The sequence below is a fragment of the Equus caballus genome, chromosome 1 (genome assembly GCF_041296265.1).
Source record: "Equus caballus isolate H_3958 breed thoroughbred chromosome 1, TB-T2T, whole genome shotgun sequence".
Taxonomy (NCBI): domain Eukaryota; kingdom Metazoa; phylum Chordata; class Mammalia; order Perissodactyla; family Equidae; genus Equus; species Equus caballus.
This window is the reverse complement of record NC_091684.1, coordinates 105,761,654-105,888,915: the sequence shown is the minus strand read 5'-3', so window position 1 is coordinate 105,888,915 and position 127,262 is coordinate 105,761,654. Positions and strand designations below refer to the sequence as shown.

Below are 127,262 nucleotides of genomic sequence, written 5' to 3'. Positions count from 1 at the left end.
AAGGATAGTGTTTTGGAAATATTGGGTTCAAAATGTATTAGTGTTAATTTCACTTGTTTCTTTTTACTTTATTTTGATGTGGTTATTAGAAAACTTAAAATTTTCTAATTGTAATTTAATTTTAACAGCTCCCGTTACATTTGTAATGGACAGTGCTGGTCTAAACCTTGCCACTCTTCAAAGTGTGGCCCACAGACCAAGAGCATGAGTGTCATCTGGGAGCTTGTTAGAAATGCAGGGTCTCAGGCCCTTCCCCAGACAGGCTAAACCGGAATCTGCCTTTTAAGAAGGACCCCAGGTGATTCGTATGCACGTAAACGTTTGAAAACCACTGCCCTGGAGAGCTTCCGGCCCTCTCCCCACCTGCCTGTGCCCAGCACAGTACCTTGCCTGACCTCTCACTTCCCATCAACTCTGAGGATTGGTGGGGAAGTAGACTGGCGACTTCCTTTGGGGGCAGGGCAGTGGTGGCCCACTTAGTCATTTCTGGGGAGGCAGCACAGAAGCGAGGACAGAGAGGGAGGGTCTCCTGCCCAGGTTCTAGGCCTGGCCCTGCCTGCTACAAGCCATTGACCCTCTCTGGCCTCCGTTGCTACACCTGTAAAATGGTGTTATGGGCTTAATTGTGTCCCCTGTCCGCCCACCCCCCCAAATTCATATATTGAAGTCCTATCCCCCAGCACTTCAGAATGTGACTGTATTTGGAGACAGGGTCTGTAAAGAGGTGATTAAGGTGAAATGAGGTCATCAGGGTGGGACCTGATCCAATGTGACCGGTGTCCCTATAAGAAGTGGAAATTTGGACACAGTTACAGAGGGAAGATGATGTGAAGACACAGGCCAAGCCAAGGAGAGAGGTCTCAGAAGAAACCAACCCTGCTGAGACCTCCATCTCGGACTTCTAGCCTCCAGAACTGTGAGAAAACTAATTTCTGTCTTTTAAGCCAGTCAGTCTTACGGCAACTTCGGCAAACTAATACAGATGAGATTTTAGATTTTTTCCCCAGGTGCTTCACAGGGCGTGAGGCTCATTGGAGACGATGAGCGTGAGAACTTAGGCTGCTCCATGGGGGCCCCAGAAGAGGCCCTGTCAAAGCCGGGTGATGGACTCCATCGTGAAGAACATTCCTTCCTGTGCATCAAAAACACTTCCGAGTTAACGGATAGGAGTGGGCTGCACAGACCTTTTCAGGATGCTAGCGGGTCATGAAGCCCTTTTTAGGGAGCAGGGCTTTCTGTGGCATTACCTTCTGCTCGCAGCCCTTCTCCCGCCTCCGCACTGCCCTTCCCCTCTCCCCAGGGTCATGTTCATGTCCAGCTTCTCCAGCTGGAACAATAGTGCCACTGTGTAAGGGGAGACGCTGCCCTCATTGGCCTGGACACCTGTGCTGGCCACACTGGCAGACAATCATGGACTTCCTAGCTCTCTCTGCAGGCTGGAGGCCCGTGGGGAGCATTTGCTGCGCCCCTATTCTTTACAGGGGCAGGGGCTTTACCCGCATTATCTCATCCAGTCCTTCCAGATGTGAGGCAGAGAGTATATTCTCCCTTTTCACAGAATAGGCAACTGAGAGTCAGAGAGGTGAGGGGACCTGCCCAAAGCCACACAGTGGTAAGGAGGGGAGCCCTGGTCACTCTAAAGCCCTCGCATCATTCAACACACAAGGCTGCCTCCTCTTCCAGAAGCAAGATCGAAACAGGTGTGACTGCCCAGGGAAGTCACACCTGCCCCCTGGCTCCTGGGAAAGGTGACATCACCTCACGTTCCTGGGAGCAGCCCCAGGGGGCACGAGTCTGGTCAACACCATTGCCCCATTGGCTGATAATAATTCTCCCAGGCTGGGGAGGACCCCAAGGAATGCCCAGGCCTCAACCCCTCCTTCGAGAAATGGGAAAACCCAGGGTGATGGACATTGTGCCCCTTGTTAAAATTACACAGTGGTAATGAAAGTGTCCTGACTACGTGGGCTGACCCACAGGGCTGGCAGCCCCCTCGTGCTCTAAAAAGCTCTGCCTCCTCCAGGAGGCCTGCTCATTCCACAAAGAGGAATCTGTCCTGTGGCAGTCGGGGACTGGAGGTGCCCGAGATTAAAGCAATGAGGAGCAGCATAATAAACTCAATCAGTATTTTAGAATTCAGTAGGTTTAACCATATGAGGAAAACAAATAGGTGTTCTTGGAGGGGAACTCAGCTTTAACTCCTCACTGCCAAGAAAAAGATGTGTTTGCTACAGACTGAATGTTTGTGTTCCCCCAAAATTTGTATGTTGAAGCCATAACCCCCAATGTGATGGTATTAGGAGGTGGGGCCTTTGGGAGGTGATTCGGTTTAGATGAGGTCATGAGGGTGGGCCCCCATGATGAGATTAGCACCCTTATAACAAGGGGAAGAGACACCAGAGCTCTCTCTCCACATAAACACATGGAGAAGGGCCTTGGGAACACATGAGAAGGCACCATCTGCAAGCCAGGAAGATGCTTCTCACCAGAACCTGGCCATGCTGGCCCCCTGATCTCATACTTCTAGCCCCTAGAACTCTGAGAAAATAAATGTCTGATGTTTAAGCCACCAAGTCTACAATATTTTGTACAGCAGTGTTTATAGGAGGGAAGCTGTAGCAAGGGACAGGTTAAAGATTAAGGTTGGAGGGGGCCAGCCCCGTGGCCAAGTGGTTAAGTTCACACACTCCTCTATGGTGGCCCAGGGTTTCGCCGGTTCGAATCCTGGGCGCAGACATGGCACCGGTCATCAAACCACGCTGAGGCAGCGTCCCACATGCCACAACTAGAAAGACCTACAACTAGAATATACAACTATGTACTGGGGGGCTTTGGGGAGAAAAAGGAAAAAAATAAAATCTTTAGGAAAAAAAGATTAAGGTTGGAGAGGTGTAAGTGATAATAACGTCTTCACTGAGAAGATGGAAGGGTGGGGGATTCACTGCTCCAGGAGAGGTACCAGCCTTGGCCTGGATGGCTGAACACTCTCCCATTGCTACAGGGAGCTGAAGGAAAAAACTGGTACTGACAGTGTGTTTAAAGATTTGGTGGTAAAGTTGAGGTCGTCTGCAGAGAGTAAAGGAGGAGACAGAGAAGTCTGAAATAATCCTCATGAAGAAAGGAAGGATAAACTCACTAAGGGAAGATTGTCCGGCAGTATTGAAGGCCCCCTTGAGATTGGTTACAGTGACTTTTTAGGGGTACCCATGAACAGAGTCAGGTGAATTCCCCAGCACAACCCAGCAGCCCAAGTATAGCTCCAATGAAGGAATATGGCTGGCTTCACACAGGGTTAGAGTTTGCCAGATGGGTAGGTTGGAAGGACAGACAGGGGCAAATTGAGGATATTGGCAAAAATGTGGTTTAAATATTAAAGCTTGGAATTAAAGATGGAGGAGGAGGTGGGGACAGCGGAGATAAGAGTATTCTAAGTGCGAGTAATTGAGCAAATTGGACAAATGGAAGTTGACGTCCGAGTAATGATTTTTGGCGGTGGCTCGGGATGTGAGCAGGAGAGTAAGTGGCTGAGGTGACATGGATGAGAAAGTCATGGAGATGGGGAGAGAAGCAGCCAAGAGGTCCTATGTAGGATGGACAATCCACTTCAGTTTTGCAGCCATTTAGGATGACAGGAGAAAAGGGGTGAAGTGGAAGATGGTAAAAAGGTATTCACCTTTTGTCATCAAAGGGGCAGAGATGGCTCTTCAAAGGCCCAGTGTGATTATTTATAAGCCAAAGCAGTTCACAGCTGGGCTGGTTTGGTGTTTGTTTTAACTTATTTTGTCATAATTTCAGATTTCAGAAAAGTTACAAGACTAGTACAAAGGACTCCCATAAGCCTTTCACCTAGATGTTAACATTTTACCACATTTGCTTTCTCATTCTCTCTCAATATCTGCATGATATTTTTTTCTAGATCATTTTAGAGGAAGTTACAGACATGATGCCCCTCTTCTCTTGAATATTCCAGGATGCGTTTCCTAAAAACGGGGACATTCTCTTAATTAACCACAATACAATTTTAAAAATCAGAAATGAATGTTGTTATAATACAATTGGATAATCTATAAAGCTTAGTCAGATATCGCCAGTTGGAAGAGGCCAGTTTTTAAGGATTACTTTCCTTCTGCTCCTCCTTTCTCTCCTCCTCTCATTCCACCTCTGAGAAATAAGAGACCAAGTAGGGGAAGGGAACTAACATTTTTGTTTGTTTCATGTTGTTGTTTTGATTAATCTTTAAATGATTGCAAACTCACATGGAGCTTCAAAAGTAGTAATATATTTTTAAGTCAAAGCTTTGGTTTTGAAATTTAACATTTATTGAGATCATTTAAACCATCTTTTTCTAAGGACGCGTTCATGATTTGGCACCCATTTAACAAACATTGATGGAGCACCCATTGCCTGCCACTTTTCTAGACACTGGGGATACAAACAGTGAGCTGTGCAACCTCTACCTCAAACCCTACCAAACTGGAATTTCTTCAGGGTGCAGTCAATTGGTTTTACCTTAACAATCCTGTGAGCTGCCCAAGTAATACTGTCTTTTTAAAAATAGTATTATCTTAACCATTTTTAAGTGTACACTTCAGTAGTATTAGGTACATTCACATTGTTGTAAAACAGAACTTTTTTATCTTGCAAAACTGAATCTCTATACCTATTAAACAACTTCCCATTTTCCCCTCCCCCCAGGCCCTGGTAACTAACATTCTACTTTCTGTTTGTATGAATTTGGCTACTTTAGATAGCTGATATGAGCGGAATCATACAGTCTTTGTCTTTTTGTGTCTGGCTTATTTCATTTAGCATAATGTCCTTTGGGTTCACCCATGTTGTAGCCTCGTGTCAGGATTTCCTTTCTTTTTAAGGCTGAATAGTATTCCACTGTATGGATATACCACAGTCTGTTTATCCATTCAGTTGTCCACAGACACTTGGGTTGCTACCTTTTGGCTACTGTGAATAATACTGCTATGAATATGGGTGTACACATATCTGTTTGAGTTCCTGCTTTCAATTCTTTTGCACATATACCCAGAAGCGGGATTGCTGGAGGAAACTAACACTATTAAGTGCTTCTAAGCGCTAGGTTCTTTATACGTATGCCACCTTGATTATTCTCTCAAGCAATGAGAGAATGCCCTTAAACCCAGGCAACTGAAGTTTGTAGGCTGAGCAGGTGCCCCATTGGCCCCCTTCCTAGATGATGAGGAGTCCAAGCAACCTAGGGGGTGTACCCACTGAAGGCCATATACCCTCCTTTCGACCACGTTCTGGGGATCTTCCCACGATCCTCAAGCTCACTTCTTTGGCCTATACAGGCCCCTTCCTAAGTCTCCCCTCCTCAGAGTGACCTGCTGGTGTGCACAGCCCTAGGCCCAAAGGATAACCAAGGGCCGCTGCAGGGGAGAGGCATAGTGTGGCTCTCCGTGCCGGGTGTCCACATACAGGCATAAGAAGCCCCTCACACTGCAGGACTGAGTTGGGAATGAGAGGGGGCCTCCATTTGTACTTTTTCTCTAGACTCCTGCAACTATCAGTAGCTATAATGTTACTACACAAACATGAACTACTGACAAAGTCTGAAGAACATTTAGCTCCACTACTGTAAATCTGGTTTTCACTGGCTGTATCTTCTAGAATCAGTGTGTCACTAGCGGCCCAGTCTATGGAGTCTAGTTGGTTGAAGCAGATGGGTAAGATTTGCTGCTTATTAAGGAGGCCTGCACCAGGGTGGAAAACACTGCTGTGAACCTGAGACTGTGTTCTTTCTTTGCATATGTAACACCCGTTAGCGCTAATGGAAAACACAGATGATACATTCACGCAACAAGGGGAGACAAGACCCCTGAACTGTCCATGCCAGCAGGTAGACACTCACACGGGCAATTCAGGAAGTGTACCTGGGATGCACAAATGGAGGCTCAAAAAGGTGAATGAGCCTGCTTGAGCTACACAGACACACAAATTTGTGGCAGCCTGGACAGGCAGTTTTGTAGGGAGAAGATGAGGTAACATCTCCTGTTTCCTCGGCAAGCTAAAGGATTCCTCTCATGAATAGTTTTCTAACTCAGCTGCCATGTGTTAGCCACATATCACAGCTCAACATTGGGCTAGAAGGATGGCAGGAGTCAAAATTGCTTATGACGGGTCCCAGGAGCAGGCCTAGACAGCTGAGAGGCGTCATTGTCTTCAGCAGCTATGTTTCTTCCAGAGCTGGCCATGATACCGACCCTGGTATCAGTTTCCCCACATTAAACCCAGCATATATGGGGTTAAAACCAAAACACTCATTCCCTGCTTACTTTCTGGCTTCCTGCCTCCAGAATCCGCTATCCTCCATGGAGACAGACACCGTCAACGACAAGCACCTGGACCATCTCCTCCCCACAAAGAGATACGAGCTGGTGGGAAAGCTGCTGACCAGCAAGGTCACGAGCTCCCTCCTCTCTGCAAGTGTGTCAAGGCCAAAGACAGGCTGGTGGGAAAGCTCCGACCAGCAAGGCCATACGCTCCCTCTCCTCTACCTAAAGCCCCAAATAAAAACCCTTCCGTTTAGCTTTTCGGGGAGTTTGGGATTTGAGCGTTAGCTGCCCTCTCTCCTTGCTCAGCGCTGTGCAAAAATAAAATTCCTACTTTCTTCCACCACACACGGTGTCAGAGATTGGCTTGCTGCGCAACGGATGAGCGATCTCACTTCAGGTTCGGTAACAGCCAGGCGGACCCATTCCACCCTTACAGACTGGGAGTCAGGCTCCAGACTGAATGCCCCCTGATCTTAGCATGTCTTCCACGGCCACCTCATCTTTTGGTAAGTCCAAATCTGAAGGCCTCATCATCACTCCCCAGCGGGCACCTTTCCCTGTGCTCCCTGTGTCAGTCCGCTGGTGGTATCAATGCACCCCCACCCCAGGTGCTCAAGCCTGAATGGTCCTCAACTCGTCCCCTATCTCCCCAAGCCCTGTGCACTTGGACTTCCTAATCTCTTTCACGTGAGGTCCACTCCCTTCCAACACAAAGACCTGCGGGGCCATCACTTGATTCGACCCGTCGCACTGACTCCCCAACAGTACACAGGCAAGTCTGAACCCGACGACACCGCGCCGGCTATGCCCGGCCCACACTACGCATGCCCACTCTGCGGTCTGGAATTCGAGTGTGCAGGCCGCGCCTCCCCCTGCCTGTGAGTGGAAACGTCCGGCGACGCCCGACGGTTCCCCCCAGCCCATCTGCCTTAATGGTACGCCCCAGCCAGCCGCGGGCTCCGGGCGGCAGGAAGTGGGCCGCGGGGGCGGAGCCTGTCGTTCCGGGACCGGAAGTGCGTTGGTGTTCGGCTGAGCGGGCTTTTTGGAAGTTGGCGGCGGCGGTGAGCCTGAGGTGACCGTGCCGAGGGGCTGCGCGCGTGGCCCGGGCGGTGGGACGGCTGCGGGGAGGGAGCGCGGCTGTGAGCACGGAAGGGCTGCCGTGAGGGCTGGCGTCCTGGTGTCTCCTGCGGCCTGGGAGGGGAGCTGCGCCGCCGGCTCCCGCCGCGTCCCGAGCGGGCCGCACCCCCAGCCTCCCTGCTCGGTGGGGGGCCGCGTCTGCTCTGAGGGATTAATGACGGTGAGGGTTGGGCCCAGCGTCTTGCCCGTTGTAGGGGTTCAGTAATTCGTTTGTTCGAGAAGTACGTCCTGGGCACCTGTTGTGGGCTCGGTGCTGTGCTGAGCTACCGGAGAGTTTAAGATGAGGGTGGAGGTGGGGGTCACATACTCTGGTTTGGGTTTCAAACAGGTTGCTCTGGCTGCTGTGTGGGGGACAAGTTAGGAAGCTGTCGCGGTTCCGGTGAGAAAGGATGGTGGCTCTGGAGTGATGTGGCAGTAGTGGGTCTCCGTGAGAAGGGCCAGGTCTGAGAGGTGTTGCGGGGTGACCTTGCTGGGACCTAGTGCTGGATGTGGAGGATGATGGTGAAGTTGCTGAGAGGGTTGCCCGGGTTTCTGGTGTCAGCAGCTGAGCGGATGATGCTGTAATTGATGGAGATGGGAAAATGAGGAGGGAGCACAGGAGGCGGGGCAGGTGTTCTTTCCCCGGTCCGCCTTTGCCCCTCCCCGTGGCACTCCCATAGCTGCTCCCTAAGTCCCATCTGCCTGATGTGCCCCTGTTTCGTCCCCTCCTTTCCACTTCCAGAGTCTCCACCCTAAGACAGGCCTCAGCCTGACACCGAAATAGCCCCCCAGTCGCCTCCTAGCCTGTGCTCTTGTCCTCACTCCTTTCCTGCTTTAATCTGCACATCGATGCCAGGTTCACTTTCCTCAAGCCCTATTTCTATCTTGTCGTATCTCTTTTGCTCCCTAAATTTTGGTTGCTCTCCATTATTTACAAAATAAAGTCTCAGTTCCTTAACCTGGCATTTAAGATCTTGCACAGTTTATTGCCAGCCTCTCTCTCTAGCCTTCCCACTGACTGCTTCCCGCAATCTACTCGTTTCTCCCAAATAAGTTTTTCGGATTCTCATGTGAATGCTTTTGTTCACGATGCTCTCCTTCCCAGTGATGTATAACGTATGCCGGCTGGTTATCTTGCTGATCTAAATTTAATCTCTGAGTTCCAGTTTAAGCTTTCCTCTGCCGGGAAGCCTTCTTGATGTTTGAGAACACATTCATTTCTTTAGCCTTAACTTCTCATTTGTTTTTATACCATTTAATTGGCCCTTTGTATTTACAGTGCTGTTGGCTTATTTATTTATCAAATATTAATTTATTGTATGCTTATAATATATTCTTGTGTATATGTTTATAATAATTTATTATTTATTTGATGTACTGTTAAGTGACAGCTTTGTTCTAGGCAGTGTGCTGGGTAGGTGTTAAAAAATATGATAGGAATATGGGCAAAAGTTATGAAACCACTTGATTAGAATACAAGTTTCTAATAAGGAAATTCTAGGGAATTTGAGATTATTTTGGTTTGGAGAATAATCAGCTACTTATACTAGTCAGTAGTCCTTAGCCTGTTGTGCACCCACTGCGTACATTGTCTATTAATATGTATGAAATACTCAATTAACAGCGAAGAAAAACAAATCAAGCTGGTTTAGTGCCGGAAGTTTCATCCAGCTCTGACATTTTTCCCCTACAGTTCTCTGATACGTGCAAAAATGGACCAGAAAATTATATGCCTGGCAGCAGAAAAAACAGCAGACAGACTACAGGAATTTCTTCAAACCTTGGAAGAAGATGATGTGAGTATTAGGAAGCATGTTGTACTAAAAGCAAATGTCAAGCATGATGGCAAATTCAAAGGACATGTTGGGTAGAAGAATGATTCTGCCACTTCGTCTACCCCCAACTCTCCGTAGGAGACGAGGATTTATTTGATAACAACTCATGGATGTAAAGCAATGGGGGAGAGGAAGAGAAATGGACAACTTAAGTGCATTTGTTTAAGCTTATACAACTGTATAACATTTAAACAACATTTATGCAACTGTATGGATATAAGCAAATTAGTGTACTTTTATGGTTCTTAGAACAATCCTATTTGAAGGTAGTATCCAGCCTATAGTTATTGATGTGAGACATTAGATTTGCCTAGTGATACTTCTTTATATTTTTCCCTAAAGAAGACAAATTCATAAGCAGTAGAATATTTTGAAGTTTTTAGTAAAAGAGAAAACCAACTGTGTCTTCACTGTAAGTATATGATTATAAAATGGGACAATAATCACCTTATGTGTGAGGCTGTTTATTCTTCCTAACCTTGCTCTGCTGATATACTTCTCCTTTTTCCATAATAAGTGATCTCAGTGTAATCAGTCCCTGCATGGAAAAGAATCCTTCCTTAAGATTAACCTTAGACATTAATATATATGTATAAATAAGTTAAAACTTTGAGTATTATGTTTTGGTTTTTTTTTAAGATTTTATTTTTTTCCTTTTTCTCCCTAAAGCCCCCCGGTGCATGGTTGTATATTTTAGTTGTGGGTCCTTCTAGTTGTGGCATGTGGGACACTGCCTCAGCGTGGTTTGATGAGCAGTGCCATGTCCGCGCCCAGGATTCGAACCAACGAAACACTGGGCCGCCTGCAGTGGAGCACGCGAACTTAACTGCTCGGCCACGGGGCCAGCCCCTTATGTGTTTTTTTTTTTAAATTTAAAGATTGGTGCCTGAGCTAACATCTGTTGCCAAACTTCTTTCCTTTTTTTTCCCCTTCTTCTCCCCAAAGCCCCCCAGTACATAGTTGTATATTCTAGTTGTAGGTCCTTCTGGCTCTGCTATGTGGGATGCCACCTCAGCATGTCCTGATGAGCAGTGCTAGGTCCTTGCCCAGGATCTGAACTGGCAAAACCCTGGGCCGCCGAAGCAGAGCATGGCCCCTGAGTATTATGTTTTTAAGGGAATTTTTATAGGGTAGTGTTGTAGTCATTGAAGCTAGGTGCATCTTAATCTCTGTTACCTGACGTTAACTGCAGGGATGTGCTCTGGTTTTTTTTCTTTGAAATTATCCAGAATTGCTTTTGCAGCAGCTTTTTGAGACAGCCCATTGCATGAGTCGTAACTTGAATTATACTATAGACAATTTAAGATTTTGTTAAAAGCAGCTTTTAATTAATTAATTATTTTTCTTTACTTTTTTTTTAAGATTGGCAACACATGTTAGCTCAGATGCCAATCTTCTTTCCTTTTTTTCCCACTTCTTCTCCCCAGAGCTCTCCATTACATAGTTGTATATTCTAGTGGTAGGTCCTTCTGGCTCTGCTATGTGGGACACCACCTCAGCATGGCCTGCTGAGTGGTGCTAGGTCTGCGCCTAGGATCCAAACCAGCAATACCCTGGGTGCGTGCAAACTTAACCACTTCACCATGAGGCCAGCCCCCTAATTAATTAATTTATTTAGAATTTATATTTTACTTGCTTCCAAAAGGAATTTGAGGAGGCTTTAACATTACACTGTAAAGTAAGCAAAAATAAGAAGTAGAACATATCTGTGATATAAATACATGTTATGAATTACTTCTCTGATTCTTGCTTATCACGAAAAGAATCCCTATCTCGTGTTTTTTGTGAGGATGAAATGAATGGTGTATGTAAAGCATCTAACATCTAATAGACACTGAATAAATGTTAGAAAAGTTCCTTTAGCTCTTCTTGGTTTTAAGTTCCTTCACCAACATGGACATAGTCCTCTGAACATTTCTGTTTTAACACTTCCCTTAAAAGTTTTATACCTCAGATTGAACACAGGGCTCCACATGTATTCAACAGTAGAGTAGAGTGGTACCACCGTTTCCCTCATTGTTCCATTAATGCAGAATCAGCTTCTTGGCAGCCATATCATGCTGTTGTCTCATTGCTCTCACAAGCAACTAAAAACTTCAAGTCATTTTTGCACATGTTCATATTAAGCTAAATTTCCTTCATCTCTGAACTTCTGTAGTTAGTTTTTAGAACCCATGTAAAAAATTTTACATTTATATCTGTTAATTATCATCTTTTTAGATTGTCATTTAATTCTATCAAATTCTTTTTGTATCCCAATTCTCTTGACTATGGAATTAATCATCTTTTTATGTCCTTTGCAAATTTGTTAAGCATTCTAGCAATATATGCATTCAGTTCATTTAATAAAATGTCCATAGAAGATGTGCTTGGAGTTAAAAATTATAAAACACATAAGGAAGTCCATGATAAGAAATACTGGCATATCTAGCAATGGGAAAATTCACATTCAAGGATTTGAATAGAGCAATGTAAATATTTAACACAAATATTTAATGTGACATTTAACATATTCAAATATGTAAATGAAGGAATAGAATCCATAAAACAAGAAGGGATGGATTTGAAAAAAGAAAACTTTAGAAATCAAGACCTTGATAGATAGTTAATAGTTGACTAAACACTGCTGAAGAGAAAGTTAGTGAAGTGGAATATAGATCTGGGGATAACTGAACAAAGCAAAGATTTTAAAGAGATGCAAAATATGAAGAGTATGTAAAATATGTGGAGAATAATAAAAGAAAATGAATCTTCTTCTTAAACACATAGAATGTCCACAAAAATGGATCATTGTGTCATATAGTAGAGCACAAAGAAAGCATTTGTAGGTCCTGTAAGGTAGAAATATTATAAACCACTCTTTTTGATCACAACGCAATGAAACCAAAATCAAAAAAGGCCCTTCTACCTGGAAATAAAGTACCTTCTAAACAACTCTTGGATAAAAAGAAATATGCAAACAGAAATTATAGGATTTCGGAAAAATAATGAAAATAGTACATATCAGAATCCATGGAATGCTGTTCAGAATGACCTACATCAATAAAAATGAAATAATGAAAATTAATTAAACTTCCAACTCAGAAACCTAGAAAAAAAGCAAAAAAGTAAACTAAAAGAAACCACAAGAAACTACTAAAATAAAAGTGGAAATTAATAAAATAGAGAACAGAAAAACAGTACATCAAATTAATATGTCAAAATCCTGGTTCTTTGAAAAAATAGACAAAATCATTAATCAAGAAAATAATGGAATAAGCACAAATTTACAAAATAAGAAATGACAAGGGAGAAATAATACACAGAAAATCTCAAAAAAAATGCCAAGATACTACTTTGTATATATCTATGCAAATAAATTTGAAAATCTAGAGGAAATGGATAGTTTCTTAGGCACATAACCGTTTAATAAATTGACCCAATTGGAGATGGAAACCTTAATCAAATCAATTTTCATAGAAAAACATGAGAGGTATTAAGCAATTACTTCACACAAAAACACCAGGCCTAAATCGTTTCACAGGAGATGTCTGCCAAACCTTTATAGATTATTGGTTAGAGATAGATACTGCTACATCAGTTGTTTTAGAGCATATATAATACATAAGGAAAGGTACATACATAAGAACTTCCAAATGCTCTTTATAAAGTATAACATTAATACCCTAAACCTGATAAAGATAGCATAGGAAAAGAAAATTATAGTCGTCTATCAGTATCTGAGCAGGATTGGTTCCGGGACCTCCTTCAGATACCAAAATCCACGGATGCTCAAGTCCCTTATATAAAATGGCATAATATTTCCCTATAACCTATGCATATCCTCCCATATACTTTAAATCATCTCTAGATTACTTATAATACCTAATACAATGTAAATGCTGTGTAAATAGTCATGATACAGTATTGTTTAGGGAATAATAACAGGAAAAAGAAGTTTGTACATGTTGAGTAGAAGCACAGCCATTGTAGGCCTTTTGATCCGTAGTTGGTTGAATCTGTGGATGTGGAACCCTCGTATATGGAGGGACGACTATATAGACTGTTGTCACTTATAAATATTGATGCAAAAATCTTGGAGGAAATGTTAAGGTACAATTTCAATACCACATTAAAAAAATACATACCGTGACCAAGTGGAGTTTATACCAGGGATACAGGTGGTTCAGTGTTAATATATAAAGACCATATGAGGGGCCAGTCTGATGGCGCAGCTGTTAAGTTCGCACATTCCGCTTCTCAGCGGCCCGGAGTTCGCCGGTTCAGATCCCGGGTGCGGTGGACATGGCACCGCTTGGCAAGCCATGCTGTGGTAGGCGTCCCACATAGAAAGTAGAGGAAGATGGGCACGGATGTTCGCTCAGGGCCAGTCTTCCTCAGCAAAAAGAGGAGGATTGGCAGTAGTTAGCTCATGGCTAATCTTAAAAAAAAAAAAAAAAAAAAAAAAAAAGACCATATGATTATCTTCCTAAATCAGAGAAAGCCTTTGACAAAATTCAACACCCTTTCCTAGTAAGATCTCTTGAGAAAATAGGAGCAGGTGGCTATTTCCTCAACATGATAGAATGTATATATGTAAATCCTAAATTCAGCATCTTCATTGGAAATTCTAGAGGCATTCCCACTATGGCCAGGAAGGCAACAAGCCTGCTCTCTCCCTCACTATTTAACGTTGTTCTGGTCTGATAGCCAATGGAATTAGCCTAGAGAAAACAATTAGAGGCATAAGAATAGAAAAAGAAGTTGCAAAACCATCTTTCTCTGCAGATGCCGTGATAGTATACCTGGGAAACCCTAGAGAATCAGTGATGAAACCGTCTACAATGAGAATTCAGCAAGGTAGCAGAATTTAAAATTAATATGCAAAAATCAGTAGCTTCATACACACATAATAACCAGTTAGAAGATATGGTGGATGAGAAGGTCCCTTTACTAGCAACAAAAAAGATAAAATACTTAGGAATAAGCTTAATAAGAAATGTCCAAAACCCATGTGAAGAAAACTATAAAACTTCTAAAAGACATAAAAAGACTTGAACAACCCGAAAGACATCCTTTGCTCTTGATTAGGGAGTCTCAACATTCTCAAGATGTCAGTTCTCCCTAAGTTAATTCATAAATTTAATGCAATACAAATAAAATTTCCAGTGAGCTATTTTAGGGAACTAGATAAGCTGATTGTAAAGTTCATATAGAAAAATAAACATGCAAGAAAAACTAGTAAAACACTGAAATGAAAGGCCTCTAAGGAAGGACCAGCCCTACCAGATAGTAAACATACTAAAAAGATCTCTGTAATTAAAGTATGGTGTTGGTGCATGAAGAGAAGAACAGATAATGGAGTGACAGAATAGAAAGTCAAAATAGACCCAAATATGTATAAAATCTAGTATATGATAAAATGATATTTCAAATAACTGGGGCAAATAGTCTTTCATAAATGGTGTTGGGACAACGAGATAGCTATTTAGAAAAAAAAGTTAAAATTATATCTATTCTTCATACAATATTCAAGAATAAGCTCCAAATGAATCAGGTCTAAATGTAAAAAAAAATCTAAATAAATATTAGAAGAAAACATGAGCGAATCCCTTTTTTTAACCTCAGTGCAGGGAAAGGCTTTTCTAACAATGACTCAAAATCTAGGCACACTGAAAGATTGATAAATGTATCTACATATAAATAGAGTACGTGACCAAACATACTATAAGTGGAATCAAAAGACATGACAAATTGGGAGAAAACATTTGCAGGATATCACAGATAAAGGGTTAATATCCCGAATTCATAAATAATATATTAATTGAGGGGAAAAAAGACCAACATCCTATAGAAAAAGGGCACAGGGCTTGAAGAGGATAATCACAAAGAAGATACATAAAAATGGCTTTAAACATACGATGCTCAATTTCTCTTATAACAAGAGAAATGCAAATTAAAATGAAATGTGCTACTTCTTACCTGTCAGATTAGAAAAAAATTGAATAACTTCACAGTACACTGTTGGTGGGGCTGTGGGGGAACAGTTCACTCATACGTTGGTAGGAATGCAAAAAAAAAAATGATAAGACCAGGATTAGAATTTGGTAATATCTAATAAAACTGCATGTACATTTCCCCTCAGACCCACTCATCCCACTTCTACGATTACCCTAAAGATACACCTCCAACAAACTAAAATCGTTTTATGCACAAGGAGGTTCTTTGCATCTGTAAAAAAGAATGAAGAAGATTTTTATGAACTGATAGTGATTTCCAGGAGATATTAAGTTAAAAAAGCAAAATGTGTAGTATGCTACCTTTTATATAAGAAAGAAGGGAAATAAAGCATACACATATGTGTGTATCATTACAAAAAAGAAACTCAAGAATACTGTAATCATACTGAAAGTGGGGAGCGAGGGAGAAAGAAAGAACTAATCCAAGTATTCTACTGTATACGCCCAGTCTTGGGCAGAGGATTGGAGGGAGAAATATAAATAAACCGTAAACTCTTTTGTAGTAGGATTGATTATTGTAGTGGTGCGGGTGAAGCAATTCTGAAACGATTTTAGATGTATTATAGGATTCAGCAAATGAGTAAATGTGCTGATATTGAGAGTCAGGGTTCTGAAAATGGTAGAGGGACATACAAATACGGAATGTAGGAAGGCAAGAAAGAACCCTGTGGGGATAGACTAGAAATGGAGGTATTGATGTGAACTCATGATTTCTCAAATATGTGAATGTATATGCATATCCATGTGCACATGTGTATTTGTGTGTATTTGTGTATACATGCATGTATTTCCTAGCTCTGTTCACTGAAATATCTCAAAAGCAGCAGAGATGCCACAGTAGCAACAAGCACACTTATGACCGAGATCTTTGGTTTCTAATAACCATTCCCCACTAAAAGAAACCAGGGCTTTTCAGGGAAATGGCTGATTGGAATGGTGGGCATGGTGGATACCAGATGAGCCTGGAAAATCTTACTAAGCCAGAAAGTAAAGAAATACTGGAAAAAATGGGGACATGTCACAAGGACACAAGCCAGCTTGAAGGAGCTTCCATTAGTCAAATCTGGGACTATTTGAACGTCAGAATAATTAAGTTCAGTTATGAATTATAAATCATTGAGAAATGTAGAAATTTCTGAGTCCATATAGATAATAAAAGTAAATAGGGAGAAGGGAAATCTTTTGTTTACCTTGTTAGAATATCATCATTTTGCAGCCATCATGATAAAGATTGCATCAGACAAGAAGCATTAGTGGGTGCTAAATCCAGAGAGAATTTTTTTTAACTTTTTATTTTGAACTACTTTTAGAGTTTGAAAAAGTTTTAAAAATAATACAGAGTTTCCGTGTATCCCTCCCCGAGTGTCAGCATTTTATATAACCTTAGTAAAATTTTAAGAACAGGAAATTAACACTGGTACAGTACCATTAGTGAAACTAAAGACTGTTCACAGTCTACCTGGTAGTTTTTCCACTGATGTCCTTTTTTTAATGTTTCAGAATCCCACTCAGGATCTTATATTGCACTTAGTTGTTATTTTTCCCTGATTTTCTGCAATCTGCAACAGTTCCTCAGTCTTTCTTTGTCTCTCATGATCTTGATAGCCCTGAATAGTATTGATCAGTTATTTTGCTGAATGTCCTTCATTTAGGGCCTGTCTGGTGTTGTCTCATGATTGACTGAAGTCATGCATTTCTGCTAAAAGGACCATCAAAATGGTGCCCTGCCCTTTTCATTCTATCATATCAGTGGGCTCCCGATGTCAGTGTCATTCCTGGTGATATTGACTTTAATAACTTAGTAACAGTGGTTGCTGCTGGGCTTATCTATTATACAAGGGGAAGATTAGATAATGAGCAGAATATTTGCAAGGTCTTAAAGTGTCTTCCTACAAACTGCTCACAGGTTGTGAAGGGAGGGGGAAAAATGGGAAAATCAGGCAACACACTTGACTAGGTGATCAGGGTTAATATTACCAGTGAGGGACAGGTGAACATCACATGCCTCCAGGTGTGATACTCTGAGAGGTACAGAATATCACCTGTGTTCTGGCTGAGATTGTATAAACTCAATCTAATCATGAGGAAACATTAGATAACACAAAATGAGGAATGTTCTATTAAAAAAAAATCTGTTTGGACTGTACCATTAACTTGGTACCAGTCTACCAATTAAAAGAAGAATTTTGAAGTCTTCCAGAATAACAGAGATACTTAATCTTATTTGGTCTACTTCTGTGTTTTAAAATGCAGTAGAAACCATGACTGAATAAGGTCAGAAAGGAAGACTGAAGATCACGTAAGTGGAGGGAGGAGGAAGAAGGGGAGTAGAGATCAGAGGGAATCGAGCGGAACTAACATTTGTTGGGCACCTGCTATGTGTTAGGCCCTGTGCAAGGTCCTCTACCTGTCATCTAATTCAGTCCTCACAATGGTCCTTTGAGGTATGGAAATGGACACACATAATAGAGATTAAATAACTTGCCTGAGGTTATATAGTTAGTAAGTGGCATAGCTAGGATTCATACCCAGGTCTTCTGATTCTGGGTCCAGTTTTTTTTTCCTTCCTATGCTATGCTACCTTTTGTTGAAACTAAAATGTTTTCATGAAGATTCAGAGTTTCTCAGCCTTGGCACTATTCACATTTTGTACTGGATAATTCTGTGTTGCAGGGTGATGTCCTGCACATTATAGGATGTTTATCAGCATCCCTGGCCTGTACCCATTAGATGACAGCGCCCTTCCAGTTAATGACAACTGAAAATATCTCCAGACATTGCCCAGTGTACCCTGTGGGGGGCCCTGGTTGAGAACCACTGCTCAAAGGGTTATGTCAAGGGCTAAGTATTCTGTTGGAAGTTGCAGGCAGAGCAGTCAGGTGCTTCCTTACTATATATTTAAGAAGGAAGAGAGATGGACTCCAGTCAGAAGACCAAACACATGTTGTTGTGGAAGAGATCAAATTCACTGTTTTATTAGTCTTGGCTTCTGCAACACTCCTCTCTCTGGATTATTGTCAACCTTACCTTCTCAGTCTCCTTTGCTGGCTGCTGCTTCTCTTTTTAATCCCTGAATGTTGGTGTTTCTCTTCTCTTGTTCTCTCCCTGCATGATCTCATATGTTCCCATTGAACTCTTTCTCTCTGAGCTCCACTTTGGCATATCCAGTTGTCTATTTGGTGTCTCCACTTGGATATCTTAAGAGTAGTAGTTCTGAGCCCCACGCTAGATCTGCTGAATCAGAAACTGCGAGTGGAGCCTGGCAATCCGTTTTAACAAGCCCTTTGTGTAATTTAGATGCTTGCCTAATCCCAGATTTTTACCATGTCAGTGGATGGTGCCACCATCTACCCAGTTAATTGCTTAAGCCAGAAATTTAAGAGTCCACCTTGATTCATTTTCCTTCATCACTACCCCTTTTTAACTTCTAACCATGAGGAAGTCTGTCTTAGTCCGTTCAGGCTGCTGTAACAAAATACGGCAGACTGGGTGGCTTATAAACAACAAACATTTGTTTCTCAAGGTTCTGGAGGCTGGAAGTCCAAAATGAGGGTACCAGTATGGTCAAGTGAGGGCCCTCTTCTGGGTTGCAGACTTTACGTTGTATCCTCACATGGTGGGACCTTTGTGGGATCTCTTTTATAAGAGCAGTAATCCCTTTCATGGAAGTTCAACTCTTATGACCTAATTCACTTCCCAAAGGCCCCCCTCCTAATGCCATCACATTGGGCATTAGGATTCCAAACATGAATTTTGGGGGGACGTAAACATTCAGACCATAGCAAAGTCCTATTGTTTCGAGCTCTCAGATATATGTTCAGTCTACTTTTCTTCATCTCCTGTATTAGTTTGCCAGGGCTGCCATTCTAAAGTACTACAAATTGAGTAGTTTAAACAACAGAAATTTATTTTTACAGTTCTGGAGACTAGAAGTCCAAGATCAAGGTGTTGGCAGTGTTGGTTCCTTTTGAGGTCTGTGAGAATCCATTCCACGCCTCTCACCTAGCTTGTGGTGGTTTGCCGGCAATTTTTGGCATTCCTTGGCTTGTATCACCCTGATCTCTGCCTTCATCTTCACATGGCATTCTTGCTGCGTACATCTCTGTCCACATTTCTCCTTTTTGTAAGGACATCAGTCATATTGGATTAGGGCCCACCCCAATGACCTCAGCTTAACTAATTACATCTGCAACAACCCTATTTCCAAATAAGGTCACATTCTGGGGTACTGGGGATTAGAACTTCACCATGAATTTTGGGAGGACACACTGTAACCCATAGCATCCCCAGTGCTATTGCTTTGGTCTCAGCCACTGTCATCTCTCACTTGTACACTGTAGCAATCTCTTAACAGATCCTTATTTCACTAACACCCACTCCCCGACACACACACGCACAACCCATTCTCTACATAAGGAGCAAGACTGATTTTTTTAAAAATATCATATTGCTCTCCTCTTTTCTCTTTAGCAACTTCTCTTGCACGTAGACTCTAAACTTCCTACCGTGGCCTACAAGAGTCTTCACAATCTAGTTCTTGCTCCCCAAACTCTTCCTGTGCCACTCTTTTCCTTACTACTTTCCAGCCTTATTGGTGTTTTTTGCCAGGTCCTCAAACATGCCAAGCTCTTTGCCTCCTTAGAGCCTTTGCACATAATGATACCTCTCTCTGGAATGTCCTCCCCCGCTGTGCATCCCTAGCTCTTTCGCATCCTCCAGGTCTTTGGGAAAAGGTCCCCTACCTCGGAGAAGCTTTCCCTGACTACTCTAGCTGAAGTTGCCTCCCTTTCCTCAATTGTTGTCTATCTAGACTTTTGTTTCCTTTACAAATTTTTTTTCCTGAATGTTTTTTGGTCACCTTTTCCCCTCTGCTCTACTGTAAACTCTGAGTCAAATTATCGTACCCATATTGTTCATCTTTGTATCCCTACTGCCTGGGAAAAAAAGGTGCTCAGAAAGTATTTATCGAATGAATGTATATCCCCAAGAACATAGCTCCATACCTAGTGCTGATTAAGTACTCAATAAATGTTTGTTGACAATGTGTGAATAAATTTCAGTCTTGAGAGCCTAGCATCATGTTACGATCTACCCTGCTCAATGTAAATAAAAATGTTATTTGTGGTACCTGGAGTCTGAAGGATATGAACCTGACAGATGAGTGTTTTTCATATTGGGAGTTTAGGTCACTAGAGTAGAGAAATTGTTGCCAGAGACTTGTAGCTTTTCTTTCTTTGATTGCAGCTGGCTAATCTCCTTCAGAACCAGGCAGTGAAAGGAAAAGCTGCTGGAGCACTCCTGAGAGCCATCTTCAAAGGTGATAATGATTGCCACTTCTAGCTCCCTGGGCTCATTGGCAGATTTGTTTACTTTTGGCACATATTGCTGTTTTTATTGCTGTTTGAAACCCACGGAGACTTTCTGTGTTTTGGGGATTTCACAGAATCAGCTAAAGCAAAGGTCTTGTCTTGGGGACTTAAATAATTTTTTGAAGGGGGATGAAGTGGTTACCTGAGATTGTATTGCTGGTTTTGGTTTACTTGTGCTTTTAAAACTTTGGAGAAGAGAACAACAATGTTTAGTACTTAATCTGTGCTTAACAAGAACCTGGGAAGCTCTAGGGTTTAATGAAATGGAATTTCTTAGCTGACATGTAGAAAGATTCTTAATTCCCAGCTTGGCATGTTTGTTTCCATATCTTGAACCAGGGCGGGTTCTACATTGTTGCAGATTGTGGATTTACAGTAGTTTTATAAATCATGGTGGAATAAAATTCTACAAGGCAAAAATTAAAAGTGGATTTAGAATCTTAGCAGGATATATATATTTTTTAAAGATATTTTATTTTTTATTTATTTTTTTGAGGAAGATTAACCCTGAGCTAACATCTGTTGCCAATCCTCCTCTTTTTGCTGAGGAAGACTGGCCCTGAGCTAACATCTGTGCCCATCTTCCTCTGCTTTACATGTGGGACGCCTACTACAGCATGGCTTGCCAAGCGATGCTGTGTCTGCACCCAGGATCCGACCAGCAAACCCGGGCCGCCAAAGCAGAATGTGCGCACTTAACTGCTGTGCCACCGGGCCAGCCCTTAGCAGGATATTTTAGCTTGGTTTATTTTTCTCCCTCCCTTAAGTACATTGGATTTCCACTGCTAAGGTCCAAAAATACATCTTCCTATTTATGAAAAAACTTTAGAAATTGGTTGAGTCAACCTTTATGGAAATTTGCTAAATGACCATTTTGTAAAAATATCAGAGAAAAGGAAATAATGAAAGATCAGAAGCAGCTGCCTATAAACACTTGTAAGTGAAAGAAATAAGTGCTTTCTTTCTTGGACAGAAACCTGGGACAGATTATCCTGGCTCCCACTTTTGTAACTGACCTTATTTAAAAACATAGATTTGGAAAGCCTAGTTTAAAAGTAGAATGAATTATCAAGTACTTGTAGAAACTACTTCCTAATCGTTTTAATCCTGTCAAATTGATAGTGTAAAGGACCAATAATTAGCTAATGATGACATTTTAAAAAATTGAGATATAATTGATTTGCATTTCCCTGATGATTAGTGATGATGAGCATCTTTTCAGGTGTCTCTTGGCCATCCGTATGTCTTCTTTGGAGAAATGTCTGTTCATGTCCCCTGCCCATTTTTTGATCGGGTTGTTTGATTTTTTGTTGTTGAGCTGTGTGAGTTCTTTATATATTATGGAGATTAACCCTTTGTCGGATAAATAACTTGTAAATATTTTTTCCCAATTAGTGGGCTGTTTTTTTGTTTCAATCCTGTTTTCCCTTGCCTTGAAGAAGCTCTTTAGTCTGATGAAGTCCCATTTGTTTATTCTTTCTATTGTTTCCCTCGTCTGAGGAGTTATGGTGTCCAAAAAGGTTCTTTTGAAACTGATGTCAAAGAGTGTACTGCCTATATTCTCTTCTAGAAGACTTATTGTTTCAGGCCTAATCTTTAGGTCTTTGATCCATTTTGAGTTTATTTTTGTGAATGGTGAAAAAGAATGGTCAATTTTCATTCTTTTACATATGGCTGTCCAGTTTTCCCAGCTCCATTTGTTGAAGAGAGTTTCTTTTCTCCATTGTAGGCCCTCAGCTCCTTTGTCGAAGATTAGCTGTCCATAGATGTGTGGTTTTATTTCTGGACTTTCAATTCTGTTCCGTTGATCTGTGCACCTGTTTTAATTTTAGAATATTTTTATTACCCCTAAAAGAAACTCTGCACCCCTTAACTGTCACTTCCTCAAACCCCTGATCCACCCCAGCACTGAGAAACCACTCATCTACTTTCTGTTTCTATAGGTTTGCCTATTCTGGACATTTCGTATAAATGGAATCATAAAATATATGGTCCTTTGTGAGTAGCTTCCTTCAGTTACCACAAGGTTACCAAGATTCATCCATGTTGTAGCCTGTATCAATATTTTATTTCTTTTTATTGGAGAATAATATCCCATTGTATGAATATATCACACTTTTCCACTCAAGAGCTGATGGACGTTTAGGTTGTTTCCACTTTTTGACAATTATGAATAATGCTGCTATGAAATTTGTGTACAAGTTTTTGTGTAGACACATTTTCATTTCTCTTGATAAACATCTAAGAGTAGAATTGCTAGATCCTATGGTAACTGCACATTTGACTTTTTAAGGAGCCACCAAACTGCTTTCCAAACTAGCTACACCAATTTACATTCTCATCAGCACTGACTGAGGATGCTGATTTCTCCACATCCCTTGTTATTGTCTGTCTTTGTCATTTTAGCTATCCTAGTGAGTGTAAAGTGGTATCTCATTGTGGTTGTGATTTGCATTTCCCTAAGGGCTAATGGTGGTAATCATCTTTTCATGTGCTTACTGGCCATTTGTATATCTTCTTTGAAGAAATGTCTATTCAGATCCTTTGCCCTTTTAAAAATGGGGTTGTCTTTTTATTGTTGAGTTGTAATAGTTACCTATATATTTTAGATGCACGTCCCTTATTAGATATATGATTTGTAGAAATTTTCTCCCATTCTGGGTTGTCTTTTCACTTTTTTGATGGTATCCTTTGAAGCACAAAGTTTTTAATTTTGATGTCCAGTTAGTTTTTTTGTAGCGTGTGCTTTTTGTGTTATATTTAAGAAACCATTGCTTAATTGAAAGTCACAAAGACTTACACCTTTATTTTCTTTTCAGAGTTTTATAGCCTTAGCTTTTACGTTTAGATCTTTGATCCATTTGGGGTTAATGTTTGTATTAACTTTGTGAGGTATAGGAGTCCAGCTTCCTCTTTCCCATTTCAGTAGCACCCTTATTGAAAGTCAATTGCCTGTAAGTGTGAGGGTTTATTTCTGGACTCACAGTTCTATTCCCTTGATCTATATGTCTCTCCTTATGTCAGTACTACACTATCTTGATTATATAGCTTTATAGTAAGTTTTAAAATTGGAAAGTGTGAGTCCTACAACTTTGATTTTCTTTCTTCAGGATTATTTTGGATATTCTAGGTCCCTTGTGTTTCCATATGAAGTTAAAATCAGCTTGTCAATTCTGCAAAAATGGAAGCTGAGGTTTTAGTAGGGATAGTGTTGAATCTCTCTATATATATGAATTTGAAAAGTATTGCTATCTTAATATAAGGCTTCTGTTAAATGAACATGGAATGTCTTTCCATTTACTTAAGTCCTCTTTCATATCTTATAATTTTCATAGTACAAGTCGTGTACTTTTATAAAATTTATTAAGTATCTTATTCTTTTTGATGCTAGTATAAATGGAACTGTTTTCTTAATTTAATCTTCTAATTGTTTGTTGCTAGTATATAGAAATGCATTAGACTTTTGTATATTGATCTCATCCTGCAAACTCTCTGTACTTGTTTATTAACTCTGATAATTTCTTTTTTGTGGATTCCTTGTTTTCTATAAACAAGATGATGTCATCTGTGAATAGAGATAGTTTTACTTCCTTTTCTATCTGGATGCCTTTTATTTATTTTTCTTCCCTAATTACCCTGGCTGGAACCTCCAGTACAATGTTGAATAAACATGATGAGAGTGGACATCTTTGTCTTGTTTCTGATCTTACAGGGAAATCTTTCAGTTTTTTATCATTGAGTATGACATTAGCTGTGGGTTTTCATAGATGTTCTTTATCAGGTTAAGGAAGTTCCCATCTACTCCTAGTTTATTGAGTGTTTTTATCATGAAAGGGTATGGGATTTTTCACATGCTTTTTCTGTGTCTACTGAGATGATCATGTGGTTTTTATCCTTTATTCTATTTATATGGTATATTACATTGATTTTCATACATTGAACCAATCTTGTACTCTTGGGTTAAATCCCACTTAGTCATAGTCTATAATCCTTTTTATATATTGCTGAATTCAGCTTGCTAGTATTTTGTTGAGGGTTTTTGCATCTATAGTCACAAGGGATATTGATCTGTAGTTGTCTTATGATGTCTGTCTGGTTTTGGTATGAGGATATTCCTGGCCTCAGAATGAGTTGGGAAATGTTCCCTCATATTCTGTTTTTTTGGAAGCATTTGTTAAGCATTGGTGTTAACTGAGTCAGTTTCAGTAGTTTGGATCTGTCTAGCAATTTATCCATTTCATATAAGTTATCTAATTTATTGATATACACTTGTTCATAGTATTCACTTATAATCGTTTTTATTTCCATATGTTTGGTAGTAATGCCTCTCTTTATTTCTGGTTTTAGTAATTTGAGTCTTATTTTTTTCTTGGTCAGTCTGAAGATTTTTCAGTTTTGTAGACCTTTTCAAGGATAAAGATTTGGTTTCCTTGATTTTTCTCTGCTGTTGTTCTACTCTCTATTTCCTTTGGGTCTGATTTTACTTTTCTTTTCGCTTGCTTTGGGTTTAGTTTGCTCTTTTTATAGTTTCTTGTTTCTTTTGTGGTGGAAGATTGGGTTATTGATTGGAGATCTAATCTTTCTTCTTCTTTTTTTTTTGCTTGAGGAAGATTGTTCCTGAGCTAACATCTGTGCCAATGTTCCTCTGTTTTTTTGTGGCATGCTACCACAGCATGGCTTGACGAGCGGTGCTAGGTCTGCACCTGGAATCTGAACCTGCTGAAGCAGAGTAAGCAAGCTTAATCACTACACCACTGGGCCGGCCCCCTTTCTTCTTTTTTAGTATAGGCATTTACAACTATAGATTTCCCTCTAACACTGCTATAGCTACATCCTGATATAACTTTTGGACTGTTACGTTTTTGTTTTCATTCATCTCAAGGTATTTTCTAATTTCCCTGTGCTTGCTTCTTTGACCTGTTGGTATTTAAGATTGGGTTAATTTCCACATTTTGTGAATTTTCCAGATTTCTTTCTGTTCTGGATTTCTAATTTCATTCCGCTGTGGTCACAGAACATAAATGTATGATTAAACTCCTTTAAATTTATTGAGAATTTTTTTATGGCTCAATGTATTGTTTATCTTGGAAAATGTTCCATGTGCATTTGAGAAGAATGCGTCTGCTGTTGTTGGGTGTAGTGCTCTTTCTAGTGTGTTGCTCAAGTGTATTTCCTTGTTGATCTTCTGTCCAATTGTTCTATCCATTATTGAAAATAGGATATTGAAGTCTCTAACCATTATTGTTGAATTGTCTGTTTCTCCCTTCACTTCTGTCAGTTTTTGCTTCTTGTATTTTGGAGCTCTTTTGTTAGGTGCTTATAAGTTTATAATTGTTATATCTTGATGATGGATTGACTGTTTTATCATTATAAAATGTCCTTCTTTGTCTCTGGTAATAATTTTTGTCTTAAAGTCTATTTTCTTTTAATATTTGTATAGCCACTTCAGCTCTCTTTGGTTACTGTACATGGTATACCTTTTTCCATCCTTTAACTTTCAAACTATTTATGTCTTTGAGTCTGAGTATCTCTGGTTGATAGCATATAATTGAACTTTAAAGAAATCTCTTTTGCGTTTTGATTGGAGTATCTAATCCCTTTACATTTACTATAATTACTGTTAAGGTAGGATTTACATCTGCTATTTTGGTATTGGTTTTCTTTATGTCTTATGTCTTTTTTGTTTCTCTGTTACTGCCTTGTGTGTTATGTGTTAAATAAATATTTTCTAGTGTACCATTTTAATTTCTTTGTCATCTTTTTTACTGTATTTTTGAGTTACTGTCTTAGTGGTTGCCCTAGGTATTACAACTAATGTCTTAATTTATAACAATCTGATTTAGATTAATACCAACTTAGTTTTAACAGTTTACAAAACTTTGCCCTTATATATAGCTTCACTCTCCTCCTCCTTTGTGCTATTATTGTCATATAAATTACATCTTTACACATTTATGTCCATCAACACAGATTTATAATTATTGCTTTATGCAGGTATCTTATAAATCAGATAGGAAAAAAATAATTATAAATAGAAAATAGATTTATACTGCCTTTGTATTTTCCTATGTAGGTACCTTTACTGATGCTCTCTGTTTCATATGGATTCAAGTTACAGTGTCCTTTCATGTCACCTTGAAGGACTTCCTTTAGCCTTAGGGCAGGTCTTTTAGTAGCAAATTCTTTTTTATTTATCTGGGAATGTCTTAATTCCTCCTTCATTTTTGAAGGATAGTTCTTCTGGTTGTAGAGTTCTTGGTTGACAGTCTTTCTTCAGCATTTTCACTGTTATCCCCTTTTCTTCTGCCCATCAGTAGTTTCTGATGAGAAGTCAGTTGTTAATCTTATCAACTGTCCTTTTACCAGATGAGTTACTTCCTTCTTGTAGCTTTCAAGATTTTCTCTTTGTCTTTGACTTTTTTTTACGTATACAGTTCAGTGGCACTAAATACAATAATTACTCTTTCTAGAACTTCCAGTACTATGTTGAATAGCAGTGGCAAACGTGGGCATCTTTGTATTTTTTCTGACCTTATGGAAAAGCTTTAAATCTTTAAACATTAAATCATTAAACATTGAGTATGATGCTAGCTGTGGGGTTTTCACATATGGTCTTTATTGTGATAGGATGTCTTTGATTTTGACAGTTGGCTATGGTATGTCTAGGTGTGGATCTCTTAGGTTTATCCTACTTGGTGTTCATTGAGCTTCTTGAATGTGTAGATTACTGTTCTTCCTTAAAATTGTGACGTTTTTGGTCGTTCTTTCTTCTTTCTGCCCCTTTCTCTCTTTCTAGGACTTTCATTATATCTGTGTTGGTACTCGTGATGGTATTCCACAAGTCTCTGAGGCTCTGTTCATTTTTCTTTCTTTTCTTTCTGTCTCTCAGACTGGATAATCTCAATTGCCGTACCTCCAAGTTCTCTGGTTCTTTTTTCTACCAGATCAGTTCTCCTGTTGAGCTCCTTTCTTGTATTTTTTCAGTTCAGTTATTGTATTTGTTAATTCCAGAATTTCTGTTTGGTTCTTTTTTATGATTTCTGTCTCTCTCGATATTTTCTGTTTAATTAGTGGGACACCATTTTATATTTTCCTTTATTTCTTTAGACATGGTTTCCTTGTGTTCTTTGGTCGTATTTAAAATAGGTGATTTAAAATCCTTGTCTAGTTAATTTAACATTTGGGCTCTTTGCAGAGACAGTTTCTATTGATTCCTTTTTTCCTGTGTATGGACCATACTCTTGTTTCCCTGAATGTCTTATGGGGTTTTTTGTTGTTGAAAAATGATCATTTTAAATGATATTTTGTGGGAACTCTGGAAATCAGATACCATTCTCCTCCCCTAGATCTGTTGTTGCTGTTCTGGTGTTCCTTTTGTTTTTATAGTGGTTCTTCTGAACTAATTTTCTAAAATGTATTATTTGTTATGTATGGGCACTGTTGTGTGTGGCCTCTGAAGTCTCTGCTTGGTTAACTTTGCAGTCAGCTAATGATTGGGCAAAGATTTCCTTAAATGCCTGGAACCAGGGAGCTTCCCAGCCTTTGCTGAGGGGCCCTATGCATGTCAGGGGCACACCTTCAATGCTCAGGAAGTAGTTTATAATCTCTCCTTAGCCTTTCTGCTTTTGCAGAACCTCAAGGTCAGCAAGAGATGGGAGCTTAGGGTTTTCTTGGGTCTTGCCTGGTCATACCCACAGCCCTGTCCATGTGCATAGCCCTGAGTATCTGCCTGGCTTTCTAGAGTCTCAGGAATGTGTCAGAATGTTTCAAAGCTCCTTATGCACGTCTTCTCTAGGATTTCCTTTTAAGTTTTTTGGTCAGCTTGTTGCTTTCCTAACTGTTACTGCTGCCTCAGGGAAACTAAAATATTGATCAGTTGCAACTGATTTAGACAACTGCACCTGGTAAAAGGCTGTTTGCAATGGGCAAGTTCTCAGGTCAAATAAAGACGAGGCTTGCTAGTGAAAATTTCTAGGAAACAGCCAGCCAGGTCAAATAATGACAGTTATCTGGGAATTGGGCTTTAGAGGAGCTCCAACCATATTCTGTCCCCTCCAGAGGCTGCTAGACTGTTGGCTTTCACCATGACTGTGGGGTTGTTGGTTTTAAAGACTACAGGGTTGGGGGACTATGCGATGAAAGCTGTTAAAATGCCACAAAGCTCACTGTTCTTACTGAAATTCAACTGTTTTTCTTAAACACTCCCTGGATTGTTGCAAGCCTTTGATTAATTTCCAGAGTTCCAAACAAGGTGATTTTCACTATTTTTGTGTGTTCTTGTTGCTTTTATAGAGGAGAGGATTTTACAAGGTCTTTTTTACTCTGCCATTTCTGTTGACGTCACTCAGTGATGAAGTTTTGAGCTGAAGGATGTTAAAGACATTTAATTTGGGTTTCAGAATCCAGAAAAGGCGATAAGATGTATTACAAGGTATTCCTCCTTCTGCAGTTTGAAATTATTATAAAAGTTAATGATATAGGTGGAAGAAGAAAAGATGACATTTCAGTCACCAGCCTAAATTAAATACTTTTTCAGAGCTCCTAAATATTCCTGTTCTAAACACCATAGTAATCAGCAATTTGATAATTCTATTTATATATTAAACTACAAAGCTCTTTGTTTTTATTTGCCCTTCAACTTTGTAAGACTTCTTCCTTATTTCTTTCTTTGTTTCTGTACCACTTGTTAAAACAATAAGGTTCGCCCTGCTCTGTGGAAGCTGGAGCTCTTAGGAGACTTAAGATATACACTTGTTGTATCCAGTTGGTGGAATCAGGGGATTTGCACAAAGAAGTAGCATCTGAGATCATAGGATTACTAATGCTGGAGGTAAGACAGAAAACAGAAACTGTTTTGGTTTTGGGTGGATTTTAAGGAGTTTGTAATTTGTTGAGGGAGGGAAAACTTAAATGTGCCAAACCTAGCATAGTTCCTATTTATAAATAAGAACTATTATTAAAAAACAAAATAGTTGCTGGATGGGCCATAAACCACCTAGATGTTTACACTTCTGGTATCATGGACATGTTTCTCTTTGAAGAGTTGGCATATCTGAAAACGTTAGGGACCTGGCAGAGGATTCTGACTTTGAAACCCTTTACCATTATAAGTTCATATCAGAGCAGAATGATTCCCTGAATCCCTTGTAGGACCAGTTCTGGGTTTCAATGTCAACTCTGTTAACTCAGCAGAAGACTATTTCTTGGGAAGAGATATCAAATATTCAGATATCTGCTTAACATTTTCTTTATCCCGTAAACTTCTAGGCTCACAATTTTCCGGGACCATTATTGGTTGAATTAGCCAATGAGTTTGTTGGTGCTATCAAAGAAGGCAGCCTAATGAATGGAAAATCTTTGGAGTTACTACCCATCATTCTCACGGCTCTTGCTACCAAAAAGGAAAATCTGGCTTATGGAAAAGGTAATTTCCTTCTAATTCTAGTGGCTTTTTCTCTGTTCACTTAATCACATTTATTTCTCAGTGTATTTTGCATTTCTAGGTGAACTAAATGGGGAAGAATGTAAGAAGCAGTTGATTAATGCCCTCTGTTCTGGCAGGTGAGTCTTTCTCATTAACGTGTAGAACTTTCTCAGGACTACAAGTGGCCAAAAAGAGAGTTACCATTTACCTTAGGAGTTTATATTACTGAAGTTTTTAGTCCATTTTTTTGTTTATACTGTACCACTATAAAACCATTTAGTCTGTAATGAATTACTGAGAGAGATTATTTACCATATTTTCTAGGACTATACATATAGTTTCTATTTACATGACTGTCTATTTTAACACAGCAATTTAGTCCTCTAACGTTACTTAGAGTCTCAAGGTCCTTAAGGTTGAGAAGCCACCCTGCTGCTATATCTTTTATATTTTTTTGAGAGAGTGGGATATATAAGTGACGTTTGTGTCTTTAAACCAGAAATATGGGAATCTACTCTGAGGAAAGACTCTAACATATAAGAAAATCCTCATACATGAACATGTTCAACATAGAAACTTGTGACCAACTTAAGCATACAGTAATAAACACATGTAGATTATGGTATGTAAGCTATGTAAATTAAGGTAGGGCCACTCCATGAAATTGATACCCATTAAAAATGAAATATATAAAGATGTACATCAAAGATGAAAATTCTTACTCTATAGTCAGTGAAATAAAGAGAATATTAAGTTATGTAATACTATTATTACACTTGGGTATATTAAGAAGAACTGGAAGGGAATACCCAAGGTTATCTAAGGCAGAGATTACTGCTTTTATGGTTCTTTACATAAGATCTCTTACATAAATAGTTTTAGGCATGTATCAGCACACTTGTATTTATCCATTTATTTGTTTTTAATTACACAAGAGTTTATTCAATACATTGTAACATTTGCATTTTTCATTGAACACATCTGTTCATGTCAGCATATACAACTCTGTCATTCTTTTTGATAGTTCGATAGTAGTCTGTTAGATTATTTGGCTAATCTTCAAATGTTAGATTTTTTTTCCCCAATAAATAATACTTGGTTATTTGGTCTTTTGCTGTTATAAAAAGTGTTGTGGGGGCTGGCCCAGTGTCAAAGCGGTTAAGTGTGCATGTTCCGCTTCAGCGGCCTGGGGTTCACCGGTTCGGATCCTGGATGTGGACATGGCATCGCTTGGCAAGCCATGCTTGGGAGGCATCCCACATATAAAGTAGAGGAAGGTGGGCATGCATGTTAGCTCAGGGCCAGTCTTCCTCAGCAAAAAGAGGAGGATTGGCAGCAGATGTTAGCTCAAGGCTAATCTTCCTCAAAAAAAAAGTATTGCATCTACAGAGTGAGTGCAATCCCTATCAAAGTTCCAATGACGTTTTTCGCAGAAATAGAACAAAGAATCCTAAAATTTACATGGAACAGCAAAATAGCTGAAGGAATCCTGAGAAAAAAGAACAAAGCTGGAGGTATCACACTCCCTGATTTCCAAATATACTACAAACCTGTAGTAACCAAAACAGCATAGTACTGGCACAGAAACAGACACACAGATCAATGGAACAGAATTGAAAGCCCAGAAGTAAACCCATACATCTGCAGACAGTTAATCTTCAACAAAGGAGCCAAGAACATACAGTGGAGAAAGGAAAGTCTCTTCAATAAATGGTGTTGGGAAAACTGGACAACATGTGCAAAAGAATGAAAGTAGACCATTATCTTACACCATACACAAAAATTAACTCAAAATGGATTAAAGACTTGAATGTAAGATCTGAAACCATGACACTTTTAGAAGAAAACATAGGCAGTATGCTCTTCAACATAGGTCTTAGCAGCATATTTTCAAGTAACATGTCTGACCAGGTAAGGGAAACAATGGAAAAAAATAAAAAAATGGGACTACATCAAACTAAAAAGCCTCTGTACAGCAAAGGAAACCATCAACAAAGCGAAGATGACCTAACATTTGGAAGAAGATATTTGCAAACCATATATCAGAAAAGGGGTTAATATCCAAAATATACAAAGAACTCATCTCAACAACGAGAAAACTAACAACCCAATTGAAAAATGGGCAAAAGATCTGAACAGAGATTTCTCCAAAGAAGATATACAGATGGCCAACAGGCACATGAAAAGATGTTCAACATCATTAATTGTCAGGGAAATGCAAATCAAAACCACAATGAGCTATCACCTCACTCCCGTCAGGATGACTATAATTAACAAGACAGGAAATAACAAGTGTTGGAGAGAATGTAGAGAAAAGGGAACCCTTGTACACTGCTGGTGGGGGTGCAAACTGGTATAGCCACCATGGAAGACAGTGTGGAGAGTCCTCAAAAAATTAAGACTAGAACTACCATATGATCCAGCTATTCCACTGCTGGGTATTTATCCAAAGAACATGAAAAGATGAAGGCATAAAGATACATGCACCCCTGTGTTCACTGCAGCATTAGTCACAATAGCCAAGGCTTGGAAGCAACCTGGGTGACCATCAAGGGACAAATAGATAAAGAAGATGTACATATATGCACAGTGGGATACTACTCAGCCATAAAGAAGAGGAAATCTTGCCATTTGTGACCACGTGGATGGACCTTAAGGATATTATGCTAAGCGAAGTAAATCAGAGGGAGAAAGTCAAATACTGTATGATCTTATTCATAAATAGAAAATTAAAACAACAACAAACAAACACATAGAGACAGAGATTGGATTGTTGGTTCCCAGAGGGGAAGCGGGAGGCAGAAGGGTGAAAGGCATGATTAGGCACATGTATATGGTGATGGATTGTAATTAGTCTTTGAGTGGTGAACATGATGTGATTTACACAGAAATAGAAATGATGTATACCTGAAATTTATATAATGTTGTAAACCAGTATTACCACAATAAAAAAGAAGAGTGTTGCCATGAACATCCTTGTATATCTGGGTGACCTTTTATAAGCATGTACAAGGGGTATATTTCTGATAGTATGTTGGGTGGGTCTGTGGTAATGTGTATTTTTAAAGTTGGTAAGTCTTGCCAACTTGTCTTCTCAGAAGGATTATATCAGTGTACACCCCTTAAAGCAGTATATGAAGAGTGTTTTGTTTCTCATAATCTCACCAGCACTGAATATTGTCAGACTTTGATTTTGCCATCTGATAGGTTAAAAGCTGTCATTTTATTCTTTTAAATCTCATTTCTTTGATCTTGTTTCCCAGTGGTACCAAATCAAACTTGAAGTGGCCTTGTTTTTTTATTCCTAACTAATTTTACAATTAATATGTAAATAAGTTAAAATGAGATCAACTTTCATATTCTTTGTCACTTTCTTTAACCAGATGGAATCAACAATATGTAATCCAGCTCACCTCCATGTTCAGGTAAGCATCATCGTTCCCTTTTCTCTTCTTCTCTTGCTTTGTGAACTTAGCTGCTGTAAGTTGAAATGTATCAAGCTCAAATACCACTCCTCTGAGTAAGAGTCTTGGTACCTCTGTTTTCTGTTACAGCATCCTACCCCCTTTTTTGCTTTAATTTCTTATTTAAAGTATAACTTTATCATTTTTTTCCAACTGACTTTATTTAGGTAGGGTTATTGGTCCTCTTTAAGGTTCTCCGCTAGAGAAAAATCAAAAGGGACAGTTATAATATTGTAATATCTCCCAAAGTAGGCCATAGCTTTTAGACTCTGGCCTTTAGAATCTTTGATCCACAGGGATGTCCCTCTGACTGCAGAAGAGATGGAATTTGTGATGGAAAAAGTGTTGAGGATGTTCTCCAAGTTGAATCTTCAAGAAATACCACCTTTGGTCTATCAGCTTCTGGTCCTCTCCTCAAAGGTAGAAATAAAAAGTTGTTTTATTTTAAACTCCAGTGGAATGACCAGTTAGGGCCATTCAGGTTATTCATACTCTTTGTTTACCTACTAGGGCAGAGATGCTTTCATTTCACGTATGATGATTTGATCCAGTAAAAAGGTCATGCTCCTCAGCCAAGGAAAACATACATTATCTCTTGTACTACCACATTTGTGTGTGTGTGTATAGTAGTAAAAGGGATAAAGATCTCAGAAAGGGTGTACTGTAGGTCCCTTAAATCTGACGCTAAGATGTATTTCAAACCCAATTTCAACATGAAAGTGTTCTATAAATTCTTAGTGTGACTCAAGGTTGTAATTTGTTTATCTATTTAAATTTATACTGGAGAATCCTTTAAGTTGAAAAGTACTTTTAAGTTCAACTTGGTGATTGTATCTTTTATGGGGAGCCCTTACCTATTGTATATGTTTCCAGGGAAGCAGAAAGAAGGTTTTGGAAGGAATCATAAGTTTCTTCAGTGAGCTGGATAAGCAGCACAATGAGGAGCAGAGTGGTGATGAGTGAGTAATATAGTAGAGAAATAAGATTGTTTTTTACAAATTCATCATCTTATTGTGTATTTTAGTTACTTCATTGTTATTTAACCTTTCAGTCCCTACCTTCACCTCAGCACAGAGCTTCTCTGATTCTCTCCTAGCTGCTCCGTAATAAAGTTAAAAGAATGATGCAACCTCTTCAACTCTTTCATTTGCACCTTTCCAGGAAAATAGCAATAATTGTTCTGTAAGTTGCAAATTTAAAGGCTATTTATTAAGTGTCTACTCTGCCAGGAACTATTTGGCCCTGAGACTACAGTGATGAACCAGCAGACAAGATCCCTGCTCTTATGGAGCTTAAATTTTAGTGAGAAGAGAACAGAAAATAAACAAATAACAAGAAAAGTATTAGAGTGGAAAGTGCTATGTGGATAATTCAAATGAGTGATGTGACAGTGACAGCACAGCTACTTTAGACTGGGTGGTCAGGGAAGACCTCTCTGAGAAGGTGCTCTGTTACCTGAAGCCTGAAGGAGAAGAGCCACAATATGTAGATCAGGGAAAAGAACAATCTCAGTTAGTGGAACAGTTACTACAGAGGCAGGACACAGCACGGCATGTCTGAAAAAGAGGATTTCTTTAAAGCAAATATTTGTAAAGTGCTTACTCTGTGCCAGGTGCTGTTGTGAGCGCTTTAGACCTCACAACAACCCTATTTTGCCTCTATTTTATGGGTGCAGAAACTGAGGCACAGAGAAATTAAGGAATTTCCTGAGGTTCTATAGCCATGAAGTGGTGGAGCTAGGATTTGAATCCAGGCAGTTTGGCTGCAGAGTTCATGTCATTAATCCTGTTGCAGCCTATGGCATGTAATCTAGAATAACTCTTAGTTACTTGGCTCGAGCAATTGATTGTAAGGTAGTCTTATATACTGAGTTAGGAAATACTGACAGAGAAGCAGGTTTAGGGGAAAATAAACTCAGTTTTGGCTATGTTAAGTTGGAGATGTATATTAGCATCCCATATGGAGGTGTTGAGCAGGCAGTCTGGAGTTAGAGGGAAAGGTCAGGACTGGAGATATAGTATGGAAGGAACTAAAGCCACGGGACTGCATGGAGTCACCTAGGGAAATCGTGAAGAGAAGAAAAAAGAAACCCAAGACTGAACTCATGCATTCCACCACTTAACGGGAGGATGTCAGCACAAAAAGTTGAGAAGAGGCCAGTGACAATGCCCCAGAAGCTAGGAGAAGAAAGTGTTTTCAAGAAAAAGTGGTCAACTGTGTCAAATCTACTGAGGTGTTAAGATGGGACTTGATTATTGGTTTTGGCAACATAGAGGTCATTTGTAACCCTTGCAAGAATAGTCGAAAAGCATTGGGGGAAGAGTAGGGTAAGGAAGAAGCCTAACTGAACTGTGTTTAACTTGGAAGAGGTAAAGAAGTGAAAATAATGATAATAGACAATTCTTTGAGAAAGTTTTGTTGTAAAAAGGAGCAGAAAATGAGGCAGCAGAATTCGTACTTAACTGCCTGCCTCCAGTGAACATATGAGTTCAGCTTGAGTTGTCTACTTGTTTATCTGAGCTTCTGCACTGTTCTCTTGCTCAAACTATAGCTCATACCATTCTGTTGAATCTTATAGGCTGTTGGATCTTGTTACTGTGCCATCAGGTGAACTTCGTCACGTGGAAGGCACCATTATTCTACACATTGTGTTTGCCATCAAATTGGACTGTGAACTAGGCAGAGAACTCCTGAAGCACTTAAAGGTAGCATCAAACTGTTAAGGTGATCCGGGATCTCTTTATGAAGGAGGGATGTTTGAGTCAAGCCTCTTTTATGGCAGTTAATGACAAGAAACAAATAGAAATATTGTAGAAGGACCTTGGGTCCAGAGGATCTCTTTTTACATTTAAAGTGGAAAATATATGATGTCACTACAGTCATAAGCAGGTTCCATTTTAAAACCATACCTTAATTGTTCTAAATGTTTAAGAAGAAAAAAAAAGATGACTGTTCAGCAGGAAACTCAAAATTTTCTCTTAACTCCATCATTATCTTTTGTGAGCTTAAACCTTGACTTCTGTTATGCCATTTATGGATTGGGGATATTGCCTATTTCTATTAGTATATTATGGGGTTTTGTGAAGCTGTATCATTCATCATTAAATATTTGTGAAGTAAAATTAGAAGTATTTTTAACTCTTTTAAAGAAAAGTTGTATATAAAGGACTTATTTTTTCCTCCAACATTTTATTTTGAAAATTTTAACCCACAGAAAAGTTGAAACACTATAGCATGATGAATGCCTGTATACCCTTCACCTAGATTTCACCATTTATTACATACTTTGCCATGTTGACCTTATCTCACCTTCTCTCATGTACGTTCTTTTTTTCTGAACCATTTAAAAGTAGAAATTATGACAGTTCAATGCCTGAATACATCCGCATGCGTCTCCTAAGAGTAAGGATTAGTATCTTTTAGTTGAACTTTTTTTTTTTTTTTTAAACATCTTTTTTTTTTTTTTAAAGATTTTTTATCTTTTCCTTGTTCTCCCCAAAGCCCCCCAGTACATAGTTGTATATTCTTTGTTGTGGGTCCTTCTAGTTGTAGCATGTGGGACGCTGCCTCAGCGTGGTTTGATGAGCAGTGCCATGTCCGTGCCCAGGATTCGAACCAACGAAACACTGGGCCGCCTGCAGTGGAGCGCACAGACTTAACCACTCGGCCACGGGGCCAGCCCCTTTTAGTTGAACTTTTTGAAGCATCCAACCCAGTTGTCTTGTGTCTCACATTGTTGGATTTATTTGGTTGTTTCCTCGTGATCAGATTCAAGTTAAACATTTTTGGCAAGAATACTTGATAAGTGATGTGTACTTTCTCTTGTAGGGGTCAGCAAATTTTCTGTAAAGGGCCGGATACTATTTTAGGCTTTGCAGGCCACATGGTCTCTCACTGCTGCTCTGCTCTTCCCTTGTAGCAAGAAGGCAGCCAGAGACAATAAATGACTAAGTGTGGCTGTGTACTGATGACACTATATGGACGCTGAAATTTGGATTTTATTGAATTTTCATGTGGCATGAAATATTATTCTTCCTTTGATTTTTTTCCCCCCAACAATTTAAAAATGTTAAAACCAGTCTTAGCTCATAGGCTGTTTAAAAATAGACAGTGGGCTGAATTTGGCCCACAGGCTATAGTTTGCCAACCGTTGTTCTATTGCATTACATCAGAAGGCTCATAGTATCTGGCTATCCTACTACTGTTGATGCTAAATCATTTGGTTAAGACAATGATTGTCAGTTGTCTTTATTTGCAAGAATATAGGTTTCCTCTTGTAATTAGAAAATAATTCATGGGATCATAATTTGAGATCATGTGAAAATCTTTTTCCTCAGCAACCTTTCACACAGTGGTTTTGGTTTTCCCATCTGATGATTCTTGATCTAAATCAGTAATTATACTGAGAGTTGCAAAATGGTAGAACTAAAATTAGAAATTTTTAATTCTATCATTCCTACTACATTATTAGCTGGCTAAAAAGAGCCTCCCCTCCCCCTATTTTTTTGAATATCGTTATGCACCCATGAACCTTTTTTTTTTTTTTTTATTAATGTTATGATAGATTACAACCTTGTGAGATTTCGGTTGTACATTTTTGTTAGTCATGTTGTGGGTACACCACTTCCCCCTCTGTGCCCTCCCCCCACCCGCCCTGTTCCCTGGTAACCACCGATCAGATCTCCTTATCAATATACTAATTTCCACCTATGAGTGGAGTCATATAGAATTCGTCTTTCTCTGACTGGCTTATTTCGCTTAACATAATACCCTCGAGGTCCATCCACGTTGTTGTGAATGGGCCAATTTTGTCTTTTTTTATGGCTGAGTAGTATTCCATTGTGTATATATACCACATCTTCTTTATCCAATCATCAGTTTCTGGGCATGTAGGCTGGTTCCACGTCTTGGCTATTGTAGATAATGCTGCGATGAACATAGGGGTGCAACGGACTCTTGAGATTTCTGATATCAGGTTCTTAGGATAGATACCCAGTAATGGGATGGCTGGGTCATAGGGTATTTCTATTTTTAACTTTTTGAGAAATCTCCATACTGTTTTCCATAGTGGCTGTACCAGTTTGCATTCCCACCAACAGTGTATGAGGGTTCCTTTTTCTCCACAACCTCTCCAACATTTGTCACTCTTGGTTTTGGATGTTTTTGCCAATCTAACGGGTGTAAGGTGATATCTTAGTGTAGTTTTGATTTTCATTTCCCTGATGATTAGCGATGATGAACATCTTTTCATGTGTCTATTGGCCATATTCATATCTTCTTTTGAGAAATGTCTGTTCATGTCCTCTGCCCATTTTTTGATCGGGTTGTTTGTTTTTTTGTTGTTAAGCAGTGTGAGTTCTTTGTATATTATGGAGATTAACCCTTTGTCGGATAAGTGGCTTGTGAATATTTTTTCCCAATTAGTGAGCTGTTTTTTTGTTTCAATCCTGTTTTCCCTTGCCTTGAAGAAGCTCTTTAGTCTGATGAAGTCCCATTTGTTTATTCTTTCTATTGCTTCCCTCAACTGAGGAGTTACAGTGTCCGAAAAGATTCTTTTGAAACTGATGTCAAAGAGTGTACTGCCTATATTCTCTTCCAAAAGACTTATTGTCTCAGGCCTAATCTTTAGGTCTTTGATCCATTTTGAGTTTATTTTGGTGTGTGGTGAAAAAGACTGGTCAATTTTCAATCTTTTGCATGTGGCTGTCCAGTTTTCCCAGCACCATTTGTTGAAGAGACTTTCTTTTCTCCATTGTAGGCCCTCTGCTCCTTTGTCGAAGATTAGCTGTCCATAGATGTGTGGTTTTATCTCTGGGCTTTCAATTCTGTTCCATTGATCTGTGGACCTGTTTTTGTACCAGTACCATGCTGTTTTGATCACTGTAGCTTTGTAGTATGTTTTGAAATCGGGGATTGTGATTCCGCCGGCTTTGTTTTTCTTGCTCAGGATTGCTTTAGCAATTCGCGGTCTTTTGTTGCCCCATATGAATTTTAGGATTGTTTGTTCAATATCTGTGAAGAATGTTCTTGGGATTCTGATTGGGATAGCATTGAATCTGTATATTGCTTTAGGTAGTATGGACATTTTAACTATGTTTATTCTTCCAATCCATGTGCAAGGAATGTCTTTCCATCTCTTTATGTCATCGTCAATTTCTTTCAAGAATGTCTTGTAGTTTTCATTGTATAGATCCTTCACTTCCTTGGTTAAGTTTATCCCAAGGTATTTTATTCTTTTCGTTCTGATTGTGAATGGGATTGAGTTCTTGAGTTCTTTTTCTGTTAGTTCATTGTTAGTGTATAGAAATGCTACTGATTTATGCACGTTAATTTTATACCCTGCTACTTTGCTGTAGTTGTTGATTATTTCTAATAGTTTTTCTGTGGATTCTTTGGGGTTTTCTATATATAAGATCATGTCGTCTGCAAACAACGAGAGTTTTACTTCTTCGTTACCTATTTGGATTCCTTTTATTTCTTTTTCCTGCCGAATTGCTCTGGCCAGCACCTCCAGTACTATGTTGAATAGGAGTGGTGAAAGTGGGCACCCTTGTCTTGTTCCTGTCCTCAGAGGGATGGCTTTCAGTTTTTGTCCATTGAGTATGATGTTGGCTGTGGGCCTATCATATATGGCCTTTATTATGTTGAGGTACTTTCCTTCTATACCCATTTTACTGAGGGTTTTTATCATAAATGGGTGTTGGATCTTGTCGAATGCTTTCTCTGCATCTATTGAGATGATCATGTGGTTTTTGTTTTTCATTTTGTTGATGTAGTGTATCACGTTGATTGACTTGCGGATGTTGAACCATCCCTGTGTCCCTGGTATAAATCCCACTTGATCATGGTGTATAATCTTTTTGATGTATTGCTGTAATCGGTTTGCCAAAATTTTGTTGAGGATTTTTGCATCTATGTTCATCAGTGATATCGGCCTGTAGTTCTCCTTCTTTGTGTTGTCCTTGTCAGGTTTGGGGATCAGGGTGATGTTGGCTTCATAGAATGTGTTAGAGAGTTCTCCATCTTTCTCAATTTTCTGGAACAGTTTGAGGAGAATAGGTATTAAGTCTTCTTTGAATGTTTGGTAGAATTCTCCAGAGAAGCCGTCTGGTCCTGGACTCTTATTTTTGGGGAGGTTTTTGATTACTGTTTCTATTTCCTTACTCATGATTGGCCTATTCAGATTCTCCATTTCTTCCTGATTCAGTTTGGGGAGATTGTAGGAGTCTAGGAATTTGTCCATTTCTTCCAGGTTGTTCAATTTGTTGGCATATAGTTTTTCGTAGTATTCTCTTATGATCTCTTGTATTTCATTGGTATCTGTTGTGATTTCTCCTCTGTCATTCCTAATTTTATTAATTTGCGATTTCTCTCTTCTTTTCTTGGTGAGTCTGGCTAGGGGTTTGTCAATTTTGTTAATTCTTTCGAAGAACCAACTCTTTGTTTCATTGATCCTTTCTATTGTCTTTTTTGTTTCAATATCGTTTATTTCTGCTCTTATTTTTATTATTTCCCTCCTTCTACTGACTCTGGGCTTTGTTTGTTCTTCTTTTTCTAGTTCTGTTAGGTGTTGTTTGAGGTTGCTTATGTGAGCTTTTTCTTGTTTAGTGAGGTGAGCCTGTATTGCGATGAATTTCCCTCTTAGGACTGCTTTTGCTGCATCCCAAATGATTTGGTATGTCGTGTTCTCATTTTCATTAGTCTCCAGATAAAATTTGATTTCTTCTTTAATTTCTTCAATGATCCATTGTTTGTTGAGAAGCGTGTTGTTTAGTCTCCACATTTTTGCACCTTTCTCTGCTTTTTTCTTGTAGTTGATTTCTAGTTTAATAGCATTATGATCAGAAAAGATGCTTGATATTATTTCAACTCTCTTGTATTTATTGATGTTTGCTTTGGTTCCCAAAATATGGTCAATCCTTGAGAATGTTCCATGTGCACTTGAGAAGAATGTGTAACCTGCTGTTTTTGGATGAAGTGTTCTATATATATCTATTAAGTCCATCTGGTCTAATTTTTCATTTAATTCTATTATTTCCTTGTTGATTTTCTGTCTGGATGTTCTGTCCATTGGTGTTAATGGTGTGTTGAGGTCCCCTACTATTATTGTATTGTTGTTGATGTCTTCTTTTAGTTCTCTTAAGAGTTGCTTTACAAATTTTGGTGCTCCTGTGTTGGGTGCGTATATATTTATAAGTGTTATGTCTTCTTGGTGGAGAGTCCCTTTTATCATTATATACTGTCCCTCTTTATCTTTCTTTATCTGTTTTGCTTTGAAATCTACCTTGTCTGATATTAGTATAGCGACACCTGCTTTCTTTTGTTCATTATTAGCTTGGAGTATTGTTCTCCATCCCTTCACTCTGAGTCTGTGTTTGTCTTTGGGGCTGAGGTGTGTTTCCTGGAGGCAGCATATTGTTGGATCTTGTTCTTTGATCCATCCTGCCACTCTGTGTCTTTTGATTGGGGAGTTCAATCCATTTACATTTAGAGTGATTATTGAGATGTGGGGGCCTACCACTACCATATTATGTTTTGTTTTCCGGTTTTCTTCAATTTCCTTTGTTTCTCGTCCCATGGTTTAATCTGTTCTGATGTAGAGCTGCTACTCTCTGTTGTTGTCCTTCTACTTATCTCCTCTGCTCTTGGTTTTGTAGCCCCTTTCCTTTTTTGGATTTTTCAGGAATGAGGGTTTTCCTGAGGATTTCCTGAAGAGGAGGTTTTGTGGCAATGAACTCCCTTAATTTTTGTCTATCTGGGAAAGTTTTTATTTCTCCATCGTATTTGAAGGATATTTTCGCTGGGTAGAGAATTCTCGGCTGTAGATTTTTGTCCTTCAGATTTTTGAATATATCATTCCACTCTCTTCTAGCCTGTAAAGTTTCTGCTGAGAAATCTGCTGATAGCCTGATGGGGGTTCCTTTGTAGGTTAGTTTCTTTTGCCTGGCTGTCCTTAGTATTTTCTCCTTATCGTTGACTTTTGCTAGCTTCACTACTATATGGCGTGGAGTTGGTCTTCTTGCATTGATAAAGTTTGGAGATCTCTTGGCTTCTGTCACCTGAAGATCCATCTCCCTCACCAGATTTGGGAAGTTCTCAGCCATTATTTCTTTGAATAGGCTTTCTGCCCCTTTCTCCTTCTCTTCTCCCTCTGGTATACCTATAATCCTTACGTTGCATCTCCTAATTGTGTCTGATAATTCTCGGAGAGTTTCTTCATTTCTTTTTAGTCTTGCTTCTCTCTCCTCCTCTGCCTGCAGCAATTCTATATTGCCATCTTCCAAATTGCTAATTCTTTCCTCCATATTATCGGCCCTACTGTTCAGAGCATCTAGATTTTTCTTAATCTCCTCTATTGTGTTCTTCATTTCCAATATTTCTGTTTGGTTCTTCTTTATCATATCAAACTCTTTTGTGACATAGCTCCTGAACTCGTTGAGTTGTCGGTCAGAACTCTCTCTTAACTCATTGAGAATTTTAATGATGGCTGTTTTGAAGTCATCATCATTTAGGTTATATATCTCATTTTCTTTGGGATTGTTTTCTGTGTATTTGTTACTTTCTTTCTGTTCTGGAGATTTAATGTATTTTTTCATATTGCTTGATGTTGTTGATTTGTGCCTCCGCATGGAGATAGAGTTTAGTTGCTCCTTTCACTTGTTTCAGCTGCTGCGGTGGGGGAGCAGCTGTTTATACTGCACCAACCAGGAACCCTGTCCGCAGTTGCTAACTGGGCCTGGGCCCCCCCTCGTAGCCACAGTGGCCCTTTGGATTCCCTCCTCTGCCATGGGGGCCGTCACAGGGGGGCTTCAGACTGCTGGTGCCTACTGTTGCAGCCCACCTAGATGTGCTCTCTCCTTGGGGTCTGCAATGGTGTTATGGACTTTTCCAGCGGCCAGGGGTGGGATCACTTATATTTGTCGCTCCGTTGCTGTTGGCACCCACAAAATCTCACTTGTCCTCTATGGGTCGCAGGAGAGCTATTGGCATCTTCTACAGTCTGTGGTTAGTTCACCTAGCTATGCTGCTTTTGCCCTGGGGTCTTCCAGCCTTGTGGCTGGCGGCTGGGTGCCTTCTACTGGTGCTGTGCAGAGGCTTTCCCTAAGGCTGCTGTGAGCCTGTAGGGTTTCCCCCTAGGCTACGAAGCTGGGTCTCTGGAACTCCCCCCAGCCCTAGTCCTCTCCGAGATCTCCAGCTATCCCTAGTCCCACGGGGCGGGCAACGGCAGCTGGGGGTTGCCCCGCCCTCTGGGATTCTCTCCGGGCCTCTCCCGGAGCCGTGAATGCTCGGTGTGGCCCCTCTGCTAATGGCAGACAGAGAGTTTTGTCTGCTGCCCGGGCGGAGCTCCGGCGCTTCCCCTCCGGGTCGCAGAGCCGGCCTTTGAAAGTTCCCCCAGCCCCGGTCCTCTCCGAGATCTCCGGCAATCCCTACTCCCACAGGGCGGGCAACGGCAGCTGGGAGACCTCCGTACCCTCAGCGACTCTCTCTGGGACTCTCCGGGCGCCGCGAACACCAGGCGGGGTCTCCCCGCCAATGGCGGGGAGAGACTCTCCCCGCGGGCTCAGGTGTGCAACTCCAAAGTTTCCCTCTGTGTTTAGGAGTAATTGCGGGGGGTTTAGGTAGGGTTCTGGTCACCTGTTTCCACCATCGCTCCTCTGTTGTGTGCTCGCTCCTGCCCTAGATGTGTGTACATCCTCTGGGGGCGTCCGTTGGAAGAAAGCCGCTTGCGGGTACTAGGCTGCTCTTTGGGGTCGGAGAGTTTTCACCTATTTCCACATCCTCCTGGAGGAAAGTCCATCCGCCTTCCGATGTATAGTTGCGTGGGTATCTCAGACGTCCTGAGATGCTGTCTGGATATCCTTTGTCAAGCGATAAGTGTCCAAATAATTGTAGACTCGAAGGGGGAGAGACAAAGAGGACTACTCACGGCGCCATCTTGGATCTTCCCCCATGAACCTTTTTAAATTCAGTACTCATTATGCATTACTCAGAGTGTGACCCATATTTGGCCAACTGGATCTTTCAAGTTGGCTTCTGTTTCCTTCTGACAGGCCGGCCTATTAGTCTTTGAGCACTTTTGTGGCATAAGCTATCCAAAGCTCACCTTGATTTTCCTTCTCCTGTCCTGATTATCAGCCATTTCTCCAAGGAGCCCTGGGTCCCTTCTGTAGAAAAGGATATCGAAAGACCGTAATGTATGAGGTAGACTTTAAAGCTGTTTTATCTTCTCTGCATTTGTGCATTCTTCTTTTTATTTAGGTTATTGTAGCTGTATTATTGATCTTTGCAAAGAACCAGCATTGTATTTTTTTTCTTTACTCCCCTGTTTTATTTTTGTTTGTTGGTTTTCTGTTTTATTCATCTTTGATTTTTATATTTATTCCTTTTTTTCTTTTGTTTCTTGGCTATCATTTCCAAGACCTATTTTTTAAACTTTATTGAGGTATAATTTATATGACATAAAATCCACGTCTTGTAAGTGACTAGTTCAGTGATTTTTCGTAAGTTTATCTTGTTGGACACCCTTCACCATAATCCACTTTTAAAATGTTTTCATCACCCTGTAAGATCCTTCCTGCCCATTTACAGTTAATCCACATTCCCAGCTCCAGGTAACCACTAATCTACTTTCTGTCCTTTGGATTCACCTTTCCTAGCCATTTCATATAAATGGAATCATACAGTATATGATCTTTTGTGTGTGGCTTCTTTCATTTAGCGTAATGTTTTTAAGGTTCATCTGTGATGTAGTATGTATCAGTATTTCATTCCTTTTTGTTGTTGACTAGTGTTCCATCATATGGATATATTAATTTGTTTAGCTGTTCACCAGTTGATGGACATTTGAGTTGTTTCCACTTTTGGGCTATTATGAATAATGCTGTTACGAACATTCACATGCAAGTCTTTGTATGGACGTGTTTTCACTTCTCTTGGATAGATACCTGCAAGTGGAATTTCTGGGTTGTGTGATATATTTATGTTTACGTTTTTAAGAAACTACTGAACTGTTCTCCAAAGTGGCTGTATTATTTTACAGTCCCACCAGCACTGTGTGAGGGTTCCTGTTTCTCCACATCCTGGCCAACATTTGTTATTGTCTGTCTTTTTTATTATATCTATTCTAATGGGTGTGAAGCAGTATCTCTTTGAGGTTTTACTTTGCAGTTCCTTAATGACTGATGATAATTGAACATCTTTTCATGTCTTTATTAGCTGTTCTAATATCCTCTTTGGTAAAATGTCTATTCAAATCTTTTGCCCATTTTTTGCGTGTCTTACTGAGTTTTAAGAATTCTTTGTATATTCTGGGTATAAGTCCCTTATTATGTATATAATTAGAGAAATAAATATTTCTCCCATTCTGTGGCTTATCTTTTCATTTTCTTAATGATGTCTTTTAACACAAATGTTTTGAATTTTACTGAGGTCTGATTTATCAAGTTTTTTTTTCTTCTTCTTCTTTTTCTCCCCAAAGTCCCCCAGTACATGGTTGTATATTTTAGTTGTGGGCCCATCTAGTTGTGGCATGTGGGACACTGACTCAGCATGGCGTGACAGTGGTGACAGGTCCGCGCCCAGAATCCAAGCTGGCGAAACCCCGGGCCTCCAAAGTGGAGCGCGCAAACTTAACCGCTCGGCCACGGGGCCGGCTCCCAAGTTGTTTTTATATAAATTATTCTTTTGGTGTTGTATCTAAGAAATCTAGGCGAAGACAACATAGTAGAAAATCTTCTACACCTTGAATTTTGCCTAAGGTCCTGAAGATTATCTGCTTTGTTTTCTTTGAAAAGTTTTATAGTTTTAGCTCTTACATTTAGGTTTCTGATCCATTTGAGAAGCTTTTTCTAAAGTAGGCTATGTTACACTTTTAAGATGTACATAATGACTCATTTTTGGTTTGTGTGTTCTAGGCAGGACAGCAAGGAGATCTCAGTAATAATATATGTCCCTTCAGCATTGCCCTCCTGCTCTCTGTGACAAGAATACAAAGATTTGAGGAACAGGTATTTATTAATGACTTTTTGGTTCCTTCTGTAGTTGATAAGGAGCAAAGGGCCTGTTTTTTTGTTATTCTTCGCTAAACAATTCCACTCCCATCCTGCCAGCAGCAGCTTCCTCGATAAAACATGTAGGCCCACACTGTTCTGTGGGGGCTGCTTGAAGACTTCTTCAGGTGCCTGGTTTATACCTCTCTTTCCTATTGTGTGGTAAGCCAGGTGGTGAGGTGGGAATGAGAGTGCAAACATCACACAGTCCAGATAGCAAGAATGGAAATGGTATCCACGAGCAGTTTTAATATCTTGTAGCTTTCCAAGAAATTGTCCCTGCTTGAGTTGAAATTAACCAGAATAGGTTAGTTGCAAGGAAGAAAATATAAAATCCTTTACCATTTTTTATCATATGTGTTCCCTGGTTGTATGTAATATTAGTATTGATTTTTAGCCCTTTTGCTCTCTTAAGGAAGGCTTGTCTTCAGCTCTTTTAAGCTCCCACTCAAAGTCATAATTTTTATATCATACTTGTCTAGTGAAACAGTTGTCATAGGGATATGAGTATATGGCAGCAAGTAGAAACAGTTACAGGGTTAACATTTTATAGCATGAGCTATTTTTTGGTTCATTTTCCTATTTCTTTCATTATATTAGGTATTTGATCTTTTAAAGACTTTGATTGTAAAGAGCTTCAAGGATCTTCAGCTTCTCCAAGGCTCAAAATTTCTTCAGAATCTAGTCCCTCATAGATCTTCTGTTTCAGCCATGATCTTGGAAGTGGTAAAGAATAGGTGAGTTTGTGAACTATACCCTAGTATGTTCATGAGGTATTTAGTGTTAGAAAATGCAACATGGTATCATACTTATGGCTCATCAGAGAAAACTGATGACTACCACTGTTGACTTCACCTCTCAAGGTTTTATCCCTTAAAATTGATGAAGCAAGCTTTTCCTGTATCACAAGGTCCTTAAATCCCAAGGCCTGATTTCTTGGCCACCTTGATAGCAAGAATACAAAAATGGAGTAGGTGCCTTTGCTCCTTTTGTGATATTACAACTCTTTATTGTCCTGAGTCTTCGTTGACTTTTTTAGGTGAGTAAAAAACATTAAAAGTTTTATTTACTGTAACTGTTGAAGTTTGGGGCTGATGGATAGAATTGAATTGATTAGCAGTTTAGACAAATCCATTTTAAACCAAATTTTGAAAAGACTGGTCACCATCCTGGTCGTTATTTTAATTTCAGGATATACACTGGCTGTTGTAACAGTCTTTACTGTGTCATGTTTTTTTTTGTCTGTGGATTAAATATATTTTAAAGCTTTATAGTTTAAGCCATAATTTAAGGTTGCTCTCATTCCAGGTCTGGGAATTTTGATTTAGATTGAATTTACATGAGGTTGGCATACAAGGCAAATTTGAGAATAGAACCCCTGTGTCTGAGTGGTTTACCCATTAGGCTTTAAAGCTTCTGTATCTTCTCTGTATCTGGTTCTTCTTTTTCCTAAGGTTTACAGTTGTATCTCCAGTATTCCCTCAACCAGGTCTCTTCAAGTTGGGCTAACGAAACAGGCATTAGCTAACCAGAAAATTCCTGGAAAGCTGCCCTTCTGGAAGTCCCAGTTAGCTATTGGACCTGGAAGCATCTCCATCTATAATTAGGCTGGGGTGGGCAATTGCCACTAGGTAGGACTAAACCTTACTGAGAGGGATTTGGATAGCATTACTAGACCCCCTAGAATAGCCAGCTGGCTTGTCACACATGCTTGCCCCACTCAGCGAATTAACCTTGAAGTAATGCATCCTACATTTTATGTGATCGAATTTTTGGACCCCGCTTATTGCATATTTGGTGTATTTTATTATATTTAGATTTCGATTTGCCTGTTACTGTCTAGAGTTAATTAGTAGAATAATTAGAGTTAATTATGGCATTTCTGGTGTAACACAGTATACTTATGAAAAATCTTCTGTTCTGCAAAATTGCACTCTAAAAGTAACAGGACCTGTGGGGAAAATAGGGTCGAACACCCTTAAAATATATTTGCCTTTGTAACCAGAGTGCTAAGATATATTCTTTTTTTTAATTGAAATATAGTTGGCATATTGCATTATATTAGTTTCAAGTGTACAACATAATGACTTGATATTTGTATATACTGTGAAATGATCACAATAGTTCTCGTTAACATCTGATGTATTTTTAATATAAAAGTTCTACTTCCGTAAATATAAGATTTTACCTTAAGCAACAAGTTGAGGTAACCTGGAAAGGGACAGTAAGGGAGTATTGAGGCTGAATTATGGAGACTAGGACAAAATGCAAAAATATTGTGCGTGTGGCCTAAGCCAAAAGGAAGAAAACGGGGTAATGGGCATCATGAACAGCACTGTCTTCCTCCAAGGTTTGCTGTGTTCAGCTCTGCTGACATACTTTGTGCTTATCTGGAGATACTTGGAGGTGCAAAACATTAATGTACTAGGAAAAAATCACCTGTGAACCAATTCATTCTCCTGGTTATACTTACTCCCTTATTTACCAATCATATATGAGCTCTTTCATGTTAGACAAAGATAGACATTTTGTAGCAAACAGACTGTAATTGCTTCTTCCCTCCAAGCTGAGAACCTTAGTGCACTCACTATTTCTCTACTTCCTTCTTATTAAGATTATAATTAACAAACAACACTTACTTAGACTTTGTAGTAAATTTTAATAGTTTCTTTACTTACCTCTATCTTTGGAATCTCGTATTTTTTCTCTTGGAAATATGCCATAAGTATATAGTTTTTGCAGCAATGCTTTCTGATACGGTTTGTGGATGGTAGACTTTCTGAGTATTTCCATGTCTAAAGATGTCTTTATTTTGCCCTCTTACCTGAGCAATAATTTGACCAAGTATAAAATTCTGGTAGAAAGTTTATAACCATTTTTTATTGTCTTTGTGCACCTAGGATTACTGATGAAGTCTGATGATTCTTTGTATTATTGTAGATAATCTGCTATTTTCTTCATGGGAACTTTTGAGATTTATTTTTATGCTTGATGTTCTGAAATTTAACACAGCTTATTTTTATGTCAGTTCTTTTTTAATTCATTCCTGCTTATATTTAGTGTGCCCTTTCACGGTAAGAATTCATGTCTTTTCTAAGCTCTGTAATGATTTTCTCTTTTTATTTAAGTTCTTTGAGTAATCCTTCCCCCTTTTCTCTCTATTCTCTCCTATTAGTTGTTGGAATTTCTTCATCTGTGTGCCATATCTCTTAATTTTCTTTCCTGCTTTTCGTATTTCTTCTTGTTAATTTGTACTGTCTACGTTACTCTCAGTTCCGTCTATTGAGTTTTTCATTCCAGCAATCATGTTTTTCATTTCCAGAATTTCCAGTTGGTTCTTTTTCCATAACAGTCTGTTTTTTGTTTTATGCTATAATCTTTCTTTTTTCTCTGAGGGTATTCATTAGAGTTTTAAAATCTCCTTCTGTTTGTTCCGTTAGCCTTTCCTCAGATATCAGTTCTCTCCGTTGGGTTTCGTGCTTCTCTTTCCAGGTGGTATTTTTTCCTGTATTTGGTGGTTATTGGTTTGTCTCTCTATTGATGTTTCTGGTGCTCCCCATTAGTTTGTCTGAGAGTGCCCTGTCTATTCACACACTCCACCTCTGTGATTTGAGGATGGCGGTAGGATGTGCCAAGGGCTAATCTTTTAGGTGTGGGGCCTCCCTAATCCCTCCAGCGTGTTGTCATCCTTCAGAGTGCTGCTCTGCCTCTCAGGCCCAAGCTCCTCTACACACAGATCCCATCCAAGAGCAGGCCTCGTCCTTGCTCGCTTCTTGGCATAAACTGAGGGTGCAGTGGGGCCTCGGAAAAGAAGGCAGAGAAGGATGCTGTGTACCCAACTGTTCATGCTAGGGTATCCCAACCAGTCACCACATAAGTTGTCCCAGGGTTCTTTCCAATTCCCAAGGTATCTGTCCTTGGTATCTGCTTTTGGAGCCACCCCTTCATTTTGCACTATGTGGTCTGTGGCTTCCTCTTTCGTTCTTATATTCCTTTCAATTTTTAAGGATTCTTCATAATTTCTAGTCAGTCAAAAACACCTCTTATTTTTTCACATTATTATGGATCGTATATATACACCATATATAGACATGTACACATACAGGTGTGTGTATCTTTTCATTTGTAGGTATTTAGGGTAGGAAGAATGGAGCATGTGTTCAGTCTGTATGCTTGATCTCAGATCTCCAGAGTGTGAATATTAATAAAATATGCTGAAATGCTATGAGAATCTATTCACAACTCTCTCCTTCATTCTTTGGTGCTACATTATAATTTGTTCCTATTTAACAGATAGATCTAATGATATAAAGGTTATTATATCACTTCCACTATTGTGGGTAACATAAAGTGGTATAAAATCACGAAGGATTCTGTTGCTTTACAAAAAGTTATTTGTAATTTTAGCTCGTGCTTTTGAAACCAGATCATTCATCGATTCATACTATAGATATGATATGACTATATGAAGATATGAATATAAATATTCCTACTATAAATATTTACTGAATGCCTTCTATATGCCAGCCTTGAGCTAGGCAATATGGGTAAAAATATGACTACAGTATGGTCTCTGCCATAGAGAATCTCAGTCTAGGGAGGGAGGCAAACTTGGAAGCATATGTGTAAGTGGTGTTAGTGTCATGGGGGGAATAGAAGAAGCAGCAATTAACTTCTAGTCATGAAATCTTGGATGGAAATCTCTGATGGTGAGTATACTGAAATATTCCAGTTTCTTCTGTATATTTTTGAATATTCTGTAGTTTCTGGATTTTCCCAGTGTTCTGTCTGTCAATGGAGATTGCTGCCTACATTCCCATTACTGGGAATTTCAGAATTCTGCCAGATAAGGATGCATAGAAAGAAAAAGTTCACGTGAAGAGTGTTGGTTATCCAGGTCAAGTTTGGGAATGTGTAACATGGCAATGAATATAAAGGTAAGGTATCTTACTAAGTTTTTATTTTTAACTAAGCTTTGTTTTGTTGCAGTGTTCATAGTTGGGATCATGTTACTCAGGGCCTGGTAGAACTTGGCTTCATTTTAATGGATTTATATGGGCCAAAGAAGATTCCTGATGGAAAAACCATTGAAACTAGTTCAAGTCTTTCTAGAATGCCAAACCAGCAAGCATGTAAGCTTGGAGCTAATATCCTGTTGGAAACTTTTAAGGTGAGACTTGAGTTCGGCAAGCATTTCCTAATTTTGTGAAATTCTATTATAAATAAGGCGTAACATTTGCCTGGGAGTTTGGGGGACAAGGAGACTTGAGTGTGTAGCAGCTTCTGGGGACAGAGATTGGGATAGTGATTGAAGTTATAGATCCAGTTTGATGGAATTCTTACTTTCTCGTCCTTTATTTATATGAGTTTTTTATTCAGTCTAATTTCTGTTCTGACTGTTTCTTAGAAGTTTGAATATCAGTTAGCTTTCCCATGATTTCCTCTTCTTCCTCCAACAGTAAATTATTTGTTGTTTGTTTTTTTTTTCTTTTTAATGATAGTCCCTTATACAAAAAATAATCTTTTAGGTCACTGTAGTACCTCAAGCTTAAAAAATCATGCTTATTGGTTCATTGTTTTTGAGGAACCCCAAATGGGGAATTTACATTTTTTTAATTCATTGCATATTGTGACTATCATCTCAGTCTTAATTTCTGAAACAGCTTTCAAAACTTAATTTCTTTTCAAGTAGAAAAAAATGCTAGATCATATCTGAGGCTAAACAACCTTGCTATGCTAGTGATTCCTTTAAGTCATCTTCTTGACATTTAACTGTTTAAGGTGGCCGCACGCCAAAAGTGTCTGCTGAACATGTTCTTGGAGACTAATTTCAATGTAAATCTAGTGTTCTGATCCATAACTAGGACATGAATGCCGTATCATAGTCCTTGAGTGTGTATGTCTGTTAGGTGATATAAGTGACTCTTCCTAACAGTAATCTGGCTAAGAACATTCTTCGAATAAGAGACTTTAGTAGCTTTTGTTTTAAATTAATCTTCCTTAAAACCAGGGAGGTTCCATTTGATGTCCCACATGTGTTGGCTTTGTCACAGTATCTGTAGAGCATATAATTTACTACCAATAATCTGTTTGTCTGAGATCTGAAAGAAATTATACTTCAAAGCAATCAAGTTCAGGTAAGAATTTTAACTAGAATTCAAGTGAAAATTCAAAAGTCTTTTTAGGCAACTGCTGCGCTTCTAGAAACTGAGGAAGAGATTGGTGAACATTTTTTAGGTTTCCAGAAATTTTCATAGACTTTTAAATTTTAACATAAAAGTTAGGCATCCTGTCAGACATACCAATGTTGGTGTGTAGTGGATGCCTAAGTAGAATTATTCCACTTTGGAGCTGGACCTTTTATGGAGCAGTACTTTCATGTGATCTCTCTTTTAGGCCAACGGACATGGTAGTTTGCCCTGCTAATGAATCATCTGAGCACAGAATGAGGGTAGAGTTGAGTGATTCTGTCTTTCCAGATGATTCACATTATATTTGTCTTTGAAATAAACAGTCAAGTTTTACCCGTATCCAATTTCTGCCTAACATGCATTGATGCCACTGTAAGCTAAAGGTCACCAAGGAATATTTTACTGGTTCTTCTGTTGTTTTTAGATCCATGAGATCATCAGACAAGAAATTCTGGAGCAAGTCCTCAACAGGGTTGTTACCAGAGCATCCTCTCCCATCAGCCATTTCTTAGGTATTGGACTTTGAAAGGAGGATAAAGTTCTCAGGAATATTTTCATTTAAATGTCATAATGTTTTGGTCCTGGAAGAAAAAAAACTTTAACGATACAGTAGTTTAATGCAATATCTTTGATTATGATGCCAGTAAAACGTAAGTCTGTGTATATTGTCTATGGTTGGCAGGAAGGAAATGAGCATATAATTAATGAGTGGGACTTCTGTCTTGCATCAACTTTCTCTCTGTCTTTTGTTTGAATACTTCTCAGATAAGTGCTGTCCTTCTGCTATACTCAATTAACCTCCTATTCTCTTAACCCTGGACATTCTGACTTCAGTACTTGTCTCTTTGGTGACTTCTGAATTTGCTGTTTTAACACATATCTCCTAATGCCCAAATCCACTGGGTTTTTATAGTCACCAAGTTTCTTAGTTTCTCTGTGATTTAACACTGTTTACAACTCCCCTGAAACTTTCTTAGATAGGTTCCATGATAACTGTAATCATTTGCTTCTTATTCTGCCTCTGATCAGTTTTCCCCTTTCTCCTTTAGAGCTTTCTTTTCTTTCTTCTACCCTTTAATGTTAGGGTTTTGCAAAGTTCAGTACTTGACACTTTACTTTTTTTCTTTCTGTTCAGCTTTATTGAGGTGTAATTGATGCATAATAATCTCCACATATTCAAAGTGTAACAGTTTGACGACTTTTGACATGTGTATACACCTGTGAAACCATCCCCACAGTGGAGATGAACATATCTATCGCCACAAATGTTTCCTAGTGCCTCTTTGTAATCTGATCCTTCATCCCTCTCTTCCTCCCCATCTCCCATCTCCAGTCTGGTCGCTTTCTGTCACTATAAATTAAATGCCATTTTTTGAATTTTATATAAATGGAAGCCTACTGCATGTACTCCTTTTTTTTGTCTGGCTTCTCTCACTCAACATAATTCTTTTGAGATTTTTCCAGGATTTTTGTGTATTTCAATAATAGGTTCCTTTTTATTGTTAGTAATATTCCATGATGTAGATATAACCACAATTTGTTTATCCATTCACCTGTGGACGGGTTTTTAGGTTTCCAGTTTGGGGCTATCTCAAATAAAGCTGCTGTGAACGTTCATGTATAAGCCTTTCTGAGGACATATGCTTTCATTTCTCCTGGGAAGACACCTAGAAGTGGAATGGATACATCATAGGGGGTACATACCTACATACATATGAGTCCATACATCATTAAACATACATAAATTTATGTTTAATGGTTTAAGAAACTGCCAGACTGCTTTCCAAAGTGGTTGTACCATTTTACATTCCTACTAGCAGTATTTCTGTTTACTTCACATTGTGACCAATACTTGGTATGGCCAGTCTTTTAGTCATTCTAATAGGTGCGTGACGGTATCTCATCATGGTTTTCATTTGCATTTCCCCAATACTGAATGATATTGAAGATTTGCCATGTTTATTTGATATCTATATATTACATTTGGTCAAATGTTCATGTCTTTTGTCCATTTTTTAAAATTGAGTTGTTTGCCTTCTTATTACTGAGTTACTATAAGAGTTCTTTATATATTCTAAATACAAGTCCTTTGTCAGATACATGTTTTGCAAATGTTTTCTCTCAGTGTGTGGTTTGGCTTTTACTTTTTGTAACTGTTGTTTGAAAAACAAATATTTTTAATTTATCAATTACCAATTTATCAGTTTCTTTTTATAGTTCCTGCTTTTTGTGTCATGTATAGAAAAATCTTTGCCAAACGCAAGGTCACTAAGACTTTCTCTTATATTTTCTACTAGAAGCTTTATAGTTTTAGCTCTTATACTTAGACCTATGATCTATTTCTGTTAAATTGTGCAGGCCTACCTTGGAGATATTTCAGGTTTAGTTATAGACCACCACAATAAAGCAGATATCGTAATAGAGTCACACAAATTTTTTGGTTTCCCAGTACATACAAAAGTTACATTGACACTATACTGTAGTCTGTTTAGTGTGCAATAGCATCATATCTAAAAAAACAATGTACATACCTTAATTAAAAAATAGTTTGTTGCTAAAAAATGCTAACCATCATCTGAGCCTTCAGCCAGTCATAATCTTTTTGCTGGTGGAGGGTCTTGCCTCGATGTTGATGGCTGCTGACTGATCAGGGTGGTGGTTGCTGAAGGTGGGGGTGGCTGTGGCAATTTCTTAAAATAAGACAGCAATGAAGTTTGGTGCCTCAGTTGACTCTTCCTTTTGTGGATGATTTCTCTGTAGCATGCAATGTTGTTTGATAGTATTTTACCCACAGTAGACTCCCTTTCAAAATTGGAGTCAGTCCTCTCAAATCCTCCCTCTGATTGATCAACTAAATTTATGTAATACTGCAAATCGTTTGTTGTCATTTCAACATTCTTCATAGCATCTTCACCAGGAGTAGATTCCGTCTCAGGAAACTGCTTTCTTTGCTCATCCATAAGAAGCAACTCCTCATCTGTTAATATTTTATCATGAGGTTATAGCAATTCAGTCTCATCTTTAGGCTCCACTTCTAATTCTGGTTCTCTTGCTGTTCCCCCACATCTGCAGTTACTTCCTCCACTGAAGTCCTGAACCCCTCAAAGTCATCCGTGAGGCCTGGAATCAGCTTCTTCCAAACTCCTGTTAATGATGATATTTTGATGTCTTCCCATGAACCATGATATTCTTAATGGCATCTAGACTGGTGAATCCTTTCCAGAATGTTTTCAGTTTACTTTGCCCAGATCTGTCAGAGGAATCACTGTCTGTGGCAGCTATAGCTTTACGAAATGTATTTCTTAAATAATAAGACTTGAAAGTCGAAATTACTCCTTGATCCATGAGCTGCTGAATGGATGTTGTGTTGGCAGGTGTGAAAACTAACATTAATCTTGTACATCTCCATCACAGCTCTTGGGTGACCAGGTGCATTGTCAATGAGCAGTAATATTCTGAAAGGAATCTTTCTCTGAGCAGTAGGTCTCAACAGTGGGCTTAAAATATTCAGTAAACCGTGTTGTAAACAGATGTGCTATCATCCAGGCTTTGTTGTTCCATTTATAGAGCACAGGCAGAGTAGAGTTAGCATCATTCTTAAGGACCCCAGGATTTTCAGAGTGGTAAATGAGCATTGGCTTCAACATCAAGTCACTGGCTGCATTAGCCCCTAGCAAGAGAGTCAGCCTGTCTTTTGAAGCTTTGAAGCCAGGCATTGACTTCTCCTCCCTAGCTATGAAAGTCTTAGATGGCGTCTTCTTCCAATATTAAGCTGTTTTGTTTACACTGAAACTGTATTGTTTAACCACCTTCATTAATCTGGAGAACTTGCTGCAGCTTCTACATCAGCTCTTAATGCTTCACCCTCCACTTTTATGTTATGGAGACTGCTTCTTTCCTTAAACCTCATGAACCAACCTCTTCTGGCTTCAGACTTTTCTCCTGCAGCTTCCTCAGCTCTCTCAACCTTCATAGAATTGAAAAAAGTTAGAGCTTTGCTCTGGATTAGGCTTTGGCTTAAGGGAATGTTGTGGCAGGTTTGGTCTTCCAGACCACTAAAACTTTCTCCACAACAGCAATAAGAGTTTTTGCTTTCTTTTCATTCATGTGGTCACTGGAGTAGCACTTTTAATTTCCTTCAAGAACTTTTCCCTTGCATTCACAATTTGGCTAACTGGCACAAGAGGCCTAGCTTTGGGCCTCCCTTGGCTTTTGACATGCCTTCCTCGTTAAGCTTAATCATTTCTAGCTTTTGATTTAAAATGAGAGATGTTCGACTCTTCCTTTCACTGGAACACTTACAGGCCATTGCAGGGTTATTAATTGGCTTAATTTCAATATTGTTACGTCTCAGGGAATAGGGCGGGAGACAGGGGAACAGCCAGTTGGTGGAGCAGTCAGAACACACACATTTGTTGATTAAGTTCACTGTCTTACATGGGCATGGTTCATGGTGCCCCAAAACAATTAAAATAGTAACACCAAAGGTCACTGAACTCAGATCACCATAACAAATATAATAATAATGAAAACGTTTGAAATATTGTGATAATTTCCAAAATGTGACAGAGAGACACAAAGTAAGCAAATGGTGTTGGAAAAATGGCACCAATAGACTTGCTCAATGCAGGGTTGCCACAAACCTTCAATTTGTAAAAAAGGGAATAAAGTGAATAAGTGAAGAGGAATAAAGCGAAGCACGATAAAACAAGGGCTGCCTCGCTGTGGTGTGAGGGAATAGGGTTCTTTTTTTGCACATGGTTATCCAGTTGCTCCAGCACAATAAGTCTTAAAATCAAACAGTGTTAATCCTTCAAATTTGTTCTTTTTCAAAATAGTTTTGGCTATTCTAGGTCCCTTGCATTTCCGAGTAAATTTTAGAATTAGCTTGTCAATCAGTAATTGAAAAAAAAACCTTCTCTAGTTTTGACTGAGTTTGCCTCAAACCTATGGATCACTTTGGGAGAGAATTGGCATCTTAACAATACTGAGTCTTCTAATCCATGAACACAGTATGTATCTCCTTGTTTACAGCCATTTGCCACATAATGACGTTCAGAATGTATGACACTGGTTCCATAAGATGAGTACCACATAGCCTAGGTGTGCAGTAGGCTATCCTACCTAGGTTTGTGTAAGTGCACTCCATCACGTTTGGAGAACAATGAAAGCGCCTCACTATGCATTTCTCAGAACACGTCCTCTTCGTGAAGGAATGCATGATCGTATTTCGGTCTTTAATTTCTTTTAGCAATGTTTTCTAGTTTTCAGTGTGTGGATCTTGTGTATCTTTTGTCAGATTTACCCCTAAGTATTTCATTTTTTTGACACTATTGTAAATGATATCTTTAAAATTTTTAGTTTCTAGTTGTTGATTGCTAGCGTGTAGAAATAATTGCTTTTTTAATATTGACCTTATATCCTGCAACCTTGCCAAACCCACTTATTAATTTTAGTAGCTTTTTGACAATTCCTTGAGATTTTCTATGTAGAAATCACATCATCTACAAATCAAGATATTCCTAATATTAATTATTTGTCTTTTTTTTAAAATCAACCTGGCTTAAGAGGCTTGTCAATTTTATAATCTTTCAAAGAATGAGCTTCTGGTTTAAATTTTCTCTCTTTTCTTCTGTTTTCAATTTCATTAATTTCTGCTTTTTATTGTTTTCTTCCTTTTGCTTGCTTGGGTTTATTTTACTCTTTTAAGTGGTTGGAAAAAAATCAAAAGAAGATGATTTCATGACGTGAAAAATTTAGATTTCAGAGTTCATAAAATACAGTATTATTGGAATATAGCCATGCTCAATCATTTATGTGTTGTCTATCCTGCTTTTACACTATATCAGCAGAGTTGAATAGTTGTGACATACGCTATATGGCTCATAAAGCCTAAAATAGCTACTGTCTGGCCACGTATAGAAAAAGTGTGCCAACTTGTGGCCTGTTATTTTTATGTAGATGTGTATATTGCTTTTTTTTGCTTCCTGATGTTCCAAGTTCCCTTATGTTTGTGTGAAGGGTTTTAACTACAGAGTCAATTTCTTTAATAGAAATAGGGCTACTCAGGTTATCTAAATTTTCTGGGTGAACTTTGGTAGTTTATGTCTTTTAAGGAATTTGACCATTTCATTTAAGTTATCAAGTTTATTGTCATAAAGTTGTTCAGAATATTCCATTTAACGTCTCTAGGATCTGTATTGATGTCTCCTTTCTTATTCCTACTGGTTATAATTTGTGTCTTCTCTCTTTTTCCTAATCAGTCTAGCAAGACTTACCAATTTTATTGATCTTCTCAAAGAACCAACTTTTGCTTTTGTTGAATTTCTCTATTGTTTTTCTGTTTATAGTTTCACTGATTTTTGCTCTTTTTTGTTTCCCTTCTCCTGCTTGCTTTGGGTCTAATCTATGATCTCTGGTTAGAAGCTTAGGTCATTAATTTGAGACCTTTTTTTTTCCCCAGTACAAGCGATACATTGTAAATTTCCCTGTAAACATTGCTCTAGCTACATCCCATGCATTTTGTTTTCTATTTTCATTCAGTTCCAAATACTTTTCATTTCCCTTGTGATTTGTTCTTTAACCCATGAGTTATTTAGAAGTATGTTGTTTAGTTTTCAAATATTTGGAGATTTTCCAGGTGTCTTTCTGTTATTGATTTCTAATTTGTGGTTATAGAACATACTTTCTATGACATGAATTTTTAAAAATTTGAAACTTGTTTTGTTAGAATATGGTCTATTTTGATAAGTGTTCTGCGTGCTATTGAAAAGAATAAGTATTCTGCTGTTATTAGGTGGAGTTTTCTATAAATCAGTTAAGTCAGATTATTCAAGTCTTCTATGTGCTTACTGATTTTCTATCTGCTTATTCTATTGAGAGGACTGTTGAAATCTGACTTTGTAGTTAAAGATGTGTCTGTTTCTTTCAGTTCAATCAGTGTTTGCTTCATGTGTTTTAAAACTCTGTTATTAGGAGCATCAGCATTTAGCACATTGTTATGTTCTCTTGGTTAGTTGACCCATTAATCATTATGAAATGACCTTTCTTGTTCCTGGGAATATTGTTTGTTCTGAAGTCTACTTTGATATTAATATAACTTCTCCAGCTTTCTTGCGATCAGTGTTAGCGTGGTATATTTTTTCATTTTTTTAGTTTTAACTTATTTTGATCCTTATAGTTAACATGAGTTTCTTAGAGACAACATACAGTTGCGTCTTACTTTTTTAATCCAATTTGATGATCTCTGACTTCTCATCAGGGCAGGTGTTTACATTTAATGTGATTATCATCTGGCTGTTTTCTATTTGTCTATCTGTTCTTTGTTGCCTTTTTTCTCTTCCTCCTTCTTTTGAATTGAGGTTTTTTTTAATGATTCCGTTTTGTCTTGCTAATTTGATTAGCTATACCTTGATTTACTTTCTTTTGGGTCGTCAGGGTTTACGGCAGACATCTTTAACTTGCTCTAGCGGTATCCTTTACATCTAGTCTAAGGACATTGCAGCAGCTCTCTGCCATGTGTTATCCCTGCTCCCATGGCTTTTGTGCTGTTCTCATACATTTTACTTCTCTGTTCATTGAATTATATCTATATCATTATTTTTTCTTTAAACAATAATCTTTTTAAGAATTTTTAAAAATAAGAAAATGTCTTTTATTTTTACCCACGTGTTTACCATTTCTGGTGCTTTTCCGTTTGTGTAGACCTATCTAGGTTGCTATCTAGTACCACTTTCTCTGATTGCCTTTAACTTTCTTAGCCTGCCGATCTGCTATTGATGAATTCTTCATCATCAGAATCATATATCAGAAAAATTCTTCATTTAGTTTTTGAAAGACATTTTTCTGACTAGGTTGACAGTTTTTTTCTTTTAATATTTTAAAGATGTTGCTCTACTGTTTTTTGGCTTTCATCATTTCAAACAAGAAGACTGCTTTCATTCTTATCTTTGTTCCTCACTATATAATGTCTTTTTTCTTTTAAGATTTTCTCTATCAGTGGTTTTAATCAGTTTAATTATGATGTGCTTTAGTGTAGTTTTCTCTATGTTTCTTGTGGTTTGTCAAGCTTCTTGGATCTGTTGGTTTATGGTTCTCATCAAGTTTGGAAAATTCTGAGGTATTATTTCTTCAGAAAATGTTTTCTGTCATCTCCCTCCCCACCAGTACATTCACACACACACACACACTTCTCTCCCTCTCTCTCTCTCTCTCTCTCTCTCTTCTGGGACTCCAATTACATATCACTTAGGCTGCTTGAAAGTTGGGTAGTCTTTTTTTTTAGTGTTTTCTACTCTGTGTTTCATTTTAGGTGGCTTGTATTGCTATCATTTCAAGTTCTCAAATCTTTTGCTCTGCAGTGATCTTTTCTTCTATTGATCTCATCCAGTAAATTTTTCATCTTTTGATGTTTGATTTGTGTCTTTTTCATGTCTTCCCTCTCCTTAACATGGTTCCCTTACCTTCTTTTTTTTTTTTAAGATTTTATTTTTCCTTTTTCTCCCCAGAGCCCCCTGGTACATAGTTGTATATTTTTAGTTGTGGGTCCTTCTAGTTGTGGCATGTGGCATGTGGGATGTCGCCTCAGCATGGCTTGATGAGCAGTGCCATGTCCAAGCCCAGGATCCGAACCCTGGGCCGCCAAAGTGGAGTACGCGAACTTAACCACTCAGCCAAGGGGTCAGCCTCATCCCCTACCTTCTTGAACATATGAAGTATATTTATTTTAGCTCTTTTAATGTCCTTGTCTACCATTTCTTTGATTTGTTTCATTTCTGATCTGTTTTTATTGATTGATTTCTTCGTCATCATAGATCATATTTTCCTGCTTTGCATGCTTTATAATTTTTGATTGGCTGGCATACATTGTGAATTTCACACTGTTGATTTGCTGGATTTTTTCCTTCAACTGTTCTTGTTTTAAGTGTCTTGGAAAACATTTAATCTTTTTGATGATTATTTTTGTGGTGTGTTAGGCAAAACCAGGCACCCTTTAATCTGGGGCTGACTAGGTTCCCCTACGGAAGCAATGCCTTTCTGAGTATTCAGCTTTGTATATTATGAAGTGTTTCCACTGTGGTTTTGTGAATGTGAACTCTTTCCTGTCCTTTGTGGCCTCTGAGGATGGATCTGCCTGCTCCTTGCTGCTGATTCTTTCCTTGGCTTCAGGTGATTTCCTCACACATGTGCAGCTGACAAGCAAATGGAGCTCCCTGCGCATCTCCAAGGCTCTTTCCACGCGACTCTTTCTTCCTAGTACTCTGATCTGTGAATTGTGGCTGCCTTGGCTTTCCTGAATTCTCGACTCTGCCGCTTTAACTTTGGACCCTGTGTTTCCCTCTCTGTGCCGCTGCCTAGAAACCCTGTGGGCAGTAAGCTTGGGCAGTTACAAGGCTCACCTCATGTGTTCCCTTCTCTCAGGTATCATTGTCCTATACTGCTTGATGTCTAGTGTCTGACAATTACTGTTTAATGTAATTTGGCCTTTTTTGTTGTTGTTTAAAAAAGGGAGGATAAATCTGGTCACTGTTACTCCAGCACGGTGGGAAGCAGAAGTCTCTTCCTCTTTTTATACTTTCTCTTACTTGTAGATATCATTCCTGTTTTCATAATTTCAGTTGTTGTTGTGGGCTTTTGTGGGAGCCATGCTCCCAAATCTTTATGTCCAGACTGTCCTCTTTCCTTAGTTCGTAGTACTTTCATTCCTGCTGGATATTTCCATTTAGTATTTTTTTTTTCCTTTTATCTAAAATGCAGTACAGTTCCTTCAAACGAATTCCCCTTTCCATTGCCCTTATTTCTATTGTCTGAAACCCGGCTCTCCAAGTCCTGGAGGCTGGAATTCCTTTTTATCTTCTCAAACACACTTGGTACTTAAGTTCTCTCCTTCTTCCCTCATACTGTTACTTTTTCTTCTCTTTTATACCGGTGCCCCCCCCAACACCCATTGCCTACTTCCCAGTCCCTTGCATTTACACTACTGCCACAGCTTCCTGGCTGGTTCCTCTGCTTTCTCTTCTCTCTGCAGCCATTCAGCTTATACGTTGCCACAGATAAGTATTCCTAAAATACCACTCTAGCATTCAGAAACCACCAGTACTCTGTCTAATAAATTATCAGCTCTTTATCGAGCCACTTAAGGTCCTTGACAATTTGATCCAACCTACCTTTCCAACATTAGCGTCAAGTATTTATTTGTCTGAATCCTTCACCCTAACTCCACCAATTTCCCTGCTGTCCTCTGAGTATGTCTTACATTTACCTTTCCTGTACTTTTACTCATGCTTTTCCCTTTACATATGGTAGGCCTTTGTGGTTCTATATGCATCTAAATGTTACCCATCTTGCAGAACCTAGCTTAGACTTCTCCTCTTTGCTTTTCTAAAGCACACCAACTCATAGTGATCTCCTCTTTGAACTCCTATTTAAACTCTCTTTTACCATTTACTAGGCAATAAACTGGAATTATTACATACTTGGTATCATTCTGTTATTTACTTCTTTTCATCCTTTTAAAATATATTTTCTTGACTTTCAACTAGATTAAAATTCTTGAAGGAAGAGAGACCATGTTTTCTGCATTCATGTATTCCTTAAAGGGCCATATCCTGCTTACACATGATAAAAATTCATAAATATTTATTGATTTATTTTAGCTTGGACATATGAAGACATTTTGTGCTACTTGACTTGGCAGTATAATGGGTTTCTTTCCTTCTTTCTTTCAGACAGGTTAATTTTTGTAGTCTTATACTATTGCAGAAGAAAGTTAAAGTATCCTGACCACTGAACATAGAAGTATGTAGAATATGTAGAAATTTATATTACAGCGTACTTAACTTGAGAAAGGAAACAAAAACCTTTTTACCATTTCTTTTGCCCGTATTTCTTCTTATTTGAGATATCTTTAGTTATTTGAGGCAACTCATTATAGATTGTGTTTTTCAGACCTGCTTTCAAATATCGTCATGTATGCACCCTTAGTTCTTCAAAGCTGTTCTTCTAAAGTCACAGAAACTTTTGACTATTTATCGTTTCTGCCCCTTCAAACTGTACAAGGGCTGCTGAAGGCGGTGCAGGTAAGTCTTCTGACTCCTAAGGAGCTTGCCAAAACTGAGGTTGAACTGTCTAAGGGAACTCTGATGCGTTTCTTCATAAATATATATGTCTAAGCAATCCTATTTCCCTTGATTCTGAAACATAAAACTTTGTATTAAAAGGGCAGGAACGCTGAACCAGACTCTCTTTTCCAAGTTGACTCCCTCTTCATAGCACTATTTTCTCTCCTTTGACTCATTTTCAAGTTAGTGTACTAATTAAAAGGCTCTTAGAAAATTATTAATTGAGGACAACAGATTTAAAGGCATTCACAGCTAGTTTCAATTTAGTATTTAAAAATATACTATTGTCCTTATTACTAAGTGTAATAAACATTGAAATGTATATAAAACAGAACCAAAGTTCCTCATATAAGCCAAATGGTAACAGTAGCGTATGGATAGAAATGAGCTAAGGCTAATAAACAAACTTGTTCTCTTTTACCCCCTGATTCTTTCTCTTTCAGCCTCTTCTGAAAGTCAGCATGTCAATGAGAGACTCCCTGATCATCGTCCTACGGAAAGCTATGTTTGCCAGGTGTGTGGTAACCCTTGAGATCCCGAGAAGTCATGCTTTCTAATGCTACTTAACGTCTTCTCTGCCATCTCCTCGTACAACCTGTTCACAGTGGTCGTGCAAATTCCTAACCCAACAGAACACTTTGATCAAACGAGGCATTGTGCCAAGTGCTTTATCTCATTGAATTCTTAGAGCAACCCTATGAAGTGATTATTACAACTCCCATTTTACAGATCAGAAAACTTAGCCTTAATATGTAAGTGACTTTGCAAAACTCAAACACTGGTTGGTGGTGGAGCTAGAATTTGAGCTTGTAATCTCAAGTACTCTGCTATACACCCCTAGAATAACTTTCAAGATATGGTTCCAGTGCACATACTCTGAAACCGGAGCTGGCTACAATTCTGAAGAGGGAGACTCCTTAATTAAGAAGAAAACATTCAAGAAACTCCTTTTAGTGAATATTGGAATTGTCTAGTGGCTATAGACCAAATAAATTGTTGAGGGGTCTGAGTTTTTTTATTTTTGGCTTAGCCAATGCCTTCTGACCTCTCTTCCTTTATTTCTTAGTATATAAGCTAGAGATGATACTACTATCACCTAAAAAATATTATGAGACAAGTTAAGAGGTGGAAAGCATTTGGTACTTTAAGATACCCAATTACTACCACGTTAGCTATATTAGAGTGTACTCATGTATATCCGGAAGAACAACTAGTAAGTAGCTGTGTACTATTATCCCTCTTCTAGAATTGACAGGTTTTTATTACTCCTTACCCAAAGGCATGTCTGATAGGCCAAGGTTATATGTTTTAGCATCTATAACATGAATCAATCATAAGCCTCAGTGAGATGAATGTATCATTTTTCTGGATGAAGGGTTCACAAGGCACCAAGCATGTACTCTTCTATGAAGAAGGGAAGTGCTCTTTCAGACACAGAAAATCAGTAATTTCCTTTGCTATTTGTTACTTAGATTTGAGTTATCGGCCCATCTGAACAGCCTCTCAGCATTCTTGTTCTCATTCTCCACATAGACTTGCCAGCGGGATAGAAGAAAGTATAGACTGTGTCATGAGGTTAAGTAAATAATGAAAAAATAAGCTTAATTCACTGCTAATTGCTGTGAACAGCTAATTCTTTATTTTGACTACATAAGTGCAATTTATTTTGCTCTATGCTTTGTTGTTTATACATATTCCTTCTCTGTATGGAACTAAATGGATTTTTCTGACCCAGAGCCTATTCTTGTGAAATTAGTACTGTTTGTTAATTTCTCCTCTGTTCCTGAGGTAGCCAGCTTGATGCCCGAAAATCTGCAGTTGCTGGGTTTTTACTGCTCCTGAAGAACTTTAAAGTTTTAGGCAGCTTGTCATCTTCTCAGTGCAGTCAGTCTATCGGTGTTAGCCAGGTAAGCATTGTTCACACTAGCTTATACTGTGTGCAGTAACGCAGGAGTTGGTGATGTGCAAGCTGTTTTCTTCTACTCCCGTTCTGTTTGTAGAAATGATCCTGAAACTGAGAGGCTGATGATGATGATGATGATGACGATGACGACGATGACGATATCAGCTAACACTTATTAATGGCAAATTTGCTGTATGTTCAACTGTGCTATCCAATATGGTAGCCACTAGCCTTAGTATGGCTGTTGAACTGAATGCTTGATTGAAATGTGGCTAATCTAAATTGAGTTGTGCTGTATGTGTAAAATACATAGTGGATTTTGAAGACTTAGTGTGAAATAAAAGAATGTGAAATATCTCATTAATAATTTTTTATTTTAATTGCACATTGAGATAATATTTTTGAATATGTTGGGTTAAATAAAATATTAAAATTAATCTTACCAGTTTATTTTTACTTTTTAAATTTACCTACTAGAAAATTTAAGGTTTGTGGCTTGCGTTTGTGTCTGTATTATATTTCTGTTGGCCAGTGCTGTGCTAGACACGATGCTAAGTGCTTTATGTTCAGTATCTCACTCTTCACAATAATCCTCTGAGGCTAGGGACTGTTATTCCCATTTTTATTAGTTCATTTACACATGAACATCTATTAAACCCTGTAATCTGAGAAAACAAAACTTTTTACAAAAATTTGGCAATCTGGGCTTTGGAGCAATAAAATTGTCTTCATAATTTTTTTTTTTTTTTGAGGAAGATTAGTCCTGAGCTAACTACTGCCAATCCTGCTCTTTTTGCTGAGGAAGCCTGGCCCTGAGCTAACATCCATGCCCATCTTCCTCTACTTTATATGTGGGACGCCTACCACAGCATGGCTTGACAAGTCGTGCCATGTCTGCACCCGGGATCTGAACCGGCAAACCCTGGGCCGCTGAAGCGGAACGTGCAAACTTAAGCGCTGCACCACCAGGCCGGCCCCTGTCTTCATAATTTAAATTATTTACTATACAATTTATAAATGAGACATCTATATAACAATTTTGTTAGGAATCTTTATTGTTCTAGTATAACTGTACAAAACTTTCCTATAACATATGGTATAGATTAAATATTAGGAACTGGATATCATTTGTGTATTATTATCATCCCCATTTTTTTTCTTTTTTTTTGAAGATTGGCACCTGAGCTAACAACTGTTGCCAATCTTTTTTTTTTTTCCTGCTTTATCTCCCCCAAATCCCCCCAGTATATAGTTGTATATTCTAGTGGTGAGTGCCTCTAGTTGTGGCATGTGGGATGCCACCTCAACATGGCCTAATGAGCGGTGCCACCAGGATCCGAACCAGCGAAACCCTGGACTGCCAAAGCAAAGCGAGCGAACTTAACCACTCGGCCACAGGACCGGCCCCATATTATCCCCATTTAAAGGATAAGAAAACTGAGACAGAGAGGTTAAATAACTTGCCCAAGGTCGTATAACCAATAAAGGGTAGAACTGGGATTTGACCTTAGTCGGTATTAACTCCCTCACTAAGACGCCTGTAGTAAAATTCAGGAGTTCTTGGTCTGTAATTGCTGAATTTATTATGTAAATCAAACAAGGGATGTTATTCTTTGTCATTTCCATTTCCAAACAAAAAACTACCTACTCGAAACCACTCAGGATTTTGTGGAAGCAAGAAGAGCTCGATTCTTCTAGCTATTGAAAATATTTAAGGAAGTTTTTTAGGCCTTTCAAAGTATATTATGACTACTGGATTCTAGTGGCATGAAATAATCTGTGTGCCTTCCTAAGCTGCTGACATTGCCAAGGAAAACCTTGGGGAATGGGGAAAAGTTAATTTTTTTAAATCTTTGAAAATTTTCTTATTCCACACCAGTATAAGAGTGACACTTAGCGTGGCCAGGTGATGATTATAATGTCTGCCTCGGTCCTAGGTTTTGGCCTATGGGGAAAGCTAAGTCTAAGGTCTTTGATGAAGAACACAGGCTCATTTTACCTCCTTAAGGGCAACTACTTTGGTATGATAGACAAGAACTGGCCTCTCTTCCTTTCAGGTCCACGTCGATGTTCACAGCCGTTACAACTCTGTCGCCAATGAAACTTTTTGCCTTGAGATCATGGATAGTTTGAGGAGATGCATAGGCCAGCAGGCTGATGTTCGACTCATGCTTTATGAGGTAAATCAGCAGAACAAAAGGAATGTGGCACCCCCCCCAAGCTAATAATCCTTTTTATTTTAATAATTTTTTTTCTGATTATGAAAGTACAGTAGATACATTCTTATTTGATGCAGTTAGGACCAATAATTAGTGATGGTTAGCCAGGAAGTTGTTTAAGGTGAGAAATCATAAAGAATAGTTGAAACATCTTTAAGTGTTGTATTTTAATTTGAAATATTTAAATGTACTATTTATTTGCTAGTCTTTTGTTTTAAGGCCAAATCTCTGTTGTGTTTGGTTTGGTTTTGGTTTTGAGTATGAGTCTGCCGTTTGGAACTTCTGTCTCTTAAACAAACCGTAACCTTAATTTATTGCTTATAATTTCAAGTTTTTGTTTACCTGTAAAGTGGGATAAAAACTTTAAGGCACTTCAGATACAGTCTGAGTATGGAAACCTTCTAGATGTATTCAGTTTTTTCCCTAACTTTTTATAATTGTCTTACCCCTCATTCACCAGAAATTGGTTTTAGAAATTTACCTTTATTTATTTAGTCTTTCTAAAACATCCACCCTAGTTTTTATAGGAACAACTTCTTTTTCATTTTGCAGTTGGTTTTCAGCAGTTACAGAATGTCTGAATAGATCACATAATTGTGACAGTATAATTAGCAAAAAGTGAGTGGACAAGTACAACTGCTGCCTTGAGGTTGGCATATATTTCAGCCAGTGAGAACACATGTGCAGTCATGGAGGATATGCTGCAGTCTCCAGCGTTTAGTTTGCCGTGTGCTGCAGAATATGCATTTCATAGGTGAATGGAGAGCATTAGGTAACCTAGCAAGGAGATTAAGGGCAAGTCATTTCAGAGAATAGCTATTAGTTTACTTTCATTGGACATTTTTAAAATAACATTTATTGAGCTACAGTAGTTGCCAGGCACTGTACCAGACACTGGATTTTTCAGGCTTCTTGTAGAAAATATGAAAAATACAGAGAAATATTTTTTAAAATATTATTAACCCACAACTCTTATATGTATGTTTATGCAAAATTGGAATCATAAGATTTATATATCTTTTATCAATATTATATTGTGAGCATTTTCCCATTTTATTAAATGTTCCTTGATACATAATTTGTAATGCTGAATAGTACTCTATGTATATAGTAATTTATTTGACTGTTTTAGTTTTGGACATCTCTGTTGTTTCTAGTTTTTCACTATGAGTGTTGTACTTGACTGTTTGACCACATTGCTAGGTTAATTAGAGCATTTTTAAGTTTATTGGCATATTCTGGCAAGCGTTGAGTTTTTTTTAATCATTAAAAATATTTTTGTTCAACACCCATTTGTAATAAAAAAAAATCTCAACAACTCTTAGCAAACTAGGATTAGAAGGGAATTTCCTCAACCTGATAAAGGGCATCTCTGAATCCTATATCTAATAATGTAAATGGTAAAAGACTGAATGCTGTCTCCTGTGATCAGGAACAAGGATATTTGTTCTCAGCACTTCTGTTCAACATTGTAGTGACGGTCCTATCCAATGCAACAAGGCAAGATAAAGAAATACAAGCATATAGATTTGAAAGGATGAAGACAAGCTGTCTTGATTCATATACTATACATAGACAATACAAAATAACCAACAAAAGTGAATTTAGTAATGTGGGATACAAGATTAGTAACCATGCAAAAATCAATTACAGGCATACCTCGGAGATATGGCAGGGTGAGTTCCAGACCACTGCAGTAAATCAAATATTGCAATAAAGCAAGTCACACAAATTTTTTGGTTTCCCAGTGCATATAAAAGTTATGTTTATTGCTCACTTTGGCAGCACATATACTAAAATTGGAACGATAGAGAGAAGATTAGCATGGCCCCTGTGCAAGGGTGACTCGCAAAATCTTGAAGCGTTCCATATTAAAAAAAAAAGTTATGTTTACACTCTACTGTAGTCTAAGTGTGCAATAGCATTATGTCTAAAAAAAATTTACATACCTTAATTAAAAAATACTTTATTGTGGGGCCGACCTGGTGGCGTAGTGGTTACGTTCGCCTACTCTGCTTCAGAGGCCCAGGGTTCGCAGGTTCAGATCTCGGTTGCAGACCTAGCACCGCTCATCAACCATGCTGTGGCAATATCCCACATAAAAGAGAGGAAGATTGGCACAGATCTTAGCTCAGTAACAATCTTCCTCAAGTGAAAACAGAAAGATTGGCAACAGATGTTAGCTCAGGGCCAATCTTCCTTACAAAAAAAAAGAAAAAACTTTATTGATAAAAAATGCTAGCCATCATCTGAGCCTTCAACAACTCATAATCTTTTTGCCAGTGGAGGGTCTTATAAAAAACATAATATCTGTAAAGCACAATAAAGCAAAGTATAATGAAACGAGGTATACTTGTATGTTTCTATTTACCAGCAATGAATGATTGGAAACTGAAATAAAGTAATATTTACAGTAGATAAAGTAAAACACCTAAGGATAGATTTAACAAAGTATGTACCAGATATGTACTCTGTAGACCTACCTCAAAATATTGCTGAGAGAAATTAAAGAAAAGCTAAATAAATGAAGAGATATACAATGTTCACACATGGAAATGCTCAATATTGTTAATACTTTAAGTCTCAAAAAGGTTTATAGATTCAGTGCATTCCCAACTGAAATCCCAGGGTATTTTTGTAGAAATTAAAACGATTCTAAAATTTATATGGACTATAAAGCACCTATAATGAACAAAAAGTATAAAGTCGGTTAATAGAGTTTTGACACAGATCCCAAGATAATTCAGTGGAGAAAGGATGGTCTTTTCAGTGAACAGTGCTAGAAGAATTGTGCATGGTATTGGGGGTGCCCAAAAACCACCCCCATGTTTAAAGATTTCTCTAGAAGTACTCATAAAACTCAGCATATATTAGTTCTCATGACTAAAATTTATTATACTTAAAAGACACAAAGCAAAAAACAGCAGAGGCAAGAGGTGCTTAGGGTGCAATCCGAGGAAACCAGGTGCAGGCTTCTGAGAGTCCTCTCCAGGTGGGATTGCACAGGATGCATTTAATTCTTCTAGCACGTGAGTGTGACAGCACATGCAAAGTGTTGTCTACTAGGGAAGCTTACTAGAGACTTGGCGCCCAAGGTTTTTATTGGGGGCTAGTCACACAGGCACCCTTACTTAGCACATGCCAAAATTCTTAACTCCCGGAAGGAAATCGTATATTCAGCGTAAACCACATTGTTTGTACAAAAAGTTTAGGCACAGTAAACCTCTCTCACCATTTATGGCAAGTTTTATATTGGTGTAGGAACTGTTTACCAGCCACTAGCCAAGCGCCAACCTTGCAAGTAGGCCTCACTAAGGATAGCAGTCTCAGACTTGCTGTGTTAACTCTTTTCTGCACAGTCATCCATATGCAAAAAAAACCCATCTCAACCTTTATCTAGCTCCAAATTTTAAAAATTAACTTGGAAGGGATCATAAACCTAATTCTCTTGGGATTTTGCTGTTCATTTATTCATCAAAGATTTACTCAGTACATCACTAGTTTCTAAAAACTCTATTATTGATAATAAACACCTTTGTCATACTTGTTGCAAGTATATGCCAGATGGCCATTTGCTCTTTTTTAAATTATGATCTTTTTAGAGCTACAGAAATACTAATTTTTGGTATTAAATCTATTGATCTTTTCCTTTGAGGCATCTGCTAATATATATGTGTAGAGAGTCCATATCCTTCCAGTGAATATTTGCTAACATTTTCTTCTATTTTTTTATGCTTTCGTTTTTTATGTTTAGCTACTTAATTCATCTGGAATTTGTCAGGATATAATGTATAAGGAGCTAACTTTTTCCCCAGATTAGCCAATTGTTTAGACATTATTTCCTCCTTATGTGTACTAAGTCTGTTTCTGTTATATGCTATACCTTTATTTCATCTATAGATTTTTGTGCCAAGACCACAAATGTCTTTTATTATCATTATACATTTATAAAATATTTTTAGTACTTGTTAAGGCTAAGCTTCCTTTGTTTCCTTTCTTTAAAAAATTTTTTTGGTTTTTCTTACAGAAGAACTGTGCAATCTCTTTTCCAGGTTCCCAAAGGAAAGTTCTCCCCAGGATTTTAATCTGAGCAGTTTTTAACTAAGATAGGGAAATTTTGCATGGGAAGAAATGTTATAGTCATTCCCGTTAGGTGCTTAGGGCCAGGAGGCATTTTTGAAGCACTGGAGACTGACTGACTGGAAGGAATGTTCTAAAAAGGAAGGTTGCTAAGGTAGGACAAGAGGAAAGAATGAGGGCCTAGGACATCCCTGACTGTGAAGGGGTCACTTACTACGAAACCAGAAGTGACTTGTTGTTTAAAAATTGTGAGGATTATAGTGAGTTTATAATTCAGTTCTTAGTGAGGAGAGATCTCTTTTTAGCTTAGGCAAATAACCTAAACTTTCTGAATTGTTTCTCCCTCTAGCAAATATAGTCTCCATCTTTTTCAAAGAACTGAGAATAGGGTAAAGAAATATAGTGTTCTTTTAAAGTTAGGATTGTCCAAATCACTAGTATCTCTGTTAACGAACTTATTCGTTCTGTTTGATTCTTATTAGGGATTCTATGATGTCCTTCGAAGGAACTCTCAGCTGGCTAATTCAATCATGCAGACTCTGCTTTCACAGGTAAAATATATTTTTATGGATATAGAGAACAGATAATGAGGCATTGAAAGGCAATGTTGTTTTTCTTACTTTTCAAAATATAATAATATTTTATAATTATTATTATTATTATAGTTCCCCAAAAATAATTCCCAGCTAGTACACTGGTACATTGTTAACATGCCTAGGGTATATGATGTGGTTTTGGAGTTGCTTTTTTTTAGTCACCACTTATCTACCTGCCATATTATCATCTAACAGTTATCCCTCTCAGTTAACAGTCTACATCCTAAGTCAGAAGGACATTTTAAAGAACCATTTGTACAAGGGCTATCAGCAGCTATATCTGTTTTATTTCTAAAAGAAAAAAAAAGAGTAATCTGGAGTAAATGTAGCAAAATACTGACATCAGTTAAATCTAAGTGACCTATACATGAGTGTCTATGAGATTATTTTCTGTTGAAAAAAGTTTTTAAATTGTGGAATATTTCAAAGGACCGTCAAGAGGAGAATTCAGCTGGATAATATCTGGTGTAAATAAGACCTTTTACTCCCAACATCTGTCCATTAAACATTTATGTGAATCTTTTTCTTAATAACAACTTGATTGAGATATAATTCACATAGCATACAATTCACCCATTTAAAGTGTACAACTCATTGGTTTTTAGAATATTCATAGAGTTGTGCAACCATCACCACAATCGATTTTAGAGCATTTCATCACCTCCGAACACAAGCCCACCACTTAAGCCACCACCTGCTGATTTTCCCATCCTTCCCTGACTCTCCTAGCCCTAACAACCACTAATCTTTCTCTCTCAATAGATTGTCTATTCTGGGTCATACAGTATGTGGTCTTTCGTGATTGACTTCTTCCACTGTCAGTTTTAAACCAACATTGCATTCCTGGGATAAATCCAAACTGATTATGATTCATTACCTTTTTATACGTTTCTGGGTTCAGTTTTCATTTAGGATTTTTACATTTATGTTTACAACAGGGAATGGCCTATAATTTTCATTTCTCATACTGAACGTCCTTGGTTTAGTACGATCTTAGTAAAATGGTGGGGAAATGTTCCGTCTTTTTCTGGTTTGCGTAAAATTTGGAATTCTCTATTTATTTCCCTTATTCCCTTTTTCCCTTACTTGTTTGGAAGTTATATACTATTTTTCATTAATCTAAACTTTAAACAAAATTTTTGGCTTTTGACACACAAGTAGTGTCAATTCTAGCCCTAACTACATTTGGAGACTAGTTGTGGCTAGAAATTCCCGGGGGAGGCTTTTTTCCCCCTCCACCTGTAGTCAAGGGTCAGTTAGCTACATACCCTTACCATCTTCCCCCATGTGGTGGATACAGGTTTTAGGTTCATCCACCAAGGAGATCTCCTGCGAATTGCAGCTTTATGTGAGAGTCTCTCATACAGCCTTCACCCCAGGAGGGCCCTGGGCTTTGTCTTCAATTCCGTGATTCCTTCTATAATTGTAGCTCTAGGCCTCAGGGATTGACAGATGCTGCCAGAGTAAACACTAGTTCCAGAGCTCATTTGTTCATTTATTTGCTAAGATTCATGCGTTTATAACATTTTCTCACATATGCAGACCACTAAGGAATTCTCTTATTTTTCTATTGTCTTAGCTATTTAGTAAACAAATAGATCTATATAAAATTTTTAATGCAATGTTTTCTATTGTTCTTTACCAGGAGGGTTTCTCTAGACCCCTAGTCCACCATTTTGCTATAAATGGAAGTTCTCTCTTTCTGTCTCCCCTTTTTATGCCATTGCTCCGTGATAATTCTGCTGAAGAAGCTCCATTTGGAATTAAGGTCTCAGATGTGTAGACTATTGGAAGGTCCTGTACTGTTCATTAAAAGCTTTTCAATGGGCTTGGGCCTGATCCTATGTAAAATTTATATCCTGTTAGCTATCTTGTATCTTTCAAACTGTAATGATCAGCCCATCTACATTTGCGCATTTAATAAGAATTGAAAATTATGGCTGAAGACATAGAGCAACTCAGGTTAGTATGTGGACCAGTAAAATTCTGCAAACTCCAAAAGTAAGAAGGAGAAAAATTATAATTTACCCTTTTTTTGAGCTCTGTCATGTGCCAAATAGTGTTTGAAGCCCTTTCCATGGATTGGCATATTTAATGCTTATAACAGCCTTCTATGTTTATATTAGTAATACCCTCATTTCACAGATGAGGAACCAAGGCATGGGTACCTTTGTCAAAACCATTAATAAGTGGTAGTACTGGGATTTTGGACTCAGCCAGTCTGACTCGAGAGCCTGTATTCTTAACCATCAAGTTATAGTGAAAATGCTGATGGCCTGTGCAGATTGAGGAATTGGTGTGAGAGAGTATGATGTTTTGTAGGAGAGGTAATGGAGGTGGAATAGGAAAGGAGATCTCAATCAGTACAATGCCTAAAGCAAGGACAAAGGATGTGGGCAAGCCAAAGCAACACAGATTTTGCTGCATTGTTCTTTGGGCAGTTGGGAAGTATGTTTTAGAATACATTAGACATTAAAGGTACCACTAGCCTGACAAATTAAAAAAGTGAAAGCATTCATGAGCCATTATGTCTTTTTTCCTTACCGTACACAGTTAAAACAGTTCTACGAGCCACAATCTGATGTGCTGCCTCCTCTCAAATTAGAAGCTTGTATTCTGACGCAAGGAGATCAGATCTCTCTACAGGAACCACTGGTAAGAGTTTTATTCCTCCTATAACCATTATTTTTACTGTTAAGTAAAATCTTCAGAAAGATGTACCTTGAGCTTTCCCTGGTAAGCTTGCTTTCTGCTACTCCCAAATGAATTTTTACTCTTAAATCTACCCTGTTATCTTTTCTGAGTCATCATCACCTTGGGTCTGTTGGTAAGATGTCTCTGTGTCAGTGCTTGACTAAGTCAAGGCATCCACCACTTCTCCCAAGGAGCATTTTCTCTCTCATTTATGCCTCTTTGATTATATACACTAAATAAATATACTTTAGAATTGGGGGAGGGAGATCACTTAGAAGCAAATGAACCCAGGGGGCCTGCTTCATTAGTCTGGAGGGAGTATATGATTTAGGCTGAGCTAGAATTGGTGCTCTGTTGAATCTTCAGAGGAACTAGGACAGGTTGGTTTTCTGTTCTTGTTGTCTAGCCTCAGAAAGACAGGGAAGAGAAAAAAACTGAGCCTCTCCCACCCCAGCTGACTTAGAACTCAAGGCAGGGGAAGGGGGTGGTCTTTCAGTTGTCATATCCTGTGTTCATAATGGGCCTTCTGTGCCGTGAGATGTCCTCAGCCTGGTTCGGAGATGCTATGTCGGTCTCCCAAAGCCTCCCTAAACATAAACCGCTATCTTTAGAATAGCCTCTGGGACTCAGAGGAGCTAGAGAGGATTTAACTTCATAACCAGGCTCCATGGTGTTTGTACCACATCAGGGACAGCAGATCTGATGTCGTGTTCTGAGGTGTCAGCTACTTATGAAGACAGTTCCTTTGGGAAAGGCCAGAAAACAATGCCCCTGTTAGTTCAATTATTTTTTTTCCAGTTTTATTAATTCAGATTGACTTAATTTGTGCTGTTGATTAAGTTACTTTAGCCTTATAGATAAGGATTATTTGTTGATTATCAGCAGCTTCATAGGTTATCCTTTAACACTAAAGAATGTTTAATTATTATTTTTTCCTACAGGATTATCTGCTGTGTTGTATTCAGCACTGTTTGGCCTGGTATAAAAGTAGAGTGATGCCCCTCCAGCAGGAAGAAGAGGAGGAGGAAGAAGGGTTCTACCAAGACTTGGATGATATGTTGGAGTCCATTACTAACAGAATGATAAAGAGTGAACTAGAGGACTTTGAACTGGTAATTGCTAAGTCTGAACTGTGTTGAATAATGGAGGTTTTTAATGGCTTATTAATTTTTATCTCATGTCTCTTAGGATAAATCAGCAGATTTTTCTCAGAGCACTGGTGTTGGCATCAAAAATAGTATCTGTGCTTTTCTTGTGATGGGAGTTTGTGAGGTTCTCATAGAATATAATTTCTCCATAAGTAATTTCAGGTAAGGTATTGCTGCGACTCTACTTGTAGTTTGATGAATAGTCCATTTGATATGGATATTTTTTAAACTCTAACAATATGCTAGGTATCGAACAGACCACAGACCGTGTCACTATCTCTTAGATGCCCTAAGACCAAACTATGTTCTTTCTACCAAAGAACTCCAAAGTATATGCCAGACAGGCCAGTGAATGTTGTCCCTCTAGCAGGCTTTAACTTGTTCACAGTTCCTCAGACCCTGGCCTCAAGAACTACTGATTTTAATAGAGAAATTTTTATTGGTGGTAGTATTGAACTTTCATGCTCTGCATCGACTGGTATAAATAAGAGAGGGAAAAAAAAATGACCCGATGGATGGGTGTGACCTGGGAGTGTTACACTAATGAAGATCCATTTATTTGTTATGTGATGTTGAAAATATGACATTAAAAAAAAAGCATTTTGATTTCTTTATTACTGTATGTGAAAGTAAACCACAATATTCTGATGCTTGTCCTTGGTGATCTCTTTTTCCTCTTACACAGTAAGAATAAGTTTGAGGAGGTTCTGAGCTTATTTATGTGTTACAAGAAACTCTCTGACATCCTTAATGAAAAAGCTGGTAAAGGCAAAACTAAAGCAGCCAACAAAACAAATGATAGTTTTTTGTCCCTGAAGTTTGTGTCTGATCTTCTCACTGCTCTTTTCAGGTAAGGTTCTAATAGAGTGCTTAAGACAGCAGCACAGCGAAGATAGTAACGCCTGTATATAGTATACAGTATATACAGTATATAGTAACTGTATATACCGTAAGAAATAAGCCAGGAGGTTTCTAAGTTTCTTGAAATGAAAGTTTGGACAATCCTAGGTAGCCATTCTAAAGAGGTACCTTGAATTATTAAAGAAAAAATCTGAAACGGTGGACTAATGAATGAAAAGCTAGGGATGAATTCCAACAAGGTGGTGAAGGAAATCTCCCTGGGTAGCTTGAACACCATACAGGCGTACCTTGGAGACATTGCAGGCTCAGTCCCAGACCACTGCAGTAAAGCAAATATCACAGTAAAGTGAGCCACACAAAGTTTTTGGTTTCCCAGTGCATATAAAAGTTATATTTCTACTGTATGTAATCTATTAAGTGTATAATAACATTGTGTCTGAAAAAACAATGTACATACCACAATTACAAAATTCTTTCTTGGGGCTGGCCCTGTGGCCAAGTGGTTAAGTTCATGCGCTCCACTTCGGCGGCCCAGCATTTTGCTGGTTCAGATCCTGGGCGCAGACATGGCACCACTCATCAAGCCACGCTGAGGTGGCATCCCACATGCCACAACTAGAAGGACCCACAACTGAAAATATACAACTATGTACCAGGGGCCTTTGGGGAGAAAAAGGAAAAATAAAATTTTTAAAACAAAAATTCTTTCTTGCTAAAAAATGCTAACCATTGCCTGAGCCTTCAGCAAGTCATGATCTTTTTTTTTTTTTTTTTTAAGATTTTATTTTTTCCTTTTTTTCCCCAAAGCCCCCCTGGTACATAGTTGTATATTCTTCATTGTGGGTCCTTCTAGTTGTGGCATGTGGGACGCTGCCTCAGCATGGTTTGATGAGCAGTGCCATGTCCGCACCCAGGATTCAAACCAATGAAACACTGGGCTGCCTGCAGCGAAGCGCGCGAACTTAACCACTCGGCCACGGAGCCAGCCCCCAAGTCATGATCTTTTTGCTGGTGGAAAGTCTTGTTAAGAAACACAATATCTGTGAAGTGCAATAAAATGAGATATGCCTATAACAGATAAAAAGGGAAGAAAGAAAAACCTGAATTGAAAAACCAAAGAAACAACAAAAAAAACCCTAAAGAAAACTAAGACTGACATTTAAATTTTATCCAAGTAAAAGAATTAGAGGAGGGGGGAAAATGAGGTAACACTGAGAATGGTAATTGTAGAAGGGCAGCCATGGCAATGACTCTGGCGTGGTCTGCCCAGAGTCTGTTGTTCAGAGCTTGCTGGTGCTGCTGTTCTGAACAGGCCCTAGAAAGCCTAACTCCAGATCCCAAGAGCAGTAAAGGAATCTCTTTTTTTTTCTCTCTAGGGACAGTACCCAAAGTCACGAAGAGAGCCTGTCTGTCTTAAGGTCCAGCAATGAGTTTATGCGCTACGCGGTGAGTGTGGCTTTGCAGAAGGTACAGCAACTAAAGGAAACAGGGCATGTGAGTGGTCCTGATGGCCAAAACCCAGAGAAGATCTTTCAGAACCTCTGTGACATAACTCGGTAAGCCACTCTCACCCACAGAAACTTGTTCCACTTGGTGTGGAGTCTCTAAGAGAGGAAACTGCAGGCGGGGTGAAGGTGAAGTTGGGCGTGCCCTAAGAGTGAAAGTGCAGTTACTAATATTGGGTCTTTTTTCTAGTCCTGCTTTGGTGTGGATTGTTAGTCACATATAAAATGTTAATCTATTACCAGGAACAAGGAGGAGTGTTACATAATGACTAAATAATTAATCAAGGAGACATAATTTTAAATGTATATGTACCTAACAACAGAGCTTCAAAATACGTGAAACAAAAACTGATAGAACTGAAGGAGAAGTGCACAAAAAATAATCTACCTGTTTCAGTAATCAATGGAATTAGTAGACAGAAAATCAGGAAGGACGTAGATGACTTAAACAACACTATCATCCAGCCTTACTTGACACTTATAGAACACTCTACAACAGTTTCAAAATACACATGCTTTTTGGACCATATTTGGGGCCATAAAACAAATTTAGCAAATTTTAAAAATAGAAATCAGTATGTTCTCTGACCACGATCGAATTAAACTTAAGAAAGCAATACCAGGAATATCTGGATAATCGCCATATATTTGGAAATTAAATGCATTTCTAAATAACCCATAGTCAAAGTAGAAAGTCAGAAATTAGAAAATATCTTGAACAGAATGAAAATGAACACACAACATATTAAAACTTGTATGATTCAGCTAAAGCAGTGTCTAGGTAGAAATGTAGAATAATCAGTGATTGTATTAGAAAAAAAAATCTCAAATCTTTAAGCTTCCACATTAAGAAAATAGAAAAAGAATACAAAAACGACGACAAAAAAACACATAGCATTGGAGATTGGATTGGTGGTTACCATTGGGGCAGCGGGAAGACGGGAGGGTAAAAGGGGTGATTAGGCTCACATCTGAGGGGATGGACTGTAATTAGTTTTCGGGTGGTGAACATGATGTACACAGAATTTGAAATATGATGTACATCCAAAATAAATAAATAAATAAATAAATAATAAAAATAAATTTTTAAAAAAAATAGAAAAAGAAGAGCAGCTTAAAATGAAAGTAAGCAGAAGGAAGGAAATAATAAAGACCAAAGTAGAACCATTGAAAATAAAGAGTAACAATAGAGAAAATGAATGAAACCAAAAGCTAGTTCTTTGAGATCAATAAATTTAATAAACCTTAGCCAGGCTGATCAGGAAAAGAGAGAAGACACAAATGAAAAATATCAGGTATGAGGAAGAGGGGATATCACTACTGATTCTACAGACATTAAAAATTGATAATAAGAGAATGTCAACAACTTTATGCCAACAAACCTGGTAACTTAAATGGACACATTTCTTGAAAGTCTACTCAAGAAGAAATAGCTAACCTGAATGATCCTATCTCAAATAAAGAAATTGAATTTATGGTGCCAAATTTTCCATCAATGAAAATTCCAGACCTAGATGTCTTCACTGGTGAATTCTACCAAACATTTAAGGAAGAAGTATTACCAATTTATGCAAACTCCTCCAGAAAATAGAAAAGGAGGGAACATGATGTCCCAGCTTGTTTTTTGAGGTCAGTGTAAATTAGCCTGATACCAAACCCAGCCAAAGACATTTTAAGAAAACTACAGACCAATTTCCCTCATGAATATAGATGTAAAAAATATTAGCAAATTCAGCCCAACAAATTATAAGAAGGATAATGTATCATAATTAAATGGAACTTTTCTCAGGGATGCAAAGTTGGCTCAAAATTGGTAAATCAGTCAATGTAATTCACCATATCAACAGACTAAAGGGAAAACCATATGATCATCTCAATAGATATAGGAAATAAAAATTCCGCATAAACCATGGTGAGATCTCCCAGCAAACAAGGAATAACAGAGAATTTTCTCAGTCTGATAAAGGAAATCTATAAAAAACCTCTAATTAACATCATACTTAATGAAGAAAGACAATGTTTTCCCCACATTGCCCTCACCACTACTGTTCAACATTGTACTGGAGGTCCAGCACAGCACAGTAGCCAGTGCAGTAAGGCATGAAAAAGAAAGAAAAGGCATCCAGATTGGGAAGGAAGAAATAACACTGTCTTTATAGACATAATTATTCTCATAAAAATTCCAAAGAATAAAAAGAAAAGCTACTAGATCTATTAAGTAAGTTTAGCAAGGTTGCAGGATACAAGGTTAATATTTTTATTTATATACTAGTAGTAAACAATTAGAAATTTAAATTTAAAAAACAGTACCATTTACCATAGCATCACAAAACTTGAACTGCTTAGTGATAAATCTAACAAACGTGCAAGATTTGTGATGAAAACTAAGAAACATTAATGAGAGAAATCAAAGGAGTCCCAAGTAAATGGAAAGGTATACAGTGTCCATGAATTGGAAGATTCAGTATTGTCAAGGTGTGAATTCTTCTCAAATTGATCCATAGATTCAACACAATCCCAATCAAAATCCTGTCAAGGTTTATTGTAGGTTTTAACAAGATGATTCAAAAATTTATGTGGAACAGTAAAGGACATAGAATAACTAAAACAAGTTTGAAATAAAAAAACAAAGTTAGATGACTCATACTATTTGATTTCAAGTCTTACTATGAAGTTGCTGAATTTTAGATAGTGTGGTATTGGTAGAATCAGTGGAACAGAGTATATAGTTGAGAAATTGATCCACATGAAACTGGGCATTTGATTTTTGACAAAGGCGCCAGGTTATGCAATGGAGAAAGAGTCTTTTCAACAAAATGGTTTTGAAACAATTGGACGTCGATATGCAAAAAATGAAGCTTTATCCATTCCTCATGTCATATACAAAAAATTAACTTGAAATGGATCAGAGACACAAGTGTAAAACCAAAAATTGTAAAAAATCTAGAGGAAAACAAAAATCTTTTATGACCTTGTTTTAGGTAAAGGTTTCTTAGGGATAACACTAGGAGAACAATGTATACTTAAAAGTTTTAACTCTGCTCTTTGAAAAACTCTCTTAAGGAAATTAAAAGACAAGTTACCAATTAGGAGAAAATATTTGCAAAATACCTGTCTGATGAAGGACTGGTAACCAGAGTACATAAAGAACTCTTAAACTTGTTAATAAGAAAACAACAGAATTAAAAAATGAGTAAAATATTTGAACACTTTACTGAAGAAGATATAGATGACAAATAAGGACACAAAAGGATGGTCAACATAATTAGTCTTTAGGTAAATGCAAATTAAAATCACAATGAGATATCACTAAACACCTATTAGAATGCCTAAAAGTAAAAAGATTGACCATACCAAAGTGTTGTCATGGATGTAGAGGAATGTGAACTCTTATACACTGTTGTTGGGAATGTAAATGGTACAACCACTTTGGAAAACAGTTTGGCAGTTTCTTAAAAAGTTAAGCACACACCTACCATAAGATCTACTCATTCCACTCTTAGATATTTACCCAAAAGAAATGAAAGCAGATGTGCATATAATGGTTTATATATAGCAGCTTTATTGGTAATAGCAAAATCTAGAAACAACCCAGAAGTCCATCAACGAGTGGATGGATAAATTGGTGAGTGGACGAATGGTGGTACATCCATACAAGGGAGTACAACTTAGCAATAAAATAGGAAAAACTACTGATAAATGCTGAACATAGGTGAACTCCAGAGCATATGCTTGTCGAGTTAACAAAACCAGACTCAAAAGGCTACACACTGAATGATACCATTTTTATATGATATTTTGTAAATAATAAAACCACAGTGACAGGAATCAGATCAGTGATTGCTTGGAAAATGAGGGGGAGAAAATTGACTACAGCGGAGCACAAGGGGACTTCTGGGGTGATGAAAGTGTCTTGGTTGTGGGGATGATTACACAACTGCAAGTTTGTCAAAATTCATAGAAGTGTACATTCACAGGGTGTGAATTTTACTGTGTGTAAGTTGTACTTCAGTGAAACTGACTTTAAAAATAAACTTACTTTTCCCTTCTTCAGGGTCTTGCTTTGGAGGTACACTTCCATTCCTACTTCAGTGGAAGAGTCAGGAAAGAAAGAGAAAGGAAAGAGCATCTCACTGCTGTGCTTGGAGGGCTTGCAGAAGATCTTCAGTGCCGTGCAGCAGTTCTATCAGCCCAGGATCCATCAGTTCCTCGGGGCTCTGGGTGGGCATTTCAACTCTGATAAATTGGCTTGATCTGAGTTTCTCTTTCTTAACATCAAGCCTCTTGATTCTATTTGTTAACCTACCACAGGACACCTGAGAAGAGTCCTGATGTTGCTAAGGAGTGACATCTAGTGGATTCAGAATTAGCACTTATTGGATTACACCTAACTGCAATTAGTGACTGGAAAATGGAATGTAGTATTAAGAAATTGCAGAATGTTAGGAATATATTTAAATCTGCCTCCAGACTTTTTTGGCCTTCTAAAATTTTAGCTATTAAAAGCCAAAAAAAAGCATAAGTCCTTTTCAAAGAAGATTGATTTCTTTTCTTTTCCTAGATGTCACAGATAAGGAGGGAGAAGAGGTGGAAGTCAGTGTCAATGAAAGGGCAGCATTCCAGATCCGGCAGTTCCAGGTGAGTAGCCCTGGGAAGCTGCTGTACTTGCCTGAGGGTCCTTGCAAAGGGACTGTTAGCACGGGCAGCTGTAAGAGTGGGCAGAGAGTGAACTAGTAGGACAGGAGTGTTTTTCTAGGTCATTATCCAAACAATAGGAAATAGCTCTTAGAGTGGAAAATAATGCATTTAAAAAGATTCTAGTGGGGCTGGCCCAGTGGCATAGTGGTTAAGTTGGCGCCACTTTGGTGGCCCAGGGTTTGCAGGTTCAGATCCTGAGTGCGGACCTACACACCACTCATCAAGCCATGCTGTGGCAGTGTTCCACATACAAAACAGCAGAAGATTGCCATATATGTTAGCTCAGGGCAGTCTTCCTCCCCCAAAAATAAATAAATAGAAAGATTCTAGGCAGCCAGCCCTGATAGCCTCATGGTTAAGTTTGGTGCACTCTTCTTCAGCAGCCCTGGTTCAATTCCAGGGCCCAGAACCACACCACTCTTCTGCCAGTAGCCATGCTGTGGTGGTGGCTCACCTTGAAGAACTAAAAGGACCTAAAACTAGCATATACAACTATGTACTGGGGCTTCATGGAGGGGGAAAAAAAAAGGAAGATTGGCAGCAGATGTTAGCTCAGGGCAAATCCTTCCCAAGAAAAAAAAGTAAAAAAGATCCTAGGGAGGGTGTGTGTTAAGCCACCCCAACCTCTGGCACTCACTACCTCTAAGAATGAGTGTATGAGTTGACATAAAGAGATTGCCAGGAGGCTGTTAAGGTATGGAGGTTATGTTTTGTTTTTGTGTCTGTGGTGTGGTTTGGCTTTGTGAGATTGCATAAAGACTGGACAATGAAGCCTATTCGTTTCTAACCAGTAGTTGTCACAATACCAGGATCTGCTACCCCAGAGGACTTCTTTATTTAACAAATAATTTTAAAGTTCCCACTGTGTGTCAGGGACTGTTCCAGGTGCTAGGGATACAGCAGGGAACAAAGGGTCAAAATCCCTACCCTTGCAGGGCTTACACTGTTGTGAGGAAGAGACTGGTGGACAACACAGGGCGTATTTCAGGTGGTGAGAAGGAATAGAGAAAGGAAAACAGGGAAGGGATGTCGGCCATGCTACAGCTGGGGCGTGGCCTAAGCCTGAGGTCAGTGGATGGGCTTCGGGGAGCTGTGAGCCACCCCAAAATGGGTGCACCATTCATTCCTAATTTGGCAAGGGGTTGAAGAAGGAGTCCATGGTTTTCAAGAGAACAGTCAGATTTATGATCAAAAACAGGGCAGGAAACTACCTGTTCAATCCAGGTTTATTTTCAGATTTTATCCTCTTGGATTTTGGTAGCTTTGAATAGTTTTTGTTCCCAGCCTTAGGAATCTCTGACTAGATCTCCCTGAGGGTAACATGTCTGCTAATGTTTCTGTGTATACTTTCCTTTCTCAGAGGTCCTTGTTGAATTTACTTAGCAGCCAAGAGGAAGACTTTAATAGCAAAGAAGCCCTCCTACTAGTCACTGTTCTTTCCAACTTGTCCAAGCTGCTGGAGCCCTCCTCCCCTCAGGTACAAGTCCCGCTCGTTCAGTCCCACCCAGCATCCCTCAGAAGGCAGAGGATTGCATCTTAAAGTATGTATCTGAATGTCCTCTCCAAGTCTCGCTTATTTTAAATGACATATTTAATTATGCTTCTGAGTTAATATAAGATCAATAAGATGTACCCTTTCCTACATAGTGTTTCTACCATGAATAATTATATGCAGCCAGACGGGGCAAGAACATAACTGCTTTTGTTTGTTTGGCTATGGTCAAGGGTAAACAGTAAGCACTATAGAAAAAAACTTGTTTATCTTTGCTGCCTTCGACCTTCTTAACCTGTGTTTTCCCTTACTCTTGGTGTTTTCTAAGATGAAAGTATGTTAATTATCAAGAAGGTAGCTGACATTCAGCACTTGGCTGTCTCAGCAAGATTGGCTGGTACTGAGTTTGGGGGAAATTCAACAAAAGGTGGTTAAGTCAGAAAGCATGACTACAGTCCCAAAGCACAAACAACTCTGCCCAGATAGGTTGTATGTATATGTATGTAGGTGTGTACTCATATACATAGAATTGTGTGCCCGCATGAGCGTTCACACACATAGAATAAGAGAAGGGCCACGTTTTGTGGGTCTGTTCCATTCAGGGGCAATTTCCCTATGGGAAATAAAGAGCCTCCTTGAGAGCCTAGGGCTGTGTGCTCCCTCCTACCACATCTACTCCTGATGTGTGAGGTGGACAAGTTGGAGCCCTGGGGTACAAGGCTCCTCATGTGAACCCTCACTTCAGGAGGAGCTAGTCTGGGAGACCACAGCCTGAGGGTATTATGGTGTTGGAGGCTGAAAAACAGACCTGATTTTCCTGTTGTCCTACTTCCAGGTAGCCCAAAGAAAGTCCCTTTTGCTACTCACTTTTGCTACTCATCTAAATCCAAACACTGCATCCCCATTTTACTTTCAGCTTCATCTTTTCATATGGCTACTTTTGCTGCAAAGAGCAGACGACTAGGAAAGAAACACAGGGACAGAGAATTGGGGCAGGGGGACATTTGAGGAAAAAATAAATGGATTTGGAAAGGCTAATATATACAGGAAAATTTTAATTTAATTTTTACTATGTACCCACACCACTGTAACTTCAGGTAGTCTGTTTAAAATTTTTTTAAATTTAATTTCAAATGAGTAATAAAGTCTTAGGATTTGAAAACCAGAAATGATAAAAAGATTTATAATAAATAATCTTCCTTCTATCCATGTCCTGCTTCTGTTCACTTCTTCTCCTACAAATAAGTAAATACCTTTTTATTACTTTCTTATGTATTCTTCAAGAATTCCCTTATTCCTGTACAAGCAAATACGAATATAGATTCCTATTCCTGAATCTACCCCTTTTCACACAAAAGCTTGTTCAGCATCCTGCTTTATTTATTGATTACAGTTGAAACTGTATTCTGGAGATTTTTTTATGTCAGTTCACAGAGAGCTTTCAGTTAGCCTCTGAATTTATCTTTTTCCCTAACAGATCAAAAAGTGAATTCTTTCTGGTCTTTTTGCACTTAAGTGTCACTGCTTTTCACTGCCCTTGTGGCTGAAATCCTGTCCCAAAGAAATGCTGAAGCAGAAAGCTGAGTGTGTATCTGGGAATGCAGCACCCTGCTGTCCCAAGACCTTAGCCTCCTCTGCCTACCTAAAAAAACTCTGTCTGGGTATTTTGCCTGTTTTCTTTTTCCTTTTTTTTTACCCCCCACTCCCTTCTAACCTCTTGGCTCCTAAAAGCTAATTCTGCTATCTTTATGGCCAGGATCTTACTTTCCTACACCTCTCTATTAGCCTAATATCCTTAAAGATGTCTCAAGTCTGGAGAGTGTGGGGCATGGGAAGGAAGAAAAAAGGAGCTTTCACCCTAGACCATGGTAGTAGGAGCAGAGGAAACTCAAGGGGGTAAGAGCCCAGACGCAGACCCCAGGACCTTTGGCCCGCAATGAGGGCATAGACTTTGAGAATTAAGTCATATGCTACATTATGAGAAAAAAGTATCAGTAATTCTTTACATAATTTTGGACTTATTTTTACTTAGTAGATTACCACTTTAGATCCAAGCACATGTTTTGGCAGGTGATTTGCTTAAATTTGGAAAGGTCTAGGGCTCTTCCAGTCTGACAACCTGTAGATCTGTCTTTTGGCATATTTCTTTAATATCCGAATGATCTCTAGTTTGTGCAGATGTTATCCTGGACGTCTAAGATTTGCAAGGAATACAGCCGGGGTAAGTTTCCTGCCATGTTTTCTTTTAGGCTTTATATAAAAATCATCGTTACCAAACAGCATTTAGAAAATTACACATTGACCAGAGTGGCCAAAATTAAAAACGACACAATACCCGTACCAAGTGTTGATGAGAGTATAGAGTAGTTGGACTTCTCATTCACTGCTGGTGGAGGTGTAAGTTGGTATAACCGCTCTGGAAAATGGTTTGGCATGATCTAACTACTAAAATTAAACATATGCTTATGATCCAGCAAGTCCACTCCCGGCAGAAATAGGTGGAAGAATTCTTACAGCAGCAGTGTTTTAATACGCTAAAATAAACACAAATACTCATGAGCAGTGGAATGGATAAAGGAATCGTGATGTACACACAGTGGAATACTGTACAGCGATGAGAATGAACAGACTACACTGACACACACTGTGGGGGAATCTCACAAACATAATGTTGAACAAAAGAAGCCAGACACAAAGTGTACTTACTGTATGATTCCCTTTAGATAAAGTTCAAAGTCAGACAAAACTAGATGTGAGGTTAGAAGTCAGGATAGCAGTTTCCTTGGTTGGGTGATGGGGGTCTCTGGGGTGCTGGTAATGTTCTGTTTCTTAGTCATGTGCTGGTTTCATAGTGATAGTGACTAGTAAAGGCAAACGTCTCCTTTTCTTTGTGCAGTCTTGTGGGAGAGCTGCCTTGGTTGGAATGTGTGCAGCACTGGGATATTGTACCTGAGACACGACAAGATACATGTTCTGGGTAGTTAGTCCCTCCCTCCGAAGGACTAACTGGATTATAACTTACCTTTCAATTTTCTTTCCTTTCTACTCCTAGAGGATGCCTCATTTTGCAAGGGCTTGATGAATTTGCTCTTCAGCCTCCATGTCTTGTATAAGAGTCCCGTCATCCTGCTACGTGACTTGTCCCAGGATATCCACGGGCATCTTGGAGACATAGACCAGGTACTGCAGTGAGCCTTCAATACAACATTCTGAGTGGGGATAGAGGTCAGGGGAACAGCCGTCCTGTCGTTACATCTCACCTCTCTTTCCCTCTCCAGGATGTGGAGGTAGAGAAAACAAACCACTTTGCGATGGTGAATTTGAGAACAGCTGCCCCTACAGTCTGTGTAAGTGTTGCTCCCCAAGCCATGGGAAATAGCCTTGTCATTCTTTGCATTTTGTTCCATGTGCAGAGTAAATTATAGTGGCTTGTGTCCTGAGGCCTGTAACCCACCTGCAGGTGGCCATGGTTATTATATTACACTAGTAGTTGTGTGCCGTGAGCCATGCCAGGCATTCTTTCCTTTCACAGTTACTTGTTCTGAGTCAGGCTGAGAAGGTCCTAGAAGAAGTGGACTGGCTAATCACCAGGCTTAAGGGACAAGTGAGCCAAGAAATTGTATCAGGTAAGATGAGCTCAGGGTGGGGTTCCAGGAATTGTGATGAGAGCAAAGTCAACCAAAATCCAAGTAGGACTACTGCATAGAAGTGGATGCCTGAGCTCAGTTTGTTTGTTTGAGCTGGATTTCTAATGTGATGAAAGACACACCTGTGTGGCTTATGACAGCAAGGTTATTGATTCACTCTGCGTGATGAATTACATGCTCATTTTCCCTACAGACTTCCTAGTTAATGGTGTCTAGTTGATTTCTAAATCTCCTTCACTTCATCTAGAAAATAAGGCCAGTTGGGTTTGAATGTGCAATTTCATTTCCCTTCAGAAGAGGCCTCATCTCAGGCAACCCTACCAAATCATCCCATTGAGAAAGCCATCATCATGCAACTGGGAACTCTACTTACATTTTTCCACGAGCTGGTGCAGACAGCCCTGCCGTCGGGCAGCTGTGTGGACACTTTGTTAAAGGACCTTTGCAAAATGTACACCATTCTTACAGCACTCGTCAGATATGTGAGTATGTGAGAGATATTCAGGGTCACCACCCCCAGTCTGCCCCCACCAGCCAGGAGACAAGGCCAAGGCAGCAGCCCAGTGCTGCAGAATGCACCTGGACGGAGCGCTTGCCTGCATCTTTGCAAGTCATGGTTTGATTCCGGTTTGGTCAGTAGGTGGCAGGAGTCTCCACAAGCCAGGAGAAAATGAGTTCATGGCATAATTCTAAACCTCCTTTTAGAGGCCCTTATTTCCTTGGCATAGGAGTATGCAGCACCTGACTGAGAGTGAATGCCTCTACAAATGCCTTCTAAGACCTAATGTATAGTTAGAGAATTCAATCTGAGTCCATATTGCACACTAAATTAGACTGTTTCAAACCAGTCTGGCACTAAAAATGTGTTATTCCTTCTTTCATCCCTTTAACAAGTAGGTGTTAAATGCCTTACAGGTCAGGTACTAGGGTGGGGAGGAACTTTATTTTTAAAAAATACAAAGCATACTCTGCCCTGAGTTTAAGTTAATGCTTCTTAGTATTTGTTAATAAGAAACTCTTTCCTTGCACTTGAAATATTTTGGTCCTCAGCAGACATTCAGAAGGTGATAGGAATTAAGTAATTTAGTTCTCATTTTAGCAATGATCCATATTAAATACTTAGAAAAGCATAGTCAACCCAAGAAGGATGGTAGGCCACCCCACAGTGTACCCAAACAACAGTGCAGACATCTCTGAAAAGGTGTAGTTCTGGCTACATGGTGTGGCTACTAAGCTTCTGTAATGGAAATACTGAGTCTTTTCTCTTTATTTTCATTTTCTAAAGGAAAAACAGCAAAGTCATGGGTTTTCTAGATGCAGGGACTATCAGCCTGAAAGATTTTTAAAGCAATGAGTTGAACAAGTCAGAAACAGAAACGCTTCATTGCCCATGGTCTGGGAAGCGCAGGAGCCTTGAGGAGGGGAAAAAGGAAGCCTTGTGTCTAGGATTCTCCATGAATACAGCAGCTTATTTTCTTTTCCCTCTCCAGAGTGATGAGTCACACTCTGTTAGTTCACTGAGTCACCTGTAGTTTCTTGGGACACTTATATAGGATGGTATGCTAAATCTAGGAATCTTTGGTTAGTATCTCCAGGTGTGTCAGAGCTCCGGAGGAATTCCAAAGAATATGGAAAAGCTGGTGAGTTGAGAATGCCTTTCCTAGGAATGGGGGAAGCATTTTATTCCTACAGTTACATTGGTTTCCTTCTCCTTTGCTGCAGGTGAAGCTGTCAGGTTCTCATCTGACCCCACTGTGCTATTCTTTCATTTCTTACGTACAGGTAAGTGACTCAGAGTCAGTACAAAATAGATCTTCAAGTAAGAAAGGACTTCTTATGTTCCTGGTGGACTGCTTGGCCACCTGTCCTGAGTATATGTAGTTTCTTCCCTACTTACCATAAGCAAAAGGTGCCCATTTGAGACCAAGCCAAGGCTTGAAGTCTTTCCAGCAAGGAAATCTTTAGTAATACCCAAAAAAGTTGTTTAATTTGGAGAGACAGGCATTTGATATGCTTGCATTTGGAGCAAGGAAGGAACAAGCATGCTTGGGCTCAGCGACTTGGTTTGTTTCTGGGTGATTCCAAATCCATGCCATTGGGCATCCTTTGGGAAGGTGAGTAAAGCAGCAGTAGGCCCGTGAAGTAGGGCTGAGATCAGATGGCACAGTGTGTGAGAGACAGCAGCATTTTCAGGGACTGGAGAGGATTTTCTGTCATTTGCCCAGAACTCTTTTCTTCTCAATGTCATCTGGTCTCAAATACCATCAGATTCTTGCAATACTTGAGTCCCCTTTACTGTTGGTTTAAACCAGCGTTTTTTAACCTCTGCATTATTGACATTTTGGGCCAGATAATTCTTTGTTGTGGGGCCTGTCTTGTGCACTTTGGGATATTTATAGCAGCATCCCTGGTCTCTGTCTACCAGATACCAGTAGCAGTCCTCTAGTGTGACAACCAAACTGTCTCGAGAAATTGTCATATGTCTTTGAGAGGCAAAATCGCCCCTGGTTGAGAACCACGGGCTTAAACATGTGAAGTGATGGGAGACCTACTGTCTCCCAAGCCTACTCAGTCACTGCAGTTAGAGTATTGCAGGGCTGTTAGCGATCTCTGAAGAGTCAGAGAATGTCCACTAATGGGTCAGCCCCAGCCAAGCGTCCAGAACCAGTTGTTAAAGCAGTGGATTATGACCACTTTGATAGTAATGCCCACTTGTTTTCTGCCTCTGCATTGTATACGGGCACAACACATTCCTCTCCATAACTTGCCTCATAATGTGTATTAAGGGTGCCTCCTCCCCTCCCCTTGAGTGACCAAGTGGCCTGTCATCTCAGTTTAGTGAAAGGAGTTTTCAGTAGTGTGCTGATAGTTGAGGTTCTCTATTGCCTTGCCTTCGTACCCGTTTTGTGATCTGGGTCAGGAATATATCATCTGTTTTCTGTCTGGCCAGTCTATAGCCTCCTCTCATCAAGCTGTTATGTCTGATCCTCTCCTTTTATGTCACGCAAATACTTGCTGGCATGCCTTCTCAACCCTCATGCTCATAAATTTTCACATGGGTGCCATTCTTTCAAACAAATCTCTTGTCTGTGTAGAGCATATATCCCTCCATCCTAAAGTCAGGTTTTGAGTTCCCCATCTCCAGGTCTTAATGATGCCTATAAGGCCATATTTCAAAGTATGCTGTATTGACTGAGACAGTTCTCAAAAAAAAGGATTCTGTGAGAAATACTTGTACATATTTCTCACCTTCGAGATTCATGGTATCCATTAGCATACTAAAGTTGCTGAGAGGTCCAACAATAATGTTCAGTAGCAGTTTTCAAACCTATTCAAGAACTTTTGTTTTCTTAATAAACAAATATTACTAATTTTTCAGAATAGCATTCTCTGAAGGACAGCTTGGGAAACACTGTATAAGACCTTGTTCATTTTATAACAGCTAACATTTAGAGAACCCTTACCTGGTTCTCTGCAACCCTTGCCTGGTGTTGTGTTAAGCTCTTTTCATGCATCACTTCATCCATCCTTACTACACTTTGTGATCAGTAGTTAGCTCCATGTAAGTGATGGAAGATTAGAGAGGTGAATGCCAAGGACAGGTAGCTCATTAAGAGGCAGAACTGAAACTTGAACTTGAGAAAGTTTGACTCCACAACAGGGGTCAGCAAACTTTTTCTGTAAAGGGCCAGAGAGTAAATGTCTTAGGTTTTCCAGGCCATACGGTCACTGTCATTATTCACCTCTGTAGTGGTAGCATAAAAGCAGCCATAGACAACATACAATTGAATGAGCATGGCTGTGTTCCAGTAAAACTTAATTTTCAAAAACAAGCAGTGGGCCGGATTTGGCCTATGGGCTATAGTTTGCCAGCCCCTCTAGAATAATACTTGATATTCATTGACATGTACAATGTTGGAGGGTTTTTGGGTTTCTAACTCCATTCTCAAGCATTTTCTTCTGCAAATCACCAGGCACCTCCTAAACTACTGTTCTTTTTTCTAGATTATAGAAAAACCAGTTTAGGTATTCCCTGGATATTTTCCCCCTTCCCCATCTACATTTGAGTTAAAGCCTTACTGACAAGTCAGGTGATCCTCAGGCAAACATTTTTTTCTGACTTTGTGAGATGTACTTAATGAGTAACCCTAGGCAAGAGGCTATGGTTCCATTAACTCCAACTCTTGTCTAGAAATCAGGATTGCATTTGCCACATCTTTGAGAGAGCTACTTATTCTCTTACAGCCCTTTCTTTTTTTCCACAGCCTTGGATTTCAATGGGAAGAAAAAGTGAAAGCCATTGCTCTAAAACCCTTAGCATCCTGCTCAGAACTGTACACCTTTAAAAGATGCTTCTCTTTTGGCTACAATTTTAGTCCTACCTGAATCAGGAATGGGCAGTGAACAGAGTTGATCTGGGGAGTTTCAATAGTCCCATCTTGGGTACAACCTCTAGAAAGATGGCTCACTTCCCAGTTGGTCACAGGAGCTCTACCCATGTCTGCTGCCCTGCCCTCCCTTAAAAGGGCTTCACCCTCTGCCATCACCATCCTATACCCTGCCTTCCAGGGCTAAAATTAGATTTCTTCACACTAGCCCCTCTGGATCCCTACCATTCCTTATTTTCGAGAACATGTCACATGGACCAAGCCTCCTGCCTCTCGCTGGCTCTCGTGGTATAATTTCTCTCCATTTTCAGGTCTCTGTTTTTCACTCTCTTACTTGTCCCAGGGAGCATGGTACGTTCCATCCCTGGAAGGCACAGAACTCTTTCAGGTAAAGGTCCCTGTTTTGTGTACCTCACGCGTGGGTGGTTTTTCTCCTCAGTCTCTCCTGACTCAGTCTTGATTTTCTTCTGCCTTATCAGAATCCTGTACTTCTTGCTTCCCGTTCTTTAATAGTTCTTCCTTTCTCCGGGAGCTCTTTATTCTCTGATTATCTACAACAAAGGGAAGTAAGTGTTCCTGTTGACTCTTAACCTTCTCGAGCATGTAACCACATGGCACGTAAGACACATCTGGCAATTGCCTGAGTGGAAAGACTGCAGACCCCAGGAACAGCCTCTCCAGCCTCCTGTCCTTTATGAGACCCTTTTAGCCAACTGCCCAGTAGGAAAATACCTATTCCTGTTACCATCTGACAGTCCCCATTTTAACCATCCTTCTGTACCTCACCAGTCGCTTGGCTGGCCTGGTCCAGTAACAGTTGGTCCTGCCCTCACTTCCATGTGCTAATCCCAAGAGCAAGATTGTAAATCTCCCAGCAACAAAAGTAGAAAAATATCCAAGGATTATTAGTGTCCCAGTGTTCTCCGTCTTCCACCATCTGTGGCAGGATAATCTCTTCACCCAGACTTGATCCCCTTAAGAGTCCCCATACTCTGCTGTAATCACCTTCCTAGAAAATTACCACTAACCTGGCTTTACAGAAAAATCTTCAGGAATGAGAGAATTTGTTTCTACTTCTTTAGAACAAGAAGAGTAAGAGCCTAACATATACAGGAGAAAAGAAGGAGAAAAGTGCTGCTGTTGCTACAGCCATGGTAAGCTGCTGACGCTGAGCATTAAATGTGGTTGCCGGCAAACCTTGAACATTATGTTAAGCGAAAGAAATCAGTCACAAAAAGGCTATATATGATTCCATTTATATGAAATGTCCACAGTAGGCAAATCTAAAGTGACAAAAAGTAGACTAGTGGTTGCCTAGAGCTGGGGGGTTGGAGACTGGAGGTCCCTGCTAAAATGGGTGTAGGATTTCTTTAGGGGGATGAAAATGTTCTAAAATTGATGGTTGCACAACTCTGAATATACTAAAAAAAACCCACTGAACTGTACAATGTAAATGGGTAAATTGTATGGTATGTGGATTATACCTCAATAAAGCTGTGACAAAAATGTGTATATAGCTGCTTCTCAGCTCATGAATTTTATGTTCAGATGGAACATCTTTTTCCTCTGAACCAAAAAAACATATGCTTTATTCAGGAAGCACCAGAAAATCTTGAGCTCTTTCTTTAAAAATAGAAATAGGTTAACATACCCATTGGGAAGGAATTGTTCTAGGAAAAGTTAGTGAGTGCAAAAGGTGCTCCCTAAAGGGTGTGTAATTGTTGGTGAAGGTACAGGGAAGTGGGTTCTCTGGTACTCTGCTGGCAGAGGAGAAAATGAGTACTGCCGAATTTTAGGAGATACAGACACACACACACATTCTTTAATGCAACAACTCCACTTTTAGGATGTAAATTGTAAAAGCCTGTGTATAGGATGGTCCTAGCAATGTTGTTTGTAAGAGTGAAATACTGGAAAAACTAAGATACCCACTAATAGAGGACCAGCTAAATGGGTTATAGTATGTTAATACTGTAGAATACTTTGTAGACATGAAAAAAAAATTGAAATGTTCAGATATAGAATTATCTCCAAGATAATGTAAAAAAAAAAAAGTTGAGAACAGTGTCCTCATTTGTGGATTTTTCTTTAAATAGAGAAATACATCTATAAGCATAAGAAAGGTTTGGAAGGATCTGCAAGTTACAATTCAGACTGGGAGAAAGATAGATAATTCCCCAGTGCAAATTCACATGCAGACTAGAGAGAGGAAACAGAGGTAGTGCAGAGTCAGCTCAGCGTTTAAGAACATCAAGTCAGAGGGGCAAGCAAGTTTGTACAAATGATCCTTCCCTCAGCCAGGCTCTAGGTAACAACAAATGCTTGGGACTGTAAATGGCATTTAGGTCCTTGGATGAGAGTGAACTGCCAAAAAGATTACTGGTATATAAGTAAGACTGAATTTGATTGGCAGACAGACTGGCTTTCCCCCAAAGCCTTGAGCAGTTCTGCTACTGACAGCTTCAGAGGACAACTTCAGAAACCCTTGAACCTAAAATTGAGGTGGTCTTCTCTTCTTTGCCCTGTAGGCCAGAGTTCTTCGGGAAACCAAGCCAATCCCTAATCTCATCTTTGCCATTGAACAGTATGAAAAGTTTCTCATCCACCTTTCTAAGAAGTCCAAGGTAAACCTGCTGCGTCTTGTCTACCATTTGTTTACCCTGTGAGGGGACCTGGCAGGCTGAAGCAGCACAGCTGCAATGGGGGATCGGTCCGTGGCCATTTCTGATCTGATGGCCTGAATCCAAACCTCACGCAGGAGACTGACAGAGAACAGGTGAAGTGGGTGCGTGCCCACGCTAAGTAGGGGCTGAAGGAGCGGCCAGGGGCCCAGCACAAATGGCTCAGGCTGCCTGGGTGGGGCCTAGCAGCAGGAAAATATGCCCCTGCTTGCCACTCTGTCACAGGTGAACCTCATGCAGCACATGAAGCTCAGCACCTCACGAGACTTCAAGATCAAAGGAAACATCCTGGACATGGTTCTTCGAGAGGATGAGGAGGAAGTTGAAGAGGTGAGTGCCTGCTTCTGACTGGAGTGCAGCAAGCCCTAGCCACCCTTTCTGACTGATTGTTAGTAGCCTATCTGGGAGCCGCTGCGCATTAGTGGAGGGGCAGGAACTACAGAGAAAGGGCTTAAAGGTGGTAAAGATGAAACCAGGCACTCAAAAGGAGGACTGTAAACTTTGAACCTTACCAAGTTGCCCAGACTTGTATACATTTTGGGTAGACATTTCCAGAAGGGGGATGATGACAAAACAAGGTCTTCCTGTGGGTCTTCTCCCTATGACTTTCTGAACCATTGGGAAATGACTAGCCCTGGGTTTCTGGCTCAGAAACCAATTGATTTCCTCTTGCACCACACCCTCATTCAAGGCAAGGCCACTCTCATTAGTTCAGGTGAGGCTTCCTTCAGTTCATGCCAGTTTCTTATCCTCCTTTTCCCTCTGGTGTGTTCCTCTCCCTTTAGTTTTGCCAGTTACAATAGCACACCCCAAGCCCTACCGTATTTTTGAAGCAAGAACCCATTGTTTCCTTACCTCTAGCCCCTAAAATTTCATCATCTTAGGTTTTTCCAAGATACAGGTAGCAAATCAGTGGCCCATTCCCATTTCAAAATCAGAAGTTTATGTAAAACACCCTGGATTTGTGGCATTTCAAAATTTTCCTCCCTACACTCTTCAGATATCATACTCCTGGCCATAATGCACCTGGCTCCACCCACTCCCTTTACCTACTTGGCATCTGAGGTCAGGAGGGCTATGGAGCTCTTTTTCTGATGCTCCTCATTTGTCCTCTTGTCCCATGCATCCAAAAGTCCAAAGGAAAGGAGTTCGCACTGCCTTAGTCTACTTTGGAGGGCTCCCCGTCTTCAACACTACTGCCGCCTCTGAGTGAGGAAGCGGAGAAACATGACTAACACAGGCTTTGATGAGAAGATAAAGGATTTTTGTTTGTTTTTATTTCCACTGCCTCTGGGCAGGTTTATCACATTAGAGTATTACTTCTCTCCCCTTCTAGGGCACTGCATCACAGCACGAGGAAGAGAACAAAGAACCAGCCAAGAAGAAAAGGAAAAATAAATGAAATGCCTGAGTTAATGTGAACTTTGGGGCTTCTGCTTTCTTTTGACCCAGTAAGCAATAGTGCCCCTTGTTCTACAGCCTGCACCGATGTTGGCATCTTGGTTCTGAACCCATTGAATTCAACTGCACCTTCATTTAGAGGCAATTGTCCTTGGCAGATCCTACTACTGAAAAATGACTGGCCTTAGGCAAGCCCTTTTACAGAAAGTACAGCTGAAAGCCTGAGTTTGGGAGCCTGCAACACCCAGTGAAGCTCCACGGGAGCAAATATAGAGCCTCCAGGCAGAGCTATGGTCCAGGCTGGTTTCGTTTGTCCAAGGAGCCTTTGGTGAGTTCAATTATCTGGTAAATATCCAGCGCTTCACCTGAAAGATAGTGCAAATCAGTTAGGATGCTTCCTCAAGAAATGTAACTGAGAGCTCAGAAGTGAGAAAAGGAGCTTACTGTTAAGGTCAAAAAGGAGGATGGAAGGGTTGAGAAGAATTGCCAGGAATGATAACGTTACATTTGGAAGGGTCCATTTCCTTTTTGTATAAAATAAGTTTGTCTTAGATACATTTTAAATAGAAAATATGGTTTGTGATTTACTTGTTTGGTATTCAAAGCACAATTTTTTTCATCTAAGAATGCACTTTGACTTTATACAATAAATCTTCTTCAGACATTTCTGGTGTGGTTGAAGAGAGAAAGGTACATTTGAAGCTCTGGTTTCTTCCTTCATTTACTATGAACCACTTTCTAGAAACACATCTCTTTGTGATGTGCACATCATGTTCACTTTGGACCCAGGGCACATTATAAACAAACAGCCTAACACACAGTGCGAGTCAGAGTGGATTTCTTATCCTGTGTGCCCCAAGCTTCCTGTTGTCCAAGACCACAGTATGATCCACCTTATATCCTAGGCATAATAAGGAACAAACGTGCTGTGCTCACCCTGGGGAATCCCGTATCTCCTTTCCATCCCAGTTGGGTTGGAAGGGGTTTTACAATCCATGGTCACTTCCTTCCTGAGGCACTGGTCAATATCGACTGCACTGAAAAAGGCGACTGACTGGGGCAAGTCGTTCAGACCCAGCTTGTAGGCAAACATGCACCTGTAAGAGACCCAATCTCCTCTCACAGCCGTGCCCCTGCTGTGAGCAGAGGCCCAGTACTCTGGGACAGTGACCTCAGACCCCCACACCGGCTCTGCTCACTCAGCCACACTGCCCTCCACCCAGCAGCCTGACACCTCCACTGAGATGCTGAAATGCAATCATGGACTCATCACACACCTTTTTTTTCCAGTTTGGTACACTTTATTGATATAAAAAATTTTTTCAATTATTGGGTCAGAGTTTGCATATATGAGGACTTCATTAGCTTTCTTAAGTTTAACACCCCAGGAGATGATTAAGAGGGCCGTGGAGACAGTGCTGAGCACTGCAAACTATTATTTACTCATTAATCAGGACAGATCATGTCCCCAAACTGGTTCTGAGTAGCAGATCAACATGGAACTGTAGTATCATTTAATTCAACCATACAAATTAGGAATTTTATGAGAAAATACAACTCAATATAAAATATATAAGATTTTTTAAAATCACATTTGAGTTTCCCCATTAACAATGTTTTCTGTTAGAATAACAAACTTTTGGCACTTAAGAAAACATTTATGGATGAAAGGAAAACATCTCAATTTCCTTAGATTGAGAAAAGCCTTCTGTCATTTGATTTTCAAAGCAGAAAGCTGTGTTCTTAGGGGAGCACAATTTGAGGACTACTCTTTGGAACAGCTCCCATGACTCCTACCTTACTACCTGAGTGATCTGGTGTTGGTATATGACATTTTCAAACCCAAGAAATCTTTTTTAAAGGTGGAGGCCACTTTTTTAAAGACTAACAATTTTTTTAAACTAGAGACAAAAGCTAAAACGTTCATTTGCGGGGAGATAAAAACTCACAGATCATACTCAGCCTGATCCAAAGCCCTACACCTGAGCATATGGCCGGGCCAGAGCGGCCGCGGGCCCCTGCATACCTGGTCAGGAGGTTGGTGATCTGCAGGGCCAGGGCAGCGCGGTAGCGGTCCTCCTCCCGCACCAGGTAGCGAACCTCGTCGTGGATGCTGATGCAGAAGCGCCCATCAATGGCAAACTCCTCGAACAGCCACTTCATGGCTACGAGCATGAGGTGTAAGTAGTCCACAGCAGAGCTCTGCACCACCCAGTTCACACGGCTGGTCATAAACTGGGGAGGGAAGGTGGGCACAGGTGAAAGGGGTTGGTGGGCACAGGTGAAAGGGGTCCAGCCCAACACCAGTTCACTCTGGGGCAGGAGGTGCTACAGGAGCCCTGCCGTGACCCCTCTCCCCATGCTCCAAGGGTAGCAATATACCTCCCCCTGCACAGCCGAGGGCTCCAGGGCTCTGCTGATGCGGCAGCCCAGCACCGGGGTGCACGGTGTGTCAGACGTGGCAATGCTCTCCAGCTTATTGAACATTTCTGACTCCGTGCCCCCCATCCACGCTCGTTCAGCAACCACCTCCCACTTCTTCCAGTTTGACCTGGGGGACCGGGAACAAAGAGAGGGCCAGCTTTGTGTCTCAGCATCTCAGAGCTAAAAACAAAGCACCCCAGTCTCCTCGGGCCAGCCCAGACCCTCCCTCTGTCCTTAACCCACAGAAGGTTCTCACTTCCTTGAAGCTTCTCTCTGGATCTTGCGCAGATCCTGCAGGGAAACCCAGCCATCCTCAGTCCTGTCCACGGGGAGGTCCAACTCCCTCACCAGCCACTCGCCCTCATCCGACAGCCGATACCTGGGGGGAGTGTCACCACCATCATTCCCATGGGAGTGCCACCTCTGTGCCAGGCCCTGGGCTAGGAGTGTTCACACACCATCTCACGCCATTTCCACAGCCACCCTGGGGGTCATACCTATCCCCCTACAGGCTCTACTTCAGAGGGGAAACAGGCTTAGAGAGGCTAAGTGACTTGCTGGGGTCGCAGCCAGAAAAAGGTGGAGCCCAGAGAGGAACTCAGGCTTTTGTGGGCTGTGTCATGTTAGCCCAATAAAGAACAGAAACTCCAACACAAGAGCCACCACCGTTACTACTGTCCTAATGCTCTGAGACACTGAACTGCCCAATGCCCAACAGGTGCCATATATTCCTTCATGAGGCAGCAAGGGCTCTCACTCCAGATCTGGGGGTGGGGTGGGATGGAGAATGGGCTCCTTGAGGGGAGAGGGCATTTGGAGAAGGCAGAACATACAGCCAGGCCTGGCAGACCCTTCTCAGTTCACTGCCCCAGACTCCCAGCTTCCACACAACCTCAGACATGACCAGGCTTGTCCCCGAGTAGCTCCAGAGCTATGTCACTCACCTGTTCAGAGGTGCGCCAGGGCTTCCCCACAACCTGTGCCCTCGGTCCAGACTCCTCTGCGAGGCCTTACAAGGTCTCCACAACTAAGACCAACCTCCTCAGTCCTCACTGCCCTCGCTTCCATCAGCACACACTACCTGTGGTACAAGCTGCAGCCAACCCCACCTCCTCCTCCCACCTCCTCTGGACAATACTCAGCTCCCTTTTCTGCACTTACGCGGTCCCACTACACTGTTTCTCACTTAAACTTGTCATCTTTCATGAGGTCAGCTGTATATTAGACCTAAGGAAGTTGTAAACATCCCTCTCCTCCCTCACACTTGCTCCAGGAACCCTCCTAGGAGCCTGCTGAGGCCCTCAGCACACAACAGTTGGTACCACCAGAGGAAACAGTGGAAGCCTGGTAAGGCCTGCTCCATCAAAGTCAGTTTCAAGTCTCCAGTTTTCCACAGCGCCCTCCTGTCACCTCCTACCATTGGACACCCGCCCACTTCACTCGCTCTCATTCCCTATAAGCATGTGAGTTTGCAACCCCACATTCCTGTTTATTCTGCAGGACCAGAGCTGTGGACCCACTACCACTTGGTGACAACGTAACAAAATAACCCTGTGATGAAAACTGGTTAAGGCTATTAGACAAGCAAATGTCACCCAAGGAGACACTGTCCCAGAACACAGAGGTCTGGAGGGGGAGGGGCCAGGTGAGGGCTCAGGTAATGGGAAGAGAGAGAAAGATGGGGGCAGTCAAGGGTAGTAAAGCAGGCCTGAGGCCCTGGGGGGAACATGAGTGAGGCAGGGACCCTCACCGGCGGAGGCCCTTGGTGACAGCATACATCTGCTGGGCCTTCTCGGCCGCCTCCTGCCGTGTGAGGCGGTGGTTGAACTGCATGAGCAGACGCTCGGCGAAAGGCTGCCCTGCCCCGTAGATGCGGCCGTAGTTGAAGATCTTGGCATGCTCCCGGCTGATGCCCACAGTGGCAGCTGTCTTACTGTGCAGGTCGGTGCCCCTGCTCTTCCGGCCCTGCAGTGTCATCCACCCAAAGGCCGTGCAGCCTGGGGGCGAGGCAGAGAGAGAAAGCTCAGAGCCGTCCTGCCCAGCAGCCTGGGCCTGAGGGCCAGGCTGCCTCCCTTTGCCCAGCCCTGGCTCTCGCTCACCATGCATGCCGGCAAAGTGGGCGTCTCCAAGCACTGCTGCAATCCACAGCTCCTGTGAGTCCACGTCAGCGCCCACGAGCACATAGCCAGGCGGGGCCTGCACCATGGCCTTCATCTCACTGCCTACTCGGTCAGGCTGCAGGAAGAGGGAGGTTAGCCCCACCAAGATACCCCAGCGGGACTCCTCCTACCCCGTTCCCGGGGCCAGAGCTGCCTGAGAATGAAGGGGCCTCCCCTAAGGGGCTGGTTTTAGGGATGCCAGACGGCACTGCTGCAAGCATCACAGTCCAGGGATGGCCGCCCAGCAGCAAGGGGGTCACGGCGAGAGCAACCCTACTCTCTGGCGAGCCCGACGCCCAGCCCCCTAACCTCCACGACAGCGGTGCTGTCTCCCCTAGTCAGTGTCTGGCCAGAGCAGGGCCCAGAGAGTGTGTGCTGAAGGAACGGATGAGCCATGAAACCAGACTTGAACTCAAGTCCTGCCTGACCCAGATCTTAGGTTCCTTTTCATGCTCCTCACTAAAGGCCCTCTGCAACCTCAGTTCTTAGAGATGCAGGTGAGGAAGGGCAGGAACCAGAGGTGCAGAGGACACATACCCGGGCGTTGCTGGCAGTCAGCCACGTGGGCTCCACAGCCCGGCGGGTGATGGTGCCGGCGGTCACCACCTGGGGCAGGATGGCCCCATAGCGGCCTTCCTCATCATAGTCTGGGTGCCTGGTGGCGGGGTTCCGAGGAAGTGGGGAGGAACATGAGTCTCAGCAGTTTGCTAGGACCCACTCCACTCAGTTCTCCTGTCCCAACCACTTGGCAGGCCTCACCTGGTCACAGCACGGGGCAGAGCCGACCTGGGCAGCCACACCACCATCTGAGAGCTGTGGGGACAGGCAGGTGGAGGCTCAGCACAGCCGTGGGGAGCAGAAGCCACCCATCCCACCACAGCCATCAACTGCCCAGCTTCGGGGCTGCTGTGCGCCCTCCCTGCCCGGCCTCAACACGTTTCCCACTGACTTGACTCAGGGTGGGCCCGGCACAGCCAAGGCCTGGGGCCTGGAATCTACCATCCAGGAGCATAAGCCTTCTGAGAACCCACCAGGCCTCCGCGGCAGCTTGTGCCCATATCCCAGAGTATCCATAAGGTGTCCACCAGCAGCCCTGCCACCACCGCCTCTCCCACGCTCAGGGATGTCTTCACCAACCCATCACAGCACTCTCCTCACTCGAGTGTGCTGCTGGCAGCCACGAGCCCCTTGGAACTAGCCTTCAAGATGAACCTGTGTGCCATTCTCAGCCTGCAGGAGCCAGCTCCCGACCCAACAGAGCTTACAGGCCACCAGCCTCCATGGTCCTCAGCCCATGCAATGGCTCCAGCAGTTATACCAAGGGGTTCTTTTAGAGCTGGGAGGAGCCATCAAGGTCCTACAGTACCACTCTTTTTACATAAACAAGGAAACTGAAGCTAGAGAGGAAGCGAGACTTGCCTGCAGTCACATGGCACCAGGACCACAAGAAGCCAGGCCCCTAGACCACAACTGGGCAGTCCCTCCATTGCAGCAAAGGCTGAGTCAGGGGCCCCTGGGTGGGAGGCGGGAAAAGGGAGTCCCAGGGCTGTAAAACCCTGGCCAGGGGCACAGACGGGCCTGTCTCTGCTCTCTCATGGCGGCCTACCTGATACGTTTATGGGCATTCCTCCAGAAAGAAATCATTTTATTGATTTCCAAGGCACGGGGCCCACTGGCACCTCCTGGGCCAGCCTGCAGAGTGCCATCCTCCATCTTGGGCAAGAAGTCCTTGGCAAAGGGGCTGCCCACATTGCAGCTGTTACCATCCTGAAGAAGGCAAAGGATGCAGTGGCTGGAGGCAGGAGGCAGACCCCTGGCTGGGGAACTGATGCTCTGTGCACCTGGGCTCCGCCCAACACTGAGCCCACACCTTGAGCAGAGTGGTCTGGGGCAAATCCCTGATTGCAGCATGCACACATGCATGCACACACACTCACAGACACAAGCAAACCTGGCTCCCCTCACAAGAGCCATCAGTCAAGAGAGCCTATCACGTACCAGATGTGGTGCCAGACACTTGACATGCTCTATGTCATTTACTTCCACCACCATGTCCCTCACCCCCCAATTTTCAGAAGGAATGCAAAGGCTCAGAGAGACGGTGGTGTCTGTCTGAGATCACGCTCTGCCCTGCTAGCACCGCCACTCTGTGTGAAGGGGAGTCCCCGGGTCTGAGTCACTGGAGGCCTGCTGTGGGCCATGAGCACTGAGGGCACCAGGGGACAGGCCATGAACCAGGAGACACACCTTGTGAGGCAGCTTGAAGAACCAGCAGCCGGGGATATCCACATCGTTGTAAGGTCCGTTGCCATGGTGATAGGCTGGCTGGCTGCCTTTCGGACCACCAGCAGCAGTCTGTGGGGGCCACACACCTACATCAGGCCCCGCTCCAGCACCTGCTTTCAGCGAGGGCCATGGGCTGGGGGTGAAAAAGGGCCTGAAACGATGAGCAGGTACTGGGAAATGACAGGACGGCCACGAGGTCTCAGGCTGCCTCCCTGGCCTCCAACAAGCACAGGCCATCCAAGGGCAGGGCAGCATCTCCCACCCCCAAGACCCTGGAACTCTCCAGTCAGGAGGAGCTACTTGAGTGCACGAGGAAAGCCCTGCCGCCCGGCACCCTGAGCAGGCATCCCACTCACCAGGGCTGGGGGTTGACTCGAAACCACTGCTCGGAAGTACTCCGTCTTGGCCTCAGCCTCCACTTCTAAGCAGCCCAGTTCTTCCACCTGGATGGGCCCAGGTACCAAGGGAGTGAAGCAGGAGGCTGGATCAGCCTGAATCCACCAGCCCCTCCCTGCGGCATGCAGACAGCCCAGGCCAGCCTGGGGTGAGCCACTGGGTGCATCCAGCGCCCCCAACGCCACCCAAAAGGTGCCGCTCCTTTGGGAGAGAACAGAGAGCCCGCCCTCACCGTCTGCCACATGGCGCTGCTGTCGGTGAGCAGGAACTCCTCAGACAGGCCTGCCTCCTGCAGCTCCGGATGCTGCTTCCCCTGTTCAAGACAGTGCTTCCTGTACAGGGACTCGATGGCTCTGGGCAGAGAACAGCAGCAGCAGCCTCGGATTACTGGGTGCCCGCTCCGGGCCGGGTGGCTGGCGGGGGCCTTCCGCAGGTCCCTGCGTTAGTCCTCAGAATCGGCTCTGAGGTGGAGATGGGCAGCGCTTTCCCTGGTTTTCAGTCGGGGCGTGAAATCAAAGGACACAGCACACTGGTGGCAGGCAAGGGTTATGCCACTCACTCTTTTCATGCCACAGAGCTGCCACTTCCCCGAGAAAAACTCTGGGAGCGAGCAGTGGGAAGCCAGGAGGGGCCGGCCCAGGCTCCCACCGCTCGTCCGCCCTCGGCTCACAGCAGCAGGCCGATCCCAGCCCCCTCTGTCCAAGGGCCCCCAGGTGACTCAGGCTGCCCTGACAGCCAGGACTCTCAATTCTGGGCCACTTCGAGTGTCCCAGCTTCTCCCCAACACCTGCCTGTCAGAAGCTCAGGGTCAGTGATCTCAGACAAGTCAGTGACTTGCCTAGGCCTTTGTGCTGTTAACTCTAAAACAGGTTGTATGACCACTCTATCTCACGGGCTGCTTGGGAACAAACGAGGAAAGCACTGCGAAAGGTTCATCACACAGAATATAATTAGTGCTCAATAAATTATACTCAGAGAAGGAAAAAGCCCATCTCCCTGCCACTTCCTACAGCCCTCCCTGTGAAGCCACTTACCCGTGGGGCCCCAGTGCCCCCACTCGGCGCGCCATGCCCTCAACGCCCCCCATGGGCCCGAGGAGGGGCAGCACGGAAACAAGAACCAGAACCCAGACTCCCAGCCCCAGCTCTCCTCACTGGCCTGAGCGGGGCTTGGATTCCCCAGCAGGGGGAAGGGGCCCCTCCTACCCGGAGCCTGTGCCTTACCTGTAGGGGCAGGCAACCCCGGCCGAGGCCAGGGCAGCGTCTGCCGGCACATCGGCCAGGTTGTCCCGCCGCCCGGGCACCAGGTACCCCCAGCCGTGCTGCTCTGAGTAGTGCAGAGGGAAGCCGTCCCAGGTCAGCGCCATGAGTTTGGGTGTGACTCGCATCTGGAGACTGAGGAGGCTGGGGCCCGGGGTCCACGCAGGGTCATCCAGCCGGGGACAGAGCTTCCGATACCACCTATGCCCCCCAGAAGAGAGCAGCGTCACAGCAGTGGGCAAGGACAGCACGTGACATGCCTCACCCACCCTCCAACACTCCAAGGAGACCTCAGCCTATAGTCACCGTCCCCTCCCTCTGGGATGCAGCCAAGACCCCCATGGAGTTCCCTAGATAATTCAAATACCTCAAAAGGAAAGATCCTCTGTCGGTCCTGCTGGACTAGTCAAAAACAGGGCCCACAGCACAGTCCAGGGCTGGACTCCTCCCCAAGCCCCACTTCATGCAGGGCGACTGGCTGGAGGAGCGAGAAGACCCGCCCCCCACCCCTCAACTGTTCTAGCAACACACCGGGGCCTCCAAAACTGTCTCACATGATGTTCACGAGGAGCAAAACGAGCATGAGGCAAGCAAGGTACCCAGGGCACCAAGTTTAAGGAGGCCTCGTTCCCAGGGTCCCGCAAGTGCAAAATCAGCACCCTGATGTTCACCATGGCTACGCCTACTTTCTCATCTCTGCCACACTGAGGCTCAAATGAAGGGTCACTTCCTCAGGGAAGCCTTCCCTGGTTTCCTCAGTTAGGCACTACCTCAACACTGCTCATTCTGCTGTCTCATCATGGATAGAAACACCAGCTGCACAGGCTGGTCTGCATGCTGGGGTCCTCCTGGGAGAAGGAGCTACTGGAAGGAAGGTGCTATGTCCCTGTTTGTACCCCCAGTGGCTGCCATGGTCCCGGCACACAGCAGGCGCTCAGTGCACTGGTGGTGACTGAGTCCAGTGAGCAGAGGTCAGAGTGCACCAGCGACAGCAGGAGTGGAAGATGGCAGGAGCAAAGGGCAGCAGGTCAGTAAGGGCTCATGGGCACGCCACCCCTGCCGGGTCCAGAACAGGGGTGTCCTGAGAGGGTAGGGGCGGACTCTACACGTTAGGAGAACAGGCCTCACCCGGGGTGTCCGGGCAGGTGCTGGGGCCGCTTGGGCAGCAGCTCTGTGGTCCCCTTCAGCTGCTCCAAGCAGGCGCGGGCTGTGACATCTCGCTGAAACTCCTCCTCCTCACTGGGGGGGCCAGGGTCTGCACAGGGCGGGGGAGGACAATCAGGACCCGGGGCAGGGCCTCTCCAAAAGACCTGCCCAGCCTGCTCATCTCTGGAAGGCTGGGTGCCCCTTCCCAAGGGCCCCCTGGTCCCAGGAGCGTCCCAGGCCCATCCCTGCCCCACCTCCCGCCCATGCTCCCCACCTTCCTGATCCTTGGGATCCCCTGGGGCCCCAGCCCCCTCGATGGGCAACTTGCTGGCTGTGGCTGGCTCCTTCCTCTTCACCTTCTTTGCTTTCTTCTGCTTAAACTCTTGCAGGTCCCACTCCAGGTCCCAGAGCCAGGGGTCTTCTTTGTACCTGCACAGCCAGTCCACCAGGACAGGACTAAGGCCAAGCCGAAGGCCAGGCCCGCCCACCCCTGCCTGGGTGCCGCCCACCCGCAGTCTGGCTACCTCTCCCCCGAGAGCAGCTGGCAGGCGTCGTTGGCCAGGTCCATCAGCGACTTCTTCATCTCCCGCTGGAGCTCCTCGTAGGTGCTCTGTGCCTCCGCCAGGTAACGCTCCCAGTTCTGGTTGACAGGCAGGTAAGAGACACCCATCTCCAGCATGCCGGCCAGAGTCACCGGGTGGGGACACCTTGGGGGCAAACACCAGGGCTGCCATAAATGACCACAGGAGGCAACCCCTGAGCTGGCTGGGGAAGCCTCAACCCAACCACCCACATGGCATAGCTCTAAAGTCAGACAGACAGGAGTTCAGACCCCAGCTCGACAGCTTCCTAGCCACAAGACCTGGATAAGTCACCTCACATCTCTGAGCCTCAGTTCCTTCATCCGTAAAATGAAAATAAGATTGTCCCATCCCCAGGGGTAATGTGGGAATGACAGATCACAAAAATGAGAATGGCTGCCATTTGCTATAACTGCCAGGCACTGTGCTAATAACCCCACACATACAAAAGATCACGCATGAACCTCACAGCTGGGGAGTGAGGCATACTCGTGTATGCTTCAAGATGAGAACACTGAAGCTCGGGGAAACCAAGTAAGTTGCCCAAGATCAAATGACCTGGATATAACAGTTAAGACTCGAACCAGGTCTGGCTGATGCTTATGCCTCCAACCACATCATAAGACCGACTCACTAGCAAACATAACCCGATGGATGGGCTGCCCTTGCATCAGGATCTGGGCACAGAGAGGGTGCTTGATAAACCAGGACCACGTACACGGAACTCAAGCACAGCCCTCGGCTCTCCCCTCCAGGGCCACTGTGGAAACCCAGCGTCCAAGGCCCAGGTGGCCACCACTGGACAGAGTGGCTCCATTCTTTCAAGCAAGAAAGACTAAGGCCCTCAGCCTGAGAAAGACCCAGCACTGCCTGATTACAGTGGGCCCAAGTACTAGGAACCCACTGGCCCCCAGGGGCTCCCCCTCACCTCTCCAAGAAGAGCGGTAGCTGCTGCTGGAAAATCTCATAGGTGGCCCACACGTCCTGGGCACAGTACTGCATCAGATCCTGGCACAGGCGACAGGAAGGCGCTGGGTGGGCAGCCACCCCACTACCACCGCCAGGTCTTGGGGTCAGGTCTGGCAGCTATACTCCCTGGGGTCAGCTAGGGGTCTGCCCCAGCCCACCTCCCCGGAGCCCCTCTCCAACACCATACCTGGAAGTTCTCACGGATGTCCTTCATGCTGCCCTTAACAAAGAGTTCGCGAGGCTCCTTCTCTAAGGCAGGGCCTCCCACATAGAGGCTGTGCACATCTGCCAGGTTGTTGACACTGCTGATGTCCAGCCAGTCCCAGGAGGAGATCTGGGGGGCCAAAGCAAAGGACACGGCCGATCAGCCTAGCCTCAGGATAGACAGGCAGGCTGGCGAGGGGGTCCCAAGCACCCTGCTCCGGTCCCTGGCAGTGGGCTCTCACCGCTGGGCCACTGGCTTTGCTTTGAGGCTTCTGGCCTCGCTGTGTGGGGTGCCGGGCCTTGTGCTTGCCCTGCTTGGCTGCGATCCACAGACTGCGCTGGAAGCTGCTTAGCCCTGAGATGGCCATGTGCATGCTCATGGTGTCCAGGAAGCGCATGCGGGAGCCCTGAGGAGAGACGCTGCAGCTGAGGGGCCAGCTTCCCACCGCTTCCGTGGGTCAACCTGCCAGCCCCTCCGCCTCCCCTCCCATCACACAGCCTTCCAACACTAAAGACACAACATGCTCATGCTTGTCCCTCCACCCTCGAGGGGCCTGCCCTCCCAGATCCTGGCCACCTCTGACGGTGCAGGCCTGGCTCGATCCCAAAGCACAAGACCTTCCCAGCGTCCAGCAACAGCTCTGAGGGGCACCTTGGGAACAGAGTGGCCAGAACAAGGCCTTCTGAGCCATCAGGCTCGGCTGCCAGCCCTAGTGCTGCCACTCACCAGCACTGTGGCCCTCGGCCGGTCAGCAGGCTGAGCATCAGCATGCTCAGCTTTTACGAGCTGGGGCGCTCTCGCCTGCCCTGCCTTTCTCCCAGGGCTGTGGTGAGGACACGGTGAGAAAGCCCTCCTCATAACATGAAGGACTGCCGCCGCTACACACCAGGCGTGCTTCTGAGGCTCGACATGTGCGCTGTCCTAGCCCTCCTAACAATCCACTAAGGCAGCGTCTGCTAACTCCCTCCCTTTACAAATAAGGAAACCGAGGCCCAGGGATGGTAAGGGCTCACGCTGCGTGTCAGTGCCTCAGGCGGGATAGCCCCGGCCGTGCGGCCCACCCAGAGCCTCCGAAGACCCACACCAAGCTCCAAACCACCTCAAGAGACTAGGGCCATCAGTACTCGGTGACAGCTCAGGTCATGTACCAGGCAGGTCCTGGGGACAGGCACCAGCAGCAGGCTGGTCGACAGGAGGCACGGTAGCTGCTACAAAGGCGATGGGGACCCTGGCCAGGAAAGCAACACCTTCCCCAGCCACCGGGATCAGGGCTGTCAGTCCCCGCCACGCCAGGACCTGCAGCCGACCCCAGCAACCTCACCTGGATCAGGTACTGCTCCCTGATGTGCGCTCGGTCAAAGCAGACGTTGTGCCCCACCACTAACTGCTCCTGCCAGTCTCGCTGCGGGGGGCCGCCACCGGCAGGGACCTCCAGAGGAATGAGGTCAGCCGGCGACAGCTGGCTGGTCCAAGAGTAGCGCTCTTCCACCAGCCGCCGGCTGCACCAGGAATACCTACGGGAGGGAGAGGCACAATGCTCTCGTGTGCCCGCCACCACATGCTGGGGCCTGCGCTAGCAGCTGGGGGCGCAAGTGAGACCAGGGCTGCCCCCAACCCTCACAAAGCTGGGGGTCGGGTGTGGTGGGGTGGGATGCAGTGGGGTGGAGGCACATGTGCAGGGGGCAGTTACAAAAGCGTTTGCACGTGTAAACTTTCACAGATAAAAACGGAGCTGAGTGCCACCGCACTGGCTGTCCTGCACAGGCCCTCAGCCTGGGCCATAGATGTGTGTCAGGTCCAGCGTTCGCCCATCTGTGCTTGGCCCTGAGGTGTCTGATGAACATTATCAGGCCCTTGTGTCTATAAGTGTAAAGCAGCTAGTGTTCCAAGTGCTAGAAAAGGAGAGAGACAACAGAACCCAAAGTGGAATTTTTTTTTTAAGTTGAAAGTGGCAAAAAAAAAAAATGACAAATGCTGCACACATGTACAGGATGAGTCATCGATGGCTGGAAAGATTTTGAAGGACAAAGAGCGAACCCCGCACCTTCTAGAAAGTGCTGGGCCTCTCTGAGCCACTGTCCTCAGTGCAAGACCAGGGAGAGTGCCAGAATGGAGGAAACGTGCCCAGTGCCGGGGGGGTGAGGGCCGGACACTGACTCAGGAAAGGCTGGAGTTTCCTCAGGGGACTTTCCGCACGGCTAAGCGTGCAGAAACAGCCGCTGAGGAAAGCCTGCTGTGACCCGCAGAGGATGCCCGAGGGCCAAGGGCACTCAGCACGGAAGTCAGCAATGCGGCCACGTGTGGCCACCACAACTGTGCAGAAGCTCCCTGCAACCCTTGTGGAGGGGAGGAGCGGCTGTCTGCCTCAAAAGTCTCAACAAACATCGACTGCTTTGGACGACGGGGGTCTTAAACCTGGTAAAACCTAACTCCAAATGGTGGGAATCCACTCAGGGACGCAGGCCGAGCCCTCCCCCCTTACAACTCAGCCCATCACAGCCCTTAAGGACAACCCCGAAGAAGAGGCTGAAGAACGTCACATACTCCAGGCCGCGTGATGACAGGGACGTGAGTTGCAATAAATTATAAGCCACACTGGTGTCAAGATCCAGGTCTGCAGCTGTGCATGAGAGCCATCTTATTATCAACTTATTTGTGATAAGAAAGAAGAAGGCCAATTTTAAATTTAAGACGAGTCTGAACCAATGCCATATATACTACACTTTTCCTGTGAACCTTAGATAAACGTTGACGGCCTGTCTAATGTCCCTCTGGCCGCATGACCACAGCCTTTGGGAAGTCGCCCGGGGGGCTGTCCATGGCCTCCCCCTCCCGCTGGAAACTGCGGGCCAGTCAGGAACCTGCTGTGACGCAGCCACGTGGCAGGGACATGCCCAGGTTAACAGTGGACTGCTGTGAGGACCCCCCACCCCCCAACCAGTCAGCTCCCAGGAGGAAGGTCCCAGAATGAGCCCAGGCCTGGCCCACGACTTCTGCCGCCAGGCAAAGGGAGCTACGCCCCTGTCCCACTGGCAAGAATGGGATGAGATGAGAGGAGGGTGGGAGGACAGGTAGAAGAAACAGGAGAGGGAGGAGGAGGGAGACAAAGGAAAAGGGACTCCACGTAAATCGGCCGCAAATGACCAAGAGATCAAAAAACAAGGCTTTCTGGTCACTGGCTTCCTGATCTTCCTTCAGCCACCACAGCTGCCTCTACCTTCTCAAACGACGGACGGCCTTCCCTCTACTGTGGCCACCAGGGTACACAGGAAGCACTGAGACCCTCATCTTAACCACAGCTGAATCAACGCGGCAGCATCTGGTCTTGCTCTGTGCAGCCATTAATGCCTACCTTATCTATTTAGCCATGTTTTCACCATTTTCAACTGCATATTTAACACTTCGCAGCTTTCTTTACAAAGATGTAGCTTCCAATAGGAATAAAGAAACTGCCAACTTTTTTTTGCTGGCCATGCCTGAAAGCATTAAGGTTGTAAATAGTATTTTAATCCTGGAATGAAGAATAAAAAAGGGGAGAAACAGTACTGCCATCACTGTTTGAAAAAGAAACTTGGGTAGCACTTAGAAAGTTATTTAAAAGGAGAGACACTGGCTATACCTTTTTGGGACCAAAAGGCCTGCTTGGGAGGCCGGGGGAAGGAAGGGCGGGTCTGGGGGATGCTACTTGGCTCCGGGGGAGGGGTTTGGGAACGGTGGAGGGTGTGTTTGGTCCTGCATTTGAGGGAGCGGCTGGGGATGCTAATGTCTCATACTGCCTGGGACAGTCCCACAAATGGGAGACTTCTCCTGTCTAAAATGACCAATAGTGTCCCCAAATAGAAACACTGTTCAAAGGTCTCAGACTAACTTCTCAGGAGGCTATTAGGGGAGGGGGTAAAGGCACCAAATCAAGGTGATCTCAAGCGGCCTCCCGGCCAGTCTCCAGTCCAGCGCTCTGCTGTGATTCTGCGCACAGCCCCTACCACCAACGGACACCTGCCTGGGTGTTTGCTTTCCATCTGCATCTTCCTGACAGGAAGTAAGCGCTGCTAAAGCTGGGCTCAAGCCTCTTCTCCTTCACCGTCCAAGCCAAAGTCCCCAGAAGAGCACGAGCCCGGCACATGGGGGGCCGCGAATGCTCCCCGAACCAAACTATCCAGCCAGGCCCCCGTGTGCGCTGAGGTCCCCTGACCCCAGCCCCAGCTTACCAGGCCGAGGGGGATATGGCCACCGCCAACGTGGGGCAAGTTCCCTCTGCCAAGCAGACCTCCACGTCGAACACCAGGGCCCGCTCCTCGGGGATGGCCACGGGTTCGGCCTCCCCCTCGGGGCCGTACCGGGTCCAGCCCTCCGCCCAGGCCCAGCTCAGGGGCCGCGGGGGCAGCTGCGCCTGCAACAGCGAGTTGGCCGCCTCCAGGTAGGGCAGGCTCTGCTTCTGGGCCAGGAGGCGGAAGTGCTGGTCCAGGCTGCCCCCGTAGAGGGGCGGCAGGCGCAGCTCCACGTCGGGCAGGGGCGCGGCCGGCTGCCCCCAGAGCCCGTGCTTCTGCAGGTGCTCGACGCTGCGGCGCACCGCGGCCTCGCCGGGCGGCTCCGCGCCGCGCCCGAAGATCTGCTCGTGGAGCCCCCTGGAGAGCATCTGGATGTGCAGCGCGTTGTGCCGCAGCTGCCCGCCCTCCGAGGATGGCGGCGGCGGCTGCCCGTCGCTGGGGACGGGGACGGGGGCGGAGCTGGAGGCCCAGCGCCCCGGAGCTGGAACAGAGCCGGGCCCGACGGCGGCGCTGGCCACCTTCTTCCAGAGCAGGCGGCTCATGGCGGGTGCAGGGAGCCCCCCGGTGGGAGTCAGGACACCTGGCTTTGGGCTCCAGCTTGGCTGCTCTCACTGGCTGAGAGACGTGGAGTGACACACGTCCTGTCTCTGTCTTCCCGGCAGTGAAATGGGTCTGACCATGCCTGCCTTCCACCCACAAACCCTGGAGGAGACAGACGAGACACGGCGTTATCCATTACACAGGTGTGACGTGTCCACCGGCAGCCCCCGTCCCTCGAGCACTTTCTGCATCCCGGGCGGCGTGCCAGGCACTTTTACACACATTTTCTCAGTTAAGCCTCAAACCACCTCGGGAAACATCAATTCCCCTCCAGCGGAACCTGACGTTCCCGCGGGGCCATCAGCGAACTTGGGAAGGGGAAGGCAGTGGTTAAGCGTGCGGGTTCTGGAGGGGGACGCCGCGGGTTTGAATCCCGGCTCCGGCTCTTACGAGATGGGTGACCTTGGACCGGCTCCTTAGGCCCCGATTCCCTACTCTGTAAAGTGGGGTGACGGACTCTCCCTGCCATGCAACACCGCTGTGGGGGTGACACAGGGCGAATGTGTCGCGCGCCCCGGCCCCGGGCAAGTGCCCAGCAAAGGGTGGTGGCTGTCAGCCGTGATGGGGGCCCGCGGGCCCGGCGCCGAGAGGTGCCAGCGCCCGGATTCGAACCCGCAGGCGGGGCCGCGGTTCCCCCGGGGCCCCTCCCAGGCCCGGCGGTCCCAGCGGCGGAGGACGCCCTGCAAGGGGCGGCGGCGCGGTGCGCACGGGGTCGAGCCTCCGCCCCGCTCAGGCCGCGCTCCCTGACGCCAGCGCCCCGCCGACCCCCGCCGGAAACCTCGGTACACCCGCGGCTTCTCCGTCTGCGGCTTCCGACCCCAGGCCCGCGGCGCGGCGATCCCTCCGCGCGGCCTACGCAGCCTCGGCGTGGCGTGTGGCCTCAGCCGCCGGCGCACCCCGCTGGCAGCCGCAACTTCCCGTCTGCGCCCCGCTCGTCCCGCGGCCGCCAGAGAAGCAGGCGGGCGCTGCCGGCGCGGCCAATGGGAGGCCCGCGAGTGGACCGGCCCGTCCGCGGGGGGGGAGCGGACTTCCGGGTGCGCCCTCCCTGCGGAACGCTGGGAGCCGAGGTCCAACCCACCCCCGCTCGAGAAGCAGGTGGATTGGTCCCAGGCAAGCCCGTGGGCGGTGATGGCACTTTTTAGATTGTCCGCAGAGCGTCGATCTCGGGGCGGCCGCGTGGCCTAATGGATAAGGCGTCTGACTTCGGATCAGAAGATTGCAGGTTCGAGTCCTGCCGCGGTCGCATGGGGCGGTTACTGTTTTTGGCGTCCTGCGTCCTCTTAAGAGTAAAGTGACGGGACACTACGAAAGTGTCGTCGCCGGTTGCCGTCCCACGCTGGAGCCCGGGAACGCCTGGGTCTGCGAAAATAACGGCTCCCACGCGTCATGCCTCTGTGACATCTCGCGCCCACGTGTCCCGGGCGCGAGGCGCGTTTCCAAATTGCACCAGCCGCGCACGCCCGCGCGGGGAGGAGCGTGGAGAGGGAGGGCGTGCGGGGCGGAAACCCCGGTTTAAAGTCAGTCTACACCTGGGAAGCCCCTCCCGCGCCAACCGCGTGCTGCCCGTCTTCGTCCCGGACAATCCTGCAGGGAAAACCATTGCCTTTCGGTGAACCCTAATCTGTCCCCGGACGCAAGACCCCGCCCAGCGCCCGGCTCCCGCGGGGCAGCCGGCGGCGCCGCCCGGTCTTTGCGGTCCCGGTCTCGGCGCCGCCGCCGCTTGGTCATGCTCCTCATCGGCTCTGCTCTCGGCGCTCTACGTTTGGCAAACTGTAAAGTACTACGCACAGTAAGGGCCGCGTGAATAATGAGAGCCTGGAGACCCGGCTGCGAGGATGAGGAACGGGAGCCCACCCGAGGTCACGTAGCTGATGAGGGACGAAACTCAGGCCTCCCTGAAAGTGAGCCCGCGCGTGTGCCTGGACAGTGGGGGCTGCCTGGAGGAACTGACCTCGGTCCTGGTGGGAGTGGGCTGCGGGGACCCCGGGGCACAGGGATGCAGCCCTCGGTCGGCCGGTCCCCGCCGCCTCCTGCCGCCCGAGAGGCAGGGAAGTCCAGACCAAGGCTCGCGAAGGCAGCTTGGTAGCCCTGCGCCCTGATACTTCCATGCTTTTATTTAAGTAGGAAATATTTTTCATGCACTGTTCTAGGTGTATTTAATATACACTAAGTGGTTTTGGGGGGGGGGTTTCTCTTGGAAAAAAAAATACAATTAACTGAAAATTCCCTGTCTTATAATCTGGGTTTTTTTTCACTTACCCTTATACCATTGACATTTTCACAAAATTCAGAGAGGAGATGATCTCAGCTTAAATCAGAGGGCCTCTGAGCCGGAAAACCATTTTCATTATTTCTTCCAAACTCCCACCTGAAATTTAGCATTTCCTTCAGTGATGAGGGTAGGCAACCAGCCCCAGAGGTACCAACAGTACCTGAGACTGTCCACAATGGCAACCACGGATATTTTCACAAGACGTAGTGAAAAAATATATTGTATCACCTATTTGTTCTTTCTAATATCTCATAGTCTCTGGTTTCCTTTGTAATCCTGTGTGTTTTTTGCATTTGAAAACATTATTCTAAGAAGATGTGTATGACACAGAAAAGCTAAGACCCCCTGGCCCAGCTGAATGTGACTTCCCAGGGCTGCTGCTGCTGGGCCTGCCTGGCGTCCATTCAGAGAACAACCCACCTCCTTGGTTCAGTGCCGGGAAATGTCCACCAACATGCTCCCCCTCTCACGAGGCTGCTTCAGGCCAGTCTGGTGCCCCCGCCCTGGAGTTAGCATCTTCAGCAAGGACCAGAGTGGCTGACACTGACTCTTGCTGAGGATCGGCACCCGCCGAGCTGCACCGTTTCCAGGATTCCGAGCCCAGTTCCTCCACCGTCCCCGCCTCCTCTTCTAGGAGGGAAGAAAAACCTGCACGTTCTTGTAGAAAAGTCTATTCCTTCTGGTAATACCTGAGAAACAAGATAACTTCCCCCACAGTGCCCTGGACCTCTCCTCCCACGTGGCAGGGGACAGAGTTCACTAGGAACCCCTGTCCGAATCAAAACACTCTGTACCTTCTTGCGACGCACGTACCTCAGTTGTAACAAATGCCGATGTTTTAAAAATCTCCCTTCTCCTGCTGTGAATGCCCCGAAGACTGCCCTTGTGTCTCATTGCGTGCTGTCTCCCAGGGCCTCGCTGGAGCTCGGTAACAACCACCAGCACTTACTGGGTGCCAGGTCCTATTCTAAGAGCTCACACAGTTGACTAAATGACTCCTCACCTTGTCCCCGGGATAGAGGTACTGTTATCATCCCCTTTTACTGATGAGGAAACTGAGGTACGGAGAGGTGAAGTAGCATGTCTCAAGTCCTACAGTGGGAAAGTGGTAGAGCTGGGACTTGAACCCAGGGAGACCCGCTCCAGGGGCAAGGATCTCAATAACTGCACTACACAGTCACTGCCCCCCGACCCTGAAAGCTGAGAACCCCTGCTCCAAGGTCGTGTGCCAGGCCCTGGGCTGGGGCTGGGGATGCGAATGGGCTAGGCTCCACGTCACCGCTTGTGACTCTGGACTCTCCGGTCACAGCCTGCTCCTCCAGTGTCCCTCTTACTTTCCTTTCTGTCTCCTGGAGAAAGTTCCACTGCTCTTCCTTTATCAAGAGCTACCACTTCCAAACGAACAGGTGAAACGCTTTAGAAACGCCTCCTTTAATCCTCTCAGTAACCCCATTGGTACTATTATTATTCCATTTTACAGAAGAGAAAAGAGAAAGGCTCCAGTGACAAGTATGAGGTTGACTCACTTATCCAAAAGTCACACAGTGAGTCCAGGGTCTGGATTAGAACCCAAGCCCTGGATGATTCCAGAGCCACCGGGCATTTCTGCGAGCCCACTAGACATCCCCCAGGCCAGAAAGCAGGTTTGAGAAGACAGAAAGCTACCCTCGCTCATTGGCTTGCTGCTGGACGGCCCCGGAGCAGTTGGCGTAGGATCCCAGGTCACAGTGATGTCAGCCCCTCCAGTATTTGTCAGAAAGCAACATGCAAGTTTGTTAACATTTTCCATGAGATTCCTCCTTTGTGCTTCACCGATGGGGCCCCCCCCCCCATCCCCAAGAGAGCTGAGCAAGAGGACCAGGATGAGGAAAGGCGGGGTGCATCTTTTAGCCAAATATTATTTACTCTGCAGTTCGTTAGTTTCCTCGTCTGTAAAATGGAGCAGTTGTAACACCAACCCCGTCGAGTTGCTATAACCAGAACAGCGCCCGGCCCAGGGTAATTGCTCACGAAATATAAGGTTTGGTTACTGTTATGTCAGCACCTCCAGGGCCTTCGTCCCTGAAATACCCAGACCTGCCCTACTGGGTCAGAAGACAGGAGGCACCCATCTCTTGGAGCTGTTTCTAGCAGAAGCCCGTGGGAAAGGAAGGGCTCGTTTAGGGTCAGCTGCTGCCATGCCAGGTCTCAGTCTACCCACCGAGGGATTAATTGGGCATGTGCGCGACCTCCAGCACGAGAGGCATAGGCTGCTTCCAAAATGTGCATCGTATTTCAGGGGGTAACTGGTTATGCCAAACCTTAAACCTGTGCAGTTTAAGGACTGGGAAAAAGGGAACTGATGGAGAGGCAGATCATTGTTCGTGGATGAGAAGCTCCCTGATGGGACGAGACCGTGCCACGTCCATCTTTGTGGCCCTAGCGTGGCACCTGGCAACAGAGGAGGCCGTTTGCTGTCCCCATGTCCCAGAGTCCCTCCCTGGCTCCTGGCCAGGGCTGAGGAGCTGACTCAGTCCCCATATTAACTAAGCCGAGCCAATTAGGCATTCCACCAAAAAAACGAACAGTATTTCCTTCACGTCATCAAATAGTCCGTCAATGTTGAAACTCCCAATGGCAAGAGCCCCTTTCCTCTTTAGCTAATTTGGGTTGGATTTCCTGTCACTCGTGTGGAAGGAGCTCTCACTGATTGAGAGCTTATTAAATATTTGCTGAACAAATGATGGAGCTTTTTTTATGTCTTCAGCTAAATTTCACTGAGATAAGGCTGGGCTATCCATGAGATTCTTACACTTGCAAAGTGCCCTGCAGGTTGCATACTCTGTCACTTTGCCTCAGCTCCACATCAATCTGTGACACTGGAGCTCTCTCTGATACAGGTGAATGTTTTAAAAGAAAACTTGATATATTTCTACCGTAAGTTGAAAACTCTCACATTATAATTTTGATCTATCCAACTATATATTACTATATAATACATAATTTAAATGTTAAATATACATTGTATATATAATTTAATCCATAAAATTTAAAAGTAACAAATACCAGGAAGAAATTCAACCAGTTTCAAAAATCCGTACCCGGAAATAATTCCACCGTCAGAAGAATGAAAAGTATGAACAATTTGTGATAAGGAGACATTCACTTAATGTATCTTAGTTTAAGATGAAGATGAGGTTCTGGGTGGATAAGATAATTTCATTTTTAAAATGTTGATGTTAATCAGCTCCGAGAATCTCAATCCACATGTGTATGTCACCAGAAAGGCAAAAAATAATGAACTGCCTTCTCTGATACGTTTTTGCAAACTTATATGTCACATGCTAAACAAATGTAGACATCTGAAAGAGAAATTTATAGACATTTCTGTAAATTACTGCAAAAACAGTCCCCACAGGATGGACAATTGCGGACAAGGATCCACCCTGGGGGCTGCACCGTCAGTGCAGGGTGCCTTCCCAGATGGAAGGGCAGAACCCACAGTTCCCGGAGGATTGCAACACGCATGGGCTCCAAGCCCTGGCCAGGGCCCTGTGGCCTGTCTTGCCAGCTGCAGAATTGCGAATCTCTTGTCCCATTGTATTGAATCACAGCCAGGCCCAGCCCCGGGAGCAGCGCCCTCTGCAAGATGAGCGCAGCACCGCCCGCCGAGGTCGGCCTTGACCTACAGCAGCTGCTAGAGAGAGTAGAAGGGTTCCTTGCAATGTGTTTGCCACAGAAGATTTAAGCTCAAAACGTAGGCTGTGGGATGAAAAGAAATGCATATTTCTCTCTTGCAGAGACGTTTCCTTTGAGGAGTACAGTGGCCTAAACTCAAAGAGCCAAGAACATTTGTGGGAACGGTCTTGCTCTCCTGTTAAAAAGGGCCGCCCCTCACCCCACCCCCAGAAAAGAAAACGTTTAAGTCATTCATTCAATGGGGGAAAGAAAAGAGAGCAAGACTCTCCGAGAGCAGGTGTTTATATGCAGGGGAACATCTCCGGCATCCTGCTTCTGGAAGAAAACGGCCGTCTTGCCTTGGCATCTAATCATTAGGGTTCGGAGAGAAGATTCTGTCTTCTGTCCTTCAGGGAAAATGACGGACGTGTCTGGTGATTGTAAAGTGCCCTTCAGTTTGGGTTGGTCTGGTTATCTATTTATCTATTCCCTGCTTTGTTCCAGAAAGACTTTCAGGTGGCAGAGGTTAGTTGTGACCACGTCATCATCACTGTCCAGGCATAAAGCAGGGGAGCAGCTCAGATTGGCGTCTGGTGAGGTCAGAGGCCAAGGGGTTCTGCTAGGGACTCACAAGGGCCTGCCACACCCTCAGCCCCAGGAAACTGGCCATGCTCCCCAGGCCACAATTGGCTGGACTCAGGCGAGTACTTGAGCCTAGATAGCTGTGGACCAGCCAGGCTTGAGAGAATAAACGTCAAGGAGAGAGGCTCAGTCAGTAGGGGTGAGCCAAACCAGGTGGTGACTAAGCATCCCGATGACATCCTCTTTCAGGAATCGTGACGGGACCATGGCCATTCTGATCTGAGAAGACAAGATGCCCAGAGTCACCAGAGCTGTTGTCGTCCTCACGTGGCGATGCGGCTGGCAAGCCGTCCCAGCCCGGGGAGCCCAGGCAGCTCTGCCTACAGTGCTCGAAGCACTGTACTGAGGCAAAGTCAGCAAGACCAGGCACGGCGTGATTGTGACAGGGGTGGTCGTTTGCTAGAGGGCCGGGTCTGGAAGCCATTCCGGAGGCCCAGCCAAGAGGCCATCCTCCAGCCCTTCCAGAGATTTGTCAGCACCTAACTCCCTGTATTAAGACTCCTTTGTATTAAAATATTTAGAAAGGTGTCTGTTTCCTGAAAGTGGACCCTGACTGATGCCTGGACCTCCTCTGGGCTCCCTGTGGCATGGATCGCATGTGCCGTGGTGGTCCAGCTTTCTCCCCCGACCCAGCCCCAAGCTCCCCGAGGGCTGTGTCCAGTTTCTCTTATGTCCTGGCACCTAGCACAGGGCCTGGTGGTCTCGTGGTTAGGACTCAGCGCTGGGTTTGCTGCAGCCTGGGTTTGTTTCCCGATCAAGGAACCACACCTCCGTCTGTCGGTTGTTATACTGTGGCGGCTGTGTGTTGCTGTGACACTGAAAGCTATGCCACCAGCATTTCAAAGACCAGCAGGGTCACCCGTGGTGGACAGGTTTCAGCAGAGTTTCCAGACTAGACAGACTAGGCTGAAGGACCTGGCCATCCAGTTCCGAAAAAAACCGCTATGAAAACCCTATGAATAGCAGGAAAACACTGTCTGATACAGCGCCAGAGGAGAAAAGATGATGCAAAAAGACCAGGCAGGGTTCCGCTCTACTGTCCACAGGGTCGCTTGGAGCTGGAATCGACTCCACGGCTCTAACCACAAAGCTGGTACCTACACAAAGGATGTGCCCGGTCAATGTTTGCTGCATGGACCAGTGACTCTCCCCACTGAGGATAAATTCCTTTTCATGTCCACACCCATCATATCATTCAGAGTTCAGAGCAGGAACTGGGAATCACTTCGGTTATTTCAAGCAAAAAGAGACGTGGTACAGGGCCTTTCCACATGAATAAGGACAGTTGGAAGGACTGGCAGCGTGGCTGTCAGTGGGTGACTTGCTTCAAGGTCACACCAATGAAGCTGTCATCGGGAGCCAGACTGTAGAGGAAAGGAGGCCACTGTTGCTACGGCTACCGCTGTTGCTGCCACCACAGTGTAAACTAGGACTGGAGAGTCACACACCGAGCTGGGCTGTGACAACTGTCTTGTCATCCAGAGCTTGCTGGTCTGTGCCAAGGCCACGGGAAGATGGTCCTGGCCTCTCTCTGGCCTCTCAGATCTCCCACCAGTGTGTCTCAGAGGCAGCATATCAATCATGACCAGGGCCCTGGCTGCACGGGCATCTGGGAGTCGTGGTTTTGGCCTTCTACCCCCTGTCATTCCTGGGGGAACAGAGAAGAGGGTGGGAATGAAGCCAAGTCCCAACAGACAATGTCTGGCGACGCACAAGGACTATTGTATGTGTACCTCCACTGTGACAGGTGTCATCGTCTGCCCAGCCCGGGACCTGGGAGGATCCACGCCGGCTCCCAGCATCCAGAGCAGGGGCTGTTTCTTCACCTTCTTACGATCTCCTGGGCCTGGCACGGGGTCTGAGGAGCACAAGTGCTCCGTTGGTGTTTCTGGCCCGGTTCTCCACCAATTTCTGTGGGTTCCCAGGGATGGCGATCCAGGAGAGGGGCTGCCTGGCTACCCTTAAAAACTGCCAGCAGCTCCCCCCCCCCCTTACTCCCAGGAGCTGAGAAGCAACAGGGAGGAACGGCTGAACTCCAGGGCCTGGGGCCTGAACCACCTCAGTTCAGGGACGAGCAGCAGCTTGGAAAGAGAAGGACACGAGCTGAAAGGGGCAGGCCTGGACCAGGCCAGCAGAGGAACTCTGGGGACCCTGCTGAGGAAGCTGGTGGCTCCAGACAAGGGGTGTGCCCAGTGTGTGGGGCCCTGGGCCAGGGGAGTAACTCCAGGAGTCCGCAGGAGGAGAAGGCAGGGATCAGTAGCTCCCAGATGTAAGCAAAGGCCATTGAAGTGTGACATCGTCTGGGAGACAGGGACCTGGGGAGGACTGTGCCCCTACTGCAAGGGTCAGAGAGCAGAGGTGGCTGCCCTGACCGGCTGACCCGGGGCTCCTCGCCCTCACCTCTCCAGGTTGGTGGAACTTGGCCGATGCAGTTCACCCTCCTTTAGCACCTCCTGAGAGGGACAGTGAGTGTCTGCTCCCTCAGCAACCTGCGCCTGGCAGAGGGCAGACCCCAACCACCCAGACGAGGTGCTCTGATCTCCCACCAGTCATGGGTCTGACAGGCCAGGAAGAGACCTGGGATGGGGGAGGCCGTGGGCAGGCTGGAGCCGCTGTATCAGAATCTAAACTCCACCAGGTGGGGGTGGAAAGGGGAGGGCATTTATGGAAGCAGTTGACACACTCCAGCCTCAGCCAGGAATGGCACAGAGTGTCATCAGGGCACCCGCCAGGGCTCCACTGGGGAGGACAGGTTCGGGGAGGGTAGGCTGGGCCCACCAAGAGGCAAGCGCCCCCAGGGCCTGATGGGAGCAGCAGACACTGGCTCTTGGTCATCTCCGTGGCCTCACCTCCACCCTGAACATCCCGAGGGGAGCTCCAGAGGCCCCTTACCTTCCAGGAATGCAAGAAACGGACCCCACCGATGGGACATGGTAAGGGGAGCCTTTTCACTTCAATTCTGTTGTCACTTTTGAATTTTGAATTGTGAACTTATTACCTGTTCAAAAATAATATACTAAACTAAGACTTGAAACAGAACAGCCATTTTCCCTCTCCATACTATCCGCTTCCACAGTTGACACACATTTGTGGGGCCCGGGGTCACTCAAGCCCCTCTGCTCCCCACCCAGCCCAGGCAGCTCCCTGCCTCCCACAGGTGGTCCCAAGAGAGCTGCAGGCCCCCGCCCTGGCCACAGGCACTGGTGGGAGGGTGGCAGGTGATCCAAACAGGGCCATCAAGGTCCTTGCCTGGGGTTTTTTTAAACTGTAGCTAGAAGAGAGGGTCAGGCCTCAAATCTTGGGGAATGTGCAGTTGGAGCTGCTGCAGCCGTGACCCGGTCGGGTGGAGAGAGCTGGTCTGACCCGCAGGAAGAAGAATGGAGAGCCCGACGAGACACCGATGACGTCGGGTTCCTCTGGTCCCTTCCCTTCTTGCAGTTTGGCTGTACAAGCCAATAAGTTCCCCGTTTGTCTGCCAAAACTCCTTTCAGTCAGGTTTCTGGTGCTTGTAGCCAAAAGAATCCTAAGTGATGCGCCTTCTGCTCTGCAAAATAAAGGGGCTAGATGAGCAGGCCTGGGGGGGCCCGGGGTCTCGGGTATCGGGGTCTCAAAGCTCTGTACCGAGCCCTGGAGTGTGACTGCCCCTCAGAGAGCTCAGGGGTAGAGCGGCCTCCGTGCTGGCCATTCCCCTCAGTGTCGGCAGAATGGCTCAGTTCTGGGACGCGCCACATTCAGGAGACTGGGCCGAATGAAGAACAGGCCTGTGGCCACCTTCTCTGGCCACATCCTGCCACTTCCTGTCCTGTTGCTAGGCCAGCCAGCTCAGGAGAGTGGGCACACAGCCACAGCCTCCTCCAAAGAAGGAATCAGTGCACATTTCTGCAGCAGTGCACATCTCACCAGCTCCCAATGAGGCCATTACTTCCCCATTCTGGAGAGCAGGACACTGATGCCCGCTGTAATTTGCTTGAGCTCACAAAGCCTGGACAGGTGGAGCCAGGATTCAAACTCATTTCCTTCAGAGACCTCCACTTGGCCGTGCTGTAGGCTCCGATGCTCTTTGGGGCAGCCCCTGATGCCCTCCAGGGTCTCTAGCCAGACCCACCTGGACGGGATCTCTTCTAGTGGCTTGGTCATAAAGCGCTGACTTGATGGATATTGGCAGGAAGCCTCAAGCCGAAAGGCTGGAGCCCAGGTGGCTGGCCCCCCCAGCACTGTGTGGCCTCAGGCCGGGTACCCCATGACCCTCCATCTGCTCATCTGTAAAACAGGGATAAAATGCCTCCTTTGCCTCCCTCGCAACAGGTGAGCCCTCAGGTGCGAAAGCTTCAGGACGCTGTTCAGCTCCCTGCACTTGTCAGAGTTCCGTGTGCCTCGTGGGGAGAGCTGTGGCCTCCCACATCCCGACCTCCGCATAGCCCACGAGCCACCTCCGGGACCAGCTGGGTTGCTTCCACTTTGACTCCGAAAAGAGGACCAGCATCAAATGGCATTAACAAAGGCGGTGAGAGCTCCACCACACCCCCAACCGCTGCCTTTTTTTTTTTCAGTAACCAATATTTTTTTGTCTGTTTACAAAAGAACAACCATTCCCACCCCACAGATTAATTGTAGAAATTCTAGAAAACATATTTTAACCCATATACAGTCCATAGCCATTGTTCATGGATTCTGCATTTGGGAATTCACCTCCTCTCTAAAATTTATTGGTAACCCCAAAATCCACATGCGCCCGGCTTTCCTGGGCATTCGCAGACACACGCAGAGTAGGGAAAAATTTGAGCCACTGGACGCTGGCCTTTCCAGCTGAGGTCCGATGAGGCACCCCGCTGCCTCTGTCCCCACTCCCATGCGGCCAGCAAGCGACCCTTCGGCAGCTTACTCAGGGCCACGACTTTCACATGTTCATGCTTTTTGTGGGTGATTGCAATGTTTAAAAGGACCCCAAGCATAGTGCTGAAGTGCTATCTGGTGTCTGTGCGAGTCACAGCGCTGTTGACCCTGAGTGCAATGCTAACGAACCAACAATAGCCATTAAATAAGCCGTCTTTAAGCAGAAACATACATAAAACGAGGTGACTAGTTCCGTATTGATGGATTGACACACCTGCTGGGACCCAGGCTCGAGGCAAGCCACCACTGTGTCGCCCCGGGGAGCACTGGCACAGCAGCGGCTGGCTCAGTGTTCTCCACAGCTTCATAGGTGTCACCACCGCAGACCACAAGCATTGACTGTCTGTGAATCTGGAAGGGCGCCCGCCATCTTCAGCTGAATGGAAACTGAAGGTTGCAGAGCACCAGGGATGGGATGATCCCATATGGGTAAAAAAGAAACAAATAGAGCAACATTTTTAAAAAGCAAGCCTTCCACATGTGTGCTTTGTGTTTGCTGGAACACGGGGAGGAGAGTGGGGAGGCTCGACCTGTCTCTCCTGGGGGTAGGGAGCCAGGAAACGACGGTCTTTCCCTTACGCGCCTCTGCCTTATGATCAGAGGCGTGTGTCACTCTTGTGATTTTTAAAAGTTTCATCTAACAGAAAAAAGCAGGAACTGCTGCCTGTGCATGGCCTCTCTCCTGGTCTCACCCCCACCCCCGCCCCTGCTCCCCCGCCGTGTGGGGACAGCTGGAATCATGGCGACATTGGTGAGCTTCACTCCTGCACTCTCTCCGGTGACACCAGCCCTGCTCCCAGCCTCTGGAGACATCTCACTGGGGTGCGGCGACAAGTCGCATGGTTGTTGATGCCGAGGCCTGTCTGAATGCCAGCGGGCCCCCAGGCACCCTGAGCGCCTGGCTCCTCTGATGAGAAGAAGGAGAGCCGTTATTCCCAGGACCCTGGGGAACTTTGCAGGGTGGTCGCTGTGAGTGGTTAAAAGCTGGGTTCTTCGCCCTGTGTGACCTTTGATGAGTTACCTAACATCTCTCGGCCTCAGGTTCCTCGTCTGTAAGATGGGGATACCAGTGGCACCTGTGCATTAAAATCAAAGCAAACTGCTTGGCAAATACCTGGCCCCTTATGAAGACCCTGTGAAAGTCAGCTGTTATCATTGGTTTTGCAGAATTTACAGACTTTCAGAAGGTGCCTGTGATAATGTGATTTACAAGAAGCATATATTTGGTCTCCCTTCAGGTTCCGACTCAGCTCCCAAAACCCTTGGAATTTCCTGAGGGATAAGAGCAATGGGAGCATCTTTTGTTATAATATTTGGTCTCTTGTCCTCAGTTCCTGAAATCCCTTCAGAGCCATAAAGTGCAATGTGCATCTTGTTATTCACAACCGGCCCCTTTCCACCACAGCTGAGTTGACGTTAATGAGGTAGCTTCGGGAAATCTCCTAAAGATGGGGAGAGGGCTGGTTGCCAGGGGAGCCAACCACAAACAGAGGGGTAGAAGCTTCAGTCCCATCCCCTGGGGGAGTGGGGAGGCCACCCCCAGATTGAATCAATCACCAATGGTCAATGAATTAAGCAATCATGCCTATGTCATGAAGCCCCCATAAAAACCCCAAAGGAGAGGGTTCAGGGAGCTTCCAGGTTGGTGAGCTAGAATGCTTCCATGTGCCACTGTGCTGGGCCCCAAAGGTCCTTCATTCCAGACCTTGCCCTATGGATCTCTCCATCTGGCTGTTGCCTTGTTTCCTTTAATATTCTTTGTACTAAACGGTAATCTAGTGAGCAATTTGGTTTCCTGAGTTCCGTGAGCCACTCTAGCAAATTAATTGAACGCAAAGAGGAGGCCGTGGGAATCTCTAGTTTACAGCCAATGGGTCAGAAACACAGCGACAACCTCGACTTTGCAATTGGCGTCTGAAGCGGAGGGCGGTCTTGTGGGACCGAGCCCCAAACCTGTGGGATCTGATGCTGTCTCAGCGTAGATAGTGTCCACACTGAGTTGCATTGTGGGACACCCAGCTGGCGTCTGACGGTTGCTTGGTGGTGTGGGGAACCCCTGACACACAACGGAACTGGTGATCAGACTCCTAGTTGGTGTGATGGTGGTGCCAGAATTCTAGTTCCCAAAGGAACCTGAAAACAGCCTGCTGGCTGCAGGTCCTGTAGGTTCGTGAGGTCGGCCCAGACTGTCGGAATCCCATTTAGACCCCAGCCGGCCTCACCACCCCCACCACCAATAGACAGAAAGAAGAGACTTCAAACCTCCCATAAGCGCGTCACCCAGAGACAATCACTGCTAACATTTGGTGAGCGTGCT

General features: G+C 43.1%; 2 protein-coding genes and 2 non-coding genes across 13 annotated transcripts; 3 read left to right on the top strand and 1 right to left on the bottom strand.

The window, feature by feature from the left end:
- Nucleotides 1-7,275: 7,275 nt before the first annotated feature.
- On the top strand, nt 7,276-97,852 carry FANCI (FA complementation group I). Of its 10 annotated transcripts, none has more exons than XM_005602791.4 (38): nt 7,276-7,380; nt 9,118-9,220; nt 20,503-20,575; nt 29,327-29,457; nt 29,895-30,051; nt 30,131-30,188; nt 33,435-33,476; nt 33,812-33,935; nt 34,389-34,474; nt 36,094-36,220; nt 46,430-46,522; nt 47,165-47,301; nt 51,554-51,734; nt 53,180-53,267; nt 63,703-63,833; nt 64,319-64,389; nt 65,668-65,782; nt 67,836-67,958; nt 72,560-72,628; nt 75,227-75,328; nt 76,309-76,479; nt 76,556-76,677; nt 77,201-77,365; nt 78,753-78,932; nt 82,936-83,102; nt 83,443-83,519; nt 84,940-85,056; nt 87,241-87,292; nt 88,124-88,251; nt 88,350-88,418; nt 88,604-88,697; nt 89,013-89,200; nt 90,305-90,358; nt 90,441-90,500; nt 94,189-94,260; nt 95,635-95,730; nt 96,013-96,117; nt 97,124-97,852. In XM_005602791.4, the coding sequence occupies exons 2-38, from the start codon at nt 9,137-9,139 to the stop codon at nt 97,187-97,189; spliced, it is 3,975 nt and encodes a 1,324-aa protein (XP_005602848.3). In that variant the 5' UTR covers nt 7,276-7,380; nt 9,118-9,136; the 3' UTR covers nt 97,190-97,852. The 10 variants fall into 10 exon arrangements, with proteins under 10 accessions (XP_005602848.3, XP_070122820.1, XP_005602851.3 ...); XM_070266719.1 differs by having other exon boundaries at nt 7,282-7,380; nt 30,113-30,188; XM_005602792.4 differs by having other exon boundaries at nt 7,318-7,605.
- On the top strand, nt 69,767-69,873 carry LOC111769843 (U6 spliceosomal RNA). Its single transcript, XR_002802663.1, has one exon. It is a non-coding gene; the product is annotated as a U6 spliceosomal RNA (small nuclear RNA).
- On the bottom strand, nt 97,030-114,880 carry POLG (DNA polymerase gamma, catalytic subunit). Its single transcript, XM_023650178.2, has 23 exons — nt 114,260-114,880; nt 112,822-113,583; nt 109,935-110,127; nt 108,855-109,019; nt 108,596-108,742; nt 108,368-108,447; nt 107,383-107,565; nt 107,133-107,287; nt 106,841-106,967; nt 105,677-105,913; nt 104,686-104,806; nt 104,414-104,500; nt 104,019-104,126; nt 103,378-103,538; nt 102,531-102,584; nt 102,309-102,426; nt 101,712-101,847; nt 101,363-101,609; nt 99,869-99,991; nt 99,571-99,739; nt 99,215-99,423; nt 98,125-98,285; nt 97,030-97,553 (listed from the first exon to the last, which is right to left on the bottom strand). The coding sequence occupies exons 2-23, from the start codon at nt 113,421-113,423 to the stop codon at nt 97,477-97,479; spliced, it is 3,660 nt and encodes a 1,219-aa protein (XP_023505946.1). The 5' UTR covers nt 113,424-113,583; nt 114,260-114,880; the 3' UTR covers nt 97,030-97,476.
- TRNAR-UCG (transfer RNA arginine (anticodon UCG)) lies at nt 114,652-114,724 on the top strand. The gene has a single exon. It is a non-coding gene; the product is annotated as a tRNA-Arg (tRNA).
- Nucleotides 114,881-127,262: the final 12,382 nt, after the last annotated feature.

Coding starts and splice junctions, on each gene's coding strand:
- FANCI (XM_070266719.1), top strand. CDS start 9,137: ATGGACCAGAAAATTATATGCCTGGCAGCAGAAAAAACAGCAGACAGA. Junction 51,735..53,179: donor TCCTGTTGGAAACTTTTAAG/GTGAGACTTGAG, acceptor TGTTGTTTTTAG/ATCCATGAGATCATCAGACA. Junction 95,731..96,012: donor ACCTTTCTAAGAAGTCCAAG/GTAAACCTGCTG, acceptor ACTCTGTCACAG/GTGAACCTCATGCAGCACAT.
- POLG (XM_023650178.2), bottom strand. CDS start 113,423: ATGAGCCGCCTGCTCTGGAAGAAGGTGGCCAGCGCCGCCGTCGGGCCC. Junction 107,566..108,367: donor CTACCGCTCTTCTTGGAGAG/GTGAGGGGGAGC, acceptor TTTGCCCCCAAG/GTGTCCCCACCCGGTGACTC. Junction 101,610..101,711: donor CCACTTTGCCGGCATGCATG/GTGAGCGAGAGC, acceptor CCTCGCCCCCAG/GCTGCACGGCCTTTGGGTGG.